At 39.4% G+C, this 121,896-nt stretch overlaps 1 protein-coding gene across 1 annotated transcript; it reads left to right on the forward strand.

Annotated features, from left to right (window-relative positions):
- Positions 1-44,781: 44,781 nt before the first annotated feature.
- LOC127411298 (pleckstrin homology domain-containing family H member 1) lies at positions 44,782-121,532 on the forward strand. Its single transcript, XM_051646771.1, has 30 exons — positions 44,782-45,059; positions 62,213-62,377; positions 80,465-80,527; positions 80,977-81,126; positions 81,236-81,319; positions 81,412-81,493; positions 81,569-81,718; positions 83,190-83,980; positions 87,984-88,062; positions 89,783-89,874; positions 92,603-92,750; positions 93,100-93,236; positions 93,909-94,019; positions 94,134-94,220; positions 94,700-94,858; positions 96,609-96,689; positions 97,073-97,252; positions 97,802-97,913; positions 101,629-101,741; positions 106,288-106,464; positions 106,567-106,664; positions 108,680-108,857; positions 109,405-109,560; positions 109,674-109,771; positions 110,149-110,290; positions 110,384-110,523; positions 111,155-111,284; positions 111,438-111,521; positions 112,190-112,336; positions 119,029-121,532. Exons 2-30 carry the CDS (start codon positions 62,231-62,233, stop codon positions 119,209-119,211), a joined length of 4,299 nt encoding a protein of 1,432 aa, XP_051502731.1. The 5' UTR covers positions 44,782-45,059; positions 62,213-62,230; the 3' UTR covers positions 119,212-121,532.
- Positions 121,533-121,896: the final 364 nt, after the last annotated feature.

Below are 121,896 nucleotides of genomic sequence, written 5' to 3' on the forward strand. Positions count from 1 at the left end.
AGAAAGCAAGCCAACCCAGAGGCTCCCCGCCTCGGTCCATCTACCCATGGGTATGAGGCCTGCGCAGCTAGCACTGGAGGTGATTTGGAGACCCCAATGGGACCACCTCTGCCGGGTATCCCCCAGCGGACCTCCCATTCCCCAGCATGCTCGTCTGCCCCGATCGGGCTTCCGGATGAGTCCGCCGGCTCGTCTCATGGCGAGTTCGACCTCTTATTCGGAGCCCACGAAAGTGATGAGCTCTCGAGTGCAGCATCGGAGGGCGGGCTTTTCAAGTTTTTCAAGTAAGACTTCGGGGTCGGGTTTGTAATGAATGGAAAAATAAACAAGCTTACTGAACTTGTTTCACACATGCGCTCTTACTCACAGACATGGTCGAACGGATATGTTTGGGGCCGTTCACACTGAACATGTTTTTGTGGGTGTCTGTTCTGTTTTCCCATTGTTTTCCTATGTAAACACATGCTGGATGAATGTCTTTGACATTTGCATCGTTTCTCGCTTTTTTTCAGTGTCTCGCGCAGGACCGGCATATTTTAAACACAATGTCAAGTTAAAAAGAACTTCAAATTTTCAAAAACGCATGTTGAGACACCTTCTCTCTTCACACTGTTTCATTCTTTGCGCTGCATCTAGATTGTTAGCACAGTTGTCACAAAGATTCCAACAATCTAAACAAGTTCAGGCTGCATAGAGTGGACTGTTGCATTGTTTCATATTATTCCAGATTGTTCTGTGCTGCATCAAGTGAACTTTCAGCAAATAAATTGAAAGTCGATGCTTTTTTTCCCTTTTGCTCTAGTGTACTAAGGGGCTGCTATGCCTTGATAAAACTGTGCATGTTTACTGTTTCAGTACTATTACAAATGTTGCCTATATGCTTACATAAAATACAGCCTACTGCAACAGTACTTGCTAGGAGAATAAATAATAGTAATAGTAAGCGACTTCAGGTCTGTTTCGGGCTTAAAATCTGACAATAACAGTAGGGCCGTGTAGGGTTTCATTTTAAAGCCCGTGCAGACCTCTAATACATAGAGGTAATTCTGCAATAGTAATAGGTCATTCATGAACGATTCGTTCATTTTGAATGAATCTTTTATGTGACTCAGAAGAACGAGTAGTCTCAGAGAGTGGTTCGTTCATTTTGTGTTGGCCACGCATGTGTATTGCGCAACCTCCGTTCGTTTGTTACGTGAAAACCGCATAGGCGCTGTACAGTAAACAGAAATGATTAGTTCACCTCTCGAGTCATCTGGTCCGAGTCGTTCGTTCTTTTGTCACGTGACAGCTGTATACACTATGCATTGCTCACACAGGAAACAGAAATGATTAGTTCACCTCTCGAGTCTTCTGGTCCGAGTCATTCGTTTTGTCATGTGACAGCCGTATACGCTATGCAGTGACAAAAGAATGAACAACGCAGACAAGAAGATTCCAGAGGTGAACTAATCTTTCTGTTTCTCATAATTTGTCCTTGGCTGCATTATCAATTTTTCCTTATTGGGACTATAATCAAAGTTTGCGTAAGTAGACGTGTTTTTTGGTGGGGGCGGGGGGGGGGGGGGGGGGGTTGTGGCTATTGAAAATGTAACATTTTAATTTAATTCTGCTCAAATGAACGAAATGACTTGAATAAAGATTCGTTCATTTTGCTGAACGAGACTCAAAGATTCAAGTCAGTAATATGATCCGATCTTCCCATCACTATTCTGCAAGTACACAAAGAAACACACAAGCACAACTAGGCACCCAGGGGAAGTGAAGCGTATAAAAGAGCCAATGGTTGAAAAGAGGAACATGGTGTAACACCCACTTTAACATAAACAGGGGGATCTCCTTACGGAACAGAGAGAGAAACGGACCACATCCAACAGCGCTGGGAAAAGTAGATGAGGTCAGATCACTTTTCATTGGCGAAAAGGCAGAAAAAAATCATTAATTACTGTTATTGCAACCAAAGCCTTTTCACTCTCTCATTCAAACAGTAAAAGAGGAAGGTGGGGTTACTTTACTCTAGATGAATAGAGTGCACACGTACTTACTGTATGGCAAAAGTGCACACACATTTGCCAACAAACACACTTGTACAGGCATGCAGATGTATGGACAGGCATTGGCTTGTTGATACACGTGACGGCAGTCTTCGATGCATTCGCATATACTCTAACACACAATTACACACACCACACACATTGGAGGGCAGCAGAATGTAATTTTTCATCTTTCTCTCTCTCTCTTGAAGCATCATTTCCTTCATTGCTATGAGTGATGTGGTTAGTGTCAGGGAGTGAGGTTGAGGGATTAAGTCTGTGTCTCCTTGTACTCTACTTGCTGTTTGTTTTTCTGTCTTGCTGTGTCCCCTCATGGGCTTCAACAAAGCCCAGTGCACATTTTTATCAAGCCCTGTTAGAGAGTTTTGTTGACTGTTACTGAGGTTCTGAGTGCAAGTCATTTTAGGGCAAATTCAGGCTGAAAATTTTGAGCGTGTGAAAATGTGTTTTGTCAGATCATATAAACAAATAAACGGCATGTATTGGAGCTAATGTTGTTAAGTCGATTTTTAAGTACTTAAGTAATTTCAATTGCACATCTGTAACATTTTACTACTTTTACTCACTTTTCTTAAAACTGAGTTAATAATGTAGTGAGTTCATAGTAATTTAAAGGATTGTTTTTTGACCCAGATTATTTAATCTTAGTCATGATTTAAACCACTTAAACCACACAGTTTCAGAGTCTGTTTCGCACACATCTATCACATTCATTACTCAACCTAATGTTTATCCACTGTTTATTCAGATACAACTTTGTCATACTCAGTTCAATATAATATTTATGTCATATATGCAGAACACCGGTCTTTACCTTATCACTATACCTAATCTTGATCCCTATGAAACTAAAAACAATTGTGAACAATTTGGTTTCTGCATAGACCTGCGTTTGCCTCTCTCGTTATTTAGCTACTACATGCGTGAATCGGTGGGCGGGGCTAAACAGGCAGTGATGTAGAAGCAGGCATTGATCTTCTGCGGAGGCAGTGTTTAGCCACACTATTACATAATAAAGTGGCACATTCCACATCCTGTCATTTTGGCAGATTGACTTCAATATAAGCTGTTTTTAGACTAATGAGAAAGTTTTGAGTTCTGAAACTTACAGGATGTTTTTATAGTACAATGACCTCTTATATGCCAAAAGATCAAGGGAATTTTGATTTCTCAGTTCATGACCCCTTTAAGTCTTGTTAGCATTTATGGGCAGGCTCTTGTCTGGTTTGTATCTTGCCTTAATCTTTGTCAGTTTAAATTAATGTAAACTGTATGACCTTACGCAGGTGTGCCACAAGGCTCTGTCCTAAGACCTTTGCTGTTCTCCTTCAGCATGCACTCACTAAGTGATATTATTAGCAAACATTGGCATACGTCCGAGACAAGGAACATGTTTTCCATACATGATGCAGAGATGTTTGTTCATATGTTTATAACTTTTAAGATTATTGTAATGGATTATTGGCTGGGTGACCCACTGTAAACAAGTTCTGGGGATCATAAAATAAATCAGCTTTATTTTATCTCCTTTACACTCCTGGACTCCACAATGACCTTAAAATACTGATACTAAAACACAAAGTTCTAAACTGTGAAGCCCCCCAGCACCCTCTATGAACACAAAATGCAAGTCTATTATAAGTAGCATAGTGAAATCCACACCAATACACAAATACTTCCTCTGCATCAGTGGTTCCCAACCCTGTCCCTGGAGGACCCCCAACACTGCACATTTTGTATATCTCCCTTTTCTGACATACCCAATTCAGGTCTTGGAGTCTCCACTAACGAGCTGATGAGTTGAATCAGGTGTATTTGATTAGGGAGAAATCCAAAATGTGTAGTGTTGGGGGGCCTCCATGAACAGGGTTGGGAACCACTGCTCTACATGGTTCTTGACCTTTGGAGTAGCCTTCCTTCCAATGTTCGGGACTTGGATACACTTTCTCTGTGAAGTGTCGATTAAAGATTTATTCAGTCAAGCATAATATTGCCTTTCTGTAGTCAAAGGCATTGATGTGATGGACCATGGGACATGGTCATCATGATGGTCAGAGCAGTCTGCCCTAGTTTGTCTCAAGTTCTTACCACTCAAACCACTTACAACCTCCCTTCAACTCTGGACATTTCATTAATCTTTTCTTTACACTTGTACTGTCTTAACTACTTTCTTATCATCTGGCTAGCATGACAGATGACATCTTACTGACCAAAGAGCTCAAGTGCTTACCAAAAGAAGATGGCATCCTCTTGTGTCTTGGTTCCTCAAGACCCACAAGGGTTTTTCTTCCTTTTACCCCTCTCAGGTGGTTTTCCCTCATTTACATGCACTAAAGAAAACGGTTTACTTCTGGGTTTTTGTAGAAAGTGGCGTTATAAAACATCATGTAAACTAGAATGCTGATTTCCTTAAGTCACTGCTTTCACCCTGATCCTTGTTAAGCTGATTTGTGGCATTTTGTATTGTTAAAGGACTATTCTGGGTTCAATACAAGTTAAGCTCAATCGACAGCATTTGAGGCATAATGCTGATTACCACAATTTCTTAACTTCACAATTACCACAAATACATTTTGAATTGTCCCTCATTTTCTTGAAAAAAAAATGCAAAAATCTGTTACAGTGAGGCATTTACAATGGAAGTGGATGGGGCCAATAAATAAATGCTAAAATACTCACTGTTGCAAAAGTATAGCCACAAGACATAAACAATATGTGTTAAAAAAATTTTAGTGTAATAAAATCTTTTACTAAACTTTTCTGTGCATAGCTTTATGCAATTTTACAGCTTTGTTGCCATGACGAAATAATGCTGTAAACCCTAAAACAACCTTAAAATTGACTATTTAAACAACTTTATAGCTCAAATATTATGCAAGTTTGAACAGAATTAATGTAATACTTTTATAAGCTTTACATGTCTGCCCTTAAACTCTCCAAAAATTTGTCCCATTCACTTCCATTGTAAGTGTCTCACTGTAACCTCGATATTTGTATTTTTTTATTTTTTTAAGAAAAAGAGGGACGAGGGACGACTGGTATTGAAACCGGAATATTCCCTTAAAAGCTTTAAAAATATAAACAGAATTGGAACCCCAAATATTTTTTTACTGGTAACCCTTCTGCCACTCTTTAAGTATGTGTGCTCATGTGTGATTATTGAAAATCTGTATTACTGTACTAAATCCCAGCAGCATGTCTAACAATTATACTTCATTGCCTGTGACAAGCTTTTATCTACTTCATTATTTAATTCTATGGAAATCACCTCAAGGCACTGTGACATTGACTACTGTTTTCAAAGTATTTTTATATTTTTTCTGCCATTCATCCTCATTCCAACAAAGATATGCCTTGAGCTGCCTTTAATAACCTTCAGTTAACTTACTGAACAGCATTCCAGTTTACCCTTTGCCTGTCAGTTACAATCATTCGGAACAACAGAAGTTCAGAGTTCTCCGCGGTCTGCGAAATTCCCCATAGGCAAGCGTTTCATATTCCCTCTTGCTTCATCTCAGCGCTGCTTAAGAGGAAATTCACACGTGTGAGGTATGAGGTCTAATGTAGGCCGCAAAGTCTAGATCTGCACCACCCTGCCATATTATTCTCTCACATCTCCGGCCTCCAGCGAGGTGTATTTATTTGTGTAGTGTGAACCTTTATTTCATTCAAAACAAGCCTCGCCAAAATCTCGCCAAATGCTAATTTTGCCCTTTGTCAGTGGAAAGGCTAATCTTGGAGCAGCGAGTACACGTGTCGGTGTGCTCACTGAACAGATTCCCCCGGGCCTGGTCACTGGTCAGACAGTAAGGCTGTGTATCGCAGTCAGTGACCCAGTACACTGTCATTGAGTCTGTTAGTGTGGTTGGCTTCATCATTGTTGAAAGTTAACCCATTACAAGCAATGGTTTCAAATGTTATGGAGCTTAGATGCCACCTGCTGGACTCAAAGAAAACAGTCTAAAATTCTCCATTCAATTGATCCTTTTTGTTGCTCTTTTTGCCACTTTGTTGATGGGCACAATGAGATAAGAGGAATAGGAGGGAGCAGTGTCTGGAAAGATGTGAGCTGGACCGAACTCTTGTCACCTGCATGAGCACAACCATGCAATATCAGCGCACATGCTCTAACTGCCAGGCCACATGGTGCGTTCGAGTCCTCCTGAGAAGTTCATACTTACGAGGTCAGTGTGCATTCAAGTGACTGTAGTCGGAAAGAACAGATTTATTTTGCAATTAGATATTTCTCTCTCTCTCTTTCACAGACTAGCAAGCATTTTAGCAACAAAATGAAGAGCAAAGCCATGCATTAGGTGTGTAATGAATGCTTTATCTATCTATTTTATCCATTCAAACTAGTGTGGCCACATATAATGATGGGGAATGTAGTTTTGTTGTAAACGCTTGTCACTGCATTTATGTACCAGCTAAATGTCTTTTTCATGTTTTTAACAATACAAAGCATGCACTCAAACTAAACTGCACAGTCAGAATCCTGAAGTAAAACTTATTACTACCAATAACAATTTGCTTCATCCATGATTCATAAAATTGACACCCCAAACTTGGAAAGTATAGGCTCAAGAAAATCTTGAGTTTCCCACTCGTAATTTACGCTTTTTGGTGGTGGTGTCATGAAAAAACAATAATTCCGACATGACTTTAATGCATGAACACTCACTTTTTGATGGAGGTTTTCCTGTACTGTTCACAGCATGGTTTGCCCTACAAAAACCTAGAATTGGTTTTGACATTGTAGTCTGGGAATATAGGTCGGATCATTGTTGTTATTTAAATGTATTTACATTTGAAGCCCCATGTTTGCAAATGCATTAGTACTGACTCACACCTTCTATTTTGTTCGCTACAGTTGGTTCTTGCTTGTTATAGAGGAAAATAATGACCCACACCCATGAGGTTTACATACAGTAAACTGTATGTTAGGCTTATATGTTTGAATGAAATTGTTAGGCAGTATAAAACTCATTTATATTCTATATGCGTTTACCCACTCAGCCCATTTTCCACTCTATTTCTTCTCTCAGCTCCTCTCGCACCCCTGGCCAGCATAGCAGCTGTGGGGCAGATGTGAGAACGGTTGGATGTAAGAGCAGGTTTGGCATCAATTCCCCCCCCCCCCCACCAAAACCACACTACAATGCTTAATCAGCCCAGAAACCTTTCGTTTCTCCAATCCTGCTGATTTTCGTTTTACTTCTGGAGGATTCTGAACCACTGGGATGTCTGTCACTGGAATTATTTTGACTGAAGGAAACTTGACAGCATTGCATGTGTTGTTTGGTCTTGGCTGACCAATCAACAACATATATGTTTATAAATGGTGCATTCTGGCATGTGGAGAATTAGATTTCCATAACAAATGCATAAATGGGGTTGCAGAGTCTGGTTTGTGTTTATACGGGATGGCTATGTTTCAGACTTCTCTCTGCAATCTGTTGTACGATTCAACTTTAGTTGCGCCTGCTGGGGAATTAACTGCTTATGTGTGTGAATGCAGTAGTTCACAACAGACTTCACACTACATTTTTACAATTTCTGAAAACGTAAGTGGTGCTTGCCAATGCAAAACTTGCCACCACATGTTTTGAGTTGTTTCTTGCGTGTTGCTATGTGGTTGCTAAATTGTTCTGGGTGGCTGCTTACAGTCAAAAAGAGCCCTCCAGCAAGTCATGATGCTCTGGTCTCTTGATATTGCGTGAGTCCCTCCTTCAATGTAAAAGTATGGGATCTTTTGCCTGTCTTATCATCTGCCTGGTGAAAATTGTAAATAGCACAACTCCTCAGCAAGCCCTCTAGTTTGAGGAGTCATTCATGTCTGTAGCACAGAGATGCTAGTTACGCGCCAAAGTTTGAGCCGTTTGGATAGAGGTTTAGGGATTTGTTCAAACCCCTAATCATAAATATGAGCAATAGCAATAGAGATGCTTGCCTTAGCAAGCACCACCAATAAAGTGTAAGAGAGAATGAGAGATTATTGTGAATATAGGGAAAATGTACAAATTAGTAGCTGCTAAATTAGAGCATAGAATAAAGTTGGTAATATGTGAAGCAAAGTATTAAAACATGGTGTCTTCCACATTGCTGTGTGTAATTGGGCTTTAAAGGGTAGTTCACCCAGATGTGTGTAACTTTCTTTCTTCTACAGAACACAAATTAAGATTATTTGAAGAATATCTCAGCTCTGTAGATCCATACAATTCAAGTGAATAAGTGCCAAAATTCAGACGCTCCAAAAAGCACATAAAGGCAGAATAAAAGTAATCCATATGACTCCATTGTTTTTAAACAATGGAGTCATTGTTCATTGATTTCCCTTAACATGTTGTCTTATGAAGGAAACTCGTGTAAGATGCTGTCCCCTGGTCATTTTTGATGACAATAAGGAACGTTCTTGCTCTGTTCACACGTGCACACACAGGCACACACACACTTGTGTCTTTGTGTTTTGTGCATTACCCAGTGGCAGGTGGTGCAGTGTATTGACCAAAAGAGCTGAGAAATTCTTCTAAAAAATCTTCTTTTCAGTTTAGCAGATGAAATAAAGTCAGACACACCTGGGATGGCATGAGGGTGAGTAAATGATGAGAGAATTTTCATTTTTGGGTGAACTATCCCTTTAACCCTGCCACTGGGTAAAGCACAAAACACAAACACACAAGTGTGTGTGTGCCTGTGTGTGCACGTGTGAACAGAGCAAGAACGTTCCTTATTGTCATCAAAAATGACCAGGGGACAGAATCTTACACGTGAGTTTCCATCATTATAAGACAACAACATGTTGAGGGAAATCAATGGACAATGGAGTGCTGATGGAATAGTGGTGTTTGCGGGGGGGGGGTTGCAGGAAACAGTAATTAGTCTTTGATCAATGTGTCCGTTACTTAATAAGATGTGACATTGGAAGGGGGGCTGCATGTCTAGAGAAAGAGAGAGTGTTCTTTTTCTCCCCCCTTTCTTTTACACAATTGAAAATCAAACGGGGCAATTGATGCGGGGGTCAGCCGCAGTCTGCGATACCCTGGCCCTGCGGAGCAACATGAAGGCCCTCGAAAAAAACTTTGCCTGTTTCGTTAACTGTCCGAGCGGTGTTTGAATACTGTTCTCTATAACTGTCTTTCCTGGAAGAAATAATGGTGTATTTGCTTCTTTTCTGGTTTAAAGCTGAGTGGAGGAGGGGTGTGGGCATGACGAGGGTCTTTTCATTTCATTTGAGTCAAAGTAGGAAGTTGCATTCAAGAGTAAGACTGTTAACTACAAAAAGAGAACGAGAACAAAAAAGGCTAAGGGGCAAAAGCTTTTTTTAAGGGTTGACCACAGCTGACAAAAGAAACACAATGCACCAAGAACAAAAGAGACAGAGAGAGAGACTGTTTTTTGATTCTATGTAAACAAGCTAGCCTGTTCATAATTATTTTCCTTTTTACATGTCAAACACTCTTATGGAATAAATAGACTACAAGGTATGTATTTGATTTTGTGTTCAGTTCTAACTTTATATAACTTCATTATCCATTTTTTGGGGAAAGATGCAAGATCATGCTTATTCCTCCAGTACCACACACATGCATGCATATGAATACATACACACTTCATGAAAACAATATACTGTACATTTTGGTGGTACATTGAGGGTGTAAATAGTTATGTAAACTACACAAAAAAGGCCAAAAGTAGAGTCACACACAACAATTGTGTGCTTTTCCGTATTAGTATCATTACTCCACATGGTAAAAGCAGAATTGGAGATCAATAAAAGAATGAAACATGGCTGTTCTGGCCTCAGTTGTTCCTTGGAACATACATGACAGAAGAAAGATTTTTAAAACAGATTTAGCTTTTTTGAGGTAAGGAAAATTTGCTCAGGTTTCCAAAACAAAACGCACCTTTTAAGGCATACAGAAAAATAAGCGTTTCAAAAAGTATTTCTGAAGCTGAAAGAAACGTGTTCTCATTCATCATTAAGAAATATTTAAAATCCTGTGAGCCTTTAACAACTTTTGTAATTGCTATCATCCTTTATTTGTGCACCTCATTTATCAGATACCTTGTTTTATCTTCATTGCTTTGGCAATGCTTCACGGACAATGAGTCATTGGCTAATTACTTTACATGGGGCTTTTCAAGCTGTTGATCCAGGGTAATTTTTAACCCTGGATTAATGTAATCCTTATCTTGTTCAAACTTTATCCTGGGTTAGTAATTAATGCAACCCATGCTCATGACAAATCGTAATAATAATAGTACATGATGGCAAAATAGTACAAATCGTACAAGTTGGCTCGTACAAACACTTATGATTTTACTTCCATAGAGAAAAATAAATGAATGAATGAAGAATGTTATTGTGATTTTTCCTCTAATTTAAGGAGAAGTTTAAACTCTAACTCAGACCTAAACCATAAACTCTACCCCACCTCAAACCCTAAATCTAAACATGATTTAAATTGGAAAATCACCGTTGTATACCACAGGAGAAAGAGAAACTTGTTTTGAACAAGCGTTCTTATGAATTTTCTTAAGTTTAACCCCTAACCCAACTCCCAAACCTAGAAATGATCACAGATGTTTTCTTTTTTTAAATAAAGTGTTGAATAATTAAAAGGCTAGCTAAATTTTGATGCCTGTATTATATTGATTTGAAATTGTTTGTTGATTGGTTGGTCTCTAATGGAATAAAAGTCGTACCTTTTTGTACAAGCCAAGTTATAGATATCTTACGATTTCGCCATCTCATTCGATTTATTACAAGTTGTCATGAGAGTGTGTTGAATCAATCTTGAATAGTCATGTTTTTACACTAGATTTTACACTGTACATTTGAAAAAACAAAAAAAAAAAACAAAAAAACACGTGGGTTAACATTATTATTTGAATATTTTTAAGGTTAAAGGGAAAGTTCACCCAAATATGAAAATTCTCTCATCATTTACTCACCCTCCTGGCATCCAAGATATGTATGACTTTCTGCTGCGGAACACAAATTATGATTTTAGAATAATATTTCAGCTCTGTAGGTTCATACAATGCAAATGAATGGATGCCAAAATTGACGCTTCAAAAAGCACCTAAAGGCATCATAAAAGGAATCCATATGACTCCAGTGCTTTAATCCATATCTTCAGAAGTGATATTACAGGTGTGGATGAGAAACAAATCAATAGTAAAGTCCTTTTTTGCTTGAAATTCTTCTCCCTGCCCAGTAGGGGGTGATATGCATGAAGAATGTGAAACACCAAAAACACAAGAAGAATGTGAAAGTGATCTGTTTCTCGCCCAGACCTATCATATTGCTTCTGAGGACATTGATTTAATCACTGGAGTCTTATGGATTACTTTTATGCTGATTTATGTGATTTTTGGAGCTTCAAAATGTTGGCACCCATTCACTTGCATTTTATGGACCTACAGAGCTGAGATATTTTCTAAAAATCTTCACTTGTGTTCAGCAGATAATAGATATTTAGGATGGCATATGGGTGAGCAAATGATGAGAGAATTGTAATTTTTGGATGAACTATCCCTTTAATAACATTGATTGGACAAGTACAGCATGTGACTTATTTTAAAAACTGCTTGTCCATCTGTGGAAACTGGAAATGTAAAAGTAAAATTGTTTCTTCACTATAATTAACATGTTTGTCATCAGCTTTTCTTACTGTTTCTGGATGCAGAAACTAAACGCAGTGTGTGAAAGGGCAAACATTTAAGGGTAATGAGGCAAGTCTTTAGTTTATGATTGGTTGTTTTAGGTTACAGATGCCACTGTAAAAATGCAATACATTTGCAGTCAACCAAGACTGATTTATTTTGTGACTGAAAGTGTCTGATAACATAGGGTTTACTGAGATAAAGTAGTATTCAGCGGCCAGGTGATATCAACATGTATGCCCCCATGTATGTATGAGTTGATCAGCTCCATGTAAAATTAAACCACTTTTATTAGGCTACTGATATAATTGGAGTCTTATCATTTTTCACTTTTTTTTTTTTTTTTCAAAAGTAAACTACTACTCATCATGTGTAAACTTATAAATGATTAAATAATTACTGAGTGCACCTTAACATTGATTCAAAAACATTGCTTAAACTGACGTTTAAAAAATACATTAACCCAGTTCCAGAGTAAAAGTATTGTGTGCGAAGTCAACAGTATATGATTAACAAACCCAAGCAGCTTTAGCGCCTCCTTGTGGTTTAATTTGGCAAAAAGTATTTTTTATTTGAACAACAGGGGGCAGCATATCACCTTCATCAAATTCTCTCTCTCTCTCTCTCTCTCTCTATCTCTCTCTCTGACACACACAAGTGCTCTCAATCAGAGTTGATTCAGATGTTTTCTTCAGTGGTTTTGCAGTGTGTTTGGTCTTATCCCCTGACACAAAATGACATCAGCCAGGCTAAGCATCAGTCACACCAGACTACACACACAGCATGCCCTCATAATGTTCCATATCACGCTGCAGTAGATCATTCTATCCTTTTGTCTTTAAGGGTATGGTTATTTTCAAATGTAATTCCTACATGCAGCTGTGTCTAAGACCTCCCTGCTCTCTCTAAGGCACAATCAGTGACTTAAATGGGATGTAACCCAGGTTAAAGCTGCACAAAGGTGGCAGTAAAATAAAGAACAGCAGCCATAAGGATCGGCTGGTAGAAATCTCCGAAGGCCACGTTTTGTCTGCTACAGTCTCTGAACAAGTAAAAATGTTCTGTGTTTATGCCACATTCATTCAGACAATTATGAGGTCAACTAAACTGTTAAACATGCATACAGTTAGGCCTTTGCAGTGCAGTGCTGTTTTTTGGTTTCCTCCCCCAGTGCTTATTCCATCTGCGTATGTCTGCTAAAGCCATCACAATGCTACCCCCATTCATCCATATACACTATCCTTGTCTTTCTCAGACTATGATTTTGCCCTCAATGCTTATTAACTGTCTAGAAAAGATAAAACAATGACATTTAAAAGAGAATCATCCTTTAATTGTTTGTGAAAACTTGCATGTTGTGTATGGGGGTCTCTCTTAAAGGAATAGTTCACCCAAAAATCTAAATTCTCTCATCATTTACTCACCCTCAAGCCATCCCAGATGCATATGACTTTCTTTCTTATGCTGAACACAAACTGTAGATTTTTAGAAAACTATTTCAGCTCTGTTGGTCCATACAATGCAAGTGAATGGTGGACAGAACTTGGAAGCTCCAAAAAGCACAAAATCAGCATAAAAGTAATCCATACAACACCAGTGGTTTAATCCATGTCTTGAGAAGTGATATGATAAGTGTGGACTAGAAACAAAACAATTTTTAAGTACTTTTTTACTTTAACACAGCCCTCCTATGCATGTCTTTTTCTTCAGATTTTTGCCGATTCCCATTCTTCATGCATATCACCACCTAATGGGCTGTTGTGCAGATATTATTTATTTATTCTTTTCCTTTGCTTTATCTCTTTTTCTTTCTCCTCCCTGTCCAGTAGGTGGCATGAAGAATGCAAATTGGCAAAAAAAAAAAAAAAAAAAACAACAACAAAAAAAAGTCCTAGGAGTAGGAGATTTATAGTAAAAAAGGACTTAAATATTGATCTGTTTCTGACCACACCTATTATGTCACTTGTGAATGACATGGATTTAACCACTGGAGTCATTTGGATTACTTTTATGCTGCCTTTATGTGCTTTTTGAAGCTTCAAAGTTCTGGCCACCATTCACTTGCATTGTATGGACCAACAGAGCTGAGATATTCTTCTAAAAATCTTCGTTTGTTTTCTGCAGAAGAAAGAAAGTCATACACATCTGGGAGGCCATGAAGGTGAGTAAATAATCAGAGAATGTTCATTTTTGAGGAAACTATCCCTTTAAAAAAAAAAAAAATGCATAACTGCCCAGTTAAATAATTCACTGACAGATGCTAGGTCTACCATCTAAATTATTATAGAACTTTATTACTCCTCACGGGACAATTAATATAGGGCTACAGCAGTGCTTCACACAACAACACAATAACTAAACAGGAATACAGCATACCAGATCACACATTGAGAATAAATATTAAAGATAAATAAATACATACATAAAAATACAATAATAATGATAAGAAACTTTGATATCACCCATTACATAGTTGAATAGCCACAGGCACAAAGGTAAATTTATATCGATTTGTAAGGCACCTTACACCACATAGACGCCTCCCAAGGGGCAAAAGCTTGAACTGAGAGTGCAAGGGATGTGTTTCATCTAAATATAGTGGCTCCAAAGAGTACTTGGGCACTTAAACTTAACTATATGGATCATGTTAGCCACACTTAAATATATATGAATTTCAATGCATTAGATAACAAAATACTAAACCAGTGTAAATGGCATTGGCAAGTAAACGGTGCTTTAAACCTTTTCTAAGGTCATTTTTAAGGGGTGTTTGAAGACATTTCCCTTCAAGTTCACACAGGTGTTCTAATAATGTAACCACAGGTGTAGTTCATCACTTTTTCTATGGCCATGTTCCACTAACATTTGATTACCAGGAAGTGTGTGTGTGTGTGTGTGTGTGTGTGTGTGTGTGTGTGTGTGTGTGTGTGTCTGGGCAGGTTTAAGTGGTTTACTTTTTTTAGGTTACAAACTGGTAATTACAAGGGTATTATGATATAAATGTGGTTTATGAGGACATTTCTAGTGTCTAATTTAAATAGCTTAAAAAACATACTAAACGATGTTTTATTGAAAATGTAAAAATGCATTATGTCTATGGAGAGTCTTCATAATGATAGCTGCACAAATGTGTGTGTGTGTGTTCTTTCTTTAAAATAATAATATTTTTTTAGTATATACTGTATAAGAGTCTAAATACTAAATGCAGAACACTTTGGATGAAATACTGTAACTTATCCACCTAGACTAATAATGTTGCTTGTTGTATTGATATGTGTAGCATTTATATTCTCAGTATATAGAATATATTCTGAATATATTCTCAGAAGGCTCAAGCAGAGCAGTCTGTATCAATGCATTTACTCATTAAGCAAGATTTGATTCACAAGGTTTGTATGCATGCTGACTTCTAAATTTTGCCTTTATGTGGTGCAGAATGCTGAATTCCCCTCCATATTGCAATTTGAATTTTGAAATAGTGAAAGTAGCTTCATCAGTTTGAACTTTTAGAATCTGCCTGCCCTGTTGACACAGACTTGAGACTCTGGACATTGTTCCCCAAATTCATCCACACATAAATGTCTGTAATTTAGTGCAATCACTTCAAGGTTAGCAGAGACAAATTATTTCAGGGTTTGTAGAGCCAAAAAAAAAAAAAAAAAGAAGAAAACTTTTATGGAATCTTCCAGCCTAAAGGATTATATACCCTGGGCTACTCTAACTGGATTATAACATATCCTCCATCAGATTTCCTTCTCTGATTACACTAACAGTGTAACAGAAAACGCATGATGACAACAGACAATGACTAAAAAAAGAGCTCAAACGTTTAAAGTATGGAAATTTGGTTGTTCACCTAAACCACAAAATATAACCAGCTTCTTTTGATAACTTTCTAACAAATACACCATCAATACAGAATCTTAAGAAAAATTAAGCATGCAAAACCAATTTAGCAAGGCTGCAGAAATTTACTTCCATTGTATGTATAAAAAATGAAAAATAAAAATAAAAAAAAGAAAGAAAAAGAAAAGAAAAAAGATAAAGAAAAAAGATGCAATGAAAGTGAATGGTGACTGAGGCCAAACATCTACTTTTATGTTCCAAGGAAGAAAGTTATACAGGTTTGGAACAACATGAGGGTGAGTTAATGATGACAGAATGTAAATTTTGGGAACAAATACATGAAAAAATCAAGTGGCACAGATGAATGTGACTATGAATAACAAATAACTTGTTTCAAAAGAAGGGAGATGTGTCCATAAAAACTGGTTCAAGAGGGTATTCACATTATACTGCAAGCTCACCATTTGTCGATGATTTTTCACCACTGGAGTGTTGCCAACACATCAGGAGAGGATGTGTCATCTGTGGGAGTCAGAAACTGCTGATTCTGTTGCAGCCTGATTGCTGTTATCACAGATTTGGAATGTTTGTCATTTCTCGGACACCTGACAGTAGCAAAGGCAGAGGAAGATGGACCTCTCAGAGATGGAGTGAGAATTTGGGAGAAGGTTATCAGTTTGGTTTTGTTATTTTTCCATGTCTGAAAGCCAAATGTTGAAGCGTTGAGAGAGAGATCTAGAACATTGCAGTTAATCACTGATTTTGCAGGCCTTCACTGGAAATGGGAATGCTGCTGACACAGACTTGAAAACAGGTGAATGAATAAACAAATTTATGTTATATTTATATAGCATTTTTCTTACACTACACTCAAAGCGCTTTACATACTGAACAAGGGACTCTCCTCACCCACACCAGTGTGCAACATCCACCTGGATCAGGGGTGTCAAACAGCCTGGAGGGCTGCAACCCTGCAGAGTTTAGTTCCAGTCCTGCTCCAAAATGCCTCCTTGTAATCTTTTAGCACTCCTGAAGACCTTGAATAGCTGCTTCAGGTGTTTAATTAGGGTTGGAGCTAAACTTTGCTGGACTGTGGCCCTCCAGGAACAGAGTTTAACACCCCTGAGGATGATGATGTGACGGCAGCCATACTGCACCAGTACACTCACCACACACCAGCTGTTGGTGGAGAGGAGAGATTACAGTTATATAGCCAATTTAGGGATGGGGATTATTAGGAGGCCATGACTGATAAGGGCCAATGGGGGGAATTTGGCCAGGACACCAGGGTTACGCCCCTACTCTTTTACAAGAAGTACCCTGGGATTTTTAGTGACCACAGAGAGTGAGAACTTCAGTTTAATGTCTCATCTGAAGGATGGTGCCTTTTTACAGTATAGTGTCCCCATCACTATACTGGAGTGTTAGGACCTACACTGACCAAAATGTGAACACCCCCTGCTGGCCTCACTAACACCTCTTCCAGCAACAATCTAAATTTTCCCCAGGAGATCTCCCATCCAGATACTGACCAGGCTCAACCCTGGTTAGCTTCAGTGGGTAACCAGTTTAGAGATCCAGGGTGATATGGCTGCTGGCAAAATTGATGAAAGATGTGTGGATAAGGAAACTGAAGAATCTGTGTGTGCTTCACACCTTATTGTACACACACACGCGCACACATACACATCCATGCAGCATATCTTACATTTCCAGCCTTAGCCAATTTAACACTTACAAAAAACATACAGTGGCACAAAAGGTATTTGGACACATACGCCATACTTAAACATGTCTAAATATCATTGCATTAGATAACAAAATATTGAACCAAGTGACATTTTTTTAAAAGAAAAATAGCGCAAGCTCATTGTTCAAGCAAAATATATCATTTTTTTTTTTAGGTTAAACACTAGATGTCTTGTTCAAAATTAAGAAAATTTTTCAGGTTGTCAAACTTGTTGGAAAATGGCCATCGTAAATCTGATGAACTACACCTCTGTTTACTCTGCTAGGACACCTGTGTGAACTTAAAGTGTTGATTCACCCAAAAAATTTAATTATCTTATCATTTACTCACGCTCATGCCATCCAGGATGTGTATAACTTTTTTTTTCATTTGCTGAACTCAAACGAAGATTTTTAGAAGAATATTTAAGCTCTGTAGGTCCTCACAATACAAGTGAATGGGTGCCAAAATTTTAAAACTTCAAAATCCACATAAAGTACTCCAGATGACTCTGGTGGTTAAATCCATATCTTCAAAGCAATATGACAGGTGTAGGTGAGAACCAGACCAATATTTAAGTCCTTTTTTTTACCATAAATTCTCCTCCCTGCTCAGTCAATCTCCACTTCACTTTCACTTACCCATTATTCTTCTGCTGCTTTTGGTGATTCACATTCTTCATGCATATCGCCCCCTACTGGGCAGGGAGGAGAATTTTGGATAAAAAATTACTTAAAAATGTATCTGTTTCTTACCTGCACCTATCATATTATGTATGAACACATGGATTTAACCACTGGAGTCATATGGATTACTTTTTGCTGCCTTTATGTGGATTTTAGAGCTTTAAAAATTTGGCACCCATTCACTTGCATTGTGAGGACCTACAGAGCTGAAATATTCTTCTAAAAATCTTAATTTGTGTTCTGCTGAAGAAAAAGTCACACATCTGGGATGCCAGGAGGGTTATTAAATCATGAGATAATTAAAATTTTTGGGTGAACTATCCCTTTAAGGGGAACCTCATACTAAAATGACCTTAGGACAAGTTTGTTTAAAAGCAATTGCAAGAAATGTTAGTTCTCAGAAAAGGTCTAGCAGCATTTGTTTGCAGATGTCACTCTGTGTAAATAGTATGTTATTTAATGGAATTAAATCAATTCCTTTTTTATGTGTGGCTTAAGGTCAAAATTATTTTTGGGGCCATGCTGTATTCAAACAGACATTAACTATATAAATTAACTATAAATATAAACAACTGTTTGGTGTTTGGAAAATCAAATTTTGCAATGAATTCATTTGCCTTTCTGCAGCACTACCAAAAATAGGTCATAAGTATTTTCATTTTCCCCCCTTTAAGCTCTTTGTAATGTCTCTCCACACGTTGCTTTTCCTTTAGCATGCAATAACATAAACACATGCACTATTTATTGAGAGATTTCATCTGTCCTCAGGAGCTGAAGAGATCGATGTGTTTTGACTGAGGGTAGCAACGTGATGAATGGAAACTGATGCGGATGGTGTGTGTGTGTGTGTGGAAAGACTGCTCTAACTCAACACACTCAATCAGTAGATTTCAGTTTGGGGGGAAGCTATTTTGACACTGTAGTTTGCCAAGCTACAACCTATCCATAACTGAAAGTAGTTCAACTACAGTCACGCCTTTGGAAAAAGTAGTTAGCTACACTATACAAGTTAATATATCGCTATATCTTTGAGATTATATCATTCAGACTGTACAATGTTTTTAAATATTAGAGCAGTCCTTATCTAGCACAAAACAATGAGGATTACATTTATTCATTTAGCAGACAGAAGCTATTCATCCTAAGGAGGCAGTAATAAGAGAAGTGCTGTGATGCAAAGTTGCAAATTGCTCAGAGAAGCACAAGTAGACAGGAGGTGAGGGAGACTGTGGTAAAAGAATGGATTGAGATTTTTTTTTTTTAAAAGGGGTCATTTTTTATTCATTTTTTTATATATAATGTAATTATCTTCCCTGAGGTCCACTGATAATGTTAGTAAAGTTTTTTTTGCACCAAAACAGTCATCATTTAGTAATATATGATAATTTTCCACCCTGTCTCTGGTCCTCTGCCTGAAGCGCTCAGTTTTAGCCTAAGCGTCTCCTTTAAACTTTAATGTAAACGGTCACTATTATGATTGGCTAACATCATGCAGCCCCTTGAGTACACAGCCATATATATTTGAAACTCAATCGGAAGAGAATGAACAAGCTCCACAATGTTATAAAGCTAAATTTCAGGGTTTACACATAACACACATCCAGCACATTGCATCCAAATTAAATGGTTCACTGAAGCACAGGAGCAACATAAACAATCATTAAATATTCAATAAACAAAACTGTTTACTTAAAGTTTTGTGACTGGGTCCAAGTGTTTTTACCTGCCCCATCCTTCAATAACAGTTCACTGGCAAAGCTTGAATCGTATTATGGCTGGTTCACATGCAATTCACGCTGATATGAGCCAGAAAAAATGGACAAACATAGGTGTGAACAACCACACCATCTTTTTCCAGAGCAGCCTATATTTTTCCTGAGGTTACCTGTGGTTTTTTCTTTGTATCCCAAACAATTCTTCTGGCAGTTGTGGCTGAACTCTTTCTTGGTCTACCTGACCTTGGCTTGGTATCAAGAGATCCCCGAATTTTCCACTTCTTAATAAGTGATTGAACAGTACTGACTGGCATTTTCAAGGCTTTGGATATCTTTTTATATCCTTTTCCATCTTTATAAAGTTCCATTACCTTGTTACGCAGGTCTTTTGACAGTTCTTTTCTGCTCCCCATGGCTCAGTATCTAGCCTGCTCAGTGCATCCACGTGAGAGCTAACAAACTCATTGACTGTTTATACACAAACACTAATTGCAATTTAAAAAGCCACAGGTGTGGGAAATTAACCTTTAATTGCCATTTAAACCTGTGTGTATCATCTTGTGTGTCTGTAACAAGGCCAAACATTTAAGGGTATGTAAACTTTTGATCAGGGCCATTTGGGTGATTTCTGTTATCATTATGATTTAAAAAGGAGCCAAACAACTATGTGATATCAAATGGCTTCATATGATCACTATCCTTAAATAAAAGACAGTTTTTTTTGCATGATCAGTCATATTTTCAAAATCAATGCCAAAATTTCACAATTTCTGTCAGGGTATGCAAACTTTTGAGCACAACTGTATATGTGTGTGTGTGTGTGTGTGTGTGTGTGTGTGTGTGTGTGTATGTGTGTATATATATATATATATATATATATATATATATATATATATATATATATATATATATATATATATATATAGATAGATATATACAGGCAGCCAAAAAATTTGGAATAATGTACAGATTTTGCTCTATGGAAAGAAATTGGTACTTTTATTCACCAAAGTGGCATTCAGCTGATCACAATGTATAGTCAGGACATTAATAATGTGAAAATTACTATTACAATCTGACATCTTGTTTCAGAACTTCTTAAACTACTTCAAAGAGTTCTCATCAAAATCCTCCATGTGCAGCAATGGCAGCTTTGTAGATCCTTGGCATTCTAGCTGTTAGTTTGTCCAGTGACATTTCACCCCATGCTTCCTGTATGTGACATTTCACCCCACTTGCCATAGATGTCTTGTCGGGCACTTCTCACGCACATTACAGTCTAGCTGATCCCACAAAAGCTCAATGGGGTTAAGATCCATAACACTCTTTTCCAATTATCTGTTGTCCAATGTTTGTGTTTCTTTGCCCACTCTAACCTTTTCTTTTTGTTTTTCTGTTTCAAAACTGGCTTTTTCTTTGCAATTCTTCCCATAAATCCTGTACCCCTGAGTCTTCTCTTTACTGTTGTACATGAAACTGGTGTTGAGCGTGTAGAGTTCAATGAAGCTGTCAGCTGAGAACATGTGACGTGTCTATTTCTCAAACTAGAGACTCTGATGTACTTATCCTCTTGTTCAATTGTACATCTGGCCTTCCACATCTCTTTCTGTCCTTGTTAGAGCCAGTTGTCCTTTGTCTTTGAAGACTTTAGTGTACACCTTTGTATGAAATCTTCAGGTTTTTTTGGCAATTTCAAGCATTGTATAGCCTTCATTCCTCAAAACAATGACTGACTGATGAGTTTCTAGAGAAAGCTGTTTCTTTTTTAAAATGTTTGACCTAATATTGACCTTAAGACATGCCAGTCTTTTGCATACTGTGGCAACTCAAAAACAAAAACAAACACAATGTTAAGCTTCATTTAACGAATGGAGTGATGTCTGCTTGAAATGGGGCCTGTCTAGATTTGATAAAAAATGACTTTTTTCAAATAGTGATGGAGCTGTTTCTTACATCAGTAATGTCCTGACTATACTTTGTGATCAGTTGAATGCCACTTTGGTGAATTAAAGTACCAATTTCCTTCCAAAACAGCAAAATCTGTGCATTATTCCAAACATTTGGCCACTAGTGTATATATACACCAAACAGCCACAACATTAAAATCACCTGACTAATATTGTGTAGGTCCCCCTTGTGCTGCCAAAACAGCACCAGCCTGCATTTCAGAATAGTATTCTGGGATGCTATTCCTCTCACCACAATTGTACAGAGCGGTTATCTGAGTTACTGTAGACTTTGTCAGTTCGAACCAGTCTGGCCTTTCTCTGTTGACCTCTCATCATCAAGGTATTTCTGTCCACAGAACTGCCCCTCACTGGATGTTTTTTGTTTTTGGCACCATTCGGAGTAAATTCTAAAGACTGTTGTGTATGAAAATCCCAGGAGATCAGCAGTTACAGAAATGCTCAAACCAGCCCATCTGGCACCATCTGAGATGCGGGTTGGCACTGTTTTGGCGGCACGAGGGGGACCTACACAATATTATTTATATATATATATATATATATACAGTACAGTGCAAAAGTTTTAGGCACTTGTGAAAAATTTTGCCTGGTGAGGATTTCTTCAAAAATAATGCCATGAATAGTTTTCATTAATAAATTAACGTCATACAAAGACCATTAAACAAAAAAAAAGCTAAATCAATATTTCGTGTGACCACCATTTCTCCTAGGTACACTTGAACACAGTTTTTCTTGGTTGTTGGCAGATAGGATATTCCAAGCCTCTTGGAGAATTCGCTGCAGTTCTTCTATCTATTAGGCTGTCTCAGTTGCTTCTGTCCCTTCATGTAATCCCAGACTCGATGTTCAGTAGGGGGCTCTGTGGGGGTCATGCAATCTGTTGCAGGGCTCCCTGTTCTTCTATTATATTATATTCTATCTGCAAAAGGAATGTTTGGGAGTCAAAAATGTATTTTTCATTTTGACTCAATAAAGCTGAAGATATAAATAAACATCTTAAGACAAATGTTTTTGTGAAATATCTTATGTGCCTAAGACTTTTGCACAGTACTATATATATATATATATATATATATATATATATATATATATATATATATATATATATATATAAACTCAGCAAAAAAGAAACATCCCTTTTTCAGGACACTGTAGATAAATCCAAATAACTTTACAGATCATTATTGTAAAGGGTTTAAACAATGTTTTCCATGCTTGTTCAATGAACCATAAACAATTATTGAACATGCACCTGTGGAATGGTCATTAAGAAACTAACAGCTTACAGATGGTAGGCAATTAAGGTCACAGTTATAAAAACTTAGGACACTAAAGAGACCTTTCTACTGACTCTGAAAAACACCAAAAGAAAGATGCCCAGGGTCCCTGCTCCTCTGCGTGAACATGCCTTAGGCATGCTGCATGGAGGCATGAGGACTGCAGATGTGGCCAGGGCAATAAAATGCAATGTCCGTACTGTGAGACGCCTAAGACAGCGCTACAGGGAGACAGGAAGGACAGCTGATCATCCTCACAGTGGCAGACCACATGTAACAACACCTGCACAGGATCGGTACATCCGAATATCACGTCTGGGACCTCTTGGATCGGAGGGTGAGGGCTAGGGCCATTCCCTCCTGAAATGTCTGGGAACTTGCAAGTGCCTTGATGGAAGAGTTGGGTAACATCTCACAGCAAGAACTGGCAAATCTGGTGCAGTCCATGAGGAGGAGATGCACTGCAGTACTTAATGCAGCTGGTGGCCACACCAAATACTGACTGTTACTTTTGATTTTGACCAATCTGATCCATTTGGAAAGACACTGGTACCTTAAGTCTTGATTCTGTTTAATTTTTTTTCTCTCCACAAATTCAATTCAAACTGAACTAGCAACAATGTAGCTTAGCTTGTAACTTGCAACAGAGTATACAGTGTTGGGTGTAATGCACTACTAAGTAATTAATTACTGTAATTAAATGACTTTTTCATTGAAAAAAAGTAAAGTAAGGGATTACTCTTAATTTTTGAGTAATTTAATTACAGTTACTTCTGATGTAATTGCGTTAAATACTGTATAGACTATAGAACAATTCTATATAAAAGAATAGTGAATTTAAAATCGATATTTAATGTCTAATGTTAAAATATATGTTTCCTAATTTAACGCTGCCCCCTTAAATTCTTTGGCCAATTTCCAATTCTTTTTTATGAACTTGTATAAAACCTTGATATATTTCATTACAGCCTGATCTGAGGGGGGAGGGGGTTGCTTGCATTGATGGTGCTGAAAATAACATCAAACTTATCGTCATTGTAACAGTGATATTTAACATTTCAGCACACATTATTTAGCATTAACGATAATAAAAGCTTACTATTTGTATTTTTAGGGGACACTTGGCTTCTGGGGGCGCTAGGCGGTTGCCTACCTTTGCCTAGTGCAAAGTCTGCCACAGACAGTGGGCTCATAGACTTGAAGCAGCAAGTGTAGATTGGCAACCATTGGCAACCAGTGCAGACTGATGTAGAGAGGCGTGCTGTGCACACTACTGGGCTCGTTGAAGACCAATCGTGCCGCCATATTGTGGATTAATTGAAGAGGTTTAACAGTACATGCAGGAAGTCCTGCCAGAAGAGCATTGCAGTAGACCAGTCTAGATAAACAAGAGCCTGGACAAGTAGTTGTGTAGCATGCACAAATAGGAAGGGTCTGATCTTCCTAAAGTTATACAAAGCAAATCTGCATGACAGGGCTGTTTAGAGTGACAGCATGAAACAAAATATGGTAAAAAAAAAAAAAAAAAAAAAAGGACCTAATTATTATAACTGAATTAAAAACAGTGACATTCATCAGTATTTAACAAAAAGTTTCTTTCTTTTATAATATAAGATGTAAAATGCTGTGGAGGACTTCTGGGAAAACTAGTAATAAATAAATTTGTGAATAAATTGTTTTGATGCAATTCATTGAAATTAACCATCCAAACGAAAAAATCTCTGAAACGAATCAGACTTCACAATGCTACTTAAAGATATAGTTCACTTTAAAGGAGTAATTCAAACAGATAGGAAAATTCTCTCATCAGTTACTCACCCTCATGCCATCCAAGATGTGTATGTCTTTTTTCTTCTGCTGAACACAACTGATTTTTTTTATTTTTTTTTATCCCCTTTTCTCCCCAATTTGGAATGCCCAATTCCCACTACTTAGTAGGTCCTCATGGTGGTGCGGTTCCTCACCTCAATCCGGGTGGCAAAGGACAAGTCTCAGTTGCCTCTGCTTCTGAGACCGTCAATCCGCACATCTTATCACGCTGTGCATGACACTGCAGAAACTCCCAGCATGTGGAGGCTCCGCGATCCACGCACAATTTACCACATGCCCCATGGAGAGCAAAAACCACTAATCACAACCACAAGGAGGTTACCCCATGTGACTCTACCCTCCCTAGCAACCTGGCCAATTTGGTTGCTTAGGACACCTGGCTGGAGTCACTCAGCACACCCTGGATTTGAACTCACGATTCCAGGGGGTGGTAGTCAGCGTCAGTACTCACTGAGCTACCCAGGCCCCACAAATGAAGATTTTTAGAAGAATTTCTCAGCTCTGTAGGTCCATACAATACAAGTGAATGGTGGCCAGAACTCTGAAGGTTGAAATATCACATAAAGGCATCATAAAAGTAATCCATACCACTCCAGTGGTTTAATCAATGTCTACTGAAGCTATCTAATCAGTTTTGGGTTAGAAAAGACCAAAATGTAATTTTTTCCCACTATAAATCTTGACAGCAGTCTCCTTAGTGATCGTGATTTCAAACTAGATTACACATCCTATAGTGCCATCTAGCTCTATGCGCTTGCATCAAGCACTAGGAAGTGTAATCAAGCTTGAAATCATGATCAGTAAATAATAAAATAATTTTTCTTTTTGGGTGAACTATTCCTTTAAAGCTTAAAAAAATACCCAAAAGCATCTTGCATTTTAGCTCTCATGAACTCTCAACGGACATTAAGAATTTCATTACAAAATCACTGAAATTTCAGGTTGTTTCTCACCAAAACCTATTGTATACTTCAGTAGACTTGGAATATGACGCACGAGTCGGATGGACTACTTTTATGATACTTTTGGGTCCTATTTTAAGCTTTAAAGTGAGACACCATCCTCTGCCATTGTGTTAAAAAGACATTTAAAAAAAAAAAAATTGTGTTTCACATAAGAAAGAAATTCATTTTGCTTTGGAGCGACATGAGCGGGATTAAATTGTATACAGAATTTTAAGTTGGGGGTGAACTATTCCTTTGAGAGACAATCTAGAAGAGTCCATTTAATTGTTGCATAAGGCTGTATGTGCATACAATCTGACAACAGTGTAGCATTTCATTGTTTTACACAACTACTATTAAAATAGCTTGTTTTTGGAAAAGCTACACAGAATGAGAACAACTGAGCTGCTGTCATGGTTCTGAAAAATGTAGTTAAGTTAGCAGCTTAATTATTTTTAACTTGTTACTCCCCAACAATGATTCATTCAACAATGACCAAATATGCATGTGGGTTGTGCATTTCTGTTTGTAGGTCTCAAAAGTGGCAGGTTTCACAGATTTCACAAAACTTTTTAACCTGGGGAGCTTTTGTGGTGGGCAAGGGCTTGAGGAAACGTGTGTAGTATAGACTCTATACTATAGAGAGTGTGTGTTTGTGTCAGTATGTGGGGGAGCTTTGGCTAAGACACCTTCAGTCAGTCACTGAGAAACTAATCCACAAGATTTAGGAGAGCATTTGAGCTGGCTCTGTGTGTGTATAATATAATTGTCAGAGAGTCAGAAATTAGGGAGATATTCAGACACAGACATACGGTACGGGACACACACACTTCACTAAAGAAATATTCGGATACACACACACATTGAGGCCTTCAGAGACATACACAGAGACAATAGCAGAGCCGGTAAAATATAGTGGAAGGTTCAGAAATGAGGGGCTTGTGTGAATGTCATAAATAGCCATCAGTCCTGCAGCCTGTGATTTAAGGACAAGTGTCTGGCAACACTGGTCTCCATCCAGACTATATGGACCTGTACTGATCCTTATATTATTCAGCATCAAATCCTGCAGGCAAAACATACAAATTGTTTAAAGGGAATACATTCTGTGTAACAGATTTTCAGCTAAGCCAGTGTTGTGGAACCTAGAATATCTGTAAGATTTGAGGTCGGTTGTAAGCAGAGCAAACATCATGTTGCACAGACCTGATGATGTTACAATACACTGTGAAAAATAAAGGTTATTAAATGGTTCTTTGCAGCACCTTAAATTCAGCAATAACACTATTCTTATCAAGAATAATTTTTCGCTTTATAGGTTACTTAAGTTGACTATATGGTTCTTGGGATATTAAAAAGTTCTTTATTAGTAGTGCTTGCCAACATAAGAATCACTACTACTTATATACTGAATGTTAGGGATTTTAACAAACTCATCATGCACATCATGCATGTTTGTTTGTGCCACGGACATGATTGAAATCTCAAATTGTGTGCCTTATTGGGGAGAAGTGTGCTATTACTTTATTTTTCTCTAGTAATGTTGATCCTGCACTTGGTGATGAACATCTCCATATCTTCTCCTCATCATCAAGCATTGTGAGCCCTTCTATTGTCAGCTCTTCTACATCTCAGAGACTCCCTACATTTTTTCAAAATAAATCCACATTTATCCCAACTAAAAACCGAAACTATTTTGGAAACATATTGCCACCTTGTTGAAAGAGATGTAAGTCAAATTTTTAACAAGAAGCGTGAATACAGAGTATATAATAATCAGCCAAAAGTTCAAAGAAATGCTCTAATTGATTTAAAAAATGACAAATCATTGGTAGTAAATCCAACTGATAAGGGTGGGTCAATAGTTGTGATGGATTCTAAATACTATGACCAAGAAATTTATAGACAATTGAAGAATTCCTCATTTTATCCCAAATTAACTTTTGACCCAACAATATGGGAGGCCAATTGGGTGTCCAGGCTTCGGTCCATGGTGACCACGGCCACCCCTGGCCACCCCCTAACTCCGCCCCTTCTTTCACTGACTCTTTTTTTTAAAAACCTTTCATTAAAGGCCTTCCCTCATTTGTGCAGGACTCTATGGACATGATTAAGATCACTGTTATCTCTGAAGTTGTTTTAACCTAAATAAATTAGACACACTAAACATAAATCCTAACATATTCTCTCCATTACCCAACTGTTTTGAATTTGGTGGATAATTTCCATGATTTCTCTCACTCGATTAATATTTTAGAGTTTAAACAGTTTATTGAAGCAACAATTTAAAGTTAAAAATGTTTTAATTATCGATTTGTTTCTTACACCAACCTATCAGTTTTCTACAGAAGACATTAATTGATTGACTGGAGTCATGTGGATTACTTTTATGCTGCCTAAATATGCCTTTTGGACCATCAAACAGCCAGCAGCCTGATGGAATCCATTTGCATGCATTGTATGGACAAAATCTTCACTTCTGTTCTGCTGAAGAAGGAAAGTCATACACATCTAGGATGGCTTAAAGGTAAGTAAATCATAAATAAAAATTCATTTTTGGGTGAACTAACCCTTTAACTATGCCAAGTGCATGATCAACATGTTCCATTTCATTCAGCAGGTGATATTAAACTTGGGAAAGAAGGAGTTAAAAGGCAAGATTCTTGCACTGACAAATCAGCTCACCTTGTAAGACAAAAGAAATGACCTCAGGGCAGGTGAAATTTTATACATCTGTTTTACTGGTCCATTTTAGTTTAAAAAGAGACTATACGCCATACGCCTTAACTTCATACTGAATGCTTGTTTGGCATTTGGCAAAGGTTTTTAAAGCATACTTTTTTTTCTTCTAAATTGAAACTAAATTGGTTTTATTTTACTTACAGGTAAAGTTCAAATTTAAAGTTGTTTGAGTGACATACGAAATAAATAGCCTGCAGTATATACAGATATTAACAGATTTTTGCTACTATAGTTTGCTACTATAGTTAAAAAAAAAAAAAAAATGTAATTTACTCGCCCTCATGTTGTTCCAAACATTTATGGCTCAAAAGGATATGTTAGGCAGAATGTTAGCCTCGGTCACCATTCACTTGCATTATATGGAAAAAAGATGCAATGACATTGAATAGTAATGAAGTCTAATATTCTGCCATAACATTTCCTTGATAATGAAAGTCAGAGTAAGTTTGGAATGTCTTGAATATTTTTTAATTCAACTACCCCTTTATATCATTTTCACAGCCTTGTTTTCCAAACCTTTATGACTTTCTGTCTTCCATGGGATACAAAAGCATATTTTAAGAAAGAATGTTCTTAGTCACCATTCACTTTCATTGCATCTTATTTCCACACAAAGAAAGTGAGTGATGAATGAAGCTGTCATTCTGTCTAACATCTCTTGTTGTGTTCCACAGAAGAGAGAATGTAATGTGGGTGTGGAACAAAATAAGTTTTTTTGGTAAAGTATCCCTAGAGTCACTTATGTACAAACCTTAAATTTCAATATATTTGTATATAACTGAAAGGTAAAAAAATATCCATAATTTTAACAGTAAAAGATTGTCAAAATGCTACAGTAAAAACACTTATGGTAAACGTGTAGTTACCTTAACATATACGGTACAAAATTGTAATATATTTAAAAAGACAATACATGTAGTTTTACAAATGTTTAGATGTAGAGTCTGATTTTCCCGTATAATTAACGGTGAAAATTTATATCATGTTTAACAAGAAAGTACATGTAATTGTTACAGTAAATTGTTAAAATTACAGTAAAAAAAAAAACAATAATCGGTTATTTCCAGAATTCCCTGCATGACCCATTAAATGTAATTATATTTTATGGGGATAGTGTCTTCTTATTTTTAATATCAGTTACGTACATTGGGGTGTTCTGTATTATATTTAATATAGTTTAGTTAATTTTTATTATATTATTTTAATTTCACATGTGTTACCCTGATGGTGTTTAGTGTTTGTGTGAGTGACACTGTGCACTGACTCTACATGTTTATTGGTCATTGCTCCTTGAAGAGCCTCTACTGATGAACTGCATGTCATCATGTGCCCTTTTGTAATTACTCCAGTGATTAACAATACATTATAAAGTAAAAAGCAGATTTTTACAGTTTCAGAAGGATAATATCAAGTTTATCATTTTATAATATAAACTACGATAATGCACCGTAAAATATACAGGCATCAAAATTACATCCCGTAAAGCCTGAAACGTGGTTACCGTATTTTTTACAGTGAATTTCTGGCAACCATAGCTGCCAGTTTTTTACAGTAAATTTAACAGGATTTTTTACAGTGTACATAAAAGTAAAAAAAAACTGACTTTTAAAATTGTCAATTCAAATCCTATTGAGATTTTGTCTTCTATGTTTATGGTGCAATTGTAGTGCATTATGCTCATAGTTCAATTAAAAGAATATGAATAAATTTTACTAAAACATTTAGTAAATGCATCTGAATATTTTGAGTTACATAAACTGATAAACTTTAGTTAATATAACATGCAGTGTTGGTTCAATGAACTAAACCTTTTGATTCAATGCTATTTAAGATCTTTAAGTTCATTCAATTGAAAATGATTTGTTTGTTCAACCAGCCAAAATGAACTTTTTTAGGGCAACGAGCTAAACTGGTATTTACAAAAAAATTATTTATGGACAAAAATTACTTTTATCTACATACAGATTAAAGGAACAGCAATGGGGAGCACTAATTATGCAAATTTATACGTGGGTCTCTTTGAACAGAAATGTGTTTTTGACTCTGATGTTAATCCTTTTGTGTCTAAAATTTGTCTCTGGCATAGATACACTGATGATATCTTCCTCTTAGGGACTGGTACTGAAAATGAACTTCTTGAATTTCAGCAACTGCTTAACTAGTAGTGAACATCTTAAATTTACAATCAATTAAATTAATTTTCAGGTGAGTTTTTTTTTTTTTTTTTTACCTTCTCATTATATAGGATGGGGAGAAATTAGTAATAGATCTTTATAGAAAATCTACTGATAAAAATAAAATTTTACATGGTCATAGTTTTCACCCTACCCTTTTAAAGAGAAGTCTTCTAATTAGTCAATTCAATAGGATACATCACATTTGTAGTTCCAAGGAAACATATTAAAAAAAAAAGACTATGTAATGATTTGGCCCATAGGTTTCAGGAATGAGGATATGCACATTGCTGGATTAAAAAGGCTTCTGCTCTTTTTGAAAATACAGATTAAAACGAAAGCCTCGAAAACATCTTGAGTCGAAAAACAATCACTTGTCCTGTATAATTCAATATTCTCCTTTAGGTAAAGAATTTGAACAAACTGTACATAAACACTGGCATATTCTCAGCTCTGATCCTGTAATAAATAATTTCTGTAAGGATCCTCCACGAATAGTATACAAGCACGTGCCCAATATACAACAATTTGTTGTTAGGGCTGATCAAGCTCCAGAAAGCTCGGTATACTCGTTTCTATCTGTCCCCGACGGCAACTATAGATGTGGACAATGTGCCAATTTCACAACAAATGTCATTATTTTAGTCATCCTCATTCGGGTAAACAACTAAAAATAAAAGGAGTCATTTCATGTAGTACCAAAAATGTCATTTAATTTATATGATAAAGTGTCTGTGTGGTTTGGCTTGCATTGGAAAAACACAACAGAGTTTAAAAACACATATTGCCGAACATAGAAGCAATATTTGACTTAATGATAATAAAAAAATTAAAAAAAAACATTGCTGATCACTTTAATCAATTTAAGCATAATTTGTCTACTCTTCAATACACAGGGATTGAACAGGTTGAGATATCTAGAAGAGGTGATGTCAACAAACTCCTCTTACAGATAGAGGTGTTTTATATACAGTATATACACTCAATACCCTCTGTCCTAAAGGGCTTAATTTAGATTTAGATTTATATTTTTGTAAAAAAAAATTGTTGTATGCTTTACTTGTTTGAACATTATGAATTATGAACCTATTTGTTACATAATTTTCTCAAGTGTCATGTAACTTTTGTTTTTCTTATGATTGTTTGTTTATGTTATTGGTTTATAATTAATTTGCTTGAATATCATGAATCTATTTATAATGTTAATTGTAAAGTTTCATTTGCCTTTGTAATGCATTGTTGATGCTGTGATATTAGCTTTTTAGGACTGGTACAAGAGATTGTGTTTTATGATCTTTATTGCAGGTCACTGGTGATTGTTTTAGATAGGATAATTGGCATGTTGTATGTCCTCATTGGATAATTGTTTGCTTGTTTGCTGCCCACACCCACTGCCAAATGTGAGTATTTATATAGGCCTTCAATACCTGATGTTTGTTTTTACTGCCTGATGAAGACCCAAGGGGTCGAAATGTTGTTTTTTCTATTAAATTACAAGGGAGCATTTATTGCAGTGTGCCGTTCTCTCCTTGGTTTATGAATTACTTTACTTGGCAATAAGACACGATAAAATAGGTGAAAATCCCCTTGACACTCACCACGCACTTTATTAGGTACACCTGTACACCTACTTATTCATGTGATTATCTAATTAGCCAATCTTGTGACAACAGTGCAATTCATAAAATCATTCAGATACAGGTCAGGACCTTCAGCTAATGTTCACATTAACCAACAGAATGGGGAAAAAAATTGATCTCAGAGATTCTGGCCGTGGCATGATTGTTGGTGCCAGATGGGCTGGTTTGAGTATTTCTGTAACTGCTGATCTCCTGGGACTTTCATGCACAACAATCTCTAGTAGTGTTGGGTTCGAGTCCACCTTAGTCGAGTCCGAGTCGAGTCCAAAAGGGGCCGAGTCTAACTCAAGACCGAGTCCATAACAGGCCAAGTCTGAGTCAAGTCCGAATGAATCTGTTCATGAATCTGAATTAAAATTGTAACCGTAAACTCAACATCAATTTTAAGCTTATTTTAAACTTCACAACTAAGAAAAACAGTTTGTCAATATAAATGTAACAAAAACACCTCTGTTGCCTTTCATATAAATATTTTATGATTAGTATCCTGCTGAACAAACTTCAAATTCTTATTGCGTTCTGTTGACATTTCAGTTATTTGTTGCTTTTTCCCCTCCACTCAAACATAGACTAAAGAAAGTGAAAGCTGCGTTAGACATTAAAACCAGAGTTATTATGTTTTGAATTTTAATTAGGTTTTTATTTCTACTTCGTTTTCAATTTGTCAATTCAATTTAATTTTGTTTTATTTAAAATTATCCCTATCTAAAGAAATAATGGTCTATACTGAGATTTCTTTCTGAATCTTTTCTCTCTATCTGCCGACTGATTTGGGAAAATGCAGTACAAACAAATGAGTCAACACAGTGGTAATTAACACTCGCTGAGAAGTTACGTCTCATGATTTGACGGCAAATGCTACATCCAAAAACACTGGAAAAGCCCACTGATAATATTAGGGCCATGTCGTCACGGATATGATTTTCTAGTTATTTGCGGGTGTAACGCTGACTCAGGCTCCATGTGTGGTTTATTAACAAGTTCAGAGTACAAACAGGCGTGGGTAAAATAACCAGGGCAACCAACAATATCAGAGACAGGGCAGTAAAGTAGTCAAACAGGCAAAGGATCGGGGCAGGCAGCAAAACAGCAATAGAGATAGTCCAGGCAAACACAGTAATAGGCAGGCAGCAGAGAATCATACAAGGTAAATCCAAAGCAGAGTCAAACACGGGCAGATCAACAGAGTAAGTAATAATGCTCAGAAATATAGCCGGGGCAAACAAGACTTCGCAATGAATGAACACACACATCAGGCTTAAATAGTCTGAGTGATATGAGGCAGGTGTAGGGTAATCAGTCCAGGCATGTGGGCACTTGGGAAATGTAGTTCAATGTTAATATTCGTGGTCGATTGAGGAATCTTCACCGCCGTTCGTGACAGCGAGAAAAAGCACAATGAAGGGCAGTTCTGCATGCTGCTCGTGTACCTAAATCCCTGATGTGTCTGTGTTCATCTCGCAGCAGCTGCTGCAGAAGATAATAATAATAATTATTATTATTATTATTATTATTATTATTATTATTGATATTTGCTTGAGCGGCAGCAACGTTGGTCTGCAATCAGTCTGAAATCATTAAATACCATCCAAAGAAAATTTCATTGAGCTCTACTTTAACCGCAAAAACATGGAGAATAACAATTTTGAGTCATACATTTAACAGAATTGTCCTTCAAAAATGTCAGAGATGTAGGCTAAAAAAAGACGTGCATAAGTTATGATGGTTGAATGTTGTGAATGGTGGACAAATGCTGTAAAAGAATGTATTTTAAGCAGCTCGTCAATGCTTTGAAAATAGTCAATCAATAATAAATAGCTGCTGTTTATCTGTTTACAGTTGCTGTCTGCTACAAAAAAAATAATGCTCCCCCAAGCTATTATGGACCAGTTCAAGCTGACAGCACTGCATGGATCACAAGAGACTACAGAAGCCTACATGTGTAAATACATTATGCCTAAAAAGATTTAATAACCAATTTTTTTTATTTCGATATGCTGTTTTTAGTCAACTGTGTTGATGTGGGTGACTTGACTCAATGAAGTTCTTGATTTTAAGTTTTTAACCATGATGACACCGCAACGCAAGCACCATCTTGGCTGCACAAACACCACACGCAATTTTACCAGTTGTCATGTCCCTTGTTGTGTGATATGCCTTGTTTAGTTTCTATTACATTGGATACATACCCGTCTTTATGTTTTCATCGTGCCAGCCACCTTGGTAGTCGATGTTATATAGTAGTCTCTGTAGTAACATTCAAGCATATTGGTTGACTGATGAGTGTGCCTGTGCATGTGCGTATGTGTGTGTGCGTGTGTTTGCTTAAACACAGTGAAACAACTCTGGCTATGTCTAAGACTTCAGGGGCTAATACAGCTGCATGCAGACAGAGATGTGTGAATTAATTTCTGTTTTGCTATTTATTTATTTATTTTCATTGGATCATAAATGTCATGGACTCGGCTGGACTCTGAAAAAAATCCCAAAGGTCGAGTCCGAGTCAAGTCAGAGTAAAAAAGACAAGTTCAAGTCCATTAAAATTGGACTCGTGACACTGACTGGAGAAATGCCCAGAACACCCTAACAGCTGCACAGCAAAATGCTAAAAACCTCTCTTAACACTTTAGAAAACCACAACACCCTAGCATTGTGCCAGTGAGTTTTGCAAGGTCATGCACTACGATCACACAGGAAATCGATATGTTGCTTCCAAAAGTTCATGTATCCTATTCAGAAAAAAAGACTCTCACAGCTCACTGTAGTTACATTTTTACATTTACATTTTATGCATTTGGCAGACGCTTTTATCCAAAGCGACTTACAGTGCACTTATTACAGGGACAATCCCCCTGGAGCAACCTGGAGTTAAGTGCCTTGCTCAAGGACACAATGGTGTTGGCTGTGGGGATCAAACCAACAACTTTCTGCTTACCAGTTCAGTGCTTTAGTCCACTACACCTACTGGTGGTGTAGCCAGTTAAACCAGCTTACCTGCAAAACTGAGCAATTTAAATGCTGGACAAAGAGATTGCAAGTTGACTGGCTTCTCAAAGGACCTATCAGCTTACACCATGTGAGCCGATTGGCTTTACATATCACATGTGAGCTGACTGGCTAACAGATAACAAGTTCAAAAAAACCTATCAGCTATGCCATATAGAGTTTCATGCCTGAACTTCTATTGTTGGTTAACTGCATCACTCAGATTTTTTTCAGAAAATGTACAAATCTACTCCTACATTTGGGTTTTTCACATCAGCATATTGGTTTCTCAGTCCTTTTACAGCACCTCTAAGGAACTTGAGAAGAACTTGAAAACTAAAATAAGAAGTAGAGAATACAAAGTTATTTGTGGAACTTACAAGGATACTCCTATGGCTGTATGTGTCTCATTATAACTTTTATTATGAAGAGTGTAGTTTTACCTGCTGTACGCTCTGGTTACTGTTTCTGCTGAACACAGAGCTCATACTCAAAGAGAGCAAATAAATTATAATAAGGTATATTTGCTTAACTGAATCATTAAGAATGTAATTACACATGAATGTGTCACTATCAGTGCCAATGTCAGTCCCTGAATTCAGTTATCCTGGACTGCTGTCACACATTGTTGGTGTTAAACATGATTCTACATTTAAAAAAAAAAGGAGTTTCCATTATGTTCTACTCCTTTCAAGGTTCCAGTGAGGCTGGCCAATGGCAAGAAAATCCTCTGAGGACAGCAGAGTGAGGGAGTGAATGGGGAAAAAAAGATGTGTGTATTAAAAAAGTTACGGTACTGGGTGATGATGACAATGCACGAGAAGGGAGTGTATGTCAGACTGCTGGTGTGTGACTTCATCTTTTGTCTGGGAAAACTTTATTTATTTTTTCTTTTTCCAGTCAGTCTGCAGTCAAGGTGCAAGGCATAGCATTGGAATAAATATTAAAACACACAGTTTTGAAAGTACAGCCACAAAATGTATATATTAATTAGTTATATGTGTTAACTTGAGACTAGTGTGAGAAGTTTGCTTACTAACCTTGTCTGTGTTATATATATATATATATATATATATATATATATATATATATATATATATATATACTGTATAAATACACAGTATATATACACAGTATATATAAAATGTTGTAAATAACTTTATCAACTTATGTCATGACTATGTAAAGCCAGTTACTGTAACTTCTGCATGGTTCATGCAAGTATACCAAAAACGGACTGTTCATCTACAGAAAAATCCACCCACAGGAATAACATTTTCACAAATGCATAAATATGGCCTGCATAGATTAAAGAATGTATTAAAAAAACACACACACACACACACACACACACACACACACACACACACACACACACACACACACACACACACACACACATGTTTTGAGACATGCCTGATTGAAATCTTCCTCAGGCTTAATAACAATTGGATATGTTTTATCTTATTATCATCAAAACAGCATCACATGGAGACAGACAAGAACAGATAAGATTAGGGCTAAATTTTCCAAGTTCAGTAATGACTATCAAATGAATAGCATCTGCAAGATTATATAAACATGTATCATTTCACATTCATTTGGTTCATGGTATGGGATGCATTGTGGAGTCTGAAGGCAATATCAGCTGAGACAACAGACATATACTGTACATGCTACTAACCATAGGTGTTACTAGACCCTTTTTAGGAGGGCTTCAGCCCCCACTAAAATTCATCTCAGCCCCCCTAAAAATCTGTGACTTTGCAATCAGCATGCATGTGTTTTAAACAGCTGCAACGCTGCGCTTGTTTGAAGCACGAGACACTTTGGTGGCTTTTTCCACATGTAAAGACTGACTAAAGCACGAGCCAACATCATTAGAGTGTGGGCTGTGAAGGAGCATCTCATTGTTTCCCCTTCTGTCACTCACTCGACGTTGTGTCGATGTAGTGACACTAGGGGTCGCCCTTGGGAGCCCCAAACACCTCAGATCTTTGAGAAAACTCCCACGGACATACGGGTATAAAAGGAGTTGGCTCGCAACCACTCATTCAGACTTTTTCTTCGGAGCCGAGTGGTTGTGTGTCAGCAAGCTGTCTTCCACTACAGGTCCATTCACCTCCCAAGAAGCGTTTGCTGTTGGATATACAGTGCATTCCAGCGGCTTTTCTCTCCTTCTGCACAGATTTGTGCAGATTACACCCCTGGGTGCTTCGACAGCGCTAAGAGAGTTTATATTCCTGCGAAGAGTATATTTCTTTATTAGAGCAAACACATTGACGTGAACGTCTTTTTAAAGACGCATCTTTTTTAAGATGCTTTTCCGTCTTTGTGTGATTCCTGGATGCGGTCGCTATCTCTCCGCTTCCGACGGACACGGGCGCTGCCTCACTTGTCTGGGTCGTAATCACACTGAGGCAGCGTTCGTGGATGGTTCATGTTCTCATTGCGAGAATATGACCATGGAAACGTTGCGGTCGCAGCTTTCCTTCTTCCGGGGGAAAGCCACTCTAGCCGCCGCCCACGCCGTGCCTTCTACCTCCGGTAGGCGATTTGGGGCTTCAATGGATGCGGCTCCACCGGGTAAATCTCCGCAGACCTCCCATTCCCCAGCACGCTCGTTTGCCCCCGGTGAGTTCCGAGAGGAGACCAGCTCGCCCCAGGGCCAGCTTAGTGTCCCTTTCGGAGCTCCGGAGCGGGATGAGTGCTCGATCGCTGCATCGGAGAGCATACTGGCGATGTGAGATGCTGAGGACTCGACTGGACTGCCACCTTCGGCGAGATGACCGCCATGCTTGCCCAGGCCGTCCCCCTGAACCCTCGCGGCTAGATGATTCGTTCCTGGGTTCTGGGCCTCATGAGCGAGTGCACGCGGTCAGTGCTGAACTGCCTGAAGTCGTTCAAGCAGAGAACAGCGGTTCCACTGAAGCACTTTCAGAGGCTCCTGGGGCATATGGCATCCTTGGCGCCGGTCACGCCACTAGGGTTGATGCATGTGAGAGCGCTTCAGCACTGGCTTCAGTCTCGAGTCCCGAGATGGGCATGGCACCACGGTACACATCGCGTGGCCATCACACGTGATGTTCCCCTACAGCAAGTGTCCAGGTGCGTAGTCATTACGACAGAAGCCTCCAAACGAGGCTGGGGTGCCATGTTCAATGGGAACGCAGCCGCTAGCTCCTGGACAGGACCGCAACTGTGTTGGCATATCAACTGCCTCGAGTTGCTGGCAGTACTGCTCGCCCTGCAGAGGCTTTTGCTGTTGATCCGGGGCAAGCATCTGTTGGTCCGGATGGACAACACAGCGACAGTAGTGTATATAAATCTCCAAGGCGGCTTACGCTCATGTTGCATGTTGCAACTCGCCCGCCGTCTCCTCCTATGGAGTCAGCGGCGAATGAGGTCGCTGCGGGCCACTCACATCCCGGGCAACCTCAACGCCACAGCGGACACGCTGTCGTGGCAGGTGACGCTCAGGGGAGAGTGGAGACTCCACCCCCAGGTGGTCCAGTTGATTTGGAGTTGGTTCGGCAAAGCACAAGTAGACCTGTTTGCCTTCCGAGAAACCTCACACTGCCCGCTCTGGTATTCTCCAATGGGGGCCCCTCTTGGCCCAGTATGCGTTCCCCCCAGTGAGCACACCATGATACAGTGGACGGTAAGTCCTTAGGGAAGCATGACCTGATCATCAGGTTCCTGAGAGGCGCCCGGAGGCTGAATCCTCCTACGCCACACCTGGTCCCCTCATGGGATCTCTCCATGGTCCTCCTGGGCCTTCGCGGAGCCCCCTTTGAGCTGCTAGAGTCAGTCGAGTTGAAAGCCCTCTCCTTGAAGACGGCCCTCCGGATTGCACTCACCTCCATCAAGGGGGTCGGGGACCTGCAAGCGTTCTCTGTAAGCGATACCTGCTTGGAGTTCGGTCCGGGTGACTCTCACGTAATCCTGAGACCCCGGCCGGGCTATGCGCCCAAGGTTCCCACAACCCCCTTCAGGGATCAGGTGGTGAACCTGCAAGCGCTGCCCCAGGAGGAGGCAGACCCAGCCCTGTCATTGCTGTGTCCGGTGCGTACTTTGCGTATCTACTTGGATCGCACGCAGAGCTTTAGACGCTTTGAGCAGCTCTTTGTCTGCTTTGGCGGACAGCAGAAAGGGAACGCTGTCTCCAAACAGAGGCTTGCCCACAGGATCGTGGATGCCATCCCTATGGCATACCAGGCCCAGGCCATGCCCACCCCTTCTGGAATACGAGCACACTCCACAAGGAGTCTGGCATCCTCGTGGGCACTGGCCCATGGCACCTCTCTAGCAGACATCTGCAGGGCAGCGGGCTGGGTGACACCCAATACCTTCGCGAGATTTTACAATCTCCGGGTTGAGCCGGTTTCGTCCCGTGTTCTGTCAGGTACTAACAGGTAAGTTCGGGAATACGGACAGCTGGCCATCACCATCAGTTACATCAACAATGAAATATTTTATGAAATATAACCTTTGTAACTATGATTTCACTCCACAGCTGTATTCCAGCATGGGCTGCAGTGGTTCATGGATTTAGGACACACCAAGTTTCTGCACTGTACTCAACAGGGTGTGGCTAACAATTACCTCTGCTTGCATGTTTTACACTAGAGACACATTGAAAGAGATTGAGATAGACAGAGAGTGAGAGAGAGTGAGAGAGTGATGAAAAGGGAAAAGTGTTTTTCATGTCCTCTTATTTTATCCAAACAGCTGCAGAATGCCTCAAGTTAAACTTGTGGACTTAATACACTAGTGTGTTTCTCTGTGAAACCACAGTAGAGGAGAAAATAGCCCACAGAAATGATGCTGGAAATATAATATAACTGATAATGGCATAATATGCAACTGCACAGCAGGTAGCACGGTATACTTTATTAAACAAACCAAATGTTCAGGATATCAGGACTCACAAGCAGTTAAAAAAAATCTTGTACGCTGAACATGATGCTGCAGTAGTCCACCTGAATTAGGCTAGTAGGCAAGATTAATTTGAAATTTAAATCTGAGTGTCTGTGTTTAATGAGCTAAAATATACGCTAATGCTCAAGAATTAGATTTTCCTTTTTCTTCCTCTTTTTGTTTTGTTTGAGGAAGCCATTTAAGGCAACAGTAGTAAAGAGGAATGCAGACTCCCCTCACAAACTTCCAAATTGCACTCCAACAAACTTTTTATTGCCCTGTAATGATTCTATAACTGCAAACTTAAACACTTACATATCAGCTGGTACCACATGGCAAGGAATCTCAAGTCTTTTAATAAAAATATTCATCTCATGACTATGACAGAGATTTCATGACAAGATCTCAGTTGCTGTTAAAAAGTGAATAAAAGATTTAGATCAAATGCTCTAAACAGCATTGTTAGACACACGGCATTCTGTATTTTCAAACTGTGTACTTTATTTGAAGCAGAATTACACAATGGTCTTCATCACAACAGAGGTCTAGTGAGAAGTTCAGGGGGACTGGTGAATGTCATTATAACTCCTTAATAAAGTTTTAGATAAATTATTATTTAACATTTTTGAATAAAATTAGAATAGAATTACCAAATAAAAAAGTAAAAGATGAAAACAACTAAGGAATTAAATAAGACCGAAACTGGACAAACAACCCTTACAAAGAATTTATCACAACAGTACCATGGTACAGCAATGGTATCAGGTAACAATACCATGTGCTTTGGGCAAATTTGTTATATATGCCATGATACTAGAGAAAACTACTATAAAAACTTGGTATTACCACCAGGGACTAAAAATGAAATGTTTTTCATTTCGGTTCGTTCTGAGCAGAAAAAAGTATTTTTCATTCTGTCTCCAGCGCTCTGCAGCCTCCTTTCCAAATGGTAACCATTAGGACAACATAAAAGAATGGTTCATAACAATAAATAAATATATTCTTAATATTAAATATATCCCCAATAATATTTAAAATATTTCATATATTTATTTGGCCACCTAAAATCAATTAATAGCCCAAATCACTCTCTTCTGCATGCATGCACGCACTGTTTGGCCGCATTTGGACTAAATGATGATAATTATTATTTTTTTATTTTTTTATTCGGTAAACTAGTGGTGTCCTTCAGAATTAAAATCAGAACTCAGAATCAAAGCACATGCTTATATTCTACTAAGAAGAGAGAAGCTTAATTTTTTCAGGCAACAAGATGCCGTTTCAAGATGGTGCTGCAGATGGCTTCTTCGGTGTGGAGCTCTCTAGCGTTTTTGTTACTTTTGTTTGTTTGTCATGTTTTTTGTCACTCTTTCCTGATCATTTTCACCAGGGATGAACTGCTGAATATTCAGCAAAGCATACCTGATAATTTTTTGCCAGTGTTTGATTATTCAGACGTTTTATTAGACATCTTAGTTGGAGGTGCAGCAGTGCTCTTCAAGCGATCCAAAAGACACACGTGAGGGAAGCAAGCCGGCGCGCTTGTGAAGCTCTGTCAACGTGGCTTTAGGACTCCGCTGCCGAGTATTCATCTGGCGAATGTCCGCTCCCTCGCCAACAAAACGGACGAATTGCTTCTGCTCACTCAAACAAATAAGGACTTTTCTAACTCCGCTGCTCTGTGTTTCATGGAAACCTGCCTGAATGAAGCAATCCCGGACAGGCATTACATCTGCCGGCCTTCCACCTGTTCGTAGTTGATCGCGCTGTGGAATCATCGGGGAAAACGAGAGGAGGTGGAACATGCTTTTACATAAGTGGAAGTTGGTGTACAGATGTAACAGCATTGAAGAAGATGTGCTGTCCTAATTTAGAAGCGCTCTTCTTCAACTGTAAGTTTTCCTCATTCATTCTGGTGTGTGTTTATATCCCGCCACAAGCATGCATGAACGCAGCGTTGCAACAGCTGGCTGACCACATCACAAACACAGAGCAACAACACCTGGACTCACTTATTAGTATTCTGGGAGATTTTAATAAAGCTAACCTCACCCGTGAACTGCCAAAATACAAACAACACATCACATGCCCCACCAGAGAAAGAAATATACTGGACCACTGCTACAGCACTGTAAAGGATGCATATCGCTCTGTCCCATGTGCAGCTTTAGGACTCTCTGATCACTGTCTGGTTCATCTTCTCCTGACCTACAAGCAGAAATTAAAATCAACTAAGCCTGTAGTAAGGACTGTAAAGAGATGGACTAATGAAGCAGAGCTGGAACTACAAGCCTGCTTTGACTGCACTGATTGGAGTGTTTTTGAAGCTGCAGCCACAGACCTGGATGAGCTCACAGATACTGTGATGTCATCCCAAAGAGAAGTGGGGATAAAATATTGGACAACCAGGCTAGGAACACACTGACTAAGGAAATCAAAATGGCTAAAAGAAGCTACTCTGAAAAGCTGAAAAAACAGTTTTCAGCCAACGATCCTGCATCTGTGTGGAAAGGCCTGAAAATTATCACCAAGAGCAAGACACCTCCCTCTCGCTCTGTAGAGAGTCAGCTAATGGTTGATGAACTGAATGTGTTTTACTGCAGGTTTGAAAAGCCCAGTCTCACACCTCTCCCCCACTCTGATCTTCACTTCACTTCACACACACCGACACCTCCTGGAACCCCCCTCTTGCTACTCAGTCTGCATATATGATCTGTGAGGAGGATGTGTGCCGGTCTTTTGGAAACAAAAGAATAGGAAAACTTCAGGCCCAGATGGCGTTTCACCTGCCTGTCTGAAAGTCTGCGCTGACCAACTGGCCCCCATCTTTACACAGATCTTCAATAGATCACTGGAGCAGTGTGAAGTTCCCTGCTGCTTCAAACACTCCACCATCATTCCGGTCCCCCCAAAAAACAAAATCACAACACTTAATGAATACAGACCTGTCGCACACACATCTGTGGTCATGAAGTCATTTGAGAGACTGGTTTTGGCCTACCTGAAGGACATCACTTGACTCTGAACACGCTCAAAACAGTGGAGATGATAGTGGACTTCCCTCACCCTGCACCATCCTGAACAGCACTGTGGCAGCAGTGGAGTCATTCAGGTTCCTGGGCTCTAACATCTCTCAGGACCTGAAGTGGGACACCCACATAGACTCCACTGTGAAGAAGGCTCAGCAGAGGTTGTTCTTCCTTCACCAGCTGAGGAAGTTCAACCTGCCACAGGAACTGCTGACACAGTTCTACTCATCTTTCATTGAGACTGTCCTGTGTACATCTATAACTATGTGGTTTGGTTCAGCCACCAAATCAGACAGAAGGAAACTACAACAGACAGTCAGGACTGCTGAGAGGATTATTGGTGCCCCCATGCCCACCTTCCAAGACCTGTACATTTCCAAAGTGAGGAAACGTGCAGGTAGAATCACTCTGGACCCCACACACCCTGCCCACTCCCTATTTGAACTGTTGCCCTCTGGCTGGCGCTACAGAGCACTGAGCGTCAGGACATCCAGGCACAAGAACAGTTTTTACCCTCAGGCCATTTTCCATATGAACAATTAAACTGCCTCAGGACTCCCCCATAGTGCAATAGTGTAAATAGATATCTCATGTACATATGTAAATTCACATATTTAATTCAATAACTGTACATACCCCTACCTTGCACATATACATTACCACTTGCACATGTACTGTACATACGCCATTCTGTTATATGTCCTATTATTTGTATGTCTATTTATACTCTTACCTTGTTTTATATTCTGTGTCTCACTGTAATGTTCTGTGTGTATTTATTTCTCCTATCACCAAAAATAAAATTCCTTGTGTATGTGAGAACACTTGACAATAAAGCTCATTATGATTCTGATTCTGGAGAAGTGGTGTAATTCTGAAACTTTTCTATGATAGACTCTTTGGCCTTTGGTTTCATAAAAAAAAAAAAAAAAAAAAATCGGAGCAAAATTAACCTGTTATGAACCAGTTACCAGCATTTTAAAATTATGTTTTCACTCCAGAACAGTTTAAAGGGATTTCGTTCCCGTTTTCGTTTACGTTCTGCAAAACAACAACAACAACAACAAAAACGTTTTTTTTTTTTTTTTGTTTGTTTTTTTTTCATTCCTTGAACTGTTTTAGTGAGCTACCTGGTTAGTACCATGGCATACCTGTAGAAGATGCCATGGTACTGTAGATGTAGATTTGCAAAGCTTTGAGCTATTGAAACAAAACTTGGTATATTAAGAGTTGTAACCATGTAAAGATTACATGGAAGAAGAAAAAAGAGATCAATATCATGGTATAATTTTGGTACTTGTTTTGGTAAGTGAAATTAAAAAGGTTGCATATAAATTCAAGAAACTTGTTTTCTTTGTGTTTTTAAAATATAGCAATATCTTTCCAGGTAAATGTATTATTAACATTTACAAACTGGATGCATAATTCTCAGAACAAAGTTATATAAAAAAAAAACAGAAAACTTTGAACACTTTCAGAGTGGGACAGTATAGTGTCCCCTGATGCAATTTCCTGTGTGTGCAGGACACACACACACACACACACACACACACACACACGCGCGCGAGCGCACATGGAGGGGGTTTGGCTCCCTGCGTAATCTGACCCCGGCGCTCGGCTCTTTAAAGGAATAAAGGATGAATTTACTGAATGGAGATCTGCTGAAACGTCTCCTGAGTTCAGAGCAGGACTGAAAACTCATAAAGACGAAGCGGCGGAGAATGAATCATTTGGAAGAGACAGTTTTCAGAGAGTTTACGAACATTGGAGGCGCAGCGCTGCGATGCGATGCGTAATGTGAAGTGAAAACATTCAAGTTAATATTTCGGCCGGTCAAAAGGACAGTCACAAGGTAGGCTGAACTAATTATCAGTGGATACACGTTTTTAAGAAGACAAGACGATCTTATACTGTGCTTCCGGTTTAAAAATAAGCTAATTTTTGCTGCCGATATCTTATTCATTGCACAAGTTACTGTGTTTAATGTTTTCATGCTTTAGACCATGTAAACTGAATTAATATTTTGGATGATCGTGGGTCATGTCTACATCAATTTAGGAATTTTCCAGCTGTCTGACACACCTGTGCGCTGTCCTTTTTTTTATTTTTTGGGACAAAAATAATGCCAGCATTGCCTACATGTGCACTCCTTTTGTTTTATTGTAGTGATTTGATTATGAACAAGTGCTGTCTGTTTGGTACTGTGTTGCAAAAGGCAAAAGATAAGTTTCTAAATTGTTTTTTATATCAATGTGGGGACTCTCCATAGACTTCCATGTATTTTATGGATTTTATACAGATCTAACGATAATTTCTATCCCCTAACCCTACTCCTAAACCTAACACTCACAGAAACCTTTTTGCATTTTTACATTTTCAAAAAAAAAAAAACATTGTTTAGTATGTTTAATAAGCCATTTCCCTCGTGGGGACCACTGGCAGGGCCCCACAAGGTAGGTGATCTCAGGTTTTACTATCCTTGTGGGGACATTTGGTCCCCACAATATAGTATAAACTTGTACACACACACACACACACACACACACACACAAATCTTGGTGCAGCTATCATTATGAGGTCTCTCCATAGACATAATGATTTTTATATTGTACGAACTATAGATTCTATCACCTACCCCTAAACCTAACCCTCACAAAAAAACGTTCTGCATTTTTACATTTTAAAAAAACATCGTTTAGTATGTTTTTTTAAGCGATTTGACTTATGGGAACACTAGAAATGTCCTCATAAACCGCATTTATAGCATAATACCCTTGTAATTACTAGTTTGTAACCTTACAAAATTGTAAACCACCGAAACCCGTCCACACACACACACACACACACTCTCTCTCTCTCTCTCTCTCTCTCTCTCACACACACACACACACACACAAACACACACACACTCACATGCCATTCAGGACAGCACAATAAGCAGTCATAAAGTAACGATAGACACTAGTAGCCCCCATTTCTCACTCAGGCACATAACTCACACACTATTTCTGTGTATTTTACTGTATTTATATTAAATTAAGATTCTATTTCTGTTTTTCTTCTTATCCACAAATGTCTGCAATGAATTTAGCTCAAACTGTGTAACACACATACTTCATTCAACCTTTGTTGTGTAATTCCAGTCTTAAGTGTGCTATTTTGGAGTTTTAATAATATTTATAACTATAAGATTTATACTTCTATACTTATTTAAGAAATTTAAGATTGAAGTCTGTATGCACATTATTTGGACCACAATTTGCCTAGATGTTGTGGGCATGCTCTGAAAGACAATGGTGATGTGTGGCTTGTATTAACGGCACTTCCTCAGCAGACATTGTTGCTTTAAATATTCAAAGGTGCACTCAGTAACTTTTTTGTTGGTGTCGTCTTGGACTTACACTAGTGGTGTGGATGCAGCATAATTCAAAATCAGTATTTTTAGTTACAGATGCCATTGTTGAAATTCACTATTCACAACCAGCCATGATTAATCCATGAGTGAAAGTGTCCAATAACAGGGTGGTTACTGAGATTAAGCGAGTAGTATTCAGATGGTCATGTGATTCTAACATGGCAGCTCCCATGAGGGGACCCTCTGCATGTAGAATAAAACAGCTTTTATAAAGCTACTGATATGACTACAGTCTTCATCTTATGTGAGTAGCCTTGAGTTTATACATATGTTTCAAAATTACTATTAATTTCTTTAAGAGTAAAACTTTTTTAATGAGTAAAAAATTACTGAGTGCACCTTTAATTATACTTATGAGGACTGTAGCTTGACTACGTGAAAATCTGCTGGATTATAACTGCTCGTGCAAACCTACTGACTGACATGTAGTTTTGGGTATTGCCAAGTACCTAACGATGTGATACATGTTTGTCACGATTCAATATCAATACAAATGACAAATTATTCTTGCATTGCGATTTAAACTGCACCTAAAGCTCAGGCCCAGTGTGTCTGTGAGTGAGAGTGAATCTAAAGGTAAGATATGAATGAACACAACAATGAATAAACAAACCTATACAAGGAAGTATCTATGTAAAAATAATTGTGATATATAGATATATGATTGTATCGTCAAAATGGTGTGTTTAATCTCATACACAGACAACAGTAAACAAGATGCATACTGAGTGAGATTTCATTTATGTAGATTTAAAGCCGGAAATGTAGTTTTCTGAAGCCTGCATCAGTCAGTCCCTTTCCCAGGTAGATTGTGTATTGTGTGTGTGTATGTGTGAGTATGTGTCTGTGCTTAGGTGACAGCGCTGAAGATGTTTACACCTCAGAATGGAGGAATGTCTTAGATATTTACCGCTTAGGCTGATAATGAGTGTGGCTAGTTTACAAAAGCTGAATACAACGCTTCCTGCAGGTCAGAGAAAAAAAGAACCCAAATGGAGGAGAGAGTACTGGACGGAAGAGCTACAGGAATTCTCCATGCCTCATCTACAGCTGTTAGAAACTCTCTATGTGATTCATGTAATCCAGTCTATTTATAAAACCATGAGGTTGTATTCTACAGCAGATGTTCTCACCCCTAAATATGAAATATCTGCAGTCTAGGGCTGTGGTGATGTGCAATATTCTGTAATGCCTTTTGGCATCGCCCCAGCCATAGACTCAACAGTCATATGTTTTTAGCTGTTTCTCATTTCATTTTTAATTCAATTCTTTTGTATATATATATATATTTTTTCACAGTAAATATTATTTTAAAGCAACTTGGAAAATAGTGCTCTGCAACCCCCAGGAAACAAGCCAAAGGTGACAGTGGCAATGGAACACTCCAAGGAAGTGGCAAGGACAAACAGTTTCAAGGAAAAATCTAAAAGATGTTTTGGTAGTTTGAGGAAGAAACCCTGGGAGGAACCAACACAAGAAACTTGGAGCCTCTTTTTTTCACAGACAGGATCCCAGTGTTGGTGCCAAAACCATTGCCCAATCTTTAATCATTCCTTCTGTTTCCATCTGTTTGAGCATGTGTGTACATAAAGTAGAGTTTCTCAATTATATTGGGTTTATTGGAATGTTAAAGCAGAAAAGATGGTTCTGGTTCCAAACCAGGAACTGCTAATGTCAAAGGCCAGTGGGGTGGGATTACTTTTGACCCATTTGGCCTAGAAACAAAATTAGTTTTTCTTCTGATTCCTTGGCTGAGTTGAGTGGGCACCATATTGTCAGTTTAACTAGATTTTCTGCTTTTTAGAATTTTTGGGGAAACGTACTTTTCATACTCCTAGACCGTTCATTGGATCTTTACCAAATTTGGCTCAGATTATCTTCAGACCACGTTGACTAAAAATTAAGGTATTCATATAGATAGATCAAATTGTTCTCATGTAACAGATCAATGAATTTGGCCCAGAAGATGCCAAACAGGAAGAAAGGCTGTATTTTTGCAATGCTTTGAGATATTGAAATGAAACTTGCTGTATGAAGAGTTGTAACCAGGTAAAGTCTGCACAAAGCAAAGTTTTTAGAACAACATCAATGACTCAAAACTTGATTGTACAAAACTAGATCGGTCCCATTATAATCAACAAAGCACTCTACACTGAAAACGACCGAAATGGCCTTGTGACGCGCGTTCAGTTGACAGACATTCCATTCCTGTGTTGCATAGGAGCTCCAATCAATTTATTTTCCTCCTCCTTCTAAAATGATCAGGTAAAAAGCATCTGAACTATGGAATGACATTTATTTTGCTGTTTTCTGATGAACAGCTACTCTGAATTAGTAGAGCATGCATTATAGTTAGTCAGACCTCCAAAGCTGATGTTATAGGTGGCCATAAATTGTTACACAGACACCACATGGAAAATTTGTTGCAGACTGGAGAGGCTGAAACAAAAAAACGTCAGGCTCAGTTTAGTTGTTTGTGGTGGCCTTTCTTTTGAGATATAGTTTGTGCAAGAGCAAAGAGTTGGAAAGCTCACAGACAGCTTGTTCCAACCTGTAAGAGCTACTATTAGTATTCATTTAAATAATGCACACAATTTCTTATTTTAATATTTAGACAAATGTAGCAGTAATAGGAATCAAATGGCACTGATTGCATTCAGGTTGTGTTCAACGCATTGCAAAAAAAAAAAAAAAAAAAAAAAAAAAAAAAAAAAAAAAACACTTCCATACACATCACATACCACAAGTTGACCCAGACACACTTTTTTCTGCTGATTTGAGTAATTCGGATGAGATGCCAGATTCCTGGAAAACCAGTTTGGTCTTGACAGAGACAATCCTGAAAAACAAGAGAGGGGATTTCACATGACTGTTACGATGATATCATTTAATCACCTAATCACTTACATCACCGCTGCTCCACACTCATCAAAGATTTGGGGAGTGTGTGTGTGTGTGCATAAAGAGTTTCAAAATGATATTGGGATTATCGGAATAACATAGGTGGTTCTGTTTTACCGAATGATGCACCAGAAACTTCTCCTGGTTTCTTACTGGTCTTTCATGACCCACACACACTTTTTTGTCTTGAGATATGATTTGGGTCAGAAAAACATCTTGGTTACTGGTGTAACCTCTGTTCCCTGATGGAGGGAACGAGACATTGTGTCGATGTAGTGACACTAGGGGTTCACTCTTGAGAGCCCCAATCACCTTTGCTTTATTCAGAAAAGGCCAATGAAAAATTGGTGAGTGGAATTTGCATGCCAGTCTCTGTGAGTATAAAAAGAGATGGCGTGCACCACTCATTCAGAGTTGTGCTGAGGAGCCGAGAGAGAGTCCCGGCCATGTCAGCAGTCAGTTCAGCGCCACGGCAGGAGGGACACAATGTCTCATTCCCTCCATCAGGGAACAGAGATTACACCAGTAAACAAGACGTTCCCTGTCTGTCACTCACTCGACATTGTGTCGATGTAGTGACACTAGGGGTTCTTATACGAAATGCCACAGGCGCTGAACCGTTTTGCGAGGTATGGAGGAGCGGATACGGGCAGGCTGCTACGTGCCTCTCAGCAACAGTGGCCAAGGCAGAGCAGAGCTCTGACGAGGGGAAACACAGGGTTCACCTGAGGGGAACCGAACAGTGGAAACGCATCATACGGGATTACCGAGGGGGGAATCACCACGTATGGAGCACTGAGCCCATGTACACGGGCTCACCTGAAAAGGGGCGTACCACGAGTACTGGGCCTGGCGGCGTCAGTCCTCCGCTGAGTTCGCCACCAGATAGTGTTTAAGGAATTAAAGAGGCATCCAGTGTTCACCAGTTACGGGGAACTGTTGTGGACAATATAGCGCATATTATCACCTCAAAAGGGGAAAGGCGCGATGCAAGTGATACACCCGACCGGCCGCCCGGCCTACCTGTTGTTACCCCGTAACACTCGGGTCGAAACCGGTTCTATGCGCAGGTTGTAGAACCTCGCAAAGGAACTCTCCCAAATCAGCTGGACTGCGTGGGGGTGGAATCTCCACTCTCCGCGGAGCGGTACCTGCCGTGAGGTGAGTGGCTCGCAGAGACTTCAACGTCTGCTGACTCCAAAGGAGGAGGCGGGGGGCGAGTTGCGACCCTGCCCTGGCAGTTTATGTATGCCACAGTCGCTGTGTTGTCCATCCGGATCAACATATGCTTGCCCTGAATCAACGGCTGAAGCCTCCTCAGGGCCAGTGATACTGCCAGCAACTCTAGGCAGTTGATGTGCTATTGCAGGCGGGGCCTGTCCAAGCCAGATCGTCCTGATGAGCCATCGCCATGTGCTGGAAAGCGCTAACCAGGCTTCCAGCCTTTGTGCTAACGGCACCAGGGGGACGATTGGATTTATCACAGCCGGGGTGGGTGGTTCACGGCAGGGCAGAGCAGACACCCCACCGGGAGGATCGTCCAGGGGAGGCGTGCTGCTCTGCGAACCCGCAGTGGTGACTGGTGGCTGGGGTGGGAGATACTCGCATCCCGCTCGGTGACCGGAAAGACTTTCAGTGCCTGGCCATTGCGGGTGCGGGGGCCGGAGGGGCTGAGCATTGGAGAATGACCCAGGGAATGAGGAAACTGCTCTTTTATTGACAATTTGGGTGCCGGAGCCCAGAAGGCATCCGGCAATGTTGGGATACCCACCTCGTGCTGACCCAGGGGCATAAGTGGGGCCCATGTGCACACCTGGGTCAGAGTCATCAATGAGAGCTGCCTCATCCCTGGGTCGCCCATCTCAGGACCGCCTTGAAGCCCGTCCGGGGTTCATGACGGCCGGCTGGTGGGCAGGCGGTGCTGCCTTACTGCGGGAGGATCTTCTTCTCAAAGACCGGCGTACGGGCTCCGATGGTGGGGGAGCCTGGGCCGGCACCACAGGAGGACGGCTCTGGCGAGAGGCAGATGGGGCACGGGACTTCGGAGGACTATAGGCAGCCAAGCCGTGCCACGGCAGGATGTGTTTGATGGCCTCCGTCTGCTTCTTCACTGTCAAAAACTGGTGGCCGAAATCCTCGACAGTGTCGCCAAAGAGCCCCCCTTGGGAGATAGGCGCATCGAGAAAGCGGACTTCACGCATCTCCGCAAGGTTGAGCCACAGGTGCTGCTCTTGGACCACCAAGGTGGACATCGTCCGGCCCAGGGCGCATGCCATGACTTTCGTCGCCAGTAAAGCGAGGTCTAGAAGAACTATTCCTTTAAGGCATTAACATGACCACACAAGTTGTTGGCTTACTAAGCATAATCAGTGTAAGATTGTACATGTAAACTTGTTCATTATGGTAACTAGTATACCTAATTCTAATCGGGTAGGAATCGTTGTGTGGTCATGTTAATGCCTTAAATGACTTTGCTTTATCAGAGTTTGATCATAATCAGTTTAGGCATAAACTGATCGACATATATTAGCCCATTACCCCGATATTGCATTGCATGTAAACTCATGCGATGTTACTATTTACAGCACGCGCTACAAAGAAAAGGTCATGGCTGGAGAATATCTCCATTCTAAACACCAGTGCTTTACCTCTGGGGAAGAAATGTGGTCACTCTTAGCCCTTTTCCACCAAAAGTGCGATGGTTCTCATTCCGAGCCTGTGCTCCGCTGGTTCACGGCTGGGCAATCTGGATCATAAACTGGCTGCGCTTTTCCACTGACCTGAGAGCCAAACAGTGATGTAACGGGTTACTGTCTACGTGGTAGTTTCATGTGACTACCTCAAACATAAACAAACATGGCGCGTCACAGTGTGTTTGTATACAGCTTGTACTCTTGTTTTTGAGGACATATTTTAGCAATCCATCATAATTACATTGCTCAACAAGATTGTCAGAGACGACATCTATGCTAAAGATGACAGGTAATGTAATTATATTATATTGTATGAACTATGGCTTAACTTTCTAAGTTCTGTAAACTGTTACAGTGGAATCATTATTAACATTGGTGTAGCAGATGGTTGTATTTGGATTTTTGCCATAGCATATAATATTATTGATTGAGAATCCCACCGTTTTACTTAACAGATAGCCACGATCTTCCAAACTTAGTGAGTAGCTGGTCAAAAATCCCTTTACAGAACAAAACAATGCACAAAATAAGATAACAACAGTGTAAGGAAAGCTAACAAAGTTGACAAACATAATAACTTATTAGATCAGCTGCAGAGGACACCGGCGATTCACTGTTTATCAGGAGAGTTACTAGCTGAATTCAGTGCCTCTGGATAGATAGCAGGCTGGTTGTGTCCAAGTCCAAAACATCGTTGCTCCGTCCACTGTGGCTTTTGCTTACATCCTTCTTATGGTCCCTGTACTCCCTTAAGTGTTTTTCAATTTGTTTATGATTTGGTCAGTTTTCCGATTGAAGGTGGTGTGCATCATTTCGTGCTGTATCTTCATTCTCGTAGAGTATTTTTTTCCTTTGCAATCTCTCTAGTTTATCTCAGCTCTTCGTAAATACCATATCGCAAGCAGAGCACTCGTTTCATTGTGTTACCTGAACGCTTTTGATGTCTGATAATTTTGTAGGTTTAATTGTTGTTATAGAGTGAAGAAGTACTCCTTGCTGCAGACGGTAGCTACTGTTGTTGTTTGGGAAAACTTTACCTTGGTGACAAAACTTTATCCCGCCCTCCATCCCCTGATGTAACGGTTCCTGCTTAGAGACCAGCAAGCTTTTGGTGCCAGTGTGGAACCAGGTTTACGGCCCTGGAACAGCATTTTCTGCGGTGGAAATGCACGGAACTGTTTGAGAATTTGCATCGGCCAAGGAACCCGCACCCAAACCAACTCGGTGGAAAAGGGCTATCTGTCTCCTCAATGTGGGTGATCTTTTTCTCTCTCTTCCTCCCTTCCCCCCAGTCAAACAAGCCAAGGGTGCAAAATGCCTTGTACTTCAAAGCATTAGCATACATGCTTCAGGGGCAAATGGATTATTTGCATGTTGCTGTCATATTTGGCTGTGCAAGTGAACATGGGCTGAGCTAGCAGAAACATTGGCTTCATTTGACCTCTCTTTCCAATGGCCATGCCTTCATCTTCCTGGCTACCTTTACCAAACCTCAGGCACTGACTTCAGTCAAGCCTGTACAAAACAGGACAGAGAGTTATAGTGCTTTGGTCAGCTAGCGGAATCTCTCTGAGCACCGCTTCTGTAATTTGTCAGTAGGGCTGTAGTTATGACCATGCTAATTGCAGAGCGCAACATGGCACAGTTGTGCCGCTCTGCAGTTTCAATGTCTGCCGAACCGGAGATGTCTGGTGTCTCTCTGTCTCATTTATTTTTCTACTTTCAACTAGTTTTCTTTTATTGGTTGTTACAAGGGCTCATATTGTCAAAATGTTTACCGTTACTGCTTTGTAGTCTGTCTAAAACATCTTATTGTGTTTATTGTAGGAACATGAGTTTTTAAAATGTGTTCTTTTTATTTCGCTGTCCCTCAGTTTGCACTGTTACTTTTCATTTTCTTTTCTCACCATCTGAATAAAGATGTTATCTTTAGCCCTTTTCAGACTTTGAGGTTAGTGTGTGTTTGTGACAGGCTACATTTAAGCTCAAGTAATAAGATGATCTACAGCTCATACACCCTGACAATTTGATTCGTAACTCACCGCAGGACCGCGAGAGCCTTTGTCATTGCAGTTGTGTGAACCATTGCAGAAGTTGCACATTTTTAAAAGAATAGCTTACCCAAAAATGAAGTACAGTCATCATTTACTCACCCTCATTTTGTTCCAAACCCATATGACTTATTTTCTTCTACAGAATGCAAAAAAATTGATGTTAGACAGAATGTTGCAGTAAATAGTGAAGTAAGTGACTGAATTTTCATTTTATGGTGAACTATCCCTTTAAAATATGTGGCAGTGTGTTAAACTAATTGTGGCCTGATGGCTTTGCACAGGTAAAAATAACCACCTCTTTCCACAATTCAAGAGCTTGTCTCCTTTTGGCTTCCACATTCTTTATCCCTTTCTCATGGAGAGAGAGAGAGAAAGACCCCCTCCCTCATATTGGTAATTTGACTGTCATGCAGAAAGACTCAATTGTGTGAGACAGGATCCTGTTTCTCCCTGGGCCTGTAATTAAGAGGGGATTGCTTGAGCAGGGATACTTAGGTGGCTGAATATGGGGTAGGGATTGCTTGGGCTGCTGGGTAAACTGTCTACACATGCATAGCAAGTCTTACCCCATCACTATGGTCTATATGTATGCGTATATTAGTGTCTTCGCTGTAGGTAGCCTTTGTTAAAGGCTTTGAACCCACAGCTCAAGATTGCTTCTCTGTGGTTACCAAGGTGATCACTAAAAAGTGAGCTCATTTGAAAGGTGGGGAAACAATAAAAGAAAGGAAAAAAAAAAACTTTGGCCCCAGAGCATTTACTGCCAGGCCTGTGATGGGAGTTTGATTCAAGATGGCGCCGTTGTGTGAGGCTTGCCATCTGTCGTCTGCTACATCTGTTAGTTTGTTTGTTTTATTGTGTTTTTGGTTTCTTTTATTTCAAGTTGTTTCATCGCTATTAGTGTACGATCGGCAAATGCTCTTAAATCTTCAAACTGCAACTGATGTTCTGCCTAATCAAGTCCATAGAGGCCCAAAAGACTCTCCCCCTCCCTTCCTAGCATCCTTACCGACATGCCTATGCTGCCCTCTGTACCTTTTACCTGGGAAAAGGCGCTGGAAAAGACGGGGAAAGTGGGGAGGTGTAGCCGTCAAGCTCAAGCTCCTGCTTCGGTCAGGCAGTGAGTCTAGTCTTCGTCTGGACATGTTTATGTGTTATGGTGATGAAACGATTCATCAACTGGCGTTCATCGGTCCCTACATATTACTGGAATATCCCCATCGTACCGATCTCGTGTGATCAGCTTCCCCTGCACTGCTCACCTCGCCTGCACCGTGGCAGTGTATCGATTCATCTCCACCCGCTGCATCGGGCAACGCAGCCGTCCGAGGACCTAGTGCAGATAATGATGGCCTTGGTCAACGCGAGATCCATGGTAAACAAGACTTTTATTCTCAATGACTTTTTTACCTTGCGAGCCCTTGATTTTCTAATTATTACTGAAACATGTCTCTCTAATGGAGATTTGTCTCCTTTCTCTGATCTCCTACCACCCAGCTGCAAATTCTTTAACTCTTCTCAAACGGCAAGACGGGGAGGTGGTTTGGCTAAGATTTTTAAAGAACACTTTCACTGTCTGATTTTTACAAAGGAATACATATAACAGCTTCGAACTGCAATTGTTGGTTTTGGATTCTGAGATCCCTCTGGCTGTGGCCTTGGTCTAACGTCCACACAAATCGCTGAATTTTCGGACTTCCTGGGGGGTATTATTCCTAATTTTGATTGGGGATTTTAATATTCATGTATGTTGCCCATCAAACTCTTTTGCTAAAGACTTTATTAGCCTTAGAGAAGCATTTGACCTAGTGCAGCTTGTGAAAGGCCCTACTCATATACAGGGCCACACACTCGATCTTGTAATGTCACGTGGGTTCTCTGTGTGTGATATTGAGATATGCGACCATAGCTTTTCTGACCATAAACCCAGAATATTTTATATATCTCTGTCATCAAATATTGTCAAATCCCATGTGCCGACTCACTTGACCCGGAAGATATCCGCTACCACTCCTGCCTCCTTTTCATCGGTGTTTGTGGAGTTTTCTCAATCTTTGGGTTTTGCTTCACCTGATTTAAGTCCTGATGAGCTTCTTTATTGTTTTAACTCTGGCTGCACTACTATCTTAGACTCTGTGGCCCCACTGAGGACTAAACATCATAAACCTACACCTGAGCCATGGTTGAACAACACTACGCGTGCCTTGAGACAGGCATGTAGAAGGGCGGAAAGAAAATGGAAAAAGGACAAACTTCAGATTTCATATGAAATTTTAAAGGATTCTCATTCCAAATGTCAGAAGGCTGTGAGATCAGCCAAGTCTGTGTATTTATAGGCTCTTATAGACAAGAACAATCACAATCCTAGAACACTTTTTAATACAATTAATGCTGTGTTAAATCCGGCTGTTTTCATTTATCCTATAGAGTCGATAGCTATATATGAACGTTTCTGCCAGTTTTTTATTAATAAGGTAACCAAGATTAGGCAGAATATTCACCCTGTTGTTTATGATCCTGCTGTCCCGACAAACTATACTGGTGTTTTTAGCCAGTTTACAACTTTTTCTCTTTCTTTCTTGCATGATATTGTAAACCAACTATAGCCCACTGGTTCTTCCTTAGATGTTATTCCCCCGTGGTTACTTAAACAAGTGTTTGATGTAGTTGGTCCTACACTGTAAAAAATGGCTGTAAATTTATGGCCAAATTCCTACAGTAATCTACTGTGATTCTTAAATACAGTAGTTTGCTGTTAAAAATGTTGCATTCTGGGAGATCAAGAGCAGGCTCACTGTGCTGTTCTGTGCAAGGCATTAGGGGAAAATGAAAATTTAAAATCATGATATCATCTTGGTGAAAGCTATAGTGACATTTTGAAACGTATATTTTGTGGCACATGGTTAGTGTTCATGATGTTTCTGACCAACACCTCTGTTCTTTATCATCTCACATCAGCCTTCACTTGTCTGTCTAATGAGAAGTCAAATAAAAAAAATCAACCTTAGAAGCAATGTACATATTAAATGTAAAATCTTGCCAGGATTGAACAGTGTATTTTTTAGGAAAAACAAAAACAAAAAAAACAATCTGTACACAGTAAAATAACAGTATAGCACTGCATTGTGGGTTATAATGGTGAGATACCAATAAGCCTTTGCACTTGAATAAGTATGTATGCTTTTGCAAATGCATTGGAGCTACCAAAAAACAAAAAACAAACAAAAAAAACACGTACAAAATTATTTATTCAGACTTAATAGAAGTCTTAGTTTAATTAGTGTTGTTGTTTTGTTATCAATAGTTGTGTTTTGATTGAAGTCACCATTATGGTGATTTGTGATCTCTTGAGCTGGCACCTTGGACCTTCTTTATTTATGCTTAAGTAAAAGACAAGTTGTTGCACTGTGCTACTTGGAAGACAAAAACTTGGAAGCCTGAATGTCTGATCCTACCTTGCAAATGGCACTATATGTGGCAATAGTGATGCATTACACATAAAAGCAAAAACAATAAAGGATATTTCAGCAAAATTATATCAGCAAATTGAGTGTTTGATGTTTTTGATAAATTTACAGCATAACTTGAGTTTGATGAAGTTACAGCATAATTCGAGTTGTTATCAAGACACACAGATATCAACTCTCGGCATACAAAACGCAACAGTGGTGACAATTAACAAACATACTTTTACGTAAATAAGTACGAGCTGAACATTAAAATCCAAGTAACTTAGACTACAACAAAAACAACGTCAAAATAAACCAGTAAATAGTAAAAAAAAGAAGTAATTTCTTCATGCTGCAGTGCATGCTGGGAACATAGCTGTTAATTTCAACAACAGTAGATAGTTTATATATATGCTATATGCTGCTAAATTACATTTGTATACTGTAGCTGTAAAAACAGTATCTAGCTTTTAATTTCAGCAACAGCAAGACACCGTTAATTTTACAGTAACATGCTGGCAACGCTGCCAGTTCTTTACTGTTTTTTGATGGGAAAATCTTTAAGAGTGTAGTCTTTTAAATTTGATTAATAAGTGCCTTGAATCAGGAGTTGTCCCTGACTATATGAAGCATGCCTCGGACCAACCCAGAAAACAAGATTCTTGATACATTTCAATCGGGTTTTAGGAAATCTCATTCTACTGAGACAGCTCTCTTAAAAGTTTTAAAAGATGTTTTATTAGCCACCGACTCCGGAGATTCTGTAGTGCTAGTGCTTTTAGATCTGAGTGCTGCTTTTGACACGGTGGAACACAATGTTCTTTTGTCTCGCCTAGAACAGGTTGTGGGCACAAGGGGTTCAGCCTTAAGTTGGTTTCAATCATACCTTACAAACAGGAGATTTTCAGTCAATATAGGGCAATTTCACTCTGATGCTGTTCCTTTGACGTGCGGTGTCCCCCAAGGTTCTACTCTAGCTCCCATACTGTTCGCTCTCTATATGCTGCCACTTGGTTCTATTTTTAAGAAATATGGTATATCTTACCACTGTTATGCAGATGACACACAAATTTATTTTCCTCTGAATCACAAGATCAGCTTATACCCTGTGGTTGCTTGGCTTGTGGATGTTAAAGCATGGATGTCTTTAAATTTTTTAAGTTTAAATGAGTCTAAAACAGAGATTGTTGTATTTACCCCTTTTGACAGCAAGAGTATAGCCAATTTAAATCTTGATGTCTTAACACCCTATGTTAAGCCATACGTGAAAAATCTGGGAGTCCTTTTGGACAGTACACTAAAACTGGATAGACAAGTTAATCAGGTTGTAAAAGCTAGTTTTTATCAATTGCGTGCCTTGGCGAAAATTAAGTCTTTTCTCTCTTTTGAGAACTTTGAAAGGGTGATCTATGCTTTTATTTCCACTAGGCTTTATCTTTAGCTCGCCTTCAGATGGTTCAAAATGCGGCTGCTAGAGTTTTAACAGGGGCTCGAAAGTGTGAGCATATTACCCCTATTCTACGGTCTTTACATTGGCTACCTGTTCACTATAGAATTGATTTTAAAGTGCTCTTATTTGTTTTTAAGTCTCGAAATTGTTTAGCACCCTCATACCTCTCTGACCTGCTGATAGATTACCACCCAGTGAGAGGTCTTAGGTCTGTCGATCAAAGTCTTTTAGTTGTTCCAAAATCTAGGTAAAAGTCTAGGGGTGATCGGGCATTCGCCGTAGCCGCTCCCAAACTTTGGAACAGCCTACCAATTCAAATTAGGACTGCCCCCACACTACCCATTTTTAAATCTAAGCTAAAAACATTTCTATTTGATCTGGCCTACAAGTTGTAATGTGATGCTTTACTGTATATGCTCTGTTTTTGTGTCATGTGTGACTTTGTGCCTGTCTGATTGTATTTGATGGTAATTTATGTTTTATTGTACAGCACATTGGTCAACAGTAGTTGTTTTTAATAGTGCTTTATAAATAATGAATTGATTGATTGATTGATTGTAATGTCAGCAGTGTGTTCTCATTTAATGGTAAATGTCAGCCTTGGATTTCAGAGATTTTGGCCTCTTTTATATTCTACTGTTTAATGGAATTTAGCTGCAGTTTCAAACACTACAAACACTTCAGTGAAGTTCCTGTCAGTTACACTGTTAGAAGTGGTCGACTAATATGTTTTTTAAATGGCTGATGGTAACGCAAAATATCTAGAGAATAGGGTGGCCAATAGCCTATAAAATGCTGATATATTTGTATAATACTACTTGAAGGTGAAGTGCTTAATATATACAGACAACTAGAGTAGGGCTGGGCGATAGGACGATGTAATTGGATATCGACAATATCTGACAAAAATCCCCATGCCGATTGCGACATTCATTGACAGACGATGATCGACAACACTGGGAAATTACTAAACCATAGAGCTGGGAAGCTGCCAAATATGTTAAATAGCAGCACAGGTATGAAATTAGCACCCTTCAAATGCAGGTAGCCTATATCATGCACATGGCAGGCAGTTTTTCTCATCTACCAGCCACTGTGACGGGCTAACTGTAAGACGACTCGGAGTGACACATGACAAGAAATGCTAATAGACACAAAGACAGGCACTTGAAGAAAGACACTTTATTATATTTTGAAGAACAGGTGAAAGAAAATCCATTGATGGGCGTGTCTGATGCGCTGTTTGTTCAGAGGCGTGCAGCGGGAGCATGTCTCGTGGAACACACACAATTAAAGAGTTATCACTCTTTCTTTACTTTTCCAGACATCTGATAATTGTTTGCAAGAATAGTGTCATCTATGAGAATGCTGAAAATGATCCCAGACTATCTCAGGAGGTGCTCGAAGTTTAGTTCATTTATTTCAACAGAGCTGTTTAACATGCATTGTGAATGTAACTCTGCAGGTTCACTTTATAAATAGTCTACACATGTGTGATTAAATTGAACCTAAAATGTATTTATATTTCAATTATTATTATTATCCTTATTATTTTTATGTTTACATTATAATAGTCTTTAGATATTAATATGTAGCCTACTAGTCATTTTCCATTTGTTGCATGACTGCAAATGGAAGGGTGGTTATATAAATTTTATTTTTTTATTTTTTTGTCCACTTCGTTATTTAAATTGCTTCATTTCATTTGAAGTGCAATTTGAATTTATAAATATATTTGGTTTTAGTTTTTTGTGTTTAAAAGCAAAATCAATAAAGCAAGAATATTCAATGATCCCTCGGCCAGGGGTTGATGATGTAATTAGATATCACACATTTTTTAAATAAAAATATTATTGTGAACATATTTCTTAGATATCACCCAGCCCTAAACTAGAGACAATGATAAGTTAGTAATTTGTTGGTTGATTTCCCTGAAAAGTGTAAATGCTCTTGTTCTGTGGCTCTATGAAAACTTTGCTCTCTTTGTTGGAGCATCCCGACCAGCCCAACACGGCAACATTGGTTCAGTCAATGGTGTGAGTTTGGGATGGGGCGATCTGTTTGTCTGACCTGTCATTCATTTTGCTATTTCATTTGGTGAAGCTTGTGGTGCAGAAATTACCATCTTCACCTTTAACGATGACAAATAAGATGTATTTAAATAATAGCCTATCTTATACAATCTTTACTCAAAATCCACTAAAAATATTGAGAACAGAAAATGTTTATTATCTGTTGACAAAGCTGTTGGTAGATATTTGAATGAATGCAAGGAGGATTTAACACATTTGCTGCCCAAGCTGGCCAATGCTGATAATTTTAAATTGGCCAAAAAAAACTGATATATTGATGTATTGCATTTTGCTAATGTTATGTCTGGCTTTAGGTTTTGGAGGCCTTGTTCATTCCATCTTTTTCTAGTTTCACTAAGGGTGGGTAAAAATACAGATTTTCCTATTAATCATGATCTTTATTTGAACTTTCCCAGATATCGATTCTTAAAATCCCAAGATTGATGTTTTACTTTACTTTAAAGTTTACTCCAGTTTTAATTGTGTCGATTATATCTGTTAAATAAATAGTAACTGAACTGCATAGTTCGGGCCCTATTGTTTTTTTTTTTTTTTTATTATTATTATCTTCATAATGTATCAAGTTAGAAGGTTTCCTGAATAATATGCAGCATTAGCTGAGAGAGAATTTCCTTCAAAAGCAAAATGGACATTATAACTGAAATATACCTATATGAATCAGAATCGAGAGCTTGTGAATCAGAATCAAATCAAATATGGAACTCTGTATCGATACCCAGTCCTTAGTTGCACTGACCAATGAAGAGTCTATAGCAGGAAAATTTGTCACATTTCATTTCCTTCTCCAAGCAAGGCCAAGTCCAAGGTCCTGAACCTCCATTGAGTGCTTCAAGGCAAACCTGTTTACCCTGTCCTGTCCTCTTTTTGCAGAATCTCAAAGTTCATACAAAGTTCATTGTGTGGCTAACAGATTTCTTGTTTCCTAATAGTCATTTCCATCTGCGTTGCAGGTTGGCAGACTGGCACAGATGGCAGAGGTGATGGAGGGCAGCACAGACACGGCAGCGGTGCCCAACACCAGTATAGACTGGCAGAAAAGATGCATCACCCTGGAGACGCAGCTCATGAGGTTTCGCCTGCAAGCGGGAAAAATTCGGCACCTACTTGCTGAGAGGGTAAATGAGGGGTGGTATGGGTAATGCAGAGTCCAGACTCGCCCACTGCATTCCAGTTATGCATATGATTACTTTCTATAAATTTAGTAAAGCTTATGTTTTCATAGTTCATATAGGCAAAGTAATTCTTCCCTGCTTTCCCCAACAAAGCTTTCTTAGACTATGCATGTCACAAACCTAAAGGAAAAATTATGTAACAACACGGTACATTAGTCAAATGCATGATGGTTTGCGGGTACTCAATGTTGTGTGGATTGGATCTTATGACTTGTACTTGAAAGAGCATCAGGCTACATAGTTGAAGAGTAACAGTAACAGGGTAGTTGCAGTCTGTTTCCAGTTGCATAATCCAAAATTTGCCCAGACAATCACAAATTATTAGCTAAGTATCTTGGAGTACCATGTAAATATTAACCAATATTGCCAAAAAGTACCATGATACTACCAAGGTTGTTGTAATAATTCAGTACCATGATATCAAAGTACCATATTATTATCAACTGATACGGTCACTGTACAGTATCATGGTAACACCACAGTACTTTTTGTAAGGGCAATATCTGCTGTTTCTTTTACTTATTGACTTCTTTTAATAGGTCTTTTGATGCAGTCACAGTGCAGCAAGTTCCTCCTCTCTTTCTGTCTCTTTCCCTTCTCCTCCACAGTTCGGTCATGCTGCATTGACCTTAGTGTTTCGTCTTGCAAGAAAAGGTCAACTGTCAAACTTGGCAGGCGGCCCTGCACGGAGAGTTAGGGGGAAACCACTGACTCATGTGAATGCTTGAATGGATATGCAGGTGTGTGTGATGGATGAAGGAAGGATTCCTTTATAATTTACCAGGTCATCAGAAGTAACTTGATTTTTACATTTTCTGAAGGAAGCGTAAAAGGTGCTTGGCCGTGTAAAACTCACCGCCACATTGCTTGAGTTGTCGCTTGGGCATTGCTAGTTGGATGCTAGGGTATTTATGAGTGTTTTTAGTATTTCTATTAGGTGCTTAGTTGTTCTGTCTCATTGCAAGGGCATTGCTGTGGGGTTGCTAAGGTGTACTTGGTGGTTGCTAGGTGATTTTACCAACTGGCCCAAGTCAAAAGAGCCCATCCCCAAGTCTCTGTGATATTCTGATCACTAGATATGATTGAAATTGTCAGTCTGATCACTTTGAAAATTATTAGCACACCTCTTCTCAACAAGTAACATGATTTGAGGTATCATTTATTTTTCTAACACAAACAGTGCGGGATAAATTACAAGTTGACATATAATACCTAGGCTTAACTGACCATGATTATGAGCATTAGTAATAGTAATGCTTGCCTTTGCAAGCACCACTAATAAAGATCTAGCCTGAGCGCTATTCACATCAGGTCTGACAATTCAAAGTTTTTCTTACGGAGAGCAGTCTGATTTTTCTTTTGTTTGGAGTGCGATGAAAACCGACTGACCAATGAGATAAGAGCGTTGTTGGCGCTAATCAACTTGCAAACACTGGCATTGGATGCGCAGCTTATACACACACTCGAACATTATATGCTTAAATAAATCGTTGCAGTTCATGAACCCTTTGGACTGCAAACAAAACCAGTTTGTTATTGAAAGTCTGCTTTTAATATTAGAAGCAGTATTTTTGTATTAGGCCTATAGTCTAAAGTATTATGAATGTTCATAAATATAAAGACATTTGATTGTATCCCTGTGCTCTTGTACTCGTCTCACCCACAAAAACACTAAATTCAATGCAAATATGTAAGTAAATAAATAATATTAAAGCTGTAAACATGCAATGTGCTGATATGTCATATTTTATAATAGACCAGTTTTTTGTATTATGTACATTATTTAATATGTACATTATATCACTGTGCCTGTTATATTATCCTGACATTAAAATAGCAGTGAGTTTCAGCAATTAATTTGCACTTACTCTATGCATCATATTTTATACTATACCTGTTATTCTTAATGGACATCCTTCCACGTGTATTATACTTTACCTTGTGTTATATTATAAAAAGAGAATTTGGGTTCGGCAAAATACATGGCAAATATAAAAACACAGGACATATATTAATGCAACAGTGCTCTTTTCTCATCTCACTCGCTACAGATTCTATATTCCTCAAAATGCATCAAAAACATGGAAAGAACATAATGAAACAGTTATGTCAAATAAGGTTAATAAATGCTTCAGCAGCATTCAATTTATAATGATCTCTAGCACTGACAGCTGAATGCTGAAGGGTCCGGGCAGGAAACTAGAATAAATATGTTTGTAGAACAGCAACAGCGCCGCCTACTGTACAGGGGGGAAATAGTTTTTCATTTTATTTTTTACATCCTTTTGTCTGAAGTTCGTCGAGCAAAATTGTACAGATTTGGTGTGTATGGGCCTTTACACGTTTTGCTGCAGTTTACCACTGAAATGTCCAGTGGGGGGTGCCAAAAGTGAGTGAAATGGTGTTGTTATCAGACAAGATTTTTAAGGTGAATAATAGATGAAGGTTTAAACGAGTAAAACCCTTACCTAAAACTTTAACCTAAACCTAAACCTTGTCCTAAAAGCAAATAAGCAGTTAACAAAAGACATTCTTACCCTAAACCAACATAGTTTTGATATCATAACATAGCAGTGTGTGAGTAATAGTTCGAAAAATACATGTTTATAAAGTCAAAATCAGCCGCTGTAGTCGTCATTTGTGGTAAAGTGAACAAAACACACAGTTGTTGTAGTGCCACTAGTGTAAATTTCACCAGGAAACTGCGGTGAAACGTAGAACGAATCAGTTTGCAAAAAATTAGTTTAGAGTAACGTTCGTAACTTTCGACTAGGTTACAGCATTCAAATGGGAAAGCCAACCATTTCGATCTTTAAAATCATTTACTAAAGGATCAGAAAGCCTTCTAACCATTTTCTGTGCAGAACTCTGCACTAGAGTTCAGTGCAAAACTAGATTGGTCTGGAAACCATGTGTATTTGATCTTCTTCATATTAATAAGTCCAAATGCAACAACATCAGTTTTGTTTTTCTTTTTTGGTCCAAGAGGTAGGTCTGCTGTTGTGTTTTTATTCTGTCTTTATATCTGTGGTGGTGCCATTAGGGTGTTAACTGTCCAAACACGCAGACCACAGGGACATTAAGTAAGTCTTGGACGTCTCTCAAATGGCCTCCATCAGGTTTCTTCCCTCTCTGGTCATCACCCTGACCTCCACTCTCTCCCGCTCTCCCATTCTTTCTAACCTCTCTTGATGGATAATGGAGCTCCATGTCTCATGGGGTTCTGCTTGTTTTGTTGAAAAGGACAGATTGAGGGACAAAAGAAAGTGTTAAGAGCTTGCTGCTGGTGTTAGTGCTGTTTAGAAAGATCCATACTGCTTTCATTTGCTTCTCTGGGCAACGTTAGGAGTGTTTTAAACATTGACCCACTTTGCAAAGGAAAAGCTTGACACAGAATTGTGTGAGGGGTGTGATCTCTTCTCATTCTGGCTTGAGGGAAGACATTTTCCATTCTGTTTATGCACACATGACCTTTCATTGTAACTTTAAGTGAGTTTGTGCCTTAGTGGAATAACATTTTGTGTAAGTGCACATAGGCTGTGTTTGTAATATCATACTACCATACTACTAGCTTACAATTTCTGAAATGATAACTGGATGCCACTCCTGGAATTAAACATGCGTGTAATGAGGTCATGTTGCAATTGTGCCATGTGTAGGCCCACAATGAATCTGCGCTTTTTGAACTTTTGTCGTTTGCGTTTTATTACTATACAGTATTCAGTACAATATAAAGTATAAAAAAAATGTTTTACATATTGTTTTAAAGAAATTGTTGGCAGTATTCAGTGTATATTGCACACTGCACAGTAGCAATAGGCTTTGATTGCATTCCGAACATAGGCTTTGATGTTGTTTTTATTCACTTCTACTAAAAAGTGTCAGATATAGTCGCACTTTAGTCCTTATTGTGTTGATTTGAATTCTCATAGACACCTAATCTTTATGTGAGTGGTGCACGTGTTTGTGTTTAAAATAGGACAGTGAAGTTTCAGAAAATTTGTCCTCATGTTGGATTTGGCCTCGTTCTCCATAGAGCTGTCTGGTTTCTAATAAGCTGCCAGACAGGCGGATTAGCTTGCAATAGCAGTAAGTGATATGGCATTCTTACAATCTCTCCCTCCTTCTCTCCTTTCTTCTTTCATTTTGTCCTTATTCAAATACACATCCCTTCTTCATCAGAGAATATGTAAGTCCTTTTTTACTATAAATCTCCGCTTTCAATTTCATATTCTTTTTTTGTTCTACATGCATATCACTGCCTACTGGGCAGGGAGGAGAATTCATAGTAAAAAATTACATAAATATTGATCTGATTCTCGCCCACACCTATCATTTTGCTTCTGAAGATATGGAATTCAACATTGGAGTCGAATGGATTACTTTTATGCTGCCTTTATGTCCTTTTTGGAGCTTTACAGTTCTGGCCACCATTCACTTGCATTAAATGGATCAACAAAGCTGAGATATTCTTCTAAAAATCTTTGTTTTTGTTCAACAGAAGAAAGAAAGTCATACACATCAGGGAAAGCATGAGGGTGAGTAAATGATGAGAGAATTTTCATTTTTGGGTGAACTACCCCTTTAAATCTCAAGTTAATTATTGAACCATTGTTATTTTAGACCTTTGGTGTCTGCATCTAATATGGCTAATCATTATGTTTGGAGACAGTAGTTCACTGTGGAAAATGTCATGGTTACTTGCGTAACCTCCGTTCCCTGATGGAGGGAACGAGACGTTGTGTCGATGTAGTGACACTAGGGGTCACTCTTGGGAGCCCGAGACACCTCCGGTCTTTGATAAAAGGCCAATGAAAATTGACGAGTGGTATTTGCATGCCACTCCCCCCGGACATACGGGTATAAAAGGAGCTGGTATGCAACCACTCATTCAGGTTTTATGCTGAGGAGCCGAGACAAGCGTTGTGGTAGGAGGGATACAACGTCTCGTTCCCTCCATCAGGGAACGGAGGTTACGCAAGTAACCATGACATTCCCTATCTGTCACTCACTCGACGTTGTGTTGATGTAGTGTCACTAGGGGTCCCTTTACAAACCGCAACTGGCTGAAATGTGTTCCGTGAACTGGCGGTGTGTGATGGGCAGACAACTGTGTGCCTCGTAGCCAGCGCACCAGGCCGACACTTAACCTCCCCCAACATAGTTATGAGTGTCGAACAGCCCTTTGGGGACAAGTCGACTACCCAAAAGATAGAGACAGGCTAGCCCAGTCGTGGCCTCTTTTCCCCTTCATTTTTTTTCACTCCCTAAAAATAAAAAGGGGGATTATCCGACTGGGCCGACAAGGTCTAGTTGGGGGGTGTCCCTACCAAGGGCAGGACACCGCGGAGACCACACCTTGCCCAGAGAGAGGGGGGATATTTAAGTGGAAAATACATCACATGGTCTTGCCGATCATGTGGAGAAATCTCATGGTAGATCCTACCCAATGGGGGAGGAGTTACTACAAACATGGAGATTGTGGCAGAGGGGGCTCTGCTCAAGGAAGACACAGTTTGCTAACAGGGAAACGAATTAGCGGAAGATATACATCGCATGGGGTTACCTTACAAGGAACCGCCACATGCGGAACACCTACCCCAGAACAGGGCTCTTAGTTAGCATGTGTACTGGGCTGGCAGCGAGTCTCTCCGAAAACTTGACTGCCACAGGGCTCGGAGGAAGTCAACCAGGGAACATAGTTTGTGAACACTACTGGGAATTAATGGCACATGTCTTCAGCTCAGAGGAGGTAAAAGGCGCTATGTGCAAGCGATACACCCGGCCAGCTATCCCGGGCTTATCCACTTGTATTGCGTGCCACTACCCGAGACGAAACCGGTTCCACCCGGAGGTTGTAGAACCTCGCAAGGTGTTGGGTGTTGCCCAGCCTGCTGCTCTGCAAATGTCTGTTAGAGAGGCACCCCTGGCCAGGGCCCAGGAGGCCGCTACACCCCTGGTAGAATGGGCTCGTAGCCCTACCGGGGGCGGCACGTCCTGGGCGTAATATGCCATAGCTATGGCGTCAATGAGCCAGTGGGTGATCCTCTGCTTAGAGACAGCGCTTCCTTTCCGCTGTGCACCAAAGCAGACAAAGAGCTGCTCAGAGATCCTAAAGCTCTGCGTGCGATCCAAATAGATGCGTAAAGCGCGCACCGGACACAGCAATGACAGGGCTGGGTCTGCCTCCTCCTGAGGCAGCGCTCGCAGGTTCACCACCTGGTCCCTAAAAGGGGTCGTGGGAACCTTGGGCACATAGCCCGGTCGGGGTCTCAAGATCACGTGAGAGTAGCCCGGACCGAACTCCAGGCATGTTTCGCTGACAGAGAACGCTTGCAGGTCTCCTACCCTCTTGATGGAAGTGAGCGCAGTCAGGAGAGCAGTCTTCAAGGAGAGTGTCTTAAGCTCAGCTGACTGCAAAGTCTCAAAGGGGGTTCTCTGTAGACCCTGAAGAACTACAGAGAGGTCCCATGAGGGAACGAGGCGCGGTCTGTTGGGGTTCAGCCTCCTGGCGCCTCTCAGGTACCTGATGATCAGGTCGGGCTTCCCTAAGGACTTACCCTCCACTGTGTCGTGGTGTGCTGCTATAGCAGCAACATACACCTTCAAGGTGGAAGGGGACAGCCACCCTTCCAACCTCTCCTGCAGGAAGGAAAGCACCGATCCGACTGCGCATCTCTGGGGGTCTTCCCATCAGGAAGAACACCATTTAGTGAACAGATGGCACCTAAAGGCATACAGGCGCCTCGTAGGGGGGCCCTAGCCTGAGTGATTGTGTCTACCACCGCGGGTGGTACACCCCTTAGGTCTTCCGCGTCCCATCCAGGGGCCAGACATGGAGATTCCAGAGGTCTGGTTGTGGGTGCCAGATGGTGCCCCATCCCTGAGAAAGAATGTCCTTCCTCAGGAGAATTCGCCGCGGGGGTGGCTGTCGCGAGGAGTGTGAGGTCCGAGAACCACATCTGGCTGGGCCAGTAGGGTGTTACCAGGACGACCTGCCCCTCGTCCTCCCTGACCTTGCACAGAGTCTGTGCAAGTAGGCTCACTGGGGGAATGCATATTTGCGCAGGTCAGGGGGCCAGCTGTGTGCCAGCACGTCTATGCCGAGAGGTGCCTCGGTCAGGGTGTACCAGAGTGGGAAGTGGGAGGATTCTTGGAAGGCGAACAGGTCTGCCTGTGCCTGTCCGAATCGACTCCAGATCAGCTGGACCACCTGAGGGTGGAGTCTCCAGTCTCATCTGAGGGTAACCTGCCATGACAGCGCATCCGCTGCAGTGTTTAGGTTGCCCGGGATGTGAGTGGCTTGCAGCGACTTGAGGTGCTACTGACTCCAGAGGAGGAGACGGCAGGTGAGTTGTGACATACAACGAGAGCGCAGACCGCCTTGGCGGTTGACATATGCTACCGTTGCCGTGTTGTCTGTCCGAACTAACAGGTGGGGAAGCTGAAAGATTGGGACCGGGCAGTAAAAAGTGCCTCCCACTTGTCAGCTCTTCATGCACTTCCGGGAAGAAAGGAACGGTGGCGGGGCGTGGCTTTGAGCGGCGCCTCAAGCCCAGGAACCAATCATTGAGCTGCGAGGGTTCAGGGGAGAGTGGAGGGTTCCACTCTAGCCCGACGCTCGCGGCTGCCCGGGAAAGCGTGTCATCATCTCCGCATCAGCCTGTGACTGGGCAACCTCACCCGAAGGGAGGAGCCCAGCTGAGGCTTCCGCGTCCGACTGGACGAGCCTGCTCTCCGAGCCTGCTCTCCGAGCCTGCTCTCCGATGCTGCGCTCGAGAGCTCATCACTTTCACAGGCTCCGAATAAGAGGTCGAACTCGCCGTGAGACGAGTCGGCGGACTAATCCGGAAGCCCGATCGGGGCAGACGAGCGTGCTGGGTAATGGGAGGTCCGCGGGGGGGATACCCGGTGGAGACGGTCCCATTGGGGTCCCCAAATCGCCCCCAGTGCTAGCCGCACAGGCATCATACCCGTGGGTAGAAGGACCGAGGCGGGGAGCCTCTGGGGTGGCTTGCTTTCATTCGAAGGTAAGCCGCGACCGCATCGTTGCCATGCACATGTTCTCGCAATGAGTACATGACCCATCCATGAACACTGTCTCTGCGTGAGCAGTGTCCAGACACGAAAGACAGTGATCGTGACCATCAGAAGGTGAGAGATAATGAGCGCAACCAGGAATAACACACAAAGGAAAGGCATCTTTAAAAAGATGCGTCTTTAAAAAGACATTCCGTGTGTGCCGCTCTTTTAGAGAAATATACTCTTTTAGAGAAATATACTCTTTTTATTTCTGCCGAAGCGCCCAGGGGCATTCTCTGCAGTGCACAAGTGCAGAGGAGAGAGAAGCCGCTGAAATGCGCCGTCAGATCCAGCAGAGGTGAATGAACATTTGTGGGAATTCAGCTTAGTGAGCATGACTGTTTGGCTCCGAAGAGAATATCTGAATGAGTGGTTGCATACCAGCTCCTTTTATACACCACCACCACTAAATCAGCATTATACAGTGTGTCTCAGCATTGGTCTTTATATTAGCCCTAGCATTAAAGGGATAGTTCACCCAGAAATTAATATTCTGTAATTATTTACTCACCCTTATGTCGTTCCATACCCAAATGCTGTAATTTGCCCCTTCTACACAAAATGGGAGTTTTTAAGAGAATCTTCACGCAGCTCTTTTCCATACACAATCAGTTCATTGTGACCATGTCTGTCAGACTGCAAAAAACAAAACAAAAATGACCATAAACCTACTCCACATGACTTTTGTGTCTTATGAAGCTATGCAATAGGTTTTTGTGCTGAAAATACTGAACATTTTGTCATAATTCACTGAAAATCTGACATACTCTGAAAAACTGTCATTGTATGGAAAAAAACATGATGGTGAGTAAATATGACAGAATTTTCATTTTTGGCTGTATTATTCCTTTAATTCATTTTTTCTATATATCACAACAAATTGTGTGACAGAAGTGCAGTCTGTTCAATATGTTATACAGTTGTGTAGCTGCCTGGGCATTGATTATCCAGCCAAGGAAACATTAAAAACACCTGTTTCCATAAATTTCAACTGGACACAAACTTCAGAAAATAGGGGTTGTGAACATTAGATGTGATTTATGATCTGATTTTCAGGTACACAGCTGCTTAACAGACTGTACTTCTGTCCCTCATATGTAAGGTCATGTCCACATTAATACATCTTTGTTTGAAAACAAATAGATTTTGCTACATTTACACCTCTCATCCACACTGGAACAGTGTTTTTCTCCCCTGAAAACTTTCATTATTGTTCCTAGGTCTGCATACTTATGAAAAAAATGTCATTAGGAAACTAAAATGTTTTATTTTCTAACGAAAACAGATTAGCGTGGATGTGGACAGGGGTCCACTGGTCTATATTGTACTATATTGGGATTTCACTGCATGAGTGTCTGTTTTTGTCATTGGGATTAAGGTCTGGTAACTCAAAACTCACAACAACCAACCTATACGACATGTCACTGAATAGCTCTTAAGGCTCTGTGAATCATTGCTAAGGAGATTAAGGCAAACCTGAGGTCAGTGCTAAGCTTGGCTGAATGGACACTATTCCTGCGGTAATGTGGATTGATGAAGTGTCAGCGAGAGCTTGTCCTTGTTCACATTTGTTGTGACATCCTCTATTCATTCCTGTACATATGCTGACCCTGAGGTGAAGAGTCATACCTCCACACAATGACCCCACAGGCCGTTCTACTGGCCCCAGACACTTAGGGAATGCTTGTGTGGAGTTGGTACTATCTAGGAATCTCTGGACTTTTGACTGGAGGAATGGGGAAGGGTGGAAAGAAAGTAGGAAAGAGAGAAGAACAAAGAAGTTGGAACAAATGGAGTGCTCTGTCATACAGTGGGAATCCATTAGTATGCTTGTACTCCTTTTTACTGGGTCAGTGAGCTCATGAGACGTGAGCACAAGGCATGTTGAATCCAGGAACTCAGTGTGTGTGAGTTCTCACAAGCATTTGCAAATCTATATATCTGCAAAAGCATATCTGCATCCATTATAAAGTCTTTTTCATGTTGGATAATGAGTTGATAAATGTGTGGCTTGATGAAGTAAGACATCTCATTAGACTTTTGAAGAGGTTTGAACATGCACAGATGATCACTCATTTGAACTGCCTTTTCCCCCTCTTTGTCTCTTGTCTTCGTTTTATTTTCTTCTTTCTCCTTATGTTTGAGATGTATTTTTCTTTCCAACTTAAAAGAAAAAATCAAATGCACATATTATAATTTATAACATAGGCTACATCAGTTTATGGTGTTTATTAAAGGGATGGTTCACTCAAAAATGAAAATTCTCTCATCATTTACTTCTGCTGAACACAAACAAATATTTTTAGAAAAAAATCTCACCTCTGTTGGTCCATACAATGCAAGTGAATGGTGATCAGATAAAGGAAACATAAAAGTGAAAGTGGACTCTAAATCAACAAGTGGAGATGTAGAGTAAAAAAGGACTTAAATATTGTTCTGTTTCTCATCTACACCTACCATATCGCTTAAGACGATATGGATTTAAACACTGGAGGCATATGGATTACTTTTATGATTCCTTTATGTGATTTTTGGAGCTACAAAGGTATGATCACCATTCACTTGCACTGCATGGACCCACAGAGCTGAGATATTCTTTTAAAAATCTTTGTTTGTGTTTTGCTGAAGAAAGAAAGTCAAGCACATCTGGGATGACATGAGCGTGAGTAAATCATGAGAGAATTTTCATTTTTGGGTGAACTATTTCTTTAAGCTTATAGAATTCAATCAACAGTAACAACGTCCTAACCAGGCCAGAGACTGTATAAAACGAGATGATCACTGGTCAACTTATGAAATGGAGAAATCATATCGCTAAATATGGCGGCTGTAGGAAAGGAAGTCCCGCTTTAGAGTTAAAAGAGCCCATCAACTTTTTTTAAACAATCAGTTTACTTAAGGACGTGCATGCACAATAGCTAAAGCAGCCTGAAAAATATAGTTTTTTGCATGATCTGTGCTGAAAAATCACAATTTATTAGATTAAGTCAATGTTGTCAGATTTTATTGCTGAGCTGAAATCTATTACAGTATTTGATCATAATCCAACCATTTTGGAGATTTTGGTCTTTACTTATTCAAGTATATACAGGTGCATCTCAATAAATTAGAATGTCGTGGAAAAGTTCATTTATTTCAGTAATTCAACTCAAATTGTGAAACTCGTGTATTAAATAAATTCAATGCACACAGACTGAAGTAGTTTAAGTCTTTGGTTCTTTTAATTGTGATGATTTTGGCTCACATTTAACAAAAACCCACCAATTCACTATCTCAAAAAATTAGAATACATCATAAGACCAATAAAAAAAACATTTTTAGTGAATTGTTGGCCTTCTGGAAAGTATGTTTATTTACTGTATATGTACTCAATACTTGGTAGGGGCTCCTTTTGCTTTAATTACTGCCTCAATTCGGCGTCGCATGGAGGTGATCAGTTTGTGGCACTGCTGAGGTGGTATGGAAGCCCAGGTTTCTTTGACAGTGGCCTTCAGCTCATCTGCATTTTTTGGTCTCTTGTTTCTCATTTTCCTCTTGACAATACCCCATAGATTCTCTATGGGGTTCAGGTCTGGTGAGTTTGCTGGCCAGTCAAGCACACCAACACCATGGTCATTTAACCAACTTTTGGTGCTTTTGGCAGTGTGGGCAGGTGCCAAATCCTGCTGGAAAATGAAATCAGCATCTTTAAAAAGCTGGTCAGCAGAAGGAAGCATGAAGTGCTCCAAAATTTCTTGGTAAACGTATGCAGTGACTTTGGTTTTCAAAAAACACAATGGACCAACACCAGCAGATGACATTGCACCCCAAATCATCACAGACTGTGGAAACTTAACACTGGACTTCAAGCAACTTGGGCTATGAGCTTCTCCACCCTTCCTCCAGACTCTAGGACCTTGGTTTCCAAATGAAATACAAAACTTGCTCTCATCTGAAAAGAGGACTTTGGACCACTGGGTAACAGTCCAGGTCTTCTTCTCCTTAGCCCAGGTAAGACGCCTCTGACGTTGTCTGTGGTTCAGGAGTGGCTTAACAAGAGGAATACGACAACTGTAGCCAGATTCCTTGACATGTCTGTGTGTGGTGGCTCTTGATGCCTTGACCCCAGCCTCAGTCCATTCCTTGTGAAGTTCACCCAAATTCTTGAATCGATTTTGCTTGACAATCATAAGGCTGCGGTTCTCTCGGTTGGTTGTGCATCTTTTTCTTCCACACTTTTTCCTTCCACTCAACTTTCTGTTAACATGCTTGGATACAGCACTCTGTGAACAGCCAGCTTCTTTGGCAATGAATGTTTGTGGCTTACCCTCCTTGTGAAGGGTGTTAATGATTGTCTTCTGGACAACTGTCAGATCAGCAGTCTTCCCCATGTTTGTGTAGCCTAGTGAACCAAACTGAGAGACCATTTTTAAGGCTCAGGAAACCTTTGCAGGTGTTTTGAGTTGATTAGCTGATTGCCATGTCACCATATTCTAATTTTTTGAGATAGTGAATTGGTGGGTTTTTGTTCAATGTGAGACAAAATCATCACAATTAAAAGAACCAAAGACTTAAACTACTTCAGTCTGTGTGCATTGAATTTATTTAATACACGAGTTTCACAATTTGAGTTGAATTACTGAAATAAATGAACTTTTCCATGACATTCTAATTTATTGAGATGCACCTGTAGGTACTGTACATGTATCCTGCTTGTATCCAATAGAGAGACAGAAAAAAAGCTGCTTGGAAGCATTAGAAACATGGCCGCCGAGTGACCTGACTTACCTTGAAGGCACCAGGCATGATTTTGTCCCAATCAGGTGCGACAGCAATAAGTGACGTGCAACAAGACATTTTGTTGCTCACGCGGTTTCTATTTTTTCAGTGCTTTACTCAAGTGAGGACAGAAAAATGACTTCATTCTGGAAAGTTGTTGTGTCATTATCCTTGTAAAAACCTTTACTGTGATCTGTGCTGTCAGGATATCATGGGGGTCTTTTGAGAACCGTAATGGTTTGTTGCAATGAGCTTGTCGAAACCCACACCACTAAACTAAGCCCTGAGTGTTTAGTACTAGATTATGATTGAAAGCACTTAAACAGGTAGCAATGCTCAGAGTTAGATATACAGTAGATTATAACCCTAGACCCAACAATGGTTTAACTAACATAACACATACACACAACAGCTTCTTTTCTTGGTAGTTTTGCATTGGCATTCTTTTGACTATCAGCATGAAGTTTGGTCTGCATTGTAGCTTATTCTGGCTAAACGGTCTGTAACATTTAACCCTGCATGAGGAAATTACGTGGGCCACAAAGGCATGGGAAAGGTCACAGAGTGGCCACACAGAGGTCACTGCCAAACCAAGCAACTTCCTCTAAGTCAAAGCTACGAATTTGTGTGTCAAAGTTTGCCAAGTTTGAACCCCCTGAGGAATTCAATTTCAAGAATTTCAAATCCATCAGTTGAAATTCTTGATCATGCGATTTCCCATTGAGATGACTGTATTTCACCTGCAGAATTTTGTCATGCAAAGGTAAATGTAACCGAGCCTTAAGAACCAGCCACTTAGACAGGAAAGGACTGTCTGACCAACAGTAAAGTGGACAACCATTGTTCAATTTTATGTCACATTTAGAGCAGATTAAGGGTGCTTTCACACTAGCATGTTCGCACCTGTGAACTGCACCCGAGTTCACTTAAAAAAGTGGTCTGGGGTTTGGTTCATGTGAACTCCGGTGCGGTTCGCTGCTGATATGAATGCAATCGTACCAAACTGCGGAAATGAACCGCTATTGATGTATAATTTGCATCTTTGCATTCTCCCGATTGCAATTATTATGGTTTAATGCATTTCTCAGACCTGCTTGTGTCCAAGTAAATCACCTTTAGAGAGTAGCTCACATTCTTCACATCTCTTGCAACGCATCTGCGGGCTCGTGGCAGACAAACATAACTGTCGTTTTGTGCATTTAAAGTTTTGGTGGTAAATCCAAAGAGATGAATACTTCAATACAAATTGAAGCTGATGTCTTCTTGAGTTGTTGCCTAGTTATAGTGGTAAACAGCTGCCGCTTGTACTCACGTTGATGTAATCGGACCGCGGTTCGGACCCAAAAAATATGACCAGTGGGGGCAGGGGGAGGAAACAAACTTAGGTTTGGTCCAAGCAATCAAACCAAGTGTGACAGTAACCTTAATAAAATTGCTGATGCCATAATAATAAAACAGTTTGTAACAACTTGGCTGCTCATTCAAATAATGGTGCAGCTGTTTCTGTGAAAGGTTGTACAGATAGCACCCATGAAATTTGTGGAAAATGTGTGTAGATTTTGGTCCGTCCAATACTAATAAGAACCGATTATTTTGGGGACATAAATCTGCAAACAAAGCAGAATATACAGTTGTGTTAGAGGATGTTCCCCGTTACTTGCTAATAAATGCCTCAAACAAAATTCTGAATATCTTTCAAAGATTCAATGCCATAAATCACACAAACTTTGGTAAATCCAGGGAGTAGTTCTTCCTTGAAAGTGTTCATCACAGCAACCTTTTTCTGTAAACATGACTGTTTCTTGGCAAAGTGATGAAATCCTGTGAATCCTGCCTCCCAGTAATTGGGTAGAAGTCAACCAATCAGGTTGGGGTTTATGATTTTGGAAAACCTCTTGCCATTTTTGTGCAGTATGCATCAAATGGTCCATGAACAGTACAGTGGTTCACGGTACATGTCTGACACCATTTACACCTGGTATTAAGATGTGTTTCGGGTGATCCAATCACAAGTGGGCAGTGCTAAATTCATGTGTAAACAGGGTCTAAAATGTTTTGTGATCTGATCACAAAAACCACATATGGAGGTAGTCAAAAATGCATTTGACCACAGTTGCATTTGGGATGTAAATGCTAATCCATCCTGATGTGTCCCAGACAGCAGTGAAGTGCCACCCCTAACCTGTTAATCAACCACTGCGCTACAAAAAGTGTTTACCGGTATCAAGCGACTTCAAACCGAAATAACTGTCCGATCCAAAAATTTGAAAGTGGATCCATACACAAGCATGAGAACTTCACGGATCTTCTTCAGTGTCTGATATCTACATGCAGGGAAACAGATGAGAAGCATGAACATCTGAAGCTCCTTTAATACAAGTGCTTCACTAAAATAAGAGAAATATTGCATTTGTGGTTAGATTAAATTTCAAATAAATCTGGGAGAAACAGCGTGCCAGTTTTATTTGCACTCTTTATCTTTTCTTATTTTGTTGAGCTTGAATGTCATTCAGTAACACACTGACAAAGTGATTGATGTATGTCATCATGAAATCAGAGACCCTCCCCTCACAAGTGCATCCCAGCACAAGTGATCACAGGAGATGTATTTACAGCTTTTCTCGATTGCTTAAACACATTTCTTGAAATTATGCCTCCTTTTCTCAAAAGTCTAAACACAAATACAGATCTTCTCACCCAATTCCCCAAACTTCCTATTTTCAGGTCAAAATGAAGCTCTCCACTCAAAACCATTCAATCTTGCTGAAAAACCAAACTTTGCCCTCAGACATGACACACAAGCCCTCAAAAACACACTACAACATAGTCTTACACACTGGTGAGAAATTCAAAACAATACTACAAAAACCGGTAATAAGTTATGTTGCTTGTGGTTCTCCCCCTCAAAAACCTTTTCACATGATGAACACAACAAAAGACACAAATGTATACATTTGCAAATTTTTTATTCCTTAAATGTACTGTACAATACACCAAACTACAACAAAAAAAATTCTGTCCCAGCATCCCATCTTTGGTCTGGGACAAGCCAGAGAATCTCGTCAACACAGGCTATATTGGCCCTAGCCAGGCAGCGGGGGTAAAATCCTCTTGCATGCCTGATCCACCCCTGGCATGCATCAACTGAAATGTCTAGGCAGGCTTCTTCCATGGCCTGGAGGAAGTGAACATGGATGTGAGGTTCTTGGTCATACACTTTCCACCACCATGCCAAAAAAAACTCCTCTATTGGGTTTAGAAAGGGAGAGTATGCAGGCAGAAAGATGTTGGAAAACCTTGGGTTATTGGTAAACCAGTCACGAACCAGAGCAGCATGATGGAAGCTGACGTTATCCCAAACAACAACAACGTAGTGAGGCTGCTCTGGTTGTGCTGGCTCCCTCTGGTCAAGCTGGAACACACACTCTTAGACCATCAAGGAAACCGAGGAGCATAGTGTTATAGGGTCCAAGAATGGCATGGTGGAGTACCCCTCGTTTGAACCCCCTGAGGATGATGGTCGTGCACATAGTGATGTTCCCTCCTCGCTGGCCAGGGACATTCACAATAGCCCAATGGCCAACTATGTTCCTCCCCTTTCTCCTTTTGGTCAAGTTAAATCCAGCCTCATCAACAAAGATAATCTCATGGGGAACAGGTCAGTCTTCAATCTCAAAGATTCTCTGCAAAACACATGAAACACGGTAGAGTAAATGACTACCCTGAAACACAGTTCAAGAGGGCACAAATGGCAGACCACCATATGTACTTTGTGCCATAGTATAAACTGCTGTACTGCTATACTGTGACGGTACACAATACTTCATACAATATAAAAACGAATACTTGAACATATTCCAGACGTTGGTCTTTCACTCTGTCAGAGTTTCATTCGAAAGGGACGTGGTATGCCTGTTTAATCCAGAACCTGTGCTTTCGGAGGATGCGATCAATTGTGGAGAGGCTGATGGCATTTATCCCTCGAAATTGGTGATTGTCTTCAATCACTCTCCTTTGAATCTCTCACAGGCAGATTACATTGTTGGCAATGACCATATTTACCAGCACCTCTCTTGCTCCTCCAACAAACGCCTTAACCTGCCTCCACCAGGTGGTCGTCTCGGTGTCCTACAAAAATAGAAGTACTGATTACTGTAACTGTAACATCCTTTTTACAAAATGGAAGCATACAGAAAGTATCTGTATGTGAGGCAATTTGATGCATTTTTTTATTAGTATAGTGCAACAGCTACAGTACATGTACAGTATGTGTTGTAACACAGTACAGCACTCAAAAGTTACAGTAGAGAGCAGTCTGAAGTACACCTACCTGTTTTCCTCCCTGAAGGTTCTTATGATCGAGGCGACGGTGAAGTGACTCAAGTTTGGCCGTACTCGTTGCCCAGCCTCCCTCATAGTCACACCATGGACAAGGACATGGTCAACTAGAGTGGCACAAATTTCATCCAAGACTGCTTGTCTCCTTGCCCTTGCCCTTCCCCTTCCTCTTCCTTGTCGTCGTCGTCGTCCTTCTCCTCTTCTTCCTCATCGTCCTCCACCTCCTCCTCTCCCTACTTCTCCTCCACTTCCTACTCTTCCTTCACCTCTTCCTCCACTCCCTACTGCTCTTCCTCCTCTCCAGTGTCCTCGACCTCTTCCTTCATGTCTCTCTGGATCCATTGTTCCAAAACTGAATGAACTGACTCGGGCCCTTTTATCTATCTATTGAAGGTTCTGATTGGTGTGTGATCAATTTTGACTCTTAGTGTTTCCACCTGGGTAATTTTGTGCTAATTGAGCTCAAGATGTGCTGATTTGAGTGAACAGTATTGAATGCTAGTGCTTTCTAAATGACCACATGGTGTAGGCAATGAGAAATTAAGGGATTTGTGTGTAGAGTTTTGCAGTGACAGTTCAACAAATCTGACTCATGTCAAAACAGGGGAATAGTGTTTATAGTTTAGGGAAATGGGTGTGCTTTTTGATAAATGGCATTATGGTTTTGAAATTTTAGTTCAAAAGCCTGGTTATAGTGTTTAAGCAATCGAGAAAAACTGTAAGCGACCAGGTGTAAACAGTGATGTGTCTCGCCTAAACACATGAGATCAGATCACCCAAGATTAATCTTAATACCAGGTGTTTTTCAGTCTCCGAGTTTGAAAATGTTTCTGTCTATTTTTGTTTCTATAGATGCAAGAGTTAGAACATAGAGTGACAGAGGCTGACCAGCGAGCAGAGAATGCTGAAAAACAGGTACGTTTGGCCAGCCCACTTCTTCTCCTGGGCCCTTCAGGGAGATATGGAGATTTCACTGACCCCTGGATTGGTGCATACACATTGACAGCAAATAAACTGCGGATGATTGCCAAGTGGCATTACCATATGTTTTTAGTAGGTATTCCTACTCGACTTCAGTTTCCAACTGTATCTTGATAGTCACTAGTCACTGTTCATTTGCATGAAGAACTGTTGTCAGCTTTGTCTGTGTTGCTTGTGTCATCACGATTCATCAACTCTCATTGAAAATGACTAAGCCTTGTTGCTGCAAATTGCTGTCATTGTAAGTGATCCTGTAGCGTGTCTGGAGAATGTGCCCCTGGTGCAAATACAGATTAATATAAGGTTAATGGTTTCTTGTAATGGGTTTCTACTTCCATTGTTAGTGTTCCATGTTACAAAAAACACCAAGATTATCATTGTAGGTCCACATTATGGAGGAGAAACTGAAGTCTGCAAACATGCAACCCAGCGAATCAGAAAATTCATTGTACAAGCGTTATCAAGAGCTGAGCAGTCAAATGCAGGAGAAAGACATGATCATACAGAGACTTGAAGCACAACTGGAAAAGCAGGTAAGAAGACCAAATCTCACATTGAGGGAGAGATGGCCATATATATCTGTTAAGCTCACAGTCAAGTGTGTAGCTTTCAGTTGTTCATAACTGTCCTCCTTATCTACAGAACTTGGTTCGAGCCCAAGAAGCCAAGATTTTAGAGGAGAAGGCTGCTAAAATCAAAGACTGGGTCACGTTTAAGTTACGAGAGGTGAGTAGAAATATGCAGAGTATTGTGATTACAAAGGACTTGTTGAAAAAGAGAATGTCATTTATGCTTCTCATCTCTTCTTTGCATTGAAGATGGAATCAGAGAATCAGCAGTTGAAGAAGGCCAACCTGAAGCAGGCAGAGCAGATCATTATACTGCAGGACAAGCTTCAAAGTAAACATTGTTCCTTTCCTGTTTTCTTTGCTTTTATGGTTTATTTTTGTACACCTCTCACTATGTTTATGTCAGCTGTTCTTGAGAGGCCCATGTCTCCAGCTGTGGATGCCCACCTGGTCCCCTCCAGTCCCCTCCACCCTCCCAGCTGCCCTGGGACACCCCCTGCCCAAGAGGAGAGTTGGAGACTGACAGGATCTCTCATAACTGCAGCAAACTCTACAGGTACAACATCATTTTCACCCTGTAAGGGTTTCTAAGCTCTCAGTAGTTTCATTTAAAAGAAACAGATTGCTGATTCAGTTTGATCCATCTTTAATTCTGGAATAGTTTTTTTTTAGTATTTAGTAAGTTTTAATCTATTGATTTATTTAAAGGGGCTATATTCTACACTTTTGTACCATTTTATTTTTTGAAGTTTACTTATGATGTTACTCAAGGTTTCTTTGACCAAAACCAGACATAGGTTTACATGACCACTTTTTACTCTCTCCCTCTCTGACCCTAAGAATTAAATAGGCAGTTTTTGCTACTGTACATTAAAGATTTCTGTATATAAATTACCTATGTGACTGGCTAACCTAACACAGTAGTTACTCATACTCATCACTCATAAGAATGGGCCAAGTTACTGAATAGCCATTACCGCAACAATTTCTTAATGACTTGTTTTTGCAACTTTTCATAAATGTTCTGGGTGCACAAGGAAATTTGTGCTTTTTGTAAAATACCCCCTTTAAAGTGATGCTTGTCAATGGTCCTCATTGTCACTTGTGGCATGTTCTTCTTCCATTTTTGTGTCACTGACTAAATTAGGTTGTCTGAAGCAAAAAACATAAATAAAAAAAAAACAAATTTAAATTGTTGAAATTTAATCTTTGTGTCCATGTTAATTTTAGAAATTGTGGAAAAACATTTATAGATTAAATAAAAAAATTACAAATAAAAAATTAGTAATGACTTTAAAAATGTCATGTTGTTTAACCATCATGTAAAAGGTATTAAATACTTTCCTTGCACCTTGAATACATGTGAATGTACACAACTTAATTATTAATTTCATAAAGGTTTTATCAACATATTTTTCAAGAAAATTATTTTTTACAAAAATCATACATTTTTGAGTCATGAATATCAAGAAGATTTCTTAGGGTTATGCCCTTTGACCTGAACAAAATGTGCCTTTTCATAAATTTATTTTACAAGCTACACTCAAAGTCATGAGGGTCTAAATGGTCCTCTGTTTTTTTTTTTTTTTTTTTAATTACGACAAAATGATTACCTGCAAGTTGATTACAACACCTGAATTTTTTTTGGAAAAATTACATTTTATAACAAATTGTTTAAAAATAATAATAAAAGATTATTAAAATCTACTAATGCCAGCATTTCTTTTTTCCAAGAATTTCAGCTTTTAATGAGACTTTTATTTATTTTTATTTTTTTTACTTTCTCCAGAAAGTTACACCGCTTAAACATTTTTTACTTTAAGATCCACAAAAAAATATCAAAATATCTTTGAAGAAATTAAAAAAAATATATGAGGTGTATACTAGTAATTTATTTTAGTGAATTGCATTTTTAATGCATTTCTGAAAAAATTATTATATTCAGACAAAAAAAGAAAAAATAAGCATCACGTCATAGACCATTTGATATCTGACGCCGTGTTTTTTTTTTTTTTTTTACATTGCAGATAGCAAGAGGAAAATCACAGAAGGTTGTGACTCTGCATTTCATAGTGCGTCCATACTTCCCACAATACAAGACAAAGCAGACAACTCTCTCAAGGCTAGTCAGGATGGGATTGATTGCACAATCCTGGTAATGGAGGGGGTGGAGTCTTCTTTTGGAGTGACATGTGAGAGAGCATTGGGAGGAGCCTTAGACAGAGATCACTCCTCTGATGAGCTCAACAGCAAATTCCGTTCCCAGCGCCTACGATCTTCCTCCTCATCCTCTTCCTCATCCTCCTCAGCATACGAGACCCCTGGTCCTGGTGGCTTTGACACGCCCACCCCCACTCCTAAAAGCCCTACACCCGCACCCCTATCCCCCCCATTAATCTGCCTCCCTCTGTCATGCCCCTTTCCTCTGGCCTTACCCTCAGGCACAAGCATGACCCTTCCCAAAGTTCGCACCCCATTAACCCCTCGTGACAGCATTCAACTCGTGAAGAAGCACCACAGTCAGCCACAACCCGGCATCGAGCGCCTCCACCAGGTCAGCATCAACATCGATATTGGAAACTGCTCCTCTCCATCTTGCCATAGTCTTTTCCAAGGTTCAATGCCCACACATGGGCTAGAGGAGACGGACATTAATGAAGGACCTCCAGAGAGCATGGAGGGTGTGGTGGAGGGACTACAGATGGAAGCATTGCCCTCTGATGGAGGCTTATATGATGGGTTGGCCAAGGAACTGGAGATGTTAGATCCAGAAGCTCTTAAACCACCTACTCCACCTCTACACCGATTCCCCTCTTGGGTAAGAAACTTACAAGGCTTGTGGTTTTTTTAAACTTATGTGCTAAGGCAAGCGTCACTATTACTATTGCTCATGCTTATGGTAGGTGTCAAACTTCGTAGCATAAGTCATCCCACACAGTTAAGGCCAAAAAACGTACGTGTTTTTTTGCGTGACACAATATTTGTCATCAGCACAATAGCTTGCAGCCTAGTTTTTCTAGACACTCCATGTCAGCGTGTCATCTGCGCACGCACTTCGCATTAACTGTATTAAAGAGTATCACAAAGCAGTCATAGTGTGCATGCGTCGTACACAATATGTAATGGCACAAGGAAAATAGGAAGTATGAAAGGAAGTCTTCAGGGTTGTGGACATGAATGATTCCTCAAATCATGCAGGATTTCTTGAGGAGAGGTGTGCTATTACAGTGTACACTGATTGAAAGACTTACGATTTTTGCATGGTGGATAAGAAGGGCCGAAACTCTACGTGAACGCAGACGCATCTTGCAATGCAAACTCAATTTCATGCATCGTTGCATTCGGAAATGTGTTAGAGCACAGTTTATATCTCAAAGCATGTATGCGTAGAATTCTCAGCATTGTCAAAAGGGGCACTATAGCAACATTTGTGTGAACTGTCCACTTCTACGGTGAGTTTTTAGAATCAGAATCAGAATCAGAATGAGCTTTATTGCCAAGTATGCCTACACATACAAGGAATTTGTCTTGGTGACAGAAGCTTCCAGTGCACAAACAATATAACAACAAGACAGAGATAATAATAAAGAAATAGAATAAAAATGAAAATAAAATAAGTATATATAGAAATACACAATAAGACAAATATGTATGTGTGTATATATATATATATATATATATATATATATAATATTCGTACATATGTACAAATACAAATCTTTTATATACAGATGCAAGTGAATACATATAAATAGACTAAGCTGTAATTATTGCTCATTGGGGCAGTTTTAACTGTTCATGAGATGGATAGCCTGAGGGAAAAAACTGTTCCTGTACCTGACGGTTCGGCTGTGCAGTGCTCTGTAGCGCCTGCCAGAAGGCAACAGTTAAAAAGGTAGTGGGCTGGGTGAGTGGGGTCCAGAGTGATTTTTCCAGCCCTTTTCCTCACTCTGGAAATGTACAGTGCTTGAAGGGAGGGCAGGGGGCAACCAGTAATCCTCTCAGCAGTCTGAACTGTCCTTTGTAGTCTTCTGATGTCCGATTTCATAGCTGAACCAAACCAGACAGTTATTGAAGTTCAGAGGACAGACTCAGTGACTGCTGAATATAACTGTATCAGCAGAGCCTGTGGCAGGTTGAACTTCCTCAGCTGGTGAAGGAAGTACAACCTCTGCTGGTCCTTTTTCACAATGGAGTCAACGTGGGTCTCCCACTTCAGGTCCTGTGAGATGGTAGTGCCCAGGAACCTGAATGACTCCACTGCTGCCACAGTGCTGTTTAGAATGGTGAGCGTGGTCAATGTTGGGGTGTTCCTCCTATCCACTATCATCTCCACTGTTTTGAGTGTGTTCAGCTCCAGGTTGTTTTGACTGCACCAGTGAGCCAGCCGTTCAACCTCCCTTCTGTATACAGACTCATCGTCATCTTAGATGAGGCCGATGACAGTAGTGTCGTCTGCAAACTTCAGGAGCTTGACAGAGGGGTCCTTGGCGGTGCATTCATTGGTATATAGGGAGAAGGGTAGTGGGGAGAGCACACATCCCTGGGGAGGCACAAGTGCTGATTGTACATGTGCTGGAAGTGAATATCCCCTATCTCACTAGCTGCTGCCTGTCTGTCAGAAAGCTGGTAATCCACTGACAGATAGATGTGGGAACAGAGAGTTGGTGTAATTTAGTCTGGAGGATAGCTGGGATGATGGTGTTGAAGCCGAACTGAAGTCCACAGAAAGGATCCATGCATATGTCCCTGGTCTGTCCAGATGTTGCAGAATATGATGCAACCCCATGTTGACTGCATCATCCATAGACCTGTTTGCTTGATAAGCAAATTGAAGGGGTCTAGAAAGGGTCAAGTTATGAAGCTTATTTTAGCCAATCTGATTTCCTTATTCAGTGTGTTCCTGGCCTGATTGTACAAGATGTTATCCCTACTTCTGTAAGCATCCTCTTTGGCCTGACGAAGCTGCCTGATTTTTGCTGTAAACTATGGTTTGTCATTATTGTATGTTAAATAAGTCCTAATAGGAATGCACATGTCCTCACAGAAACTGATATATGATGTCACAGTATCTGTGACACACATCAGATTGGTGTCTGCAGCCTCAAATACACTCCAATCAGTGAAGTCAAAGCAGGCTAGGAGTTCCAGTTCTTTTCTTTGGTAAATCTCTTTGCGGTCTTTACTACAGGTTTGGCTGATTTTAGTTTCTGCCTGTAGGTTGGAAGAAGATGAACCAGATCAGAGAACAGAGAGATCAGAGAGTCCCAAAGCTGCTCTAGGGACAGAGCGATATGCATCCTTTATTGTTGTGTTGCAATGACCCAATGTATTTCTGTCTCTGTTGGGGCATGTAATGTGCTGTCTGTATTTTGGCAGTTCACGGGTGAGGTTAGCTTTATTAAAATCTCCCAGAATAATAATAAGTGAGTCCGGGTATTTTTGTTCTGTGTCTGTGATCTGATCAGCCAGCTGTTGCAGCGTTGCGTTCACACACGCTTGTGGAGGAATATAAACACTCACCAGAATAAACAAGGAAAACTCCCACGGCAAGTAGAAAGGCTTACAGTTGATAAAGAGCACTTCCAAATTAGGACAGCACATCTTCTTTAATGTTGTTACATCTGTACACCAACTTTCATTGATTTAAAAGCATGTTCCACCACTTCTCGTTTTCCTCGTTAAATCCGCAATGCAATCCACTGTGAACAGCTGAAAGCCCAGCAGATGTAACACGCTGTCCGGAATGGCTTCACTCAGCCAGGTTTCTGTGAAGCACAAGGCAGCAGAGTTTGAAAAGTCCTTGTTTGTATGGGTGAGGAGATGTAGTTCGTCCATTCTGTTAGGGAGAGAGCAGAGATTCGCTAGATGAATACTCGACAGCGCTGTTCAAAAGCTGCGATGATGGAGCTTGCGCCTCCGACTATAATGTTCAGCAAAATGTCTGAAATAGTTCAAAACTGGGAAAAGATTGTCTGGTATGTGCTGCTGAATATTCAGCTGTTCATCCCTGGTAAAACTGATTGGAAAAAAATTATTAAACACAGGACAAACAAACAAAAACAATAAAAGAATTGGAGAGCTCAACATCGACTCTCATGGCAGAGCAAGTTTGAACAGAATATTGCTGAGCAAGTAAGTTAAAGTCAGTATTTTTATAGCATCTTACCTGAATAACATATCCAGTTTAATTGCACAGACGTTTGAAGGTTGCTCTATCATCCCCTTGTGTACTGAGGTATATTCCTGAAACATTAACTCAAGAATCCATGCTAAGCATGTTTAACCGGACCGCATGTTGGCAATGTGGTGGCCAGGCACTCGAATTGCATTCAAGTACTTGCATAGAGTATGTGTAGGCCTTAAAACGGGCAAAGATTTAGATGGCAATAGACTTGCATTGAAGGAGGGACTCAAGCCATATCTTGGACCTGAGGCTGGATTCATGAAAAATGTCTTTAAAAAAACTAAAGAAAGTTCTTAGGGTAAATTATAAGTAGTTTGTACTGTATGTTCTTGAGTGCAATACATGAAGAACATTCTTAAGGTGTCTTGTGAATACAAAATATTCTTAATTTTTTGATTTATTAAGAAATTAAGGAGACAATAGTAGATAGTAGTTATGAAGTAATAGTAGTTATGAATAATTTTATTTTCAAGAATGTTTTATGAAGACTTAGCAAACAACTTAGCAACCACTTAAAATGCTCTTGCAACCACCGAGAATAACCTAGCAACTACATAGCAAAAAAAAAAAAAAAAAAAAAAAAAAAAAAAAAATTTGACCTAACTGTTTGCGTGCATCTATGTGTGTCTTTCAGGAAAGTCGCATCTACGCAGTAGCTAAATCAGGAATGAGAGTCTCAGAGGCCTGTCTTGGAGCCAAGACTATTGGGAGAGGTCAGTTAACCAACTGCAAACATACACAACTCCATCACTAACCAATGACAACCAGTCTGTCACCAACAACTTGTTGGCAGTTATTGCAAACCATTTGCATAGTGCCATATGAACAGATGTTCTTGGATCTGTCAATTAGAGGTCAGGTCTTATTTGATGTCACTTCCTCTTACTTAAATGGAACACACCTGTGCAGGTGTGACCACCATTCATTGAAGCTTTTAAAAGTCTTTTAGAGGAGGTTTGGGCTTCTGAGTAGAGGGTGAGAATGAAAACCCTCCATTTCAATCAGCCGTGTTGAAAGGAAGAAACCGGTGTGTAATTATCTCGCCCAGAATTCCCCATCTCCACCTCAACTCTACTACAAAAAGAATGGAACTGTGCTGTATGCTGCAGTGAGATGTAAATTCTACAGTACATGAGGTCTGTTTTTAAATATGATCAAACTGTACAAATAAGACCATTTTATAGGGGTCATGACATGCCTTTTTATTATTTTAATATGTTCCTTGAGGTGCACTTACAATATTTGCACAAAAAAACAGTCATATATTTTTAAAACAAGATCATTTTCTGTCAGAACTGTCAGAAACTCTCAGTTTTGGTGTTGCTTCTCCTTTAAGACTTGACAGTAAACTTCACTCTTATGATCGGCTCTCTGCTCTTGACTGACCGAGCAGGTCTCCTTGCCATCTTACTGCTCACCACTACTGGGCGGGGCTATTGAAGTAATAAGGTAAAGTAGGCGTTGATGTGTTGTTGTGGAGGTGGTCAGATGCATATGTCTACCACAGTGAAACAACTTCTCGGCAGCTTGGTTTCAACGAATGCTCTTTTTGCAGTAAGGAGGAAGTTTTGAGTTCTGAAACTTATAGTATGTTTTTATAGTACAATGATCTCTTATATGTCAAAAGATCTAGGAAAATGTTATACCTCATGTCATGATCCTTTAATAAGTTAATCTGAGGCAATATACTCGCTGCAGGAGTTTGGGGATTGACGCCGTTTGTTTGACAGTGAATCCCCTAAATTATCAATCCATGTGTTGCAGGTGACACTCTTGAAACTTTCTTTCAAACAGTGTTTGGTATCTCATGGCTTCTTAGAAAAGAAACATGGGTGCCAACAGTTTAACCCATCTGGTGTTGGCTGCTTTTTACCAAACTAATATTAGCAGCTGGAGATGTATTATCTTCCAGAAATGTTTACTAAACCGCCCTCGACAGAGGCACCATGTTTTGTTTTTGCTTGTTAAGCTACTGCTTTAAACAGTGTGCAGTCTCTGGACCGCAATGTTGTATGGGTTACTCCTAGACCACCAGAGCAACTAACTGGAAAGAGACAGACTGTTGTTAAAATAGTTACTCCTGTAAACAGCCAAACTCTAATGTTCTGAACTGTGTGTACAGAACAGAATTAAGTACTTCGAAGAGGAGTGACAACCGTATTTAGCTGCATTGTGTACGAAGCCTTATTGAGCTGTCCCAGGGGTTGTATCTATGTTAAGGTATCTTTGAGGCTTGAATTATTAAACATGATCTTATATACCTTCTCTTTCAAGATCAACAAAATGAGCACTTTGAGCAAATTAAATGTACTAACAACTTATATGGCTGTTGGAGTGGCTTTTTGAAAGGCCTACACAGGCCTCATTAAATATTTAAAGCTTTGTGAAGTTTATGTGAGTTGGGCATGTGTTTCTCCATGTTTGTTTCTGCAGTATCCACCCAACCTCAGCACTCTGCTGTTGGCCCCTTCGCCCACCTCATTTATAAGAACATCAGTGTTCCGGTGTACTCAACACTTAAAGGGGTAAGATTACATAATCAAGACAACCCCTTTTACTGGTCCTTAGGTTATTAGTGTATGACATAGGTTGCTACTCATTTGTGAAATTGTGTATTCTCATTTACTTTCCTTGCTTCCTTTCCTCACTTCCTAACTCCTCACTCTTAGGAAATGAGGAAAGGATGCGAGGAAAGGAAACGAGGATGGAGGATGGATTTGTCCAAGTCCTCGCTCACTCAGGTGCCACTAAAAACTGCCATCTTTGCGCAGCTATATAACCTTGGAGTGGTTGATGTTATGTTCTTGAAACTTGATTAATTGATATTTTCATAATAAAACCTAATTATTCAAGAGTCACTGTTAAAGTGTGTAACCTCAAAGGTGAAACATGAATTTAAACTGTTGTATTAGATGTGAGGGGGTAGGAGAATTTAAGCGTGAGTCAGGTGCTAACCCTAACCCACCCTAACCCTAACCGACCAAAAAGTCTCCCACATAGGATGCTCCTGTGCTTCCTCATTCAAGCGACCTCTGGAAGCTTCCTCTGTCCTATGCTCTCGCCTCCTCGCAGTGCATTTAGAGAACTGATACGTCCTTCATGATGGCAGACTTTGATCGGTTTCCAGGTCACGGGCTTGAGGGTGGAGGTGCTAAGAAACGAGGATGCACAATTTAAGAAATGAGAAGCACCCATAGTGAAGTTGAAGTGTAAGCACAAAAATGCCATACTGACTGTGACACACAACTTGAAGTGCTTCCTACATAGATAGCATTTTTCCTGACACAAATGCTGTCTCAAATTTAGTTTTTCAAAATTGACACTTCGCTAAGCCCCACCTTAAAAGCATTTCTGACCAATCCTATCTTAGAAACTGGAGCTGTGCTCCATTTTTCTGACAAGTGCTTGCTTTTTTCCAAAGAGAGTCTATGGGAGTAATGTGTTTGAGTAGTTTTAAGAGGAATTTAAAAAAAATTATCCACAAAATGTGAAAAACGTTGTTGCTGGGTCGCTTGTAATAGTGACACAAGGTACCAAGAGCGGACACGCACAGTATTTTTATCTTTAAAAAAAAAAAAAAGTAAAATAAATATCAAGAATAGCCTGCTATGGATTAAACTGTGTCAGCTCTCATTTCCAAATGAACATGAATAACATCAGCAAGGACACCTACATTTACTCCAAGGTTAATTTAAGATAATTCATATACATATTGATTCAGGTCTTAGTAAAGGCAATACTAAAAAAAACAAAAAACGAGTTCACCACATCGTAGCGTGTGTTATGAGACGTTACACTAATGTTTATCAGGTGTGTAAACGCCATCAAATGACGCTTTTCTCTTTTCAAGTTAGAGTGATAATCATTTGCCTTGATTCTGATTCAGAGTCTCCACAGTTTTCAATCAAATGACTTATGCTTTACAATGTCACTCTTCATTCCAGCCCACGTAAGAATATTGTCAGTTCCGTTTATGAGAGCATTTTGCCAAAAACCGCACTGTTCACGGCAATCTCCCATTTGTTACTATGGTAAGTTCTGCAAAGTTTGTCAGGCTGAGCAATGGTAGCCAAGGAGGGTGGAGCCTAGTGAAGGGTTAATTCTACCTTCTAACCAATGTTTGGTAGATTACAGTGTTAATTTTTAGTCTTTTCTTTTTTTTTTTTTTTTTGTCTTTGACGAATATGTCCTTTAAAATTAGTCAATATTTCATTTCATATTCATTAATTTTCATATATATATAAAAAAATTTTTTAAACATTTAATAAAAATGTAAAAACATTTTCATAATTTAAACATTTCATTTAAGACATATAAGACATGAAGCATATAAAAGATACATTTACAATTAAATACAATTGTAATTACAAATACTACAAATACAATTACAACATACTGTTCAACTGTCCTTGATGTGAAAACCTGAGCTCCTGAAATAATATCATGAATACTGACATATTAGCTACTCTTTAGAAGTAAGCCTACTGTATTGTGAATTCTTCATTTTAGAAACTGTAATACATTTTCCGTTTTTATTGCCAGTTTAGGATATTGCATGCATGTAGCACGTTCAAATTCACCTGTTCATTCGTTTCACTGTCTGTGGAAGTTGTAATATTACATATATGTTGTGGTCACTGGTTTTGGTTAATCTCTATATTTAGGATGCGTTGTCCGGTTTTAAAGCGGTTAATTTTGCCGGTGTTTAGCACGTTCAACTCGCGCAGCTCAAGCACGGAAATCCACAACATACTGGATTATTGGATTAGATGAACCATATCTAATACCTTCTTCTATAAACAGATGTTTCTCTAGAAGTTTCTTCTTCTGTTTATATATCTTGCGCTGTTTATATCTTGCAGTATTTTGATTTTTGATTCATTTTCGTAAACAGTATGCTTTAATAAAATCTTTATTCGTCGTTATGATGCATCTTTTTCATCTCGTATTTGTTATCGTTGACGGAATCAAAAAACCCTTCGCCAACTAACGTTTTCGTCAGTGTTTGATGAGATTAAAATTGGTAGATTACTGTACTTCTGAAATGTACTGTTATCTGTTCAATAAAATTAGAATGGAATCTTTAAAATGATACTTTTTTTTATTATTTTTGGATTACTTATGTATGTTTTGATGAAAATATAATTTGAAGTCTCTTAAGTACCAAAAAAAGGATAAGAAAAATCTAAAATCTAACAATTTATTTGTCAGTCCCTGTTGTTTGTCAGTTCTCATGTTCCTGTGCTTTTGTAGAAGGCGACTCAGATCAGCAGTGTTCCTCTCCCAGATGATGACTCTGGCTCAGAGGATGACAGCAGCTCATTGGCCAGCCTGCACACATCTACACTAGGGCCAGAAAAGAAGGGCAGTACTCCTGGCAGCCCCCGCGCTGTCAAAAGAGGTGAGGACACCTGTCAAATAACCTGCAATAGCTTCTTCAAAATCTGTATATTTAAAGGGATTGTTCACCCCAAAATTAAAATGTTCAAATTGTTGAATTTGTTAACAAGTTTGAGAACTATGGCAGAAGGCAACTTAGAAATGAAGGAATAGTTCACCCAAAAATGTTCAACCCAAAACTTCTCACATCAGTTACTCACCCTTATGACGTCTCAAACTGGTATGGCTTTCTTTCTTCTGCGGAAAACAAACGAAGATATTTTGATGGAGATATGATGTGAATACAGCCATACAATGCAAATCTGATCTAGAGCCTACAGTTGGATATGTTTGGGTCTTTTGTCCCACAGGTGTGTCCATGTCCTCTATCAGTTCTGAGAGTGACTATGCCATTCCTCCTGATGCATATTCGCTGGACAGTGACTGCTCTGAGCCCGAACACAAGGTCCAGCGCACATCGTCCTACTCCTGTGAGAGCATCGGGCCGGTACGTTTCCAAAATCCTTTTCCTCTGGCTCAGTTGACCCAACCGTATCTTTGTGTTGTCTTTTGATCTACAGTGGCCCCAAAAAAGTATTTGTACTCTCAAGTCACACTTAAACATTTAATAATTTCATTGCATTAAAAAAATACATAAAACCAAGTGGCATTCCCCCCCACCCCAAAAAAAAAAATGCTAGACCCTGTATGAGAGCTAACTTCTGTTTTTGAGACATTTTTGGCAATTACTTTTAACCAACTGGTCCCGAAGGTCATTTCTAGTGGATGTACTGTATGTGAAGTCAGTTCCTCTCAAATTCACATTTGAGTTCTAGCAAAGTAACCACAGATGTAAGTCATCATCCCATTAACTATGGACATGTTTCAGGAATGTTTGACAACTAGAAAGTGTCTGAATAATTTTTCATCTTAATTTGAACACTGTATAAATTGCTTTAACATTTAATACAATTTAAGAACATTTAAGAAGTGTTTTATCATTTTAAATTGTTGTGAAATGTTTACTACAAATGCATGCGTGTGCTACTGTATCCTTCTTTAAAATAAATGTGTTTTTGGGGCCATGGTATATATCCAAGACAATCCTGTCTTATATTTAGTTTTAATTTAGGAATTGACTGTGGTTAATGTTTAGTTTTGTGTGTGTCTTTCTGTCTAGGACACTCTGGAGAAAGCGGGTTACTTGTTGAAGATGGGCAGTCAGGTGAAGGCATGGAAGAGGCGCTGGTTTATTCTGAGAAATGGAGAGATCTTATATTATAAGTCTCCGGTGAGCATAACTTTCCACGGGACTCTGTGGCAGTGCTTGAGACTGCAATACAGTGTGAGGGAAGAAAGTTTAGAGTTACAGGACTGATGATAGCTGCCTTTGTTCTGCTCTCAGAGTGACGTGATCCGGAAACCTCGGGGCCAAATGGAGCTGAACTCCTCTTGTCAGATCACCCGTGGAGAGGGAGCTCAGACATTCCAGGTGAGAGACAAACACAGAAACAGCCTTTAACAAATCTGTCAGCCTGGGGCTTTCTAAACAGCCTGATATGGGTATCAGATGATTTTTGCTTGTGTTTCGAGGGGATGTTTAGACCCACAAGTACTCCCATTATTGGATTTTCAAAGTTGTAATAATAATAATGGGGAATTATGTATAATTTCCCCAAAATTTTAATCAGTCTAATCATCTCTATTACAGTTTGGGAGGGATTGAATATCATAATCATAAAATGTCCTGTAGAATTTATTCTAGTTCATCTGGACATGTTTTACTATTATCCTGTGTGTATTAGAAAGCACATTTAGATAACTTAACCCATTCAGACCATGCATCCATTCCACTGGCCATAACTTTTCTCTTATGGTTTTGTCATTTGGTGACCTTTGGAAACCTTTGCACATTTTTGGGGGTTAAAGCTCTGTCCATCTTTTGCTCATTTGTGTGTTTGTGTGGTCTAGTTAATAACAGAGAAGAAGACCTTTTACCTGGCTGCTGACTCTCCCAATATCCTGGAGGACTGGATCAGAGTTCTACAGAATGTTCTGAAGGTTCAGGCCAGTGGACCCGTTTCCATGGATAAGGAAGCCAAACCCACAGTGCGAGGCTGGCTAACTAAGGTCAGAGTTCAAAAGAGTGTTGTTTAGAGAGTGAGAGAGTTCTGGAAGCCTCAGACTCCCCTTGACAACCCTGTTTACACCATGAGTGAATATTCACTACAAATATTTGCAAATGTTTCTACACCCATCAAAAAAAACAAAAAAAAAAAACAAAAACTCTCCAACCAATAACATGACTGATGTTGGATCAAGGATCATGTCTGGTGCTGCTACTTCAAACTCCAGCATATTTGGATTGGCTTTTGTTATAACCGATTCTTAAATTCTTACATTTGGTTCCCTCGATCTTGAATATTTACATAATCGTTGGCACTAATACCCTTAATGTTATTTTGCTAACCGGCATGAACACCAATGACAGAAACGTTTCTCCTTTTTTTTTCTTCGGTCAGTTCAAAAAAACCTTTTGGTAGAGCTTTACTAGTAGTGTTTGGCTTGCTGCTGATCCTCTGTGAAAATGATCAATGGAAAACCAACTGGAAGGTAGATTGTGCCATCTATAGTACCAAAGTAAATTTCCTTTTTTAATTGGTTTGACAAATTCCTCAATGTGAATAATTTTGCGTTTTGCTATTCTCTTTGCTTTGTCCATTTCCCTCTTGTTGTGAATGGGTCTTTACAGTAGCTGACACTTAAAAGTTCCCTAATTTATCTAGTCAAAGCTATTTGAATAGTGTTTCTATGTCTTGTCCAGCCTTTTATTGCATCTGTTTCTATAGCAAAACAGCAACAGTTTAGACAAAGTATGTGTAGTGAGGATTGCTGGGTGACAGTGAGGATTGCTAGGTGAGATTCCTGGATGGCTGGTCCCTGCTAGGACAAAGCTGAGGCCACCAGACCTGGAATGTATCTTAAAAGGGGTCCCTGTTAAAGGGATAGATCACTCATCATTCACTCACCCTCATGCCATCCCAGATGTGTATGACTTTATTTCTTCTGCAGAACACAAATTAAGATTTTTAGAAGAATATCTCAACTCTGTAGGTCCACACAATGCAAGTGACTGGTGACCAGAACTCAGAAGGTCCAAAAAGCACATAAAGTCAGCATAAAAGTAATCCATAAGACTGTAGTGGTTAAATCCATGTCTTCTGAAGTGATATGATATGTGTGGGTGAGAAACAGATCAATATTTATGTCCTTTTTTACTATCAGTCTCCATCTTTGACCAGCCCCAACCAGTAGGTGGCTGAATGTGAAAGTGTAGATTTTCAGTAAAAAAATGGACTTAAATATGGACCTGTTTCTCACCTACATCTATCATATTGCTTCAGAAGATTTTGATTTAACCACTGGAGTCTTATGGATTACTATTATGATGCCTTTATGTCCCTTTTGGACCTTCAAAGTTCTAGTCACCATTCACTTGCATTGTGAGGATCAGCAGAGCTGAAATGTTCTTTTAAAAATTTTTGTTTGTGTTCTGCAGAAGAAAGAAAGTCATACACACCTGGGATGGCATGAGAGTGAGTAAATGATGAGAGAGTTTTCATTTTTGGGTGTACTATCCCTTTTAACAGCCTGTGTTGTGTGTTTTGTGTTAGTGAGTGGGAGAGGTGACGTCACCACATCAGAGGGGCTTTGATAATATCTTCTTCAACTGATTGACTGCTCAGATTATAATTAATGGTTTCTTCCTCTTTGTGTGTGTGTGTGCTTATGTTTGTGCATTGATTGTCACCAACACATTAACACATTTCTAAAAAGGTCCTTCCTGACTCACTATACCATATTTTTCTCTTTTCTACAGGTGAAACATGGTCATTCAAAGCTTGTGTGGTGTGCTTTGTTTGGGAAAGTGTTCTACTATTACCGTAACCAGGATGACAAGGTAGGTTACTTTCAATTGCTTAAGGGGCCGTTCACACTGAGCATGTTTTTGTGTCCATCTGCGCTTTTTTTCCATTGTTGTTCTAATGCGCAAATGGACTGTTTTTTTCAGCTCCTTGTGCAAGAGCGCTGCATTTTTTGGGTTGAAAATAACTGGTACTTTTGCAAATGTGTCTGTTTTATTAGTTTCGCCGCATCTAGCTTTTTTTAGTGCATGAACATGTTCAGTCTGAACAGTTCCTTAAGCAGCAAATACTCTCTCTGAAAATTTTGGAACATATTTGGAAGTTGCTGTAGATTTTTAAATGCTCCTTTTCATTGTTAAAATATTTACATATAATGCTAATATACAGTATATTGATATGAACTGTGTGTTTGTGGCAGTTCCCACTGGGTCAGCTACGAGTTCGGGAAGCACGGGTGGAAGAAGTGGACAGGTCATGCGACTCTGATGAGGATTATGAAGCAGGTGGGCGGGGCTTCCTCTCCTCTCACTTCACTTTAGTGGTCCATCCCAAAGAGCAAAGCCCCACCTACCTGCTTGTTGGCACCAAACAAGAAAAGGTACCGTTCACACCACAAAACACGAACTTTGGTTAGCATTTTCCCAAGCACTACTTTGTTTTTTGTTCATTACAACAGGTTATGTAATTGGTATGTCTAGATTGATTGTATTTACAAAAACAAAACATGCAGTAATTTTGTTAGTAGTGACAGAAAATTCAGGCCATGAAAATGTCAACTCGTTAAGGCTGATGTGTGTAATTTTTTTCAATGTTAAAATTCTTATACTATACCTGTAAACCATTTGAATGTTGATTTCACTTAAAATTGGTTCTGCAGCACTATCATAGCATCTTCTGTTTGTTTGAGCGCCATCTAATCTGACACCAACTACAGCTGACACATTGGCTTGACCAGTGGTGTGAGTTTGGGGTGGGACTTTGTGCAACCAATGAAAGAAGGGGAGTTTTCTGGAATCTGTTTGAAAACTGATTATTTTTCCAATTCTGTTCGGTGACACTAGTCGCGCGGAAATTACACTGCGCTGGCACTGTGTAAAAATGATGTACATTTACATCCAAACTCAATTTCGTGCTATCTGTCTTGCAGGACACCTGGTTGTACCACTTGACTGTTGCAATGGGCAGTTGTGCAAGCCTCAAGGTGGGCACAGAGTATGAACATCTGATTGGCAAGCTGCTTGATGTAGACGGAGACCCAGGTAAGAGGTTACTTTGAATACAATTCATTTTAATAACATTAACCTTCCCAATCATAGATAAATGTAATGAAGCCCACCTGTCCACATCGCTCGAAAAACGTTTTATTAAGGGGTCAAAATTAACTCTAACTAAATCAGACAAATTTGCTGGGAATAAAATGCCCAAATACTTAATGCCCTGTTTGGGCCACTGGAAGGCGCCGGCTGGAAAGCCATTACTGGGCAGTATGCTGTCAGAGCCAAAGCTTCGGATTTAGACCAGTTGACTTTTTATCCTGAGAACTTAGAAAAGGAATTAATAATTCTGTGGAGGCAAGGCATAGATCTAGTAGGGTTGGAGACAAATAATAAAATATCATCTGCGTAAAGCAAAAGCTTATGCGCCATACCTCCCGCCACCACCTCTGGAAAATCATCCTCCTTTCTTATCGCGGCTGCTAATGGTTCCAGGGCCAGACAGAACAATAAGGGGGAAAGAGGCACCCCTGCCGGGTGCCCCTATCCAGAGTAAAATAATCTGAAATTAATCCATTTGTTTGTACTGCCGCTACCGGGTGTCTATAAAGTAACTTAATCCATCCAATAAAAGTTTTCCCGAACCTGTATATTTCCAAAATCTTAAAAAGATAATCTCATTCTACAATATCAAATGCCTTTTCAGCATCAAGTGAGATGGCAGCGACTGGAGTCTGATCATTCGCCACTGACCACATGATATTGATGAATCGCCTATTGTTATCAGAAGAGCTGCGGCCCCGAATAAACTCCACCTGATCTATATGTATAAGAGATGTCATAACTTTACTTAATCGGTTAGCCAGAATTTTTGACAATATTTTTGTCTAGCTGGATCAGGGAAATTGGATGGTAACTCTTGCACTCGCTTGGATCCTTGTCCTTTTTAAGAATCAGACTCATCCAGGCTTGTGTCATGGTTGGCGGAAGCTTTCCATTCTTTAATGATTCTGTATAAACTTCTAACAAAAGTGGAGCCAGTTCTGTAACATAAGATCTAAAAAATTCAGTGGTAAAGCCATCTAGCCCCGGAGCCTTACCTGTAGGCAAGGCCTTAATTACCTCGCCAAGCTCCTCCAATGTTATCTCAGAATCAAGAGAATTTTTTTGCTCAGTCGTCAGTTTAGGGAGTTCTAATTGCTCCACAAAGTTTCTAATATCGTCATCAGTGGACGAAGATGTGGAACTATAAAAATCATGATAAAATTATTTAAAATTATTATTAATATCAATGGCTGAGGTAAAAATTTCCCCACCAGCATATTTCACTGAGGGAATGGTAGAAAAAGACTCTCTCTGCTTTATGTATCTTGCCAAAAGCTTCCCTGCTTTGTCCCCCGACTCAAAGTATGACTGTCTTGCCCTGAATAGCCAAAACTCCACCTTCTGCAACAAAACAGTATTATATCTGTATTTCAATCAGGTCAATTCTCTGAGGCCATCAGACGACATTCAGCACTTCAGCTCTGCCTTGGCACTTTTAATATTCCCTTCCAACTCCACAAGTTCTCGTACTTTGGATTTTTTGGTGAATGATGCATACTGTATGATCCGGCCCCTAAGAACTGCCTTAAATGCCTCTCAAGCCACGCCCACAGAGGATACTGAGGACCAGTTGGTCTCCATGTAAACATTAATTTCAGCCTTTAACATTTGTTGAAATTCAGGATTTTGCAAAAGGGATACATCAAAGCGGCAGCTATATGATTTGTTTTTCTCCGTATGTGGCAACACCTCTAAACTCACCAGGGCGTGATCTAAGACTAAGAAGTTTCCATATGTCTTACGTTTAAGAAAATAAATAACCTTCCTTCTTTTTATGGGGTGCCCCAGCCCATTGACATTCCACGTGGAGAGAGATAATCCACTCATATTAACATTTGACATATTAGAAAAAATTTATTTTGTGTCAAAAACAATATTATAAAGACCACATTACAATATTAGTGTAACAATCAAACCCCAAATTTCCCCCAGAAACCAAACAAACACGACAGCACCAACCAGCGTCCATCCCTCTAAACTCAAACAGTCCATGTATGCCTACGAGAGTCCCAGCGACAACTTTGCCGTCGGATTGCTCAAGTCCGGTGCTTCTATACAAATTTTGTGAGACAGAAATACACAGCAAAAAATTGTCCATAAAACAAACTCCTGCCATGTAAACACAAAAAACAGTAGTTTTCAGTACTCAGTTTTCAAGTTCAGTACTTCGGGTAGTCAAATCAATGTTCAGTGAGCCGACACATTCAGCCGATACATGAGTGCAACAAAAGACCCAATCACTCCAATGTCCTGCGAGAGAAAATCCACAAAACAAACTCCAGGCCACAGGAGGCATAAGCACCAAAAACTTGCAGATTCATCCACAAACTGTCCCGAAGAAATGATATTACACAAAACAAACTCCAGCCACTAGGCAGAACCAGCACAAAATGAAACAAAGAAGGCATCCAGCTTCCTTGGGCAGTCGAGTGAATGTTCAGTGAGTCAGGTCCACTAGGCAGCAACATGAAAATCACCAAATGGCTTACTCACTCCAATGTCTTTATGAAAGACAATGCTTGCTGTGGGCATGTAAATTCTCTACGGCCATCCTTAGAGTTTATTCTCAGTTTGGCCGGAAACATCAGTGCAAATGCGACCTTCTGTTGATGTAAGAGATTCTTGCATTCTTTGAATCGATTGCATTTCTCTCTTGTCGAATTCGCAAAGTCTGGGAAAAAGAATGCTGTGGTTCTTCCAAGAAAGCTTTCCTTTACTCCTCGCTTCTCGTAACACAAGATCTTTATTGGATGATCTCAGAAATTTGGCCAGAATTGATCGGGGCCTGTCTCCCTCAGCGGATCTCTGAGCCGGGACTCTGTGAGCTCACTCGATTTCCAGCTTATGGCCTGTTATGTCGAGCAGACAGGAGAAGAGCTCGTCTAGAAATTTTACCATAGCTCGGCCTTCCTCATGCTCAGGAATTCCAACAATTCGGACGTTGTTTCGTCGATTACGATTCTCCAGTTTTTCCCAAACTCGCTGCAAGTCTGTCTTGGTCGCTAGTGGGTTAGCAGCTAATTCCCTCTCTGATGACTCCAGATAATCGATCCATTTTTCGACGTCCCCAATTCTTGTAACCAACTCAGTGAATTTCGTCTCCATGGAAGTGATCGATCGATGTATTACAGCCAGATCCTTCAAGTCTGCAATGACCTTCGCCAGTATTGCAGACATACTGGACAGCTGATGCTGAATTTCTCCCGCCGCACCGTACAAAATGAGTCCCTGGTCTGTGGCCCTGTCTGGGGTATCAGCTTGAGCACGTAAGTGTCATTTAATATCTCCAGACCCCGAGGATTTTGAATTCTTTGACAAACTGTCTTCATAAAACAGTTAAGAATCAGGGTGTATCGAATCTCACCGGTTTATGACATAAAAAGTGCCCGCCGTTCATACGTCCGAACCTTGCATGGCGTCATGTGACTGTCCCGACAGGTTACGTTGAAATATCTTCCAATCACACACTTACACAAATGTTTAGTGTCATGTCACATGACATACTGGATAGAATTACAGTTACATGGTTTTAAATCAAAACTGACACATTGAGTGACACCATCTAAACCCCAGAGAGTGTTTATGATCAGCCCTGATGGCAGCTGTTGTGTAATTTTAATTTGTTTTTGAATCGGTTGTGTGTTTGTGTGTGCAGACTCCGCAATGTGGAAATGTGAAGTGCTGTGCTTCAGTAAGGAGGGTCTTCGTTCCCCCCTCACCACTCTCCCCTCTGAAGCACTTCAAACAGAGGCTCTCAAACTCTTTAAGGTGAATGCTCTGTGTTTGTCTCACCTCCATCTTTGTCTGTATCCTCTTTTGCCTCTCACTTTTTTGAATTCTTCTGTCTGCTTATTTCACATTCACAATGGCTCTAGTCTTTATGTCCTTGTTTTTTTTTTATTTTTTATCTACCATAAAGAGTCTCTCCATCTCTTAAACACTTCTGACTTGTCCTCATCCTCCTCTCTGGAGGATTGATGGTGCCGTCCTGTCCCTGTGAGTGAGAGAGCTACTGTGTCTCCCACAGCAGGATCACAGGCAGAGATGGGAGGCCTTGTGCTCATGATAGCAGAGCTATCCCAAGCTGGATTAGGCACTGATTGAGGCGAACCTTTCTTCTGCAGTGTAGCAATGTCAGGAAAGCTACTTTAAACCTGTAGCTTGCCAAGCTACAAGTTACTCATAATTTATAAGAAGTTCAGTCATGACAACTCTCTGAAAAAATGTAAGGTATTATAATGGATGACAAGTTAGTAGGTTTGGTCTTGGCAGACTAGTTCTGCCTACGCTGCTGCTGCTGTTGCAGAGCAAGTGTGAAGACTTGCTACTGTTAGAATATATACAGACATGCTATGTGTAGCATATACGGCATGCTGCTGCTGCACAATTATGTAGGACATACAAACATAGGCTGCACAATTAATCAAATAAATAATCAAGTTTACAATTACAGCTGCCACAATTAACTAATAGTGAAAAGCGTCAGTTAAAGCAGTCCATTTAGGTCAACTCATGTTGCGTAAATTTTCTATTTAATTTTCTATTTAATGTCTATTTTGCAGTGGTTGAGCATTGTATCCAATCAAAGACAAGTCTGTTACTCTCTTCTATGTATAATTTACTCAAAATATGAATAACAGCTTTGTTTTTCATACTTTAGAGAGGACTAAGTCTTCATTTACTGATAAAACATCTATAAAGTTATTCAGAAACAGTTCTCTGCTTGTTTTGGATGTGTAGCGCCATAAAAACCAAAAACCCAAAATAAGTATGTAAGGGGGTTCAGTGGAAAGGAGGAGGCGAGAACCGGCTTAATAATATAAATAATAATTTAATAAACAATTTAAACAAAACACACAACCAAAAACACAGTACAGCTGCCTGCAATTCTCTCTCTCTCGAACTGTCGTCCCCGGCCGCCTTTATCCCTCGCGCGCCCCATCAGGCTGATTGGGGACCGGGTGTGTCTCATTCCAGCCCAGCCCCGCCCTCCTCGGCTCTACAAAGTATTTTAATGTAAATTTATATAAACTAATCTAAATCGCAACTACAATATCAATGGAAATAATTGACATTTATGATTTTTGTTATAATCGTGCAGTCCTACATGCTGCTACTGCTGCACAATTAGACATATATACAATCCCCATGAAGTAGATCTAGACAAGTGGTGCTGGGGAAGAGGAGGGTTTCAGGGAGAAACTCTTGTAGTGTGATGCACGATGACTGTGCGCTACGTCTTATCCAGTTTTCATGAGCGAGCTAATTCTAAGTGCAATTTTCGTGCCAGCGCAAAACGCAAGTGGGCATGTGTGGGAGTGTTAGCACTGTCTGTGGGCATAGGCATGCAAACCGTGGGTTTATTGTATATTAATGAAGTGCCGCAAAGCGCAATTAGCTATTTTCCTGAGAAATAGGTCATTGCGATAAGATTTTTTCATACCACCTCTGTTTTCAGCGCAAAGTCTAAATTCAGTTCCTACATTTGCAGTTTGGAGATTTCACCAGCAGGTGGTAAAGTTCACTTCCAAACTCTGAAAATATAGTGGAACATCAAATTATGTCCCTGACAATCAGAGTTGTATAGCCGTCTTATGAAAATAAAATTTATGGGATTTGTGTTACCTAAAAGTCATGGTTTATTTTTCAATTATTATTATTATTTTTATATTTATAATTGTATTTATGATCTAATTTGTATTGGTATTTTTCCACCTGTTGTCATAGTAGAGTGACTTAAGTCACTGCAAAAGGTGAAAGAAGTTGGAGAGGATAAAGCGTTTGGATTTGATATGACTTTTTTTTTTTTTTACCATTTCATTATTTTGATTATATTTTCATTTAGTTTGAAGTGTAATTTGAATTAATATTTTTGGTTGAATTTTTTCATGTTTCAATAAATGTATTTAATTGTTTATAATCAAAATCGACCGGTAGAATTGAAGTGCGTGCCAATACAATCATTATTAATACTAGCCATGATTTGTTTGTCAGTAGATGAAAATGATTAATAATTACATTCCCTATAATTTAATGGAGTGTACATCCAAATCCTGACGAGAATAACATTTTCTAAGCATATAAAAGTAGCATGTCCATATTTTTTATTCTTCTAATTCATTGTACACAGTCTGTTTACACTGCCGACTTATGACTGTGCTGTTTTTGTTTATATTGCTGGTGCTTGAGGGAATGGATTATATAATAGGATGCAGATGGTGCAATAACCATAGAAAAACCTCAGAATTAAATTGCATTTGACCCAGCCCATTAGCGTGTTGGGCACGTGATTTCACCAAACCCACTTGTGCCTAGACTTAGCGCATGCTTGCACGAAAATACCAAAACTTCATGGCCATGCCCATTTGACTTTGTGCTTATGACTTGACTATGACTTATGAAAAAAATAATAATAGGGCACTACATGTCAAAGGACCTGTCAGCTGCACCATGGAAGATGATTGGCTAACAAATTATATGTTCAAAGGAACTATTAGCTTGCACCATGTATCATTTCATGACTGAACTTATAATTAATTAAACTACAGTCAAGTAGTTAGTTACACTATAAGCTTCTGAGAAGAAGTGAACATTCTTACAATTTTCACCTGGCAGACCATAAAAGGGCTAAAAAATCCCAAAGACTTTAATAGCAAAACACTAACATTGCACAGAACATAACCCACAAAACTCTACCTGACATGTTAAAAAGACCAAGCGTTGTTTTAGTCCATAAGAATTCAAACTTTTAAACATTTAAAGTACATGTAAATGAGTGTGGCGGCAAGTTTTCCACTGGGAATTTTTTTTAATTATGCTATGTAATTATGGTGACAATGTAAACTTACCTAAATACAAGTAATCAACCAAATGGACAGATTCAACAAAAATTAATTCTGATTCCCAAAAGAACCGAGAGAGAGTGGACATGAGACTGCTCGCTAAATGCTTATTTGTTTTTTGCCTCAGATTGCTTGGTAATAAAGCTCTGAGTCATGCTACACGCAACTAGTTGGAATGCATAGTTACTGGAAAAATTAGTTTTATCCTCAGGAGCTAGCATCATGCTCAGCTCTCAATACACTTTGAAGATCAGAAGGGCTTTTTAGGTAGTCATTTGATACTGAAAGAAAATGCCTTCCACTCTGAAGTAATGAATGGGGTGGTTGACAGCTACATCCGGACTTGATTTAATTTGCATTGTAAGAATTCCTGTAATAACAGAAACGGAATATTAATTAATAAGAAAGTCAAGCATGTTGTTGCATGTGCTGTCTGCACATAGAACCACAGAACCAGCTGTGTGTGGTGATGTGTTGTGTTAGTGACTTGCCATCTGCTGGCTATTCAGAGTTCATCAGAGTCAGTAGTGTGGTAGATCTGTTGTATGAGGCTAGGCAGATATGTACTGCAATTACACTTAAAGGGATAGTTCACCCAAAAATGAAAATTCTCTCACGGTTTACTCACCCTCCCAGATGTGCATGACTTTCTTTCTTCTGCAGAACACAAATTAATAAAATAATATTTCAGCTCTGTAGGTCCTCACAATGGGAGTGAATGGGTGCCAAAATTTTTAAGCTCCAACATCCACATAAAGGCAGCATGAAAGTAATCCATATGACTCCTGTGGTTAAATCCATGTGTTCAGAAACTATATGATAGGTGTGGGTGAAAAACAGATCAATGTTTAAGAAATTTTTATCATAAATTCTCCTCCCTGCCCAGTAGGGGGAGATATGCATTAAGACTGTGAATCACCAAAACAGAAGGAGAATGAGAACTGAAGTGCACATTGACTGAACAAGGAGATTAATTTATAGGGGGAAAAAAAGGACTTATATATTGATCTGTTTTTCACCCACACCTATTATATCACTTCAGAAGATGTAGATTTAACCACTGGAGTCATCTGGAGTACTTTTATGATGCCCTTATGTGGATTTTGGAGCTTCAAAATTTTGGCACCCATTGATGTGCATTGTATGGACCTACAGAGCTGAAAAATTATTCTGAAAATCTTCATTTGTATTCAGCAGATGAAAGAAAGCCATACACATTTGGGATGGCATGAGGGTGAGTAAATGATGAGAGAATTTTCATTTTTGGGTGAACTATCCCTTTAAAGGGAAACAGAATTTAAACAAATGCAAAATATAGACAGGTCAGAATGGTGGTGCCGTGACACCTGCGCTAATTTAAAATTTTATCCCACCATGCTTGTTCTTGGCTGTCCTATTCATTAGAGGCATAAAAAGCCATAAAAGCATGCAATGATATACTAATGAGTTCTGTCCTTCTCTTACCCTGGCAGTCATGCCAGCTCTTCATTAATGTGCTGGTGGAGTCTCCCTCCATAGACTACCACACCTCGCTGGCCCAGAATGCACTGCAGGTGTGCCTAACACATCCAGAACTGCAGAATGAGATGTACTGTCAGCTGATCAAACAGACCAACTGTCGCACTCCACACAACTACGCTCTCACACAGGTCAATGTCATACTAACACACACTTGACACTGTATCATAATATAAAATATGTATATCACTATATACAATCTCTCTCTCTCTCTCTCTCTCTCTCTCTTTCAGTGCTGGCAGCTGTTATCATTGTGTGTGGCTCTCTTCCTGCCCCAGCATCACTTTCTGTGGTACCTGAGGCAGTACCTGCAGCGGAACGCAGATCCCAGGTCACAAACGCTCACTCGGTGTAGTGAAATTTATTCATTCATATTGAATTATATTCAAATTTACTCACACTCAGATTGACTCTAATTTTCTGTGACTAATTCTTACTCATGATATTTTTTTCTTACAATGAAATTAATTAACATACTCTGCAAAACTTGACTTTTAAAAAATAAGAAATAAAACTTTGTGTGGTTTACTTTTGTCTTAAAGGGATAGTTCACCCTAAATGAGAATTCTTTCACTATTTACTCTTATGTTGTCTCAAACTCGTATGACTTTTTTCTCTAGTTGAGTACTAACGAAGATTTTTGGAAGCATATGTAAAGTCAGTGGGGTCCAAAACTTGCAAGCTCCAAGAAGGACATACTTTCATTCACAGTCAGCCATGATTAATGTATGTAGCAAGTAATAGCATCAATTTAACAGGGTATTTTAGATAAAAAGGAGCAGTAGTCGATATATGGTCATATGATCTCAACACGCTAATGAAGGTGTGCCCAGCAGGATATGTACCATCACATGTGAATCATCATCATCATTTTGGATCTCATTTAGACAAAAAAATAAATAAAAAATTTACTATTACTTATTATTTTTGTATAAAATTTAGCAATTTGCACAAAAAAAAAGGAAAATATTGAGTGCAAGTCTTAAAAACATATTTCACCAAAAATAAAAATTCTCTCATCATTCACTTACCCTCATGCCATCCCAGGTGTGTATGACTTTCTTTCATCTGCAGAACACAAATTAAGATTTTTAGAAGAATATCTTAGCTCTGTTGGTCCATTAATTGCAAGTGAATGGTGAGCAAAACTTTGAAGGTCCAAAAATTACATAAAGGCAGCATAAAAGTAATCCATACGGCTCCAATGGTTAAATGTGAGAAACAGATCAATATAAAAAAAATGTTTTACTATAAATCTCCACTTTCACTTTCACATTCATCTTCTTTTGTTTTTGGTGAGTTAGGAAAATTATCCAATGAAGAAAGACTCAAGAGAAGTCACTTTCTTTTCTCAAGAGAAGAAAGTTTATTTCGGTACCGGGTGAAGTTCTCATACACAAATGCAAGAGGCTTGAGTGGAGTCACAAAAACAAAATCAACCAAACGCAATTTATATCTTTGTGTCAAGCATTCTTGCACATCTAGCAGTTCTAAGGATTAACTCTGATTGGTTACATTTCTTTAAACAAACAACATGCCAAGATGGAAAAAGGGCATATTGACCCCTGTGATACTGATAACATGTGTGAATGTACCACAAGTCTTTATGTTATGTTTAGGCGCATCAGAGACAGCTCTGAGTTCCTTTGTCAAGGCCTAGACACACACACACACATTAGCAGAATCATAGTCAACAACTCTTATTCTAAAATGTCATTCTAATACCTTAAGGGATTCATTTCTACTTAACATCTAAACATTAATATCATAAATGCAATATAATCGGAAACAAAATCGATAAGTGAATTTCTCCCACAGGTGATTTGCTTTCTTCATGAATAGTGCCACATACTGGGCAGCAAGGAGAATTTATAGTAAAAAGGACTTAAATATTTATCTGTTTCTCACCCACACCTATCATATCACTTCAGAAGACATGGATTAAACCACTGGAGTCATATGGATTGCTTTTATTCTGACTTTATGTCCTTTTTGGAGCTTTTGAGTTCTGGCCACCATTCAATTGCATTGTATGGACCTGCAGAGCTGAAATATTCTTCTAAAAATCTTTGTTTGTGTTAAGCAGAAGAAAGAAAGTCATACACATCTGGTAAGGCATTAGGGTGAGTAAATGAGGAAAGAATTTCATTTTTGGATGAACTATCCCTTTAATACCTTATGGCAATTTTGCTTCTTAGGTTAATTTATGTTAAAGATGTTTTTAATTGAAAAACAAAACAAAAAAACAAGACAAAGATATATACTGATTAAGAATATGTTTTTTTGCAGTGGAATCTCATGTAACTGTATTTAAATGCAACTGTTTGTGTGTGTGTCCGCTCACAGGAATGAGGTGGGGAAATATGCTGTGTACTGTCAGAGGTCAGTGGAGAGAACTTTGCAGAATGGAGAGAGAGAGGCCAAGCCTTCACGGATGGAGGTGCTTTCTATTCTGCTGCGAAACCCTTACCATCACTCCCTACCCTTCAGCATACCCGTTCACTTCATGAACAACACTTATGAGGTACACAGACTTAACTAACCATTAACAAACTTCTGAAGTATTTACATAACTCACAACTAGCTACAAACCCATGATATGACCCTTACGATAAGTACTGATGTGATACCAAGGTACTTTGATGTATCATGGCACTGAATGATTCATATGCCACAGTATTTAAATAGTACTCCAAGGTAAATCAACTAATAACATGGTATTACTACGGTACCATGTCCAAAAACCATGATAGCACCATGGTAGTCTACTGTTTGGCACTTATTTATTAGTGACGCTCTTAATACAATAACACATACAGTAATTCCCGTAAATAGAATAACATTTTGGTATTCTGTAGCTCAACTGGTTGCAAAGCGCTTGAAATCCCATGGTCACAGGTTCAATTCCCAGGGAGCAAATATCTAATAAATGCATACCTTGAATGCACTGTCACTTTGGATGAAAGCATCTTCCAAATGCATAAATGTAAATGCAAACGGTTTTACAATGGCAGGACAGTCTTTCAGAATACTGTCGACTCTTCATACCAGCATCTTTCTCGTCTCTTTAGGTTGTAGGTTTTGATGGCTCCACCACAGTGGAGGAGTTCCTAAACACACTGAACCAGAGGGCAGGCATGAGGAAGCCCCAGTTTTCAGGCTTTGCTCTCTTCACTGATGACCCCTTTGGCAAAGACCTGGAGCACTGCCTGCAGCCCAGCAATAAAGTATAGCATTTTTACTCTTGAGCATTGTAATATCAGGGCATAATATAATCTGTATTCTTTTGTGTAGCAGGGAAATTGGTGGATTGATTTTTTATAGTTTACTTCTGTTTCAGATATGTGACGTGATCTCCAAGTGGGAACAAGCACTGAAAGAACTTCATCCTGGAAAATATGAAGGAACACGGATTGTCCGCCTGACTTATAAAAGCAGGTACAACCTAGATAACAAATGGAGTGATAGTGTCTTATTTTTCTAGTGTTTAGCAATAATAGTATTCATACTACTTTGTCATTACTTTACCATGACTGAGCGGGCCAAGTTGCTAGATGTTAACATGGGCAGATGCTACTGATGTCATCACTACTATGAGCACATTTCTTAAACTTAGTTTCCATAAAAGGTCGGTGGAGGGAGCTTTGTGAATGTTATACGTTTGTGAATGTATTTTTTTTAACATATAGTTATGTGTATCACTTTTTTTTTTTTACATTTTAAAAGGAAAATCATTCTCTCCGTGCTCAAATTTTTTTTTTTATGTAGAAATAGCTCAATAATAAGGATATGACAGTATTCAATCTTGTGTTTAGGCTGTGTTTCCGAGCTCAGGCTAAGGGAGAGACTGAGCGAGAGCGCCTCCTGTTGGCATATCAAGTAAACGATGAGGTACAACAAGGGCACTTCCCTGTCAGTAAGGAACTGGGCCTGGAAGTGGCTGCGTTGATGGCACAGGTGTGTGTAACAGACAGTGAGTGTGTATGTATGTAGGCAAGTGTATCTGAAGTGCTGGGTCACAAACACACCTCAATCACATTTGTCTTTTAGGTTGAGCATGGTGACCTTGACCGCCCAGCAATGTCTCCCACTGGTTCTCCACAGCCAAAGACCCAACAGATCCTTCTGCAGGTACTGGAGCGTTCTTATCCCAAACACTACAAGCAGGAATGCAGCATGGAGCAGCTCAGGTAAACTCACATCTGATTCACTATTCAATATTTAAAGGGATAGTTCACCCAAAAATGTAAATTCTCATCTTCAAAAAATCATCTTTTACTCACCCTCATGCCATCCCAGATGTGTATGACTTTCTTCTGCTGAACACATCAAAGATTTTAGAAGAATATTTCAGATCTGAAGGTCCATACAATGCACGTGAATGGGTACCAAAATGTATTCCACATTAAAGTGGTTAAATCCATATCGTCAGAAGTGATATGAAAGGTGTGGGTGAGAACAAATCAATATATAAGACCTTTTTACTATCAAGCTCTACATTCACTTTCACATTCTACTTCTTTTGTGTTCTTCATGCATATCGCCACCTACTGGGCAGGGAGGAGAATTTATAGTACAAAAGGACTTAAATATTGATCTGTTTCTCACCAACACTTATCAGTTGCATCTACCTTTATTTGCACCAGAGTGTAAATAGCATCTGCCAATATTATATTATATTATATTACATTATATTATAAAATTACTCTACTAATTTTTCTTTAATTAATAAAGGTGTGGCAAATTTGATGGGTGCTACACAGGTTAACAATGAATGAAAAACACTTTTGTGTTAATTTAAATGGTAACTTTGCCCCACAGGGACCTTGCTGAGCGTTTGGCCACTAAGTGGTCTGTCCTGCGTGGATGTACAGCCTCAGAATGTGTGAGAATCTATCTGACTGTGGCCCGCAAATGGCCTCTGTTCGGGGCCAAACTTTTCAGTGCCAAGGTGAATTCAGAGTTTCCTCAGCTGCCGCCAAAATGTGCTGGTTTTCTGCACTACCTTAACCACATAAAAAGATTTTTAGATGTACGTTTTCACAGAAGTGTAGTTGAAACCTGACAGAACTTCTCCATTTACTCCCACTCTTTTGGTGTGTAGCCATTGCTTCCCTCTTCACTGGAGCAGATTCAGGTGTGGCTGGCGGTTAATGAAGATGGGCTTAGTGTTTTGGACTACACCATGGTGAGTGTGTGTGGATATGGATTCACACTTATGAAGTTTAAGAAAGTGGCAAAGACTGCTTTAAAGGGACATTCTGGGTTATTTGCCATTTAAAGGCATAGTTCACCCAAAAATGGAAATAGTATAAGTGATAGAACCACCTCTGTTTAAAGTGAAATCCAATCTTTCAACTTATGTCACATTTTTGTGACATTATTTGTGCTTTATCCTGTTCTTAGCCTTCAAGAACTACTGTATTTAATGCCTTTAGTATATAGCACTGAGAGGTCTACATAGGCAGGTGTGCTAGTTTGAAATGTTTTTTGATCAGGAAGTTCCCAAAAGCTGTAAATAGCCCTGCAAACTTTCACAATTGTCTGTTTGCTTCCTTTCTCATACTCTTCTGGAGAGGTCCAATTGTTCTGAGCAAGAATAAACAGGGTCAGTGCAGAGTCTGCACTGCAGACTATTATTTTCTATAGCTCTTGCTCTTCCATGTCATTTTTTGTTTCATCTCTCCATCCATACATTATTTTCACCACCTCACTGTAAAAATCTAAAAGAGAACAGGAAAAAGACCCCCATTGCTGTATGTCATATGTAACTTGCAGGAACTAAAATAATTTGGGAAATTTTCCTTGCAATAGGAGATTTATCAGTTTGTGTGTGTGCTGTTTGTTTGTCCTTAGCACCCGGTAGCCACATATCCGTACCAGTCAGTCATTACCTTTGGAGGCTGCAAGGAGGACTTCATGGTTGTGGTTAGCCAGATTAAGGACCAGGCTTTGGGAAAGAAGATTGTGGATAAACTTTTATTTGCAATGGCTAAACCAAAGGTAAGGCTTGCTAGGTTACAAAAGGTAAAACTCAGTTTAACTGCATTTCCAAATGTGGTCAGTAAAGACCACTGAATTCTGACATACGGGGGTGCTTTTATCATGACGTTTTATTGCCTATCTTAGAAATCTGATCTTGTGTGTTGGGGCTAAATCAGAACTTTAAAAACTGCTTAAGCCAAGTTAAACTCCTACTCCCTCCATCTGCAACCGCCTATCTGGCACATCTGATGGTAAAAGCAGGTTTCTGTATATTCATTAAAGGTTTCAGGTGGACTTAATAGCTCTGATTTACTCCACTGCCATTCAGCAGTACATTTTACAGGAAGCGCTAATAAGCTCCACTGTGTAGTATACGTTTTTTTTTTTTTTGGCCTTTAACTTCTAAAATGTTTATTTTTTTTTTTTTAAGCATTTTTGGGTTCCTGCCTGCAGTTATTCACAATCAAATTTAAAAGCTCACCATTCACACATACATAAATTATATAATTTTTCAGATAACCCCCATCAAATAATAAAAAAGGACATTTATAAATGGCAGCAAGTACTGCATCTACATACACTTCCGCAGTTAATTCGGGATGGACTTCAAAGATTTATCACTAATCTAACAGTTCATAAAAAATCCTTTAGTTTAAACATTGGCCACCAACATCTACTCAAATTCAAACCATAACTTGCATTACACATAGATATTTAATATTGGCATTACATTCATGCTGTTTAGCCAGCCAATATATAGCCAATTTGTGTGTATATATACAGTATATATACTGTATATACAGTTGAAATCAGAAGGTAACATACACTTAGGTTGACGTCATTAAAACTCATTTTTTAACCACTTCAGAGATTTCATATTAACAAACTATAGTTTTAACAGGTCGTTTACGACATCTACTTTGTGCATGACACAAGCACTTTTTCAAACAATTGTTTACAGATAGATTGTTTCACTTTTAATTGACTATATCACAATTCCAGTGGGTCAGAAGTTTACATTCACTAAGATAACTGAAAATTATGTCAAGCATTTAGACAATTAGCTTCTGATAGGCAATTGGAGATGTATCTGTGGATGTATTTTAAGGCCTACCTTCAAACTCAGTGCCTCTTTACTTGTCATCATGGGAAAATCTAAAGAAATCAGCCAAGACCTCAAAAAAAAAAAAAAAAAAAAAAAAGAAAAAAGACAATTGTGTACCTCCACCAGTCTGGTTCATCTTTGGGAGCAATTTCCAAATGCCTGAAGGTACCATATTCATCTGTACAAACAATAGTACGCAAGTATAAACACCATGGGACCATGCAGCCATCATACCGCTCAGGAAGGAGACGCATTCTGTCTCCTAGAGGTGAACGTAGTTTGGTGCGAAAAGTGCAAATCAATCCCAGAACAGCAAAGGACCTTGTGAAGATGCTGGAGCAAACAAGTAGACAAGTATCTATATCCACAGTAAAAGTCCTATATCGACATAACCTGAAAGGCTACTCAGCAAGGAAGAAGCCACTGCTCCAAAACCACCATAAAAAAAGCCAGACTACAGTTTGCAAGTGCACATGGGGACCAAGATCTTACTTTTTGGAGAAATTTCCTCTGGTCTGATGAAACAAAAATTGAACTTTTTGGCCATAATGACCATCATTAGGTTTGGAGGAAAAAGGGTGAGGCTTGCAAGCCGAAGAACACCATACCAACCATGAAGCATGGGGGTGGCAGCATCATGTTGTTGGGGTGCTTTGCTGCAAGAGGGACTGGTGCATTTCACAAAAGAAATGGCATCATAAGGAAAGAAAAATTGTGGATATATTGAAGCAACATCTCAAGACATCAGCCAGGAAGTTAAAGCTTGGTCACAAATGGGTCTTCCAAATGGACAATGACCCCAAGCATACCTCCAAAGTTATGGAAAAATGGCTTAAGGACAACAAAGTCAAGGTATTGGAGTGGCCATCACAAAGCCCTGACCTCAATCTGATAGAAAATTTGTGGGCAGAACCGAAAGCGTGTGCGAGCAAGGAGGCCTACAAACCTGATTCAGTTACACCAGTTCTTTCTGGAGGAATAGGCCAAAATTCCAGCAACTTATTGTGAGAAGCTTGTGGAAGGCTACCCAAAATGTTTGACCCAATTTAATCAATTTAAAGGCAATGATACCAAATACTAACAAAGTGTATGTAAACGTCTGATCCACTGGGAATGTGATGAAAGAAATAAAAGCTGAAATAAATCATTGTCTCTACTATTATTCTGACATTTCACATTCTTCAAATAAAGTAGTGATCCTAACTGACCTAAGACAGGGAATATTTTCTATGATTAAATGTCAGGAATTGTGAAAAACTGAGTTTAAATGTATTTGGCTAAGGTGTATGGAAACTTCTGACTTCAACTAATATACAGCAGTTAGTTCCGGTCCCCGAATCTGATTGCACGAGAGATGTTCCATTAATACTGATGGTCTCACACCATCAGCACTCGGACACTTCACTATGTGTATCACTCCGCTTGTGTTCCTGCCATTCTAAACTAAAGTGTAAGAGCAGTGCATATGTGTTAAGAGCTACTGTATGTGTCTCTTTTTACATGTTTTTTTTTTTTTTTTTACATTACATATGTTAGCCAGCAGGTGGTGGCAAAAGATCATTTTTGTGTGTAATATGAGCCAGCTAGGTGAAGTGACGTGAATCCGTGTCAGCCAGTGTTTACATAACAACAGCGCTCCGTGATCGCTCGTATTACTACTACACTACTAAATCTAGGAAATAGCTTTAAATGGCTTTAAACGAACAACTTCAGCATTACGGCTCATCACAGCTGAGAGACACAACAGACTGATTAATTACAGAACTCAAGGCACTTACCTCTTACCGGACTTTCCACATTGGAGAGGACTTACTGTTTAAAATGGTGGAGGACATTGCGGTTTCTATAGTGAATGACTCTTGCGCACCGGCTACCGTGAAATAGGGAGAAATACCCCAGCTTGGACGGCTATTTTTCCACTGAGAAAGCTGATCTTCAGAAAGCTGTCAGCATCTCTGCTTGGGTGTGGCAACAGGTGATCGCACACGCTCCATCTCTCTCTCTCTCTCTCTCTCTCACACACACACACATCCATCCTTGTTTATCCAATAACTTGTTAGAAACAGCACAAGCTGTGATACTATTTCTGAAGTGACATTTTTTAATTACTAACGAAGGCTTGGATGCATCATTTGGTTTGATCCAGCAATGGCAGATTCTGATCCGTCGCGTAAGAAAGTAGTTCCATGCACAAATGCGTTTTTATGACCGCACTCAAGTTTTTCCTAATTTGTTCATTGAACTGTTGTATATCAGCAATATCACACTCGCAATCGTGCTATATGGCCCTAAATCAGCACTGTTGCGATTACCTGCTCCTGTGATATTGCTTAAATATATATATATATATATGGGGGGTCAAAATTTCAGGCAACACCGGGGCTAGTTGTCGCACATTTTATTCCGATGGATATTTATGAAAATTATTACAATTATTTATTGAAAAACTATTTATTTTATATTATTCTGCATAGTCCCGAAAAATTAAAATGACATTTTGCACAATATTTATGACATTAAAAGACATGTGACCTACCTGGCATTACCTGTCCTCAGCAAAGTTGCCTAAATGGATGCTAGTGTGGTTTTATTGTGCTCACATAACTGATATTATAAAATAAATGAAAAATTACTTGATAATTGCTCTCACTTAATCTATTTAATGAAAACATTTGTATTACACATACCATAGATAAATAATTTTTTTATGATGTAAAGCCAGAGGAGGATGGGTCACTTAAGCAAACAGTAACACAAAATAAGACCTAAATAAAAATCAGTTGTAGATCATTTTAATTGCAGGTCTTTCAGTCAAACTCCAACAGTATTGTATCAAATAATCATCCAGTGAAAACATAGAAACAACAGAGAAACTCACTTTCTACCTTTTTATAGAAAGCGACTTTCTGAAAAAAAAAAAAAAAAAAGGTCAAAGTCGCTTATAATAAGCGGAATTGGCAACAATGATGGTGTTGCACGAGTGTGTCGTGAGTGTGTCTTCAGCGCATTTGGTTAGGGTTATTGGTGCCATGACGCCAAGTGCTTCACCTGGGGGGCATAAGGATAATTTGGTGGGGCAAAGCCCACCCCAGCACCCCCCTAGGTCTGGCCCTGTGATGTGTGTTGAAAAAGCGCTATACAAAAAAACAAAAACAAAAAATGACTTAACTTGAAATAATTTTGTATATTTTTACAATCTTATGCTGAATAGAAAGTTAAATATATATATATATATATAAATATATAATGTATTTTTAGTTGTTGTCCTAACTTTCTAAGCATGTAATTCTGGTCTTGTTCACTTTATCTTCCTGCAAAAAGTCTTACTTCATTCCACAAGATGGCAGCAAGTACTAGGATAAATAATTTTTCCTCTATCACTAGCGCTCTAACACATCTCAGCCCTCACAGATGTGTTTGTCCATAGACATTTAGTCTAATTTTCAGTTCATGCACAACCCCCATTGTTTCATCTAATATCTCGGCCTCTGAGTGTACTTGAAGCTCAATCTAGAAACCTAAGATGCTTCCCTTTGCCGTAAGATATACACTATATTGCCAAAAGTATTCGCTCACCCATCCAAATAATTGAATTCAGGTGTTCCAATCACTTCCATGGCCACAGGTGTATAAAATGAAGCACCTAGGCATGCAGACTGCTTCTACAAACATTTGTGAAAGAATGGGCCACTCACAGGAGCTCAGTGAATTCCAGCGTGGTACTGTGATAGGATGCCACCTGTGCAACAAGTCCAGTCGTGAAATTTCCTCGCTACTAAATATTCCACAGTCAACTGTCAGTGGTATTATAACAAAGTGGAAGCGATTAGGAATGACAGGAACTCAGCCACGAAGTGGTAGGCCACGTAAAATGACAGAGCGGGGTCAGCGGATGCTGAGGCGCATAGTGCGCAGAGGTTGCCAACTTTCTGCAGAGTCAATCGCTACAGACCTCCAAAGTTCATGTGGCCTTCAGATTAGCTCAAGAACAGTGCGTAGAGAGCTTCATGGAATGGGTTTCCATGGCCAAGCAGCTGCATCCAAGCCATACATCACCAAGTGCAATGCAAACGTCGGATGCAGTGGTGTAAAGCGCGCCGCCACTGGACTCTAGAGCAGTGGAGACGCGTTCTCTGGAGTGATGAATCACGCTTCTCCATCTGGCAATCTGATGGACGAGTCTGGGTTTGGTGGTTACCAGGAGAACGGTACTTGTCTGACTGCATTGTGCCAACTGTGAAGTTTGGTGGAGGGGGGATTATGGTGTGGGGTTGTTTTTCAGGAGCTGGGCTTGGCCCCTTAGTTCCAGTGAAAGGAACTCTGAATGCTTCAGCATACCAAGAGATTTTGGACAATTCCATGCTCCCAACTTTGTGGGAACAGTTTGGGGATGGCCCCTTCCTGTTCCAACATGACTGCGCACCAGTGCACAAAGCAAGGTCCATAAAGACATGGATGAGCGAGTTTGGTGTGGAAGAACTTGACTGGCCTGCACAGAGTCCTGACCTCAACCCGATAGAGCACCTTTGGGATGAATTAGAGCGAAGACTGCGAGCCAGGCCTTCTCGTCCAACATCAGTGTCTGACCTCACAAATGCACTTCTGGTCAAAAATTCCCATAAACACACTCCTAAACCTTGTGGAAAGCCTTCCCAGAAGAGTTGAAGCTGTTATAGCTGCAAAGGGTGGGCCGACATCATATTAAACCCTATGGATTAAGAATGGGATGTCATTTAAGTTCATATGCGTCTAAAGGCAGATGAGCGAATACTTTTGGCAACATAGTGTATATATATATATATATATATATATATATATATATATATATATATATATATATATATATATGCAATGTTCTCATCAATAGTCTATAACATATATATTCCGATGATTTTTACATTTACTTTCCCTGCTGGACTGCATATTTTGTTATGGACATCAAAGACATGACACTGGATTTTTCACACAAGCAAGCTCAGACAAGCTTTTTATTTTTTTATTTTTTTTAGAAAGCTACCCAAGGTAAGAGCAGAGATAAAGTTTGTAGCTATTTGGGTCAGCAGCATTGATCGGCACATAAATATGACGTTTGAATTTGATGTCTTACAGAAATAATATTTTTAAAATCTTCTGAACTCTGGTATTAGTGCAACAACATATGACACAAGATATATGACTTGTCTATTTAAATGCTATGCAAAATACTTTTATATTTATAATAATATTTCTACCTTATTACCTCTAGTTGGCACTTATTTACAACGTGGATGTTTCAGGACATGTTGCATTTGTTATTGTGTATATTTTGCAAATGCAAAAGTGATAGTGTTCTATGATGTGTTCAGATTATAAGCTTTCAAATGATGCCACATATGCCTGACTTGTGTATCCGGGGACTTTAACGTTTTAAGCGTAAACTTATTGTTGACCCTCTGGTGAGTCCATAGATCTTAAGAGGTTAAAAGGGATAGTTCACCCAAAAATTGTAATTCTGTCATAATTTTTTCATCCTTAACCTGTTCCAAACCTCATATGATTCTGCCGTGGAATACAAATGACAGCCTCAGTTCTCCATTCACTTTTTTTCTCTCTTTCAATGCTTTAGATCCTGGAACTGACTCTTCTCATGGCTAGTTATATTAACTACTGGACCTCCACCTTACCAGGGGCTAGCAACCAGACACAAGGCTCTGCACTAGGGCCTCAAGGAGACAGGAAGTTTTGGGACATAGACAGCAGACACTTCCCCTCAATGACATACACTACCAAAGGCCCCACTCTTCTTTAACAGTCTGGACACATAGCTGACCTATCGGATAACCTACATACACAAACAGAAATGTGCACTTCAAACTCGTTTGATCTGAATTAATTTAATTAGGGAAATGATTCAAACTTTTTGTGTTGGAAAGATCAAACCGTAAATTGGGACTTATTTATTATGTGAAGAGATCAACTACTTGCATACTCATCAAAGTCCAAAATACTAAATCATAAATCACAAGGTGGGTTTACAAATGGAGGCTCATTGTAAGATCACCCACAGAGTCAGTACAGCTCCAACTTGCAAAAAAAGCTAGTTTTTGAAGGATTAGTTCTTTTAGACTTGAAGCCACATTTAGGAATTTTAATTTGTGCATTACATTTCTCTTTTTGTTTTTCAGTTGTTTGTGCAGGACATTTCTACTGTTTGATGGTACATTATTTAATGGTACTGCCAGTAATTTGAACTGCATATGTTGAGATTAAATTACTCTATTATTTTTCTTGATGGGTAAAGACATACCAATCATCATCTCTTTCACAATTAATGTCTACCTACAAGCAAGGTTACCAGTATACAGTATAAAAAGTCTTCTATGGTAAATATTTCTTTATAGCTCTTTCTTTCCAACTGTTGCTGGTATAATTTTATTGAAATGACCAGTTGGAACGGTGGAGGCAGAGAACTGTACTGACGTCTACTGGTAGTTTAACACGGTTAAAAAAAAAAAAAATCACATTTATTGCTGTTTTTTTTTTTTTTTTTTTTTCATATTTCCAAGCAGCAAATGACAGAAAATGTAATAAGTGAATTTATAGTTTTCTCTTATATGGTACGTTTTATTTTTCTGTTGTACCACCATACATCATGCTTAATCTGAGCCAAACTGTTAATATGTCAAAAAAATGTGTCTAGTTTTAAATGGTTAGTTACAAGGGTACCGGGTACAGACACACATTTCATATTTGCTCACTAGCCATGGTCTTTCCTCTGTAAAAATTCATGGAACGCCCCATGCCTTTCTCAACATAATGGAATATATGCAGGACCATATATTTTCCTTGAATTTGTTGCATGAGAATTGTACAATAGTTATGATTATGATATCATGATAATGTATTTTTTACATGTAGTTTATTTTTTTTTTATAGATCTTTTATTTGCCATACAAAGACATTGCATGTTTTCAGCCACAGAAAATAACTCTTTTTCATGAATCACATTAACTCTTAATGTTAACTATTTTGCAAGAGCACAAAACAAATTAACAAATATGTTTTAGCAAAAGATAATTTACAAAGCTTGTAAAGACTCTTGATATGGCAGTACATTGAGAACTGGAGGACACGGCAGTGTGGAGATTAGTTTTGAAAAAGAGCCATAATTACGATACAAGTGACTTGAATTGTTCTATGAATCCGAACCACTGTCTCTGTATTTTGAATATTTATTTTGTCATGTTGTTTTTGAAACATTGAATTTTTAGTGTAACCAACTTGTTTTTATATAGTCAGGCTTAGTTCTTTTCTATAGAAACCTTGAAGTGCTCTAAGTGGATTAGGAATAATGTCACTTTTTCACTGCTAAAGTAGGCCATAAATGTGGTTGTGCAGACATTAAGAGATTATACACTACATGCATAGAGAGATAACTGGAAATAAAACATTTTTGCAATGTGCTGCTGTGTTCTACCCAAGTTTTAGTAAAAGTTAGGAAGAACTTATCATTTTAAGGGTAAGCTCAGTGTTTAACCTTTACAATACAAGCAAGAGAATAAATTATATTGCCCTTATGCACAATATGATTATTCCTCTTTATCATTTGTGTAGAACACTTCTCCGTTTAATCATTTTATTAAGAGGTTATTTCTGGATTTCCTCCATCCAAGAAACTCTTTTTTCAAGTGGCAAACCTCTCTCTTTACACCCTAAGCAGTTATAGTCAGGGATTTTGTAAGGTCTCAGACAAATTTTCTTACAGAACAGTTTGTTTAGTTTCACTTGTTCTTATATTGCAGAAAAATTGATTAATAACTGAAGTAGTTTTGCTGGCCACTGTATACGAATATAGACAGGGTGGGGTTTTCACTGCCCTCTCCCTCCAGGCAGGTCAAAGTGCTAATGGCATTTTCCTGCCAATAGCCTGCTATAAATTCACAATTGAAAATTAAACAAGGGGAAAAACGTGTATGTTCTAAGCTAACACATTAATATGCTCATTACTCAGCCAGACACTTTTAAGCAACTTCTAATATTGAATTTGGAAAAGCCTGCTTTTCTTTGTAGCCTTCTGCTGAAAATAAATAAATAAATAAATAAAAACTGTGGCTCACAACATGGTTTGGAAGAATCCCAGACACTCTCAAGGTTGTATTTGTATGCTTCTCTTAACATTTTAAATGACAGCTTTTAGTTTATGAGCCGTCAAGTAAACTATTTTAAGCTTGGTGAGTTGGGTTTTTAAAAAAGGCACATTTCACAAAAATTCAGCTCTGAGAATTTTTGTATTCAAAACAGCACACAATGACACCCCTGAAAAGCTGAATGCCATCAATGCAAACATCAGATAAACAGCTGTCAAAAATAACTGCTATGTTGATGTGACATTGGTAGGCATATGTTGCCTTTGGCATTTTTGAGTAAATGATAGCAGGACTTTCTCTCCTGTTGTCCTTTTTAAGTTTCTTAACTTGAGCTTGATGAGTGAAAT

Source organism: Myxocyprinus asiaticus, chromosome 20 (genome assembly GCF_019703515.2).
Source record: "Myxocyprinus asiaticus isolate MX2 ecotype Aquarium Trade chromosome 20, UBuf_Myxa_2, whole genome shotgun sequence".
NCBI lineage: Eukaryota > Metazoa > Chordata > Actinopteri > Cypriniformes > Catostomidae > Myxocyprinus > Myxocyprinus asiaticus.

Bases quoted from the DNA above. Each gene is read 5' to 3' on its own strand.
- LOC127411298 (XM_051646771.1), top strand. From the start codon at position 62,231: ATGGCAGAGGTGATGGAGGGCAGCACAGACACGGCAGCGGTGCCCAAC. The intron at 81,719-83,189 runs GTACAACATCAT...TTTACATTGCAG, and splicing joins AACTGCAGCAAACTCTACAG to ATAGCAAGAGGAAAATCACA. The intron at 89,875-92,602 runs GTAAGATTACAT...GTGCTTTTGTAG, and splicing joins TGTACTCAACACTTAAAGGG to AAGGCGACTCAGATCAGCAG.